General features: G+C 57.4%; 9 protein-coding genes and 1 long non-coding RNA gene across 14 annotated transcripts in view; 9 read left to right on the forward strand and 1 right to left on the reverse strand.

The window, feature by feature from the left end:
• The first annotated feature begins 2,227 nt into the window (after nt 1-2,227).
• IP6K2 (inositol hexakisphosphate kinase 2) lies at nt 2,228-28,420 on the forward strand. 2 transcript variants are annotated; one of them, XM_004581441.3, is made up of 6 exons: nt 2,228-2,386; nt 21,022-21,340; nt 23,195-23,417; nt 24,221-24,396; nt 27,135-27,310; nt 27,652-28,420. In XM_004581441.3, the coding sequence occupies exons 2-6, from the start codon at nt 21,139-21,141 to the stop codon at nt 28,150-28,152; spliced, it is 1,278 nt and encodes a 425-aa protein (XP_004581498.1). In that variant the 5' UTR covers nt 2,228-2,386; nt 21,022-21,138; the 3' UTR covers nt 28,153-28,420. The 2 variants fall into 2 exon arrangements, with proteins under 2 accessions (XP_004581498.1, XP_058534475.1); XM_058678492.1 differs by lacking the exon at nt 2,228-2,386 and adding an exon at nt 17,315-17,743.
• Nucleotides 28,421-30,322: 1,902 nt separating this feature from the next.
• On the forward strand, nt 30,323-38,199 carry NCKIPSD (NCK interacting protein with SH3 domain). The gene is made up of 13 exons (XM_058678894.1): nt 30,323-30,590; nt 32,339-32,448; nt 32,557-32,761; nt 32,892-32,982; nt 33,173-33,654; nt 34,413-34,583; nt 34,795-34,881; nt 34,997-35,135; nt 35,233-35,313; nt 35,449-35,577; nt 35,664-35,756; nt 35,876-36,048; nt 37,334-38,199. Exons 1-13 carry the CDS (start codon nt 30,420-30,422, stop codon nt 37,535-37,537), a joined length of 2,136 nt encoding a protein of 711 aa, XP_058534877.1. The 5' UTR covers nt 30,323-30,419; the 3' UTR covers nt 37,538-38,199.
• Nucleotides 38,200-42,317: 4,118 nt separating this feature from the next.
• CELSR3 (cadherin EGF LAG seven-pass G-type receptor 3) lies at nt 42,318-67,139 on the forward strand. 3 transcript variants are annotated; one of them, XR_009247317.1, is made up of 36 exons: nt 42,318-46,590; nt 47,477-48,127; nt 48,533-48,758; nt 48,864-48,979; nt 49,230-49,318; nt 49,411-49,568; nt 49,961-50,124; nt 50,356-50,481; nt 50,572-50,741; nt 51,088-51,273; nt 51,528-51,644; nt 52,026-52,197; nt 52,342-52,483; nt 52,593-52,713; nt 53,011-53,194; nt 53,406-53,507; nt 54,733-54,827; nt 55,493-55,702; nt 55,900-56,095; nt 56,336-56,491; nt 56,769-56,940; nt 58,186-58,353; nt 58,500-58,626; nt 58,717-58,923; nt 59,105-59,279; nt 59,447-59,559; nt 59,990-60,069; nt 60,479-60,590; nt 60,867-60,983; nt 61,110-61,258; nt 61,425-61,534; nt 61,854-62,012; nt 62,473-62,673; nt 63,194-64,079; nt 65,262-65,400; nt 66,508-67,139. XR_009247317.1 is itself a non-coding variant. In XM_058678414.1 (35 exons), the coding sequence occupies exons 1-35, from the start codon at nt 42,507-42,509 to the stop codon at nt 65,287-65,289; spliced, it is 10,269 nt and encodes a 3,422-aa protein (XP_058534397.1). In that variant the 5' UTR covers nt 42,318-42,506; the 3' UTR covers nt 65,290-67,139. The 3 variants fall into 3 exon arrangements, 2 of the variants coding, with proteins under 2 accessions (XP_058534397.1, XP_058534398.1); XM_058678414.1 differs by having other exon boundaries at nt 65,262-67,139; XM_058678415.1 differs by lacking the exons at nt 59,990-60,069; nt 61,425-61,534; nt 61,854-62,012; ... (2 more) ...; nt 65,262-65,400; nt 66,508-67,139 and having other exon boundaries at nt 61,110-61,237.
• A 670-nt stretch (nt 67,140-67,809) lies between these two features.
• SLC26A6 (solute carrier family 26 member 6) lies at nt 67,810-78,823 on the forward strand. The gene is made up of 21 exons (XM_004581747.4): nt 67,810-67,893; nt 69,747-69,905; nt 70,007-70,146; nt 70,275-70,385; nt 71,559-71,752; nt 71,928-72,092; nt 72,190-72,342; nt 72,589-72,671; nt 72,768-72,915; nt 73,083-73,196; nt 73,311-73,388; nt 73,605-73,700; nt 73,833-73,939; nt 74,081-74,150; nt 74,910-75,002; nt 75,087-75,194; nt 75,513-75,605; nt 76,186-76,362; nt 76,522-76,576; nt 76,772-76,908; nt 77,142-78,823. Exons 1-21 carry the CDS (start codon nt 67,835-67,837, stop codon nt 77,154-77,156), a joined length of 2,355 nt encoding a protein of 784 aa, XP_004581804.2. The 5' UTR covers nt 67,810-67,834; the 3' UTR covers nt 77,157-78,823.
• A 31-nt stretch (nt 78,824-78,854) lies between these two features.
• On the forward strand, nt 78,855-80,108 carry TMEM89 (transmembrane protein 89). Its single transcript, XM_004581746.3, has 2 exons — nt 78,855-79,593; nt 79,892-80,108. Exons 1-2 carry the CDS (start codon nt 79,300-79,302, stop codon nt 80,075-80,077), a joined length of 480 nt encoding a protein of 159 aa, XP_004581803.2. The 5' UTR covers nt 78,855-79,299; the 3' UTR covers nt 80,078-80,108.
• A 4,601-nt stretch (nt 80,109-84,709) lies between these two features.
• On the forward strand, nt 84,710-92,513 carry LOC101520891 (cytochrome b-c1 complex subunit 1, mitochondrial). Its single transcript, XM_004581440.3, has 13 exons — nt 84,710-84,863; nt 85,102-85,242; nt 86,725-86,811; nt 88,318-88,447; nt 88,600-88,798; nt 89,604-89,683; nt 90,400-90,515; nt 90,701-90,844; nt 90,950-91,110; nt 91,234-91,319; nt 91,451-91,539; nt 91,792-91,867; nt 92,321-92,513. The coding sequence occupies exons 1-13, from the start codon at nt 84,795-84,797 to the stop codon at nt 92,383-92,385; spliced, it is 1,443 nt and encodes a 480-aa protein (XP_004581497.2). The 5' UTR covers nt 84,710-84,794; the 3' UTR covers nt 92,386-92,513.
• Nucleotides 92,514-95,250: 2,737 nt separating this feature from the next.
• Nucleotides 95,251-125,656, forward strand: COL7A1 (collagen type VII alpha 1 chain). Its single transcript, XM_058678719.1, has 117 exons — nt 95,251-96,472; nt 96,912-97,092; nt 97,618-97,777; nt 97,865-97,958; nt 98,052-98,213; nt 98,393-98,556; nt 98,642-98,771; nt 98,873-98,989; nt 99,082-99,228; nt 99,324-99,440; nt 99,517-99,666; nt 99,742-99,870; nt 100,222-100,365; nt 100,465-100,590; nt 100,679-100,822; nt 101,267-101,386; nt 101,491-101,634; nt 101,913-102,038; nt 102,133-102,279; nt 102,525-102,647; nt 102,817-102,963; nt 103,128-103,262; nt 103,341-103,487; nt 103,578-103,714; nt 103,946-104,072; nt 104,159-104,305; nt 104,402-104,574; nt 104,683-104,718; nt 104,796-104,822; nt 104,909-104,953; nt 105,033-105,095; nt 105,434-105,514; nt 105,604-105,630; nt 105,747-105,782; nt 105,883-105,954; nt 106,052-106,129; nt 106,320-106,346; nt 106,430-106,483; nt 106,571-106,633; nt 106,710-106,769; nt 106,900-106,935; nt 107,109-107,153; nt 107,234-107,269; nt 107,494-107,538; nt 107,692-107,727; nt 107,821-107,853; nt 108,162-108,194; nt 108,353-108,406; nt 108,480-108,539; nt 108,632-108,667; nt 108,773-108,853; nt 108,964-108,999; nt 109,152-109,196; nt 109,440-109,511; nt 109,679-109,723; nt 109,954-109,980; nt 110,137-110,166; nt 110,292-110,372; nt 110,449-110,484; nt 110,560-110,595; nt 110,680-110,760; nt 111,009-111,044; nt 111,439-111,501; nt 111,595-111,639; nt 112,489-112,524; nt 112,599-112,634; nt 112,736-112,831; nt 112,940-112,975; nt 113,060-113,095; nt 113,179-113,226; nt 113,465-113,500; nt 113,584-113,706; nt 113,792-113,992; nt 114,082-114,117; nt 114,193-114,246; nt 114,382-114,450; nt 114,527-114,571; nt 114,675-114,737; nt 114,849-114,893; nt 115,136-115,171; nt 115,271-115,306; nt 115,452-115,496; nt 115,627-115,659; nt 115,739-115,801; nt 115,905-115,940; nt 116,023-116,103; nt 116,202-116,270; nt 116,399-116,434; nt 116,513-116,554; nt 116,723-116,767; nt 116,856-116,900; nt 117,454-117,489; nt 117,572-117,631; nt 117,769-117,876; nt 118,056-118,127; nt 118,259-118,294; nt 118,412-118,471; nt 118,588-118,632; nt 118,763-118,798; nt 118,912-118,947; nt 119,022-119,078; nt 119,207-119,278; nt 119,683-119,754; nt 119,932-119,967; nt 120,360-120,440; nt 120,631-120,684; nt 120,775-120,828; nt 120,899-120,961; nt 121,274-121,336; nt 121,421-121,537; nt 123,323-123,400; nt 123,496-123,549; nt 123,646-123,694; nt 124,303-124,335; nt 124,481-124,567; nt 125,010-125,102; nt 125,336-125,656. Exons 1-117 carry the CDS (start codon nt 96,388-96,390, stop codon nt 125,527-125,529), a joined length of 8,793 nt encoding a protein of 2,930 aa, XP_058534702.1. The 5' UTR covers nt 95,251-96,387; the 3' UTR covers nt 125,530-125,656.
• LOC131482864 (uncharacterized) lies at nt 99,878-102,254 on the reverse strand. Its single transcript, XR_009247348.1, has 3 exons — nt 102,125-102,254; nt 100,489-100,573; nt 99,878-100,382 (listed from the first exon to the last, which is right to left on the reverse strand). It is a non-coding gene; the product is annotated as an uncharacterized LOC131482864 (long non-coding RNA).
• Nucleotides 125,657-126,877: 1,221 nt separating the features above from the next.
• UCN2 (urocortin 2) lies at nt 126,878-128,424 on the forward strand. Its single transcript, XM_058678893.1, has one exon. The coding sequence runs from the start codon at nt 126,966-126,968 to the stop codon at nt 127,281-127,283; it is 318 nt and encodes a 105-aa protein (XP_058534876.1). The 5' UTR covers nt 126,878-126,965; the 3' UTR covers nt 127,284-128,424.
• A 509-nt stretch (nt 128,425-128,933) lies between these two features.
• Nucleotides 128,934-132,748, forward strand: part of PFKFB4 (6-phosphofructo-2-kinase/fructose-2,6-biphosphatase 4) — a 29,322-nt gene continuing 25,507 nt past the window's right edge. The window contains exon 1 of one of the 2 annotated variants that reach the window (XM_036497526.2): nt 128,934-129,005. In XM_036497526.2, coding sequence (XP_036353419.2) covers nt 128,948-129,005 — 58 coding nt within the window. In that variant the 5' untranslated portion in view covers nt 128,934-128,947. Of the gene's footprint in view, nt 129,006-132,081; nt 132,430-132,748 lie in introns of those variants that run through there. The other variant, XM_004581437.2, reaches the window with a different exon arrangement.

Raw genomic sequence — 132,748 nt, forward strand, 5'->3', positions numbered from 1 at the left:
GAATTCTGCTTTTTTCTCCCCATTTCATTAGTGGTTACTGTCCCTCTGCATTCATGATGCCTACGCCTGGGTTAAGCACAGGTGGGCAGATGGTTGGCCTGTGTCATGGGGGAGGTTAAGGTCAACCTTAAACCAGGAAACGTAACTTTTTTTCTCTATCTAAGAGATTGTTTCAAGGTCTCCTTCTCCCTGGGTTCATCTGTAGTTAGTGTTTCATTTTTTTAAAAGATTTATTTATGGGCCTGGCGGCGTGGCCTAGCAGCTTAAGTCCTTGCCTTGAACGCGCTGGGATCCCATATGGGCACCAGTTCTAATTCCCGACGGCTTCACTTCCCATCCAGCTCCCTGCTTGTGGCCTGGAAAAGCAGTCGAAGACAGCCCAAAGCCTTGGGACCCTGGACCCGCATGGGAGACCTGGAGGAAGTTGCTGGCTCCTGGTTTTGGATCGGCACAGCACCAGCCGTTGTGGTCACTTGGGCAGTGAATCATCGAACGGAAGATCTTCCTCTCTCTCCTCCTCTCTCTATATCCACCTTTCCAATAAAAATAAATCTTTAAAAAAAGAGAGATTTATTTCTTTATTGTGAAGTCAGATGTACAGAGAGGAGGAGAGACAGAGAGGAAGCTCTTCCGTCCAATGGTTCACTCCCCAAGCAGCCACAATGGCTGGAGCTGAGCCAATCTGAAGCCAGGAGCAGCCAGGAGTTCTTCCGGGTCTCTCATGCAGGTGCAGGGTCCCAGGGCTATTTTGGGCCATACTCGACTGCTTTCCCAGGCCACAAGCAGGGAGCTGGATGGGAAGCAGGACTGCCAGGATACAAACCGGCACCCATATGGGATTCCGGCGTGCTCAAGGCGAGGACTTTAACCACTACGCTATCACATCGGGCCCAAGAAATAAATCTTAAAAAAAGATACAGCGCCCATATCTTTTTTTAAGATTTATTTCTTGGGCCCGATGTGATAGCGTAGTGGTTAAAGTCCTCGCCTTGAAAGCCCCGGGATCCCATATGGGCGCCAGTTCTAATCCCGGCAGCTCCACTTCCCATCCAGCTCCCTGCTTGTGGCCTGGGAAAGCAGTCGAGGACGGCCCAATGCTTTGGGACCCTGCACCCGCGTGGGAGACCCGGAAGAGGTTCCTGGTTCCCGGCATCAGATTGGCGCAGTACCGGCCCGTTGTGGCTCACTTGGGGAGTGAACCATCGGATGGAAGATCTTCCTCTCTGTCTCTCCTCCTCTCTGTATATCTGGCTTTCCAATAATAATAAAATATTTAAAAAAAAAAAAGATATGAAAAGCAGAAGGTTTACTCCTCAAATGCTGACAACACACAAGGCCGTGCCAGGCTGAAGCCAGGGTCCTGTAACTCCATTCAGGTCTTCCACGTGGGGATCAGAAACCCAAGCTCTTATACCGCAATTTACTGCTGCCTTTCAGGCACATGAGCAGGAAGGTGGCCTGGAAGAATAGCAGTGTGGGACTCCCACCTACTGGACCCCAATACCTCCCCGCAACCCTGAAGCCGTTTCCATTCATTTAGCACTTAAGAATGTAAGAGCTAGATCATGTCTAGACAACAGCAGAATGAATGCAGAGAAAAAGGTAATTACAGAAACCCAACAAGATTAGAGGTGCATGAAGGCACTGAACCCTAGAAGCCAGCCAAGGGCTTCTGTGAAGAGACCAGCTGGTCACAGCAAGGCCTTCCTGTCCATCCCCGTAAAGGCATGGCCTTGTTTTCTTTTACTGACTTCGTTCAGTGCTGTAATTCTAGCCCAAAGTGTAGGTGCTTAAGGAATACACACTGAATTAAAGCATACACACCCTTGCCAATGCCCGGGGACATAGGGCTGCAGCGCTGGCCACTGGTACAGACAGAGCAGGGTTCAGGTCGGAAGCTCTGTGCTTCTGCGCATTCATGTCCAGTCTTCTGTCCATCCATCCGCTAGAGCCATCTATTTCCCAGTTCTGGTGTTATCACTGAAATCCCCGCAATCTTGACAACCCCTAAGTCATGGGAAAACCAGAAGGTCGGTTGAGCCACCCTTCTCCCAGCCACCCTACAAGCTACTGATGGGGTCCGAGCCAGGTTACTGTCCACCCTAACCCTAATCCACCTGTCCTCTAGACTTCCCAGCCTCTTGGGGAGTCGAGCCCCACCCCTTTGGTGGCCCCGCCCTTTCCGGAAGTCGCTGTGGCGAATCGCGGTGCCCTAGCAACAGCGCCTTTCAGACCCGCCAGTCCGCTTGTGCGGCCCCCGGCGCGAGCCAATAGCGAGGGGCGTCGGGAGCGAGGCGCAGGGGGCGGGGCGGGGCGCGGCAGCAGCCATTTTGATGGGAGAGAAACAATAGGACGGAAACGCCGCGGGACCGGGCTGAGGCCGCAGGTAACGCCTGCCTCGTCGCGCTTTCCTGGCCCTCTGCAGTTCCAGGAGCTCCGGGGGAGGGTTTTTCCGGGTTGCTGCGGGGCGGGGTCTGTAGTCCTCGCAGGTTGTCGCCGTCCCCTTTGGGGTGGGGGTCTCCCGGGGTCCTTGTGGGGGCGGGCTTCCTTGCCCGCTGCTTCTGTGTGGAGCTGGGAACTCTCCTTGAATCTGAAGGAGCTTCGTGTCTTCATGGAGGAGGACGACCTCCGTCGGGTTTGGGAGGTGGGCCGCGTCTCTACATGCAAGGGGTCTCCCGTCTTTTGGAGAGAGGAGCAAGGTCTCCCCCGTTGACAGTGTTTCCCAGGGTCGTGGTGAGGTCCTTGTGCCCGGTGTCACCGAGGGGTCTGCCCTGGTCGTTGACTGCCACCCTGTCCCCGGTTATTGGTGGAGGAGGGCTGTCTCTGCCTGACTGTTGGGGTTGAGGGGTCAGAGCCTCAGGGATTGTTACCTAGGGCCAGCCAGGGTGCAGCCATTTTGGGTGTTGATTCATGCCAGTCAGACCCGTCGGCAGGTGTTTAATGGGCAGGCTTCACATCTAACATTATTACCAAATCAGTTTCTTAAAGTAGCCCAGAGAAGGCCTGCTTCTTGGTGACATTTCCACCTTGAATGGAGTTTTCACATTTGTTTTTCTTTTTCATGCTAATGGCTTGTTTCATTTTAGGGTTTTGCTGGGTCTGGGGTATCAAGAAAGCTACACTAAAAATGGAGAACATGTAGATGAGGGTACCATCTACTGCTCTTAATAGCCGCGGAGTTGGAACTAGTGGCTGCTTGGTTTTCCACATTGTGGTACATTCTATGAATATACATAGAATAAAAAAAAAATCTGTGAGAATAGTTTAAGAAAAAGTATAGCAACTTTTGAGGCTTGGTGACAAAAATGCTGCAAATACCGTTTGTTATTTAGTGTGTGTGTGTATATATATATATATATATATATATATATATATATATATATACAAAAGATAGAACCACAGTAATTTTGTTGATTGGATTTAAAATGCTGTGTTTGCATTTTTAGCAGGATAACATTTTAAGTGAACCTAAGATGCTTATTTACCTGAGTTATTGCTGCAGGGTTTGTGTAATTGCATATTGTAAGTTGGTATTAAATATTTAAAGAGAAGTTTGAACGTGTTGTTTAAAGGTCACCACTGTCAGAATTAGAAATTACAACATGAATGTTACGGAATTTGACTGTACTAGGTGACTAAATAACATACTGGTTTTTATGGGGGGTTGGGGAAGAGAAAAAAATATCAGTTGAAGAAGTAACTGTCCTTCCTGTAGGTTTACCTGCTTTGTGACATTCAGGGACATTGTAAAAAAAAAACATAAGGATGAGAATTCACGCTAGAGCTGATGTCATTGTAGAGGCCAGTGTGGCGGATGTGAAAGGCTTGATGCTGGGTTGAGTGACAGAGTAGTACAGTGCTGTGTGTGTGGGCAGTGAGCCACACCAGGCAGCATCAGCCCTGACGACCAGTGCAGCAGCTTTCTGTGAGCTCCAGAGATGTCACACCCGTATCTAGGCAACAAGGATGAGCCAGAGCCTCCCTGAGGCCAGCTCACTGAGGTGAAAATTTTCCATTGTTTGGCTTATCTGGAGGATGCATTTTGTTGGGGGTGTGTGGAGGGATATTTTCCCAAGTGAAGTTATTTTGTGTTGTGGGATCATCTTCCTGAGAAATAAATTGAACACAGTTTTGTATGAAAGGGAGTAAGCTGATAATTGCTTTTGTGTGGTTGTATTTTAAATTATGCTTTTGCTTATTACCTGCCACATAATAAAAGGAGTAGGTATTCATCATGTTTTATGATGTCCAACTTCTGGCCAGGATAATTCTGTTTATCCCCTCTCACTGTCCTCACTTTTTTAAAAAAAGATTAATTTATTTTTATTGGCAAGGCAGTTATACAGAGAAGAGGAGAGACAGAGAGGAAGATACTCCATCCAATGGTTCACTCCCCAAGTGACCGCAGCGGCTGGAGCTGAGCTGATCTGAAGCAAGGAGCCAGGAGCTTCTTCTGGGTCTCCCACATGGGTGCAGGATCCCAAATCTTTGGGCCTTCTTCAACTGCTTTCCCAGGCCACAAGCAGGGAGCTGGATGGGAAGTGGAGCTGCCAGGATTAGAACTGGTGCCCATATGGGATCCCGGGGCTTTCAAGGCGAGGACTTTAGCCTCAAAGCCACCACCCCAGACTCCGAAATTACTCTTGTAAAACAAAACTCTGGAAAACAAAACATTATTTTGCAAAACAGCTGGGACTGGAATGGCACATACCCATATGGGATGCCTCATTACAGATGGTAGACTTGCTCACTAGGCCATGACACTGGCTCCATTCTGGCATGTTGTAAAGGACACTACTGGGCCTGGCAGCGTGGCCTAGTGGCTAAAGTCCTCACCTTGAACGCCCCTGCCACATAAATTAATACTTTTCATTTATTTGGAAGAGTACTAGAGAGACTGAAGATCTTTTATCCTGGTCTTCCAACCAGGCTAGGCCAGGCTGAAGTTGGAAGCCAAAAAAATCATCCTGATCTCCCAGCTGGTTAACGACCTTGCTGCAAGTTGGGCCAGAGTAAAGCAGCCTGACTACAAGCCAGTGCTCGTATGGGATGCTAGTATCCCAGGTGCCCACCACCCTCTGTGCGATGGCCCCGCTAAAACTGCTCTTTGAAGAGAGGCTGAAGGGCGGGGTAGTGAATGTACAGTTGATACCTAGGCTGGATCTTATAAGGCTGGTATGGGTGTTACAAGGCTGGCTGTCTCATTCTACTTTAACCCCATCATCAGAGGAGCCCACTGAGGCCAGTGTTGTACAGATCCAGTTGTCACCTGCAATACCACATCCTGTACGAGCACTGGTTCCAGTCTTGTTTGCTGCACTTCTGATCCGGCTCCTGCCGGAGTCCAGCTCCAGCTGAGTTCGGAACTGGAGAAGGGTGCATGGATGAGGCGTAAAGAGGAAAGAAATGGACCACTGCAATTTTGTGATCATAATGGACAATGCGGGAAAGCTGTCCGCTTTATTTATACAGAAGCAGTCAAACTCTGGCTCCGACTTTTTACGTCATGGTCAAGTGGGTGTTTCTAAGGATAATTCTGCCATTTGCTTTACCTAAAAACAATAGAAGTTCCTACTACAATTCTTACTCTACAACTTAATCTTGTCTCACAGAGAAAATGAGAACCTAAAGATCAAGGAAGGAATGAAACCCTAAATATAGGTCCCTTGATTAGCATAAAGTCAATGGGGACAGCCAAGACAGTACGAATAATAGAAGGCCCTTTTGCAAGACATTATTATTGGGCCCGGCAGCGTGGCCTAGCGGCTAAAGTCCTCACCTTGAATGCCCCGGGATCCCATATGGGCACCAGTTCTAATCCTGGCAGCTCCACTTCCCATCCAGCTCCCTGCTTGTGGCCTGGGAAAGCAGTTGAGAACAGCCCAAAACTTTGGAACCCTGCACCCGCATGGGAGACCTGGAAGAGGTTCCAGGTTCCTGGCTTCGGATCGGCGCAGCACCGGCCTTTGCGGCTCACTTGGGGAGTGAATCATCAGACAGAAGATCTTCCTCTCTGTCTCTCCTCCTCTCTGTATACCTGACTTTGTAATAAAAATAAATAAATCTTAAAAAAAAAAAAGACATTATTTTTTTTTTTTTGTTTTTTTTTGTTTGTTTTTTTTTTTTTTTTTAATTTTTTTTCTTTTTATTGTATTGTTGTTGACAATCTTTACATAGTTAATTACAGTTATAGGAAAAAGAAGGAAAAAAAAGGTTTAGGGGGATAGGAAAGTGGGTAATGCTATTATGTCCATATTGTTTCCATCACGTATCTGAGGTAAAGGGGAATATTGAGGGAGAAGCCCCACCCGGTTTCCCGCCCACCCTAAGTCCCGGATGTGGGGCATGCTCTGAGATATGTGCTCGAGTGTGTTAATAGTTCTGCAGTTATGAATCGCTGCCAGTTTCGCTCGATGAGGTCGTCCACCAATTGATATGGTCCATCATAAAGTCTCCGTTTGCCCCATAATTTGCTGCCAACATATAGCTGAGATGAATGATTGTCCTGTTCTGTCTTCTGTCTTGTCTTGGTTAGAGTTCTGAGTCCAGCAGTTCGATTGGGGAGATCTCCAAAGATACTTTGAGGTATTCCCAGACTAGTTTCTTGCATGTTCTAGCAAGCACAGGGCCCGGCACAGTCCATCACCCCGATCAGCTGGTGGTTGCAATTGCTGGGTTGGTTCTGTTTTCAGTCCCGAGTTGCACTGGAACCAATGGGTGTTGCAGTCCAGTCTGGTTCGGCCCTTACATCAACCAGTGGGAGCTGCAGCCTAGTAGGGGCGACCCACAATAACCCCCTCCAAGCCCGCCCCCTACCCTGGTTTGCCAGTATGTGTAGCAGAAGACCAGTCTGTCCCCCATCCCATTTGGCTCTGGTACTTGTCAATGGGTATTAAAGCTTAGTTCTATCTAACCAACTCAACCATCCAGCCCTCACAGATGTTGTTGAGTGCCTCTCTATCTAGCCATCCCAGCCCCCGTCCTAGTTTTCATGCCCTCCCACGGGAATAGTGACCCAAGAAGGGGGAACCCACTTTTCCCTCCCAGGTCTCTCTGTCCCGGTTTATGTACTCTTTAGGTGGTCCTGAGATTTGACTCGACAGAATTAGTCCCCAGTGCCAGCTTCTGCCAGCTGATGCTGCGGCCCTGATCTAGTCCACATGCAGCGCACAGGTGTTATAGCCTTGCTTGGTCGGGTCTGTCTCTATCCCAGCCAAAACTCTCCAGTGGGAGTAGCTGACTGGTGAGGGGACCAGCCCCTTAATCCCCCCGCCAGCTCTGCCCCTTCCTTCCTGGATCTCACGTGTGCTGGATGGGTGCTGCATTCACATCCAGTACAGGCAGCCACGCCCTGGCATTCCATAATGTGTACTGGTTGTGTCGCAACCAAACCCGGCCCATCCCACACTCTGTTCTGGCGATCGGATTTGCCAGTGGTTGACATGAACTGATTCAGCCTGGTCTGCTCCTGACCCATGCCGAATGTATGCCAGTGGGAAACTTTCCATGGCCTATTCTGGGCTGTTTCCTATCATGCTTCTTGCGCTTACCTGCAGGGACTGTGTCCTGCCAGAGGAGTTGCCCAGGCTCCTCCATCAGAACCCCTCCCAATGCCAGATTTTGCGCTACCAGGGGGTTCTTGAGCCAACCCTACTCAGTTCACCTCCTGTCCTAGCAGGAACAGTGGTTTTTCCTGGCTGGCTTTCACCCCATTCTGGTTCTTGATGTTGGATGTTTCAGCCCGGCCATGGCTCGTCCATACCCACGTACAGCTCACACATCGCTCAGAAGAGGAGTGAGACCCAGCCTAGTCAGTCCCACATCTACCCTGGTTCTCCATAACACCAGATGGTGTTGGGATCTGAACCGGCCTGGTGCATCCAATCCCAGCCCACACTAGTGCCTAGGGTGACTACAACTGTTTCCTAGATAGAACGCAGCCCCCATTCCAGCACATACACTCCTTGGTGGGAGCCTCATCCCAGTTGTGGTGTCCCCTTACCTCCCAGATTGGGCCTGTTCCTAGCCGTAAATCACACACCTGCCCGTGGTTGTTCTGAGGAGCATTAGCTGCAAGCCTCAAGTTCATTTGGGATTCCCTCATTGCCAGCATTCTGTTTCCTTCATTTTGATTGAAGGGATCCCCAAAGAGACTTTGAGGTGTTCAGAGATCAGGTTACTAGCAAGCACAGTGCTTCATGCCCCAAGCACTATGGGTTCAGGAGGGAGCCTCCCAGGCAGCAGGTCAATGAACCAAAAGTCAAAAACTCTGGCCGGGCGGCCAGCAGGCAGAGCCTGGCGCCAAATGGTGCGCTGGCCGCCCTAGAGCAGCTCCCCACGTGTACGTGGTAGCTACTGTGTGTTCCCAGGCTTGAGGCGAGGCCATCCCAAGGCCCCCGGCAGGCAGCAAGGTAGCTGCCTGCCGGAAGTTCAAGTCCTTGGGCCCCAGTCCCACCCTTCCTGGCTCCTCCCCCCAGCTCAAGCCACATGGCGAGCAGTAGGGGAGGCCCAGACCCGCTACACAGACCCCCGGGACTCACCCAGAAAAGGGGTAGCCATCGAGGTTCCGGCAAATCTGGGAGCAGCTCCCCACGTGTACGTGGTAGCTACTGTGTGTTCCCAGGCTTGAGGCGAGGCCATCCCAAGGCCCCCGGCAGGCAGCAAGGTAGCTGCCTGCCGGAAGTTCAAGTCCTTGGGCCCCAGTCCCACCCTTCCTGGCTCCTCCCCCCAGCTCAAGCCACATGGCGAGCAGTAGGGGAGGCCCAGACCCGCTACACAGACCCCCGGGACTCACCCAGAAAAGGGGTAGCCATCGAGGTTCCGGCAAATCTGGGAGCAGCTCCCCACGTGTACGTGGTAGCTACTGTGTGTTCCCAGGCTTGAGGCGAGGCCATCCCAAGGCCCCCGGCAGGCAGCAAGGTAGCTGCCTGCCGGAAGTTCAAGTCCTTGGGCCCCAGTCCCACCCTTCCTGGCTCCTCCCCCCAGCTCAAGCCACATGGCGAGCAGTAGGGGAGGCCCAGACCCGCTACACAGACCCCCGGGACTCACCCAGAAAAGGGGTAGCCATCGAGGTTCCGGCAAATCTGGGAGCAGCTCCCCACGTGTACGTGGTAGCTACTGTGTGTTCCCAGGCTTGAGGCGAGGCCATCCCAAGGCCCCCGGCAGGCAGCAAGGTAGCTGCCTGCCGGAAGTTCAAGTCCTTGGGCCCCAGTCCCACCCTTCCTGGCTCCTCCCCCCAGCTCAAGCCACATGGCGAGCAGTAGGGGAGGCCCAGACCCGCTACACAGACCCCCGGGACTCACCCAGAAAAGGGGTAGCCATCGAGGTTCCGGCAAATCTGGGAGCAGCTCCCCACGTGTACGTGGTAGCTACTGTGTGTTCCCAGGCTTGAGGCGAGGCCATCCCAAGGCCCCCGGCAGGCAGCAAGGTAGCTGCCTGCCGGAAGTTCAAGTCCTTGGGCCCCAGTCCCACCCTAAAAAAAGACATTATTATTGACATTAACCTCCAAGCTCACATTGAGTAAAAAGCCAACTCCACAGCAGCAAACAATGCCTGAATGGATTAGAATTCTTCTGCAGGGTGGTCCAGTGTCCATGCAAAGGAAGGTGGAGCTGCATTCATGTGGTTGTAGAGACATCTGCCTGGCCCTGCCATATAGTGGGAAGTTCCTTGCGGCCCTGCCTGCAATGGAACAATACTCTTCACACCTTCCTGTCCCCCACATCCACTGCACGGACCCCAACAGGCTCCCTGCTGGTGAGCCTGGGAGAACAGTGGGTATTTACCCAAGTGTCTGGCCACCTTTCTCTGACATGGGAGACCCCAATGGACTTCCATGCCCCTGGCTTCAGCCTGGCCAAGCCCTGACATTGCAGCCATTTGAGGAATAAACCACTGGATAGAAGTGGTCTGTCTCCCTCTTCTGTAACTTTGCCTTTTAAATAAACTAAATCTTGAAAACGAAGAAGCCACTGGTCACCTCTTGTGTTGAGCCATGCCTGCATTGGGCCAATAGGATAGTTTGTTCTACAGATATAAAGCTACATCAGGGATGTGTTTTCGGTACCACCTCCTCCCCTTCTAGTCTCTGATTGAGATCCCATTTCTGTGCACATTGGATATGCTTGCGGTTGATCTTGGGATGAAGCAGCTCCTGCGAGCTTGTCGGCTTTCACCTTGCTGCCTCTTTGTTGAGATGTGCTTTACCTGTGGTGTGTGCTGGCTGGACGTGCTGATTGCCTCCTTTCTCATGCTGACTCTGCACTGTGGAGGCTGGAGTCCCAGCATCTGACATGAGGGTTGAGCAGAGTCGCACTGTCTGCCTGAGGACTTTCCTGGGATTGCCCGATGGATGAAGAGGAGGGATGCGTGTAGTTAAAGAATGTGTAGTTCATGAACTTCAGCAACATGATGGGGAGAAAATTCACCAGTAACTAATTCAGACAAGAGAGATTTTTTTGTTTGCTGATTCATTCCCCAGATAGCCACAACGACCAGGGGTGCTAGGTTAGGCCAGTGCCAGGAGCCAGAGCTTCATCAGCCGCTCATGTGGGTAGCAGGGACCCACATCTTGAGGCATCTTAGTCCATTAGCAGAGGGTCTGGATCAGGTCTTTCTTTTTTAAGATTTATTTATTTTTATTGGAAAGGCAGATATACAGAGAGGAGGAGAGACAGAGAGGAAGATCTTCTATCTGATGGTCCACTCCCCAAGTGACCATAATGGCTGGAGCTGAGCCAATCTGAAGCCAGGAGCCAGGAGCTCTTCCGGGTCTTCCACACAGAGGTAGGGTCCCAAGGCTTTGGACCATCCCCGAATGATTTCCCAGGCCACAAGCAGGGAGCTGGATGGAAAGCAGGGCCACCAGGATTAGAACTAGTGCCCATATGGGATCCCGGCGTGTGCAAGGTGAGGACTTTAACTACTATGCTGTTGCACTGGGCCCTGGATCAAGTCTTATTTTGTGCCTGTGTTTAGGAGGCCATGAAAGAACTGGGATCCCAGGATGCGGGACCCTAGAGTCCTTTGGGGGTGTCAGTGGGTAGTTGACAGACTCGGGGTACTTGTTTCAACGGGCTTGGGACAGGTGGGCCTGGGAAGGAAGGAGGTTACCTTCCACCTAGGAATAATTTGCATCGTGCTCAAAGACAGTCTTTTACGTTGAGAAGTTCTTACCTTTGCTGTAATGAATTAAAAAAGGGACTAGATGTCAAAAGTGAAGTGCCTTGTCCTCCTTTCTTGGTTCTTGCATGTAATCTGAATTAATTCAAGATACTGACCACCCCCCTGGCAGATTCTCAAGAGGTCATTGTGATCCCTGCTTGGGAGCTGTGAGTAAGGTTGTGCTTCGTTGCCTCACACAATGTTTCAGATGCCTTGTATGTCTTTCTGGGAAGGCAGTCTCGCACTCATGAAGGATACTCTGCAAGTGGTACTGTCACCAATGCTACTGCATATATTATTATTTTTTTAAGATTTATTTACTTTTTTATGGGAAAGTCAGACATACAGAGGAGGAGAGGCGGAGAGGAAGACCCTCTGTTGACTCACTCCCCAAGTGGCCACAACAGCTGGAGTTGTGCTGATCTGAAACCAGGAGCTTCCTCTGGGTCTCCCACATGGGTGCAGGGTCCCAAGGCTTTGGACCATCCTTGACTGCTTTCCCAGGCCACAAGCAGAGAGCTGGATGGGAAGTGGAGCTGCCAAGATTAGAACCTGCATCCATATGTCATCCTGACGTGTTCAAGGCGAGGACTTTAGCCACTAGGTTACAGTGGCTATAATATAATAAAAATAAATAAAAATAAATAAATCTTAAATTTAAAAAAGATAGTTTAGAATCAATATTTTAGATTTACTTGAGGTATTAGTAATACGTTTTTAGCCAGAAGAGGCTTTGTAAATTGCTAAGATCTATATCAATGTAGCAGCTTACTTGGATAAACATATTTCTTGGCAGGCAGAACCCTCCTTCACCCTGTCCGGTTGATATTGGGGCTTTCCAGAAGCCTGCTCTGTTGGGGCCCTGAGCTGGGCCGAGGCCCCAGGGTGGCTGGTGTGCCCACGCAGGCCTGCTCCTTTTCTGACGGGGCGCCAGGATAGCTAGCCAGTGTGCCCACACAGGCGTGCTCAGGGTCTGGAAGGCAAGCACTGATGCAGGACTGCAGTGTGTGTCCCTTAGGGAAAAACTTGTGCATGTGTCTGGGACAGGATTTTCTGTTGCTAGTGTCCCTTGACTCTATCAGGGGAAGGATCTACATCATAGGACTTTTGTGAAAGCATTCTGTTATAACTGTGGCTTCTTTTTTTATTTGTTAGGATAACATACAGTCTAGGGTGGGACAGTGAGCATCTGGTATTGGAGATGGAGCTGGGTTGTTGCAGGCCTTGGAGCCTTTTCTCTAGTCCTGCTGCTTTGGTAGGTTAGTTGCCTGCTGGGGTGCAGAGGGCCCCTCCCCGCCAGCCGGCCTTCAGCTGCTTCAAGGTTAGGAGTAGGGTGCCAGCCTTCTTAGTACTGTTCTTCTTCCTCTTCCTCTTAAGATTTATTCATTTGAAAGTCAGAATTACAGAGAGAGGCCTAGTGCTCTTCACCTACATGGAGGCCTGAGTAGAGTTCTAGGCTTCTGGCTTCTGCCTGGCCAGGTTCTGGCCATTGTGGCCAGCTGGGGAGTGAACCAGCAGGTGGAAGGTCTCTCTGCCCCTCTTTCTCTCTCTAATTCTGACTTTAAAAGTAAAGGTATTCAGTTCTTTTTTTTTTTAACTTTTTTTTTTACATTATTATTATTATCATCTTATGATACAATTCTGTAGGCTCCTGGCATTTCCCTTATCCCCTCCACAATTCCCTCCCCCCCACCTAGTTCCTTTATATCATTACTAAGATAGGTATTCAGTTTTTGAAATGCGTTTTGTGTAGTGTGCAGTGGTGTCTCTTTATGCTAATTGTTCTGCTTGTATGATTGATTGGCTTGCATTTGAGTGATCATTACAAAGGGTGCCGTGCCTTTCGAGGTTTCTGAACATCCATTTATGACACAGTAGTGGTTTGAGAGCACTACTCTATTAGTGCTCTTTTAGATTCTTGGAGTTTAAGCAATAATTAAACAACAGCCCAAATCTGACTTCGTAAAATTGTTTTCTTTTTTTTTTTTTTAAGATTTATTTCATTTTTATTGGAAAGTCAGATAGATATACAGAGAGGAGGAGAGACAGAGAGAAAGATCTTCCGTCCGATAATTCACTCCCCAAGTGAGCGCAACGGCCGATGCTATGCCGATCCGAAACCAGGATCCAGGAATTTCTTCCAGGTCTCCCACACAGGTGCAGGGTCCCAAAGCTTTGGGCCTTCTTCAACTGCTTTCCCAGGCCACAAGCAGGGAGCTGGATGGGAAGTGGAGCTGCCGGGATTAGAACCAGCTGCCACATGGGATCCCGGCACATTCAAGACAAGGACTTTAGCTGCTAGGCCACGCTGCCGGGCTTCGTAAAATTGTTTTCAAGTAGATGTTGGGTGGGAGAAAACAGACAATAAACAAGACCTGTAAGAGCCGTAGACCAGGTTAGACAATGACAGCCACTGAGAGGAAATGAGAGGGTACTCAGGGAGAGTGGCTGGCCAAATGTGGCACTTAATTATTTGTTTATTATTATTCAAGAGATATCAAGACAAAGTTTTGATCTAATCATTTGTTCTATTTTTTTTTTTAAAGATTTATTGGAAAGTCATGTTTAGAGAGGAGGAGAGACAGAAAAATCTTCCATCAGTTGGTTCACTCCCCAAGTGGCTACAGCAGTTGGTACTGAGCCAACCTGAAGCCAGGAGCCAGGAGCCTCTTCTGCATCTCCCACATGGGTGCAGAGTCGCAAGGCCCTAGGCCGTCCTCGACTGCTTTCCCAGGTCACAAGCCAGGGAGCTGGAAGGGAAGTAGAATAGCCAGGATATGAACCGGCATCCATATGGGATCCCACTAGGCTACCAGGCTAGACTCTAATGGTTTGCTTTTTAAATGCCCACAACCAGCCAGGATTTCCTGGGCCAGCTGAGAGGAGAGAACCAGACACTCAATCTGGACCTGCCCCGTGGGAGGCAGGGAACCAGCTGCTTGAGCCAGCTGCATTGGCAGGAAGCTGGAATATGGAGCTAAAGTCAAGAATGAGTCAGACACCCTGATAGGGGCCTTGGGTGGCTTGCCTGGATTTCTAGGCCAGGTGCCCAGCTCATCTGAAGACCTTGTATGAAGCTGGTGAAGGCTGGGAGAGTGGGCCAGGGTGGGGTCTCTGAGGAGTATGTACCCAGCAAGAGGAACAGCAGCTGCACAGGCTTTGAGGCAGATGTTTGTGTCAGGTGTAGCAGAGAAACAACAGGGAAACCAGTGTCATTGAAATGGCTTATTTTTACTTTGAAAGAAAGACACAGAAAGTCAGATCTTCCTTCTACTGTTTGACTCCTGTATCAGCTGTGCCTGGATGAGGCTAAAGCTAGGAGCCAAGAACTCCTGGCTCTCTCATGGTGACCAGGACCCTTTAAACCCATGCTGTCTGCCTCCCAGGATGCATGTTAGCAGGAAGGAGGGTCAGAAGCAGAGGAACAGGGACTGAACTAGGTACCTTGATATGATATGAGGGATCCCAGGTAGCAGCTTACCTGCTTTGCCACCTCCTTGATTTTTATTTCCTCATGGATACTTTATGGAAAGGCTTTTTCGACATTTATGTTCTGCTCTAAGTATTAAGGTTACTTTTGCTTTAAAAATAATTGAAGAAACTCCAGTGCAGTGGCCTACTGGCTAAATCCTCACCTTGCAACCACTAGGGTCCTATGTAGGTGCTGGTTCATATCCCAGCTGCTCTGTTTCCCATCTATCTCCCTGCTTGTGGCCTGGGAAAGTAGTCGAGGACAGCCCAAAGCCTTGGGAACCCTACACCCATGTGGGAGACCTGGAAGAGGTCTGGCTCCTTGCTTTGGATTGGCTCAGCTCCAACCATTGCGTCCACTTGGGGAGTGAAGCAGTGGATGAGAGATCTTCCTCTGTTTCTCTCCTCTCTGTGTATCTGACTTTCCAATAAAAAAATAAATAAATCTTTTTAAAAAAATAAGTCTTTGGGCCCAGCGGTGTGGTCTAGCAGCTAAAGTCCTCGCCTTGAACCCCCCGGGATCCCATATGGGTGCTGGTTCTAATCCTGGCAGCTCTACTTCCCATCCAGCTCCCTGCTTGTGGCCTGGGAAAGCAGTCAACGGTGGCCCAAAGTTTTGGGACCCTGCACCTGTGTGGGCGATTCCCAGCTTCGGATCAGCGCAGCAGATCTTCCTCTCTGTCTCTCCTCTGTATATCTGACTTTGTAATAAAAATAAATAAATCTAAAAAAAATAAATGTTTAAAAATTTTTTGAAGGGACTGGCATTGCAGTGCGGTGGGTTAAGTGACCAGCTACAACATAGTATCCCATATGAGTGTTGGTTTAAGTTCCTGCTGCTTCACCTCCAATCCAGCTCCCTGCTAATGTGCCTGTTAAAGTAGTGGAAGATGACCCAAGCATTTGAGCCTCTATCAACCAGGTAAAGCGCCTGGCTTCAGCGTCACCCAGCCTTGGCTGTTACTTCCATGTGGGAAGTGAATCAGCAGATGGAAGATCTCTTAAAAACAGAATTCCAGAGACAGAAGGAGAGACATCTTTCATCCATTGGTTCACTCTTCAAATGGTTCCAACAGCTGGAGCCGGCAGCTTCCTCTGGGTCTCCCGTGTGGGTGCAGGGACGCGCATGTGAGTGCTGGAACTCACACGGCATTTGGGCCATCCTCTGCAGCCCTCCCAAGCCATTAGCTGAAAACAGAATTGGAAGTGGGTCACTGGGGTTTGAACTGCCACCCATAAAGGAAGCCAGTACCACAGATAGAGGCTTAAGCTTTATACCATGGCATGGCCCAATGAATAAATTTTTTAAAAAAGGATTAAAAAGGTAACTGCAACAGAGATTTGTTAGTGTGATAAAATTAGATTTTCAAAGTAAGGGAGTGGCTTTAGATATGTTAGTACCAGCAACTAATGTCGTGGATTGTTTACACGGGGAGCATGGCTGGCCACATCTCAGCTGTGAAAGGCTCACAGGTGTTTTCAGCATAGTTAGGGATAAACCTCTGTTTACAGTCGCAGTCTGGGTTGACTGGACATGGGTGATGGAAGTGCTTACGGTGAGGTAAGGATTCTAGTAATAATGGATGGGAAATGGAATTTCAGACAAAAATTTGCACGTAAAAGCTACAGAACAGTGTCGTGCTTTTAAAAGTACGGTCTTTTCTTGCTTTAAGGTAGTGGGCACTTAGAAGAATTTTGTAAACTCAAAACTGGATAGGCTGATTTTATATATGCAGTGAGGGGTACAATGATTTTCATCTATACTAAATGAAATTCAACTTACAGCTCTTTATGGATTTTTTTTAGTGATTGTTTTTTATTTTGTTGTGGAAAAAAATTTTTTCAAGATTTATTTATTAGAAAAAGAAGGAAAGGCATAGCTGTCCACGTCCCAGGTGGCTGTACCAGCGAGGGTTGGGCCAGGCCAGAGTCGCGAGCCAGGAGTTGCCAGGGAGGAAGCTTTCCCAGGCCAGTGGACAGGACGTGAACCAGCACCCATATGGGGTGCTGGTGTCATAGCGACTTTGCTTATTACACCACACTGGCCCGGTGCTGACTTCTGCCCCGCGGCCTAGTGCTTTTGTGGTTCACCTGCATTGTGGTATGCAGCAGTGTGCTCTTGCATGTTCTTGAGTGATATTCCATTTTTATTAAATATTTATTTATTTTTATTGGAAAGGCAGATATACAGAGAAGAGGAGAGACGGGGGAGAAAATCTTCTGTCCTCTGACTCACTCCTCAACCTGCCACAATGGCCAGATCTGAGCCGATCTGAAGCCAGGAGCCCAGAGCTTCTTCCAGGTCTCCCACGCAGGTGCAGGGTCCCAAGACTTTGGGCCATCCTCCACTGCTTTCCCAGGCCACAAGCAGGGATCTGGATGGGAAGTGGGACTGCCAGGTCACGAACTGGTGCCCATATGGGATCCTGGGCATGCAAGACGAGGACTTTAGTTACTAGGCTACTGCACTGGGCCCATGATACTCCATTTTATAGAATACCCCAGTTTCCCCTCTCACTGTGTGTGGCCTTGGGCATGGTGGTGCTTAGCGATAGTGAGGCAGCACACAATCCTTAGAGGTCTGTGATTTGCATTTCTGTCAGGTAAATACTTAGAAGCCAAATTATGTGCATACTTTTTGTGCATGTGTGCGTGTGAAATGTATGTTTAATTTGTAAGAAGCTGCCAAGCTGTTCTCCAGAGTGGCTGTTTCCTTTTATATTCCTGCCCCCAGTGTGTCAGACCTCAGTGATTGAGCCTGGCAGCACAACCGTGCATTGTGGGGGCAGTGGATCTGAGGGATGGTGGTGAAGCTGTTGTCCCCGTGGCAGTCCGTGTGGCCCCTGCCCTCCTGGGAGGGCCTCACCCTGGGCTTTCTCCTGAGGTTGAGGAAGCAGCCCCAGTGGATCTCATCTGCAGCCTTGTTAACTGAACTCGGAGCGAGCTAAGGACCCAGGCTCTCCTGTGAGTCATAGTCAGCATTATGGCATCATTTCCAGGAGAGTCTTAAGCCAATGGAATGGAACTGGGGGGAGGGGCCTGCCTGAGAAGACTGACTGTCAGAAGATGGATGATGTTCTGTGGGCCTTACCTGCTCGCCCCTTCATGGGTGAGTGTGAGGCACGTGGGCAGGTTGACTGTGATGTCATGACCCTCCTCTCCATGGTCCACGTGCTACAGGGGCCTTAGCAGCAACTGCTTATACTCCAGGGTTTCTGGGAGAAACTGGGCTTTGGACACCTTGGATGTTTAAAACCATTAAAACAGATTCCACTCTTCTGATTGCCTTTGGAAAGGGTGAGGGCAAGGATGAGGGGGAGAGTGTGTGCCAGGTGCAGCAGAGCAGGTGCTGTGGGTCATTTCTTTCTCCTGACCTGGCCAAGGTCCCAGGAAAGGGAGCTGATGTGCTCTGTAACCCTACTGTCCTTGGAAGTTGAGCCTCCATTTTCTTAGTGATAGGAGTTTCTGAAGGAGCTCAGACAGAAGCCCCACATCTGCATCTGCAGCGGTGAGGAATATGTGAAGCCATGCTCCTGTTCATGTTGAGAGCTCAGTATAATCGTTGAAGCGGAGGCAGGGTAGAACAGGGCTGGGTGCACAGAATGCACTGAGGCATCCTACTTCATCCTGTTTGATTAAAAGGAATCCTACTGAGCACATTAATGAGTGGTCACGACCCACTGAGCCACTTCTATTTCTGCCAGTAACCTGGAACCCAAAGGGAGCGAGTCAGGGACTTGGAGTCCCACAGAAGAGTTCAGTGGCAGAATTAGAACCAGAACCTGGCCCCACCTCAGTCCAGGCCAGTTAGCCTGTGTAATTCCACCTCCCATGTGGAAGTTTGCTCTGTCATCAGACTTGGCTCAGGCAGGTCTCAGCCTTGGTATTCCCACCTCTCTAAACAAAATAGTGATTCTCCAAGGAAAGTATCCTCTGGACTGCTGGAGTGGGGCACACAGGGAAGGTGGCAAGATGCACATCACTTGCTTCTGGAGACATGGAAGAAATGGAGGAGGTAGAAACCCTTGCAGAACACGGAGCCATTATTCTAGAGAGATACAATGAAGGACCTGTTTGTATTTTTTAAGTGTTATTTTCGGCATTTTTAAAATGTTATTATTTTTTAATATTTTTATTGGAAAGGCAGATACACACAGAGGAAGATCTTCGTCCATTGATTCATTCCCTAAGTGGCCACAACAGCCTTAGCTGAGCCAATCTGAAGCAAGGAGCCACGAGCTTCTTCCAGGTCTCCCACACGGGTGTAGGGTCCCAAGGCTTTGGGCCATCCTCAACTGCTTTCCCAGGCCACAGGCAGGGAGCTGGATGGGAAGTGGAGCAGCTAGGATAAGAACTGGCACCTATGTAAGATCCCAGGCATGTGTGAGGACTTTAGCCACTAGGCTGTTGTATTGAGCCCCAAGGACCTGGTTTTTCAGTCCCCAGTGACTGCAGCAGCCGTAGCTGAGCCAGTCCAAAGCTAGGAGCTTAGCTTCTTCCAGGTCTGCCCCTTGGGTGCCAAGGGCCCAAGGACTTAGACCATTCTGCTGCTCTCCCAGGACACAAGCAAGGAGCCCAATTGGAGGTGGAATTGCCAGGACACAAACTGGTACCCATATGGGATGCTGGCTCTGACAGAGGATTAGCTTGTTGAAAATTTTTTTTATGGAATGTAGGGTTGGATATGAGAAATAGCCCAGAGAAAGGTATTTTTGTATTTAATTGAATACATTGATTAAAAAAAAAAAAGAAAAAGAAATACATTGAATGGATTCTGAAGAGTGGAAAAGGTTTGCAGCATTAGCATTGCTGTGATGGTGCAAGCAATTTTATACCCTTCTGAAAACTTTGGATTGTGTTCTCAACTCTGGCCCATGAGGAGCATCTTGTACTTTGTTTACCAGGCCTTGGTGCTGGTGGGTTGACTATGAATCACTAGTTTTCCTTCGTTGTTACTCAGTACATGGTAAATTAGTGTGGGTGAACTAGTCGGTATGGAAGAGGAGAAAAGGCATCTGAGAGCGCCATCTCCTGGAGAGACTCTGGAATGGCTAGGACCTACTCATCCTTAAGGTTCCATTGTCTTACATTTTTGGACCCTTCCTATCCTGGGGACTTATGTGGTGATTTGAAGGAACCATGAAATCAAATCAGGACCTTTGTGTCACTGCTCTTTACATGAAGAAAAAATTATTCTTAAACCTGGAGTCCATTTGGGCACCCACAGGTTTTTCTCTAAAAGAAAGAAATGAATACTTAAGTCATTAGAGGCACTGACAGAAAATAGAGTTCTGTAAAGAGAGCACTTTCGTGGGCCACATGCCATGGCAGGCTGAAGCGTCAGGCCACAGGGCTGCTGCGTTGAGGCACTCGGCAGGCTGGGGAGTCCTGGCTTACCTTCCCTGGCCTCCCTAGGTCAGTTTCATTGCAACAGGGTACGACATGTCTACCTCATGACGACTCAGAAGTCCATGTGATCAGCCTGCCACACATTAGGTACTTTACCTGCATTTGTTGGAGAGCAAACCTTCCCGACCTATCCTCATTTCTACCACCAGATTGGGAGTCCTGGGGACTGGTCAGGTGTCCAGGGAGGTCCTCTGGAGACCAGAGGTGTTGCTCAGACACTGTGAGTGCTCCTAGAGCCTGCAGTGTGTGAGACCCAGTACACCACTGGCATTGCCTGCCCTGATGCAGCTCAGAGGGGGCGTGGAGGTGTGCTTACTAGCAGGTGGAAAGCCCAGGGCTTCAGTTGGGGGAATGACATGATTGCCCAGCAGCTCGTTTTTGGGTAAAAGGAGTACCCCAGCTTTTGATGGTCAGGATAGAACCGATAAAAATCATCGTCGTGACCTGGAACACTGCCTTTCAGATGAAGTTTGCTAGCTTTGATCAGTTGTTAGATACAAATGTTAATCGTTAAAGCTGGTCACAGGCTCCATGGCTAACAAGGTCAGTGAGAATTGTGTATAACCTTGGGCAGATGTGTGAGGATACCTTGGGCCAGCAGATGTTACCAGGTGATGAATTAGTAGGTTTTCCTTGTATTAGTGCATTTTATAAACATAGATTTGTTCACCTTCATCTTAGACTTGGCTGTCTTACTCAAAGATAGGGTTAACTAGAATATTTGGTTTCAAATGGTGGTTTCACCTTACTGGGGCTTATTGACTGCTTGGTAGGCAGTGGTTGTTGGTGGGGCACTGGGATCAGAATCCCAGCCCTGGGACATCCCCCACCCCCACCCAGGCTCGCAGTGTTTGTTTGGCCTCCCTTGAGTTCCCCCTGTTTGTCTTTCTACTAGAGCAGCTGGGCGGGCTGGAGGCTCTAAGGCGGGTCCCAGTCACTTTCCAAATCGCTTGTCATAATTGTGTTTGTTTCTGGCAGAGCGTCCTGGCTTGCACAAGCCAAGCAGCTGAGACCAAACAGGAGAACAGACGGAGGACGAGCTGGCCGCAGGACTCCCGCCACCTCTGCCTTCTCCCCGCCCCCCGGGCCCAGAGGATGAGCCCAGCCTTCAGGGCCATGGACACAGAGCCCCACCCTAAGGGCATCCTGCTGGAGCCCTTTGTCCACCAGGTTGGGGGACACTCCTGCGTGCTCCGCTTCAATGAGACCACTCTGTGCAAGCCCCTGATCCCAAGGGAGCATCAGTTCTACGAGACCCTTCCTGCCGAGATGCGGAAATTCACTCCCCAGTACAAAGGTGAGCCCCAGCTTCCCAAGGGGGTGGCCAGGCTGGGGGGCAGGAGGCGTCCTAGAAGCCATCCCGGCTTGTCCTCCCCCCTCCCTCCCTCCCACTTGCCAAGTTCTCCCTCCTCCTCTTGGCCCTCGGCCTGGCACCTCGCACCCTCAGGTTGCAAGCCCTGTTAAGATTGCTCAATTATGTTTTGTTTTGTGGATTTGTGTTGTGTTTCTTTTTGGTGGAAGTTTAGTTGTGTTTTATGTTCAGGTATCTCTAGATCACAGTAACCCATAGTCCCCCCCTCCTGAGGGGGGACGCTGGGGGAAGACTTGGGGAGGATTTTACACAGAATACTTGCTGCCTGCTTTCTGTGCTCCAGGAAACCAGAAGGCCGAGTGATTAGGTAGGCTGGGGGCAGGGCTGAGTCAGATGGAATGCAGCCATGGGAGGCGGCGCTGGGGAGATGAAGCCCATCGGATGGCCCCAGGATTTCTGTGTGAAGGCACCTCTTGGATTCATTATGGTTAAGACTCCTTTTTCAGAATGCACCTTTGGGGGAGACAGCCGCAGCCACTGGTTTGGTGGGGTGTGGGAGTGGGGTGTAAATCAACACTGATTCTATTAAAAAATGAATTGTGAAATGTGCATTGCCTGGTTATATGAAATACTGAAATGATTTATGTTCTTTAAAGACAAAATGTACTGGGCTGTTCTGTACTCTGAAATGCATGTGTGGTGTGGCGGAGGTGGGGAGTTGGGGGCCCTCACTTGGTCCTTCTCTGTTGTTTTTTCCAGGACAAAGCCAAACACTCTTTGTTAGCTGGCGGCCCCTGTCCCTTTTTACCCTTGGTCATGTCTCCCATAGCCACAGGGAAGCGTGGCTCCCTGAATTCCCCATCCTGGCTCCTCTGGTGCAGAGCTGGGGCCACTTCAGAAGTGTCATTTCTCTCTGAGCACACAGTCCCCTGCAGCAAGTGAGCGAGCGGGCGGGCAGCAAGGACTGAGCAGATTGAGTGAGCCTGGGGCAGGAAGGCCGGGGAGGCCAGGTGGTCAGCCAGGCGGCTGTAAGGCGCTCGTCGGCACCTGCTGAATCGCTCCCACCCGACAGCCCCTCCTCAGAGACTGTCTCATTACACGTAGCAGGTTCTAGAGACTCAAGGAGCAGAGCTGCTTCCAAGGCCATCACACGTGTGTGCTCCGTGCACAAGCCTGTCCGTCTTGTGTTCATTTTGTTCTCTTGTGACATGAGACTGCGAAGACCAATAAAAACATTTGCAAGGGGCAGAAGGCTTGAGGTGTCCCTCGTGTGGGGGTGCTGCGGGGAGTCCCTGCTAGGGTGTCTGTTGTGCTGTGTGGTTTGTTTACCCCTGTATTTTGCTTTGCTTCCCCGGTCTCCCCCCCACCCCTTGGATCCTTCTCACCACAAGGCAAAACTGCGTTCCTCCTGCATTCGGGCTGTGCTTTAAAGCAAGCCTCCATGCCACCGGAGCTCCACTTCAGGACATTACAAAGTCCCACGAGATAAAAAGAGCAATGTTTTGGCATCTTTCTTAGGATTAGAAGAGTTACATGAAAATTAATAATAAAACATTTTCAATGACGGAAAAATGTGTCTTGTAATTCTTTGGCTCTTGCCTTGTTGAGTGCCTCAGAGAGGCAGCCTCTCGGCCATGTCTGCTCCCTAATTGCTTGTCTTGTATGGTGTCATCTCTTCTAGCTGTTCTGATATTTGTTAGGTTTGCAGATGAGTTTGGGCCTCTGGCAACATAGAGACTAAGGAACAGGGTAAGAACAAACCAAATGTTAAAATCCTGTTTTCAGAATGCATCTTCCTGTAGGATTCAGACTCTTTGCCACTCCTCGTCCCCTCCGCAGGTGTAGTATCTGTGTGCTTTGAAGAGGATGAAGACAGGAATTTGTGTCTGATAGCATATCCAGTAAAAGGGGACCATGGAACTGTGGACCTTGTAGACAATTCAGATTGTGAGCCAAAAACTAAGCTGCTCAGGTGGACAAACAAAAAGCATCATGTCCTAGAATCCGAGAAGACTCCCAAGGACTGGGTACGCCAGCACCGGAAGGAGGAGAAGTCGAAGAGGTGAGTCAGAATGGGCAGGGAGCTGGGTGGGCTCTACGGGGGAAAAGGGTTGACGGTCCTGGGCACAGCCTGGTTCCTGGGAGATAAAGACTCGCCACACACTTGGCAAGTGCCTTGTCACTCAGTGGTGAGTTGGTTCCCACGTGGCACGCCCAGCTTCTTTGACTTAGGGTTTAGGTCATACTATGTTGTGTAAACAGAGTTGGCAGATTTAAACAGCTCTGTGGCTACTCCACCTGGCTTCTGTCCCTTCACCTCAGGTTACTTACTGAGGAGTGTCATGTTAAGTGTTCTGGAAACTCAAGGAGGCAGGGCCTCCAGGTCCCTCTGTTGGCAGGGCATATGTACCTAGAGTAATTATAATGTACATAGAGTATTTATAATGTAGCTAAATTGATCGACTGACCTCTATGAAATTACAGTTCAGATTTTGCTGGTCTCCAGTATTTTCAAGTTAAGGACACCTTGGGTGTCTCAGGAGCGAGAGCCCTGGAATGGGACAGGGAAGCTGCCTGTAGGGTCAGGGAACAGTGGCAGGTCATGTATCCTAGGTTCTCCTTGTAGAAAGCAGTGTCAGCCTGGCTCCTGTTATGTTTTAATCAACCTGTTGAGGTTTGATGCATGTAATAAAGTATACCTGTTTGAAGAGTTCAGTGAATTTAGGCAGGTACATAAACTATAACCACCACTATATCAAGATACCTAACTTCATTTTGTCACTCTAGAAAACTGCCTTTGTGCCTGTTTGGCCCTATTTTTTGGTAAAATGTTGTGATTCAGCGGATCCTTATCTCTCTTTGTAGTCATAAGTTGGAAGAAGAATTTGAGTGGCTGAAGAAATCTGAAGTCTTATACTACAGTGTAGAGAAAAAGGGGAATGTAAGTTCCCAGCTTAAACACTACAACCCTTGGAGCATGAAGTGTCACCAGCAGCAGTTACAGAGGATGAAGGAGAATGCGAAGCATCGGAACCAGTACAGTATCCTCTGCTCACAGGAGGGGGCAGGCAGGAAGGCCCCCGGAGTTCGGTGGGAGATGTTGGGTTTTTTAAGTTGTGGTTGAATTTAAATTTCTCTTCCAGAGGTGCCACCAACCCCTATGTGCTGGCTAAGAGTAAGTGACACATTCCTCAGGGCTGAGAGCCAGCCTAGTACAGCTGATTTGGCGTGCCAGCTAAGGGGTCTCTGGGGGTGAGGAGGGCCTCATTTACGGGATCAGCTAGAGAAGATGGCGGGGACCAACCTTTTGGTCTCTGTTGGTCAGATTGGCATGTGAGGCATACATTGGGTCCTGGCCTGCAACCCCACCCCTGTCACTTATCCACCAAGTTCTTCAGTGTGTTGTGTTTTCTTTCATCTTATGGGATAAAATTATATTCCTTTTTCATTTTAATTTGGGAAAACATGTTAAAAATAGAATAATACAATGAATTTCTAAGAAGGCGTCAGCCAGGTTCACCAGGAAACCCACTTGTATCCTGTGTATACGCGCAGCACGCCACACTGAACTCTTTTCTGTTTTAAAAAATTGGCTAGAGGAAGCCAATCAAGTTCCCATCTGCTGTTTGACTTGCTTGCAATGGCTGGGGCTGGGCGAGGACCAAACCCAAGAGCCAGAAGCTCAATCCATATCTCCGTGGGTCCCAGGGACTCCCCTGAGCCTTCCCTGCTGCTTCCCAGGGTAAACACTGGCCGGAGCTGGTCAGGAGCCAGAGCCAGGTGTCCTGTTCCAGCATGCCGGTGTGGAACACTGGCGTCTTCCCTGCCGGGCCACGTGTCCATCCAGCCTCCTCTTGCAGCAGATATGAGAGCCATCATTCCAGACACATGTACCTCAGCAGCTGTCACGAAATGATATATTCTAAAAACTTGAATCATTTGATCTGCTCAAAAAGTGGGCTGTGTGTGCACAGAGATTAAAGAACTTACTGGTATGCTTACATACATTTTTTGGTATGTATACTGTGCATCAATAAGTTTTTTTAAAAGTGGGCAATTATTTGTTACTCTCAAAAAGGTAGTTCTTGTCCATACTCTCCTATCTCATTACTGTGTTCTTGTTGTTGATTGGTTTGAATAGAGATCCGTGTGAGGTTCATATGTTGCATTTGATTGAAATATGTAAAAATTTTTGTCCAAAGAAGGTAGGTCTAGAGTGTGCCATGATCTAGATGTTGCTAGTTCATTCCCAGAGTGTCACCTACATGTCATTCTGTCCCTTCTGTTTTCATTAAATTGAAAATTGAATCTAGAGGCCTGATGGGATTCAGGCTCAGTTCTGAAAGGGATGGGCAAGAATCTTGCCAAGCTGCTGCTGTGCATGTCCGTCAGGGAGCGTGGTGTTTACTGGTCTTTCTCCTTTGGATCATAGTTACTGCCATTCTTTTTTTTATTATTTTCATTGCCAAGTCAGATATACAGAGAGGAGGAGAGACAGGAAGATCTTCCGTCCGATGATTCACTCCCCAAGTGGCCACAAAGGCCGGTGCTGCGCCAATCCAGAACCAGGAGCCAGTAACCTCCTTCAGGTCTCACACACGGGTGCAGGGTCCCAAGGCATTGGGCTGTCCTCGACTGCTTTCTCAGGCCACAAGCAGGGAGCTGGATGGGAAGTGGAGCTGCCGGAACACGAACTGGCACCCATGTGGGATCCTGGCACTTTCAAGATGAGGATTTTAGCTGCTAGGCCACCGCTTTGGGCCCATGCCATTCATTTTTCAATTAGATGTTTTTCTTTCTCTCTTTTTTTCTTTTAAGACTTATTTATTTTGGGCCCAGCACAGTAGCCTAGTAGCTAAAGTCCTCTTCTTGCAACTGCCAGGATCCCATATGGTAGCCAATTCTAATCCTGGCAGCCCCACTTCCCATCCAGCTCCCAGCTTGTGGTTGGGAAAGCAGTCGAGGACGGCCCAAGGCCTTGGGACCCTGCACCCCTGTGTGCTGACTAGGGGTAGGTGACACATTCCTCAGGGCTGGGAGCTGGCCTAGAAGTACAGCTGATTTGGTGTGCCAGCTAAGGGGTCTCTGGGGGTGAGGAGGGCCTCACTGAAGGGACCAGCTAAACATGGGTGAGACCTGGAAGATGCTCTTGGCTCCTGGCTTTGGTTTGGCTCAGTTCCGGCTGTCACGGCCACTTGGGGAATGAATCAGCAGAGGAACACCTTCCTCTCTGTCTCTCCTCCTCTCGATGTATCCAATAAAAACAAATCTTTGATTTTTTTTTCTTAAAGACGTAAAACCTAGGGGTCAGCAATGTTGGAACAGCAGGTTAAACCACAATTTGCAGTGCTGGAATCCCATTTTAGAGTGCAGGTTTGAGCCCCGCACATTACTCTCTATCCAGCTTCCTCCTAATGTGCCTAGAAAAGCAGCAGATGATGGCCCAAGCACTTGGGCCCCTGTCACCCATAGAGGAGACCACGATGGAATTCCAGGATCCTGGCTCCAGCCTGACTCAGATTTGGCTACTGTAACTATTTGGGGAATGAGCCAGCAGTTGGAATATCTCTCCGGCATGTCCTCATCTTGCCCTCTCCCTTCTCTTGTTGCTTTGCTTTTCAAATAAACAAACAGAAATTCTTTTAAGAATATAGCATGGCAGGTGGAAGGACCACCTGTGGGCTCCCCTGTTCCCCAAGGAGAGTGTTGGGGGGCAGAGAGGGAACACCAGTGTCCCAAGCAGTGGCTTCCTATTGGGAAACTATCCTTAACTACTCAGAATTTATCTTACTGGAGAACCTGACTTCGCGCTATGAGGTGCCTTGTGTCCTGGACCTCAAGATGGGAACGCGACAGCATGGCGATGATGCATCTGAGGAAAAGGCAGCCAACCAGATCCGCAAGTGCCAGCAGAGCACGTCCGCCATCATCGGCGTGCGCGTGTGTGGCATGCAGGTGAGGGGCCCTGGCAGCTGCCACATCCCCACCATGGTGTTGGCCTCTTGATTCACAAGACTCCAGATTTGGGCCAGGCTTACATGCCTGGGTGATCTCTGAGATCAGCATGGAAAGGAGTGGGGAGAATGCAGGAGGGCTAGGTCTTTTCCCCTGACTGTTGAGTTAGGGGGCTGGGACACAATGACCACACCTGGGGCTGGTGGGTATTGACCAAAGAGTGTAGCAGCTCACGAGCAGCTGTTCTACTTGACAAGAGATGTAATCCATCCTCTCATACCATCGCAGACCAGGCCTTAACATGGGCTTCATCCGCTGAACACTTGCTCTGTCTCCTGTAGGTATACCAGGCGGGCAGTGGGCAGCTCATGTTCATGAATAAGTACCACGGGCGGAAGCTGTCGGTGCAGGGCTTCAAGGAGGCGCTATTCCAGTTCTTCCATAATGGACGGCACCTGCGCCGTGAGCTCCTGGGCCCCGTGCTCAAGAAGCTGGCAGAGCTCAAGACAGTGCTAGAGCGGCAGGAGTCCTACCGCTTCTACTCGAGCTCCCTGCTCGTCATCTACGATGGCAAGGAGTGGCCTGAGGTGGCCCTGGACTCCGATGCTGAGGACTTGGAGGACCTGTCAGAGGAATCAGCTGACGAGTCTGCTGGTGCCTACGCCTACAAGCCCATTGGTGCCAGCTCTGTGGACGTGCGCATGATCGACTTTGCACACACCACCTGCAGGCTCTACGGCGAGGACAGCGTGGTGCACGAGGGCCAGGATGCTGGCTACATATTCGGGCTCCAGAGCCTGATAGACATTGTCACAGAGATAAGTGATGAGAGTGGGGAGTGAGCTTGCCCACTGCCCCGGTACCTGAGAGACTCATGGTCCCAGGCACAGCTGTGCTGCGTCAGGGAGGAGGCCAGGGTAGCCCGGCAGTGGCCCTGCAGCCTGGAGCTGACAGGCAGTGGCCCCCCAGCCCCAGCCCGAGCCAGCCCCTGGTGCGCTCCAAGTCTTTATTTATTTTAACTGTTTCTTCAACATTCCGTATTTGATGATGCAGATACCTCTTTCATCCTTGCGTGTACGTGTTCTAATACACATCTTCCTGTTTATGGTACACAGTGCTGCTTTCATTCTTTCCAGGGGCCAGCAGCCTCCCTCCGCCCCTCTGAAGCCTCACCACATGCTGGGACCTCCTCCCTGACCCAGCAGTATTCTGGCCACTCCTCCAGCCCCAGCCTACTCTAGACCCTGCACATTGTCAGAGTCTCTTAGCTTGGTCCTCACTCGGCACCTAGAAATGAAAAAACCCCGCCACACAACTCAGCCATCTGGTCCCTTCGTGGTCTGATGACGAACTGTCCAGCATTCCTATCCCTAAAACCAGTCCTGACCCAGGTCTTCCCATGGCCCTGTGTGGCTTGCACTGAAGTTGGGCCACAAATACTGCGAACCTTGGGTTCACTCTTGTGCTCTCCTGTGGTACCACGACAGCTAACTGGCTGCACACTGGTGGTAGCTGTCCTGGGGCCAATGCTGGGCCAAGGAGGCTCGAGGCTGTGACCCTTTGGCAGCCAGGGGTTTGGTCATAAAGGGGCCCAGGTTATAGAGGGGTCAGTACGAAAAGCTAGGTTGTCCTGGCCCCACACACACACCCCTGTTCCCAAGGCTAGCCAGCTCTGGGTCCCACTGCAGTTCTTACATCAGTCTCCTCATGCAGCCAGGGAGCTGCAGTGCTGTGCCAGGAGGGTCTTTTTTTTTTTTTTTTTTTAATAAAGATTGGTTTATTTTACTTGAAAAGCAGAGTGATTAAGATTTTCCAATTTCTGAATCACTCCTCCCAAATGGTTGCAACAGCCTCTTCCAGGCTAAAGCAAGGAGCTAGGAACTGCTGTCCCCCATGTGGGCGGCAGGTCCCAAGTGCTCAAGCCACCAACTATAGATTCCCCCAGCACATCAGTAGAGACTCAAGCAAGAACTCCGACGTGGGATGTGGGCATTGCAGGTTGCAGTGGGACTGCTGCACTGCGGAGGGAGAGGGCTCCAGCGCAGAGCACAGGAAGATGGGGTCTGAATGTCAGGTTCCAGCACCTGCACCCCACACCTGAACCTCCCAGGCACACCTCCCCAGGGCCCCTGGGCCTGTGTCCCACTGAAGAACACAGGCCAACTGCAGCAAAATGGTGTGGCTGGACCAGTCCCAAGCAGTCCTCTAGTCAGAGACTCTTACCTCCACGGTTTCCAAAGACCTGGAGGTCTAGTGGACTAGGTAGTGGACTAGGCAGGTCAAGCAAGCATCCTCTCCCCTGCCCTCCCATAGTGTCACTATGGGAGCAAGAGGATTCAATGTTGTCTTACGGGCAATAAAACAGCAAAAGGAAAGCAAGTCACAGAGTGGCCTTGTTACGGGACGGAGTCCCAGAGAGAACAGAACATGTACAAGGTAATGGCTGAGAGAGCAGGCTAGTGGAAGGGGTAGAGCAGTAGGGAAAGCCACGCTGGGAGGATTTCGGACAACAGTCCTATCAGCTCCCAGGTTTTAGAGCCCCGCCTCCCCACACCTGCTCCCCTACTGTCCACAAAGGCCACAGTACCAGAGCAAGAGAATTGGTGAGGAACGACCTCAAAATTGAGGTATGCAGAGCCGGCCCTGCCCCAGGTAAAGGTCTCCAACACTGAAAACGCCCTCTCCGGGTTGCCGTCCTTCCTATTAGCAGGAAGGTGACTGCACTTGCTAGCTAGGAGCCGAGGCGCTCCTTCACCAGTCAGACGGACTGCCACGCTCGGACTTGTCGACGGGGAAAAGGGAGCGGAGAGCTGTGCGGAGGGCCGGGACCAGGTTCGGTAGTGGTCCGGGGATGCAGAGCTGAAGGGGCGCATAGCGGAGGAATCCCTCAACTGCCGCGCCCCGCCCCGTGGAGCCGCCAGGGGGCGCCGCGCCCCACGGAGAGGGCTCACACCCGCGAGGCGGGGCTGCGGCGGGCGGGAGCGCGCGCGCAAGCGCCGTGGGTCACGGGGCGGGCCGAGCGCGGCGCGGCGCGGCGCTCCCGGCCCGGCGTCCTGGCTCTGCAGCTCCCTGCCGCTTCCGCGGCACCGGCGCGGCCCGGCCCGGCCCCATGTACCGAGCACTGTATGCGTTCCGCTCGGCGGAGCCCAATGCGCTGGCGTTCGCTGCGGGCGAGACCTTTCTGGTGCTGGAACGCAGCAGTACGCACTGGTGGCTGGCGGCGCGGGCGCGCAGCGGCGAGACAGGCTACGTGCCACCCGCCTACCTGCATCGCCTGCAGGTGAGTGTGCCCCTCCTCGGCCCTGCCTCCATGGCCCCTGCGACTGGACCCTTTCTCAGGTCCTGCAGAATGGGACGCAGGAAGCCCAGGAGCACTGGTGGGACCGAGGCCGGGACTTGGAGCAGACAGGAAGTTTGCCATCCTGACCCTTCTTGAGATGCATGGCGGAATGACGACGGCAGATCCCAAACAGCAACATCAGTGCGAAAGGCCAGGAACCTCAGAGCAGAATTTGAGAGCTAGACCCTGTCTGCAACTCCCATCCCACCAAATGGAGACCCCAGACCCTTAAAAGGCCCTTTCCCGGGGTCCTACCTCATGGTTTCCCCCGTCAAACCTCTAACCTGGAGCTAAACCTCCACTTGAAACCTGGGTCACCTTGCCACCACCTGTTTCCCTAACCAGCCTCCCAGTCCCCAACCTCACTTGGACCCTGGAGCCACAAACACCCTCATTCCACCAGGTGACCGCTCACCCCTCCCCGGTGACACTGTCACCCCACCCGGCTGCCAACCTCAGGCCCCGACTTCCTCCCTCCAGAAGCAGCAAGCTCCATCCCTGCTGGTCCCCAGCATGGATCCCGGCAGCTTCCCCTGGCGGCCCATGGCCCCATTTCCTGCCAGTCGATGCTGCAGTCCCAGTTCCCCCTCTGGGGTGATGGGGCACGGTCCTGACACCTCCAACCCCATCACATCCCCAGCCTTGAGGGAACATGCATACACACACAGATGCTGTCCCTGTCCCAGTCCCAGCCGAGGACAGAAATAACTGGATAAATTGGGAAGTGTCATCTGGTCTGGCCTGAGGGGCTGGGCCCTGCCAGGGCCTTGGGGATTCCTCTCAGACCCTCAGCCTGAGCCCATTGAGCATGCCAGGGGCTGGGTTGGGGGCATCTTTGGGGACAGCCCTGCCCCTTCCCCTGCATGTTATCGTCCGTCAGCTCTGTCGTCTGCTTTGCCCTCCCTGGGCTGTCTTGTGTCTCGCTGGTGTCTCCCAGTGGCTCTGCTCCTACTGTTTGCTTTTCCAGACTCCCCCACTCTGTCCTTCTCTGCCTGCGTCTCCTCTGTCTCTGCCCCACACTCTCTCCCCACTATGTTGCTGTGCACTGGCACAGCCCGTACCTCCAGGAGCACATTTGGCCCGGTTCCCCTGGGTCCTGTGTAGCCTGGAGGGGCCCATAGCTGCAACCCCCACACTGTTGCCCCGTACTGAGGTGGGAACCAGGTCCCTTTCCATGCCACCACAGAACCGCTTCCTACGGCAGCTTGGGAAGAGGGTGCGGGCTAGCAGCAGGCAATGGGAGGGAGGGGAAATCTCTCCAGCCTGTTTTCATCCACCACGGCCTACAGTGGACCCCTTGAGGCCAGATCGTTTTGGGGGTGGGGGAAGTGCCCTTGGCTTTGTGAAGGATCAGCAAGCCCCCAGGGGATTCCACACACAGCAAGCCTGCTGCCTGGCTATAGCCCCAATGCCAGCCAAGCCCAGAGATAGACCCAAGCTGGGGCTCCCCAGATGTATCCGCTTTGAACCTCTGAGTTAGCTTAGGTTCTGGGTACCCACATGAGGGCTACCCTGTGTACCACCCCCTTCATGGTGCCATTTGTAAGCCCTGGTGTACAGTCTCATACCACTTCCTGTCTTCATGCCTGGCCTTCAGTCACTTTGTCCCTGGGCCCTGGCTTCCTGCTTGGGCGCAACACTCCTCACTGAGACCCTCAGTCTGACTGCCCCCCATCTGCACTCCCCAGGGTGTGGACCAGGATGTCCTCCAAGCCATCGATCGGGCCATCGAGGCTGTGCACAACACGGCCATGCGGGATGGCGGCAAGTACAGTCTGGAGCAGCGCGGCGTCCTCCAGTGAGTGCGCACGCGTGTGGAGGCCAGGGCAGGCCGCGTAGGGGGCTGTGCTGGGGGTGGAGGAAATAAGTGAGGGCCTCCCCCAGAGTCTTCCTGACTCTCTGGCAGGAAACTGATCCACCACCGGAAAGAGACCTTGTCTCGCAGAGGCCCCTCAGCTGCCAGCACCACAGGCATGACCCCGTCCACCAGTGACCACCATTTGGATGCTGCGGCTGCCCGGCAGCCCAATGGGATGTGTCGAGCCGGCTTTGAGCGGCAGCACAGCCTGCCCAGCTCTGAACATCTCGGGCCAGACGGAGGCCTCTACCAGGTGAGGGCCTCCTGGGGAGGGAAGGGGTGCAGCTTCCAGCTCCAAACATCCATTGGGGTCAGCCCATGCCTAGAGCTGGGGTGCCCTGGCTGCCTGTCCCCACCCTCAACTCCAGCTTCTGTCTTTCCAGATCCCACCCCAGCCACGCCGGGCAGCACCCACCACACCGCCCCCACCTGTGAAGCGCCGGGACCGAGACGCCCTGGTGGTCTCCGGGAGTGGTGAGAAGGCGGGGCTGGAGGGCTTGGGCTGGGATGCCCAGTGCTTGGACTGGCTTTGCTGTCTGCATCAGGTAGACAAGGCTTGAATGAAGACAGGGCCGCCACAGGCATGGTGGGATGGACAGGATCCAGCAGTGTTGAGGGATGAGCTGGGGGCTACCCTAGCGCAGCCTCACTTTCTTCCCTCTAGGTGGTCGCAACGCCACACCGTGTGGGAGTAGTTGTGCATCTAGTGGCTCCTCAGCCAGCAGTGCCTCCGTGGACACACTTTGCACTGGCTCCAGCCCATCTGAGCTGGGCCCCAGCTGCTCCCCGACGCCCCCACCCGTGCCCCGCCGAGCAGCCCATACCACCATCTCCCAGCCCCAGCCTACACCCTCCAAGGCACCATCCCCCGAGCCCACTGCTGCTGAGGAGGTGGCTGCTGGCCCCAGATCAAGTCCTGAACCCCTGGAGGTGCCAGGTCCCGCAGAGGAGAAGGCAACAATGGCTGAAGTGACAGTGCCAGGGAGCATCGGGGCGGAGCTGATGGAGCTGGTGCGGAGAAACACAGGCCTGAGCCATGAGCTTTGCCGCGTAGCCATCGGCGTGGTGGTGGGTCACATCCAGGCTGCCGTGCCGGCCAGCTCGCCCATCATGGAACAGGTCCTCCTCTCGCTGGTGGAGGGAAAGGTGAGGTGGGCAGCCTGGCCAAGGGCAACCCCCACCCCATGTCCATGGTGGTCTAGCCCTGGGGGAGACATGCATTGGCCCATCTCTAGGTCTGGGCTTTCCTCGTGCTGGGCACTGTTGGCATTTGAGGAGCAAAAGAAAAGGAGGGACGAAACGTGTTCAGCTGGATGCAGGCTGCAAAGTGGGAGAGAGGTTGGCTCCTTGCAGGAAGTAGGAGAAAGCCAGAGCTGGTAGGCCACAGGGAGGAGGAGGAATGACCTGGGCAGGGCCAGGAGGAGGCCACATTGGGCAAGAGTGATAGTCAGGGCTTGGCAACCTTGGCAGTGGAGGACACAGGAGCTGTGGTGGAGGCCAGGGTACCCATGTGGGTGAGAGTGTACAGAATGTAGGTATCAGGGGGTGGGCAAGGTTTTTTGCCCAGGTTGGGCTGTTGTCCAGGAGCAGGGCAGGGGACAGGGACTCACACAGCACAAAGGTCCCACAGAGAGTTCTCAGGCTGGGCGCAGTGGGCCGGCCAGTTTGCCTGTGCTGCTGGGTACAGCTGCAGTGCCTGGTGGGCAGGGCTGGTGGTCCAGGAGGGGAGGGAAATGTTGGGTTCCCAACCCTCACATCCACAACCCTGCCCTGGGGAAGTGATCAAAACATGCGTGTGGGCACTATAGGACTTGAGCTAAAAGAAGGCCGGGGTTAAGAGTGGGGGCTTCCTGGAGGGAGTGTCGGGGCCCCTCCTCCTCACCCTGCCTCCTTCCCTCCCCCAGGACCTGAGCTCAGCGCTGCCCTCAGGGCAAGTATGTCATGACCAGCAGAGGCTGGAGGTGATCTTCGCTGACCTGGCCCGGCACAAGGATGACGCGCAACAGCGAAGCTGGGCGCTCTATGAGGACGAGAGTGTCATCCGTTGCTACCTGGAGGAACTGCTGCACATCCTGGTACTATGGGGTGGGAGGAGCCACTGCACATCCTGGTACTATGGGGTGGGAGGAGCCACTGCACATCCTGATGTGTGGAGGAGCCACTGCACATCCTGAGCCTGTCCTGGCCATGCCTTGGCCATGCCTTGGAGGAGTCTTAGGGACACACAGCTACCCCTCCTCCCCGGGACCGCCTGCTCAGCTCCCTTGCTCCACCCTTCCTCTGCAGACAGATGCTGACCCCGAAGTCTGTAAGAAGATGTGCAAGAAAAATGAGTTTGAGTCTGTTCTGGCCTTGGTAGCCTATTACCAAATGGTGCGTGTGTGCAAGACCAAGGGGAGGGCGGTGTGCAGGGGTGTCCCATGCCAGGGTTGTTGGGGGGCGGGAAGGAGGGTGTTCCGGGCACTGAGCCTCTCGGTATCCTGGCCAGGAACACCGGGCATCTCTGCGGCTGCTGCTGCTCAAGTGCTTCGGAGCTATGTGCAGCCTGGACGCAGCCATCATCTCCACACTCGTGTCCTCTGTGCTGCCCGTGGAGCTGGCCCGGGACATGCAGACGGACACCCAGGGTGAGGTTGGAGGGTGGGCATGGTGGGGGCTAGGTGGGGCATCCTGCCAGGCTCTGGAGCTCTGACCACATCCCCTGTCCACTCTGCTCCCGCCTAGACCACCAGAAACTCTGCTACTCGGCACTCATCCTGGCCATGGTCTTCTCCATGGGGGAAGCCGTGCCTTATGCACACTATGGTGAGCATGCAGATGGCTGACCTTGGCCTAGGTGGGGCAGGGTGGAGGGCAGGGGTAGGGTGTTCCTGAGACCCATAAGCGGAGGGCTGTTGCTGGGAGGAGAGGACACTGCTGACATCCGCGTGCCCCTCCCAGAGCACCTAGGCACCCCCTTTGCCCAGTTTTTGCTGAGTATCATTGAGGATGGCCTGCCCATGGACACAACGGAGCAGCTGCCAGATCTCTGTGTGAATCTGCTGCTGGCACTCAACCTGCACCTGCCAGGTGCGCGCAGGGCCTGGCTGGGTGGGGGTAGCTGACCACACCAGGGTCAGCCCATGTCCTCATGTCTACACCACATCCTTCCTCAGCCCCTGAGCAGAATGTCATCATGGCTGCCCTGAGCAAGCATGCCAACGTCAAGATCTTCTCTGAGAAGCTGCTGTTGCTGCTGAACCGAGGGGGTGAGGAGGGCCTGGGCACCGCACAGGGACTGTGCCTCACCGCCCTCTGAGGGTGACTCCAGGAGGCCACCAAGGGCTGTCCTGACCACCCCCTCCCCCTGTGACTGCCACCTCCTCAGATGACCCCGTGCGCATCTTCACCCATGAGCCGCAGCCGCCACACTCCATCCTCAAGTTCCTACAGGACGTGTTCAGCAGCTCCGCCACGGCAGCCATCTTCTACCACACGGACATGATGGCGCTTATTGACATCACAGTGCGGCACATTGCCGACCTGTCACCCGGGGACAAGGTGCCTGGAGATGGCTGCGCTCGGGAGGGGGACTTCATGGGAACTGGAGCCTGGGGAGTGAGAGAGGCCACCTGGAAACCAAGCAGGGAGGGGGCCCAGCCAGTAAGGAAGGGGCAAGTGGTAGGAAAAGCAGCTGGCAGCAGAAGGCCCAGGGGGCAGCCAGGTCTGGAGGTGGATGTGGCGGAGGGGAAGATGGACAGGCTAGGGAAAGGGGTGTGTTTCCAGTGTGTTGGGATGGAGGAGCTACCCCTGGTGGTGTACAGCTCTTGTGAGTGGGAGCAGACAGGATGGGGTTCATTAGGGGAGATGGGCTAGGTTGCAAAGAGTGAAAGACGGGAGCTGCAGGTGCATGTGCTGAGCCGGGGACGAGTGAGACATGATTGCTGAGAGGAGGAAGAGGGCTAGAGTTGGTGGCATAGCCAGGGCTGGGAGACAGAAGCAGGGGCCATGGTACTGCCAGGGAGCCTGGGCCCAGCAGGCAGCTCTGGGCCTCCCCAGAGCCCTCCTGTCTATTTGAGGTTGGTGGAAATGAATGCAGTTGTGGCTCACTTGCAGTTCTGTGCATTCTGTGGCTTCGACCCTGGTGTGAAAGGCAGACACGTCACTCGGGTCCAGCTTCTAGGGTTGGCAGTTAGCATGGTGAAGCTGCTGAGCGGAGGCTTGGATATCAATCCCTCTAATCAGAGGGACATGGAGGAGAGCAGAGGCATGGCTGGGGTCAGGTCAAGGTGGGGGAAGTGTCATGTCCCGGAAGTATTGCTGGGACTGACACAGGACCTAGGGGGCATAAAGATGGCCCAGGCTTGGGGGAGGCGCGGGCATGCACAGGTGGGGAGCAAGAAGCCTCCTGGGGTCACGCTCTGCTCTCGCCGTGAGTGCTATTTGTCAGGATTGAGAGTGGAGGAAGCTTTCCTCTGGGGAGGATGAAGGGCCACGACCCATGAGGTGAATGTTCCAATTGGAGGTCCCCAGGAAGTGACTCATTGATGGGACGTTCTGTTTGGGAGAGCTCAGGGCAAGAAGGCTGAGGGTGCTCAGCTGAGTGCCTGAGTGCCCCCACTTGGAAGAGTGAGCAGGGCTTCCCCAAGTGTAGCCACACTCTGGGACTGTCTGCAGCCAAAGGATGTACCAGCTGCTGCCCCGGCCACTGGGGTGGGCTGGTTCTAAGCCATGTCCATTCCAGGCACCAGGGATGTAGCTTGGCTGTCTGGGTGGCATAGGCTGCCCCACAGCCAGCCAACCTGGTGCATGCGTGGGATGTCTGAGCTGGCTGTTCTTCCCACAGCTGCGCATGGAGTACCTCTCCCTGATGCATGCCGTGGTCCGCTCCACGCCCTACCTGCAGCACCGCCACCGGCTATCAGACCTGCAGGCTACATTACGGCGCATCCTGACCGAGGAGGAGGCCTCACCCCAGTGCCAGATGGATCGGATGATCGTCCGGGAGATGTGCAAGGAGTTCCCGGTGCTGGGCGAGGGCCCCGGCTAGCAGCTCCCTCCTCTCCTGCCATCCCTGCAGCCCCGGTCAGGGTACAGGGCATCCAGGGGCTTGGCCCTCTGAACGTTTTGCACTGACAGAGGATGGGGTGAAGTGGGGACAGGGAGGCAGAGCAGGGACCTGAGACCTGAGAAGGGTGTCCCCACCTAAAGAAGAGCTCATGGTGCGAGGGGCCAAGTGTAGGATTGAGGACCGTGGTCTGGGAGCAACACCGGGGCAAGCTGAAGCCCTTCTAATCCCCTGGTAGGCTGCCTCTTCAGCATGCCCCCCATCCCTGCGCATACTCAGTCCCGCTGCTGCCCCTCCCTACCCTACCTGGTGAGGGGAAGCACCTCCCACCAGCTCTGTTTTTTGCCTTAGCTTTGCAGTGAGTGATGCTCACGGGTCCCTACCTTCAGGGGACGTGGGGAAAGAAGGGGGTGTCACTGTCCCCCCCCACCCCGCTCCCACCCCTAGAGGCCTTGGCCAAACTGCTTCTTTGAAAGTGGGATTTTAGAGACAGGCCATCTGTCCTGTCATGCAATGGGATGGTACTGGTGCCAAAGCCAACGACAGTATCTGTTTTTGCTGTGAAAAACACAGACCGAAAGCCATGTGTATTTTCTGATGTGCTGCAGCTCACCTTAGGAAATAAATCACAGGCGTCTACAGGCTCCCCTGTGTGATGCTCATGGGGGGTAGGAGCCCCTGACCCCTCCCTCAACCTCCATTCACCAGCCCCAGGAGACCACTGCCTCTACTCCGAGCTGCCATGTCCCCAGGGGTGCAGTACTTCCCTGCGTCTGCACCTGCAACCTTTGCCCCATCTTCTCTGCTCTGACCACCACCCCTTCTCTCCTGGTGAACCTCCCAAGGGAGGGTGACTCAGTCGGAAGCCTGGTCCACCTGGGAAGCAGTGGGAATTCACTTCCTTCCTCTAGGATGCACACAGGGCAGTGCTGTGCCAGCAGCAGGAAGCCTGGCCCATGGCAGCACCCATGTCAGGGATGCAGATTACCAACACAACCCCAGGCTGGGTCCTTGCAACCAGCACCAGGTGCAGGGTCTCACCACACAAGATTACAGCTACCAGGGACCCCTCTGGCTGCCTGGCAGGATAGTAGATGTGGGTTAGGGCTGGGCAGGAGAAAGGGCAATGAGAGAGCATAAACACCCTCAGGAAAGGGGATTGGATGGGATCAAGGAAGAGCACCTGAAATTCAGAGTCAGCAATGACAGCTAGAAATAGATGCCTGAAGGTATTGGTGTACCTCCAGGGTGTGTGCCAGCCCATGGCTGTGTGTGCGGTGGCCCAGGCTGAGGAGCAGAGTCAAGGACATCCACCTACTCTAATGACTGTGGTGCTAAACCTGTAGAAACAACCTGTCTTCTATGGATGATCAACATTATGGAAAATACAAAGTATGACTTCATGAATTGGGACATTGAAGATGCCAAGGTCACCACCAGCAGGGGAAGAGATACAGTGCAAACAGATACAGCTGGGGGAGGGGTGGACGAGACCAGCCCCCTCCCTGCCGCAGATGCCAGTTTGAGTCCAGGGTGTGCCACTTCCTATTTTTTTTTTTAAAGATTTACTTTTATTGGAAAGTCATATTTACAGAGAGGAGAGAGAGAAGATCTTTTATCCATAGGTTCATTCCCCAAATGGCCACAATGGTCAGGAACAACTTCTGGATCTCTCACGCAGGTGCAGGGGCTAAGGCTTTGGATCATCACTCTACTGCTTTCCCAGGCCACAGGCAGGGAGCTAAATGGAAAGTGGAGCAGCCAAGACATGAACCAGAACCCATATGGAATCCTAGCGATTGCAAGGTGAGGATTTAGCCACCAGGCTATCTCACCAGGTCCACTGCTCCACTTCTAATTTGGCTACCTGCTGTTATACCGAGGACGAGGGCCAAGAATGGCCCACTTCTTGCTGCCCATGTGGGAGACCTGGATGAAGTAGGGAGCAAACCAGCAAGGGAAGATTGCTCTTTCAAATTGATAAATAAATCATTAAAGTTTTTTTTTTTTTTAAATGGTGCCTGGGGCTAGAAACCAGTTCCTCTGATGTGACATGTGGCATCTGTGCCTATTCCAGACCTGGACTCCACAGACATCAGTTCTGCCTCTTTTTGGACTGTCCACTGGCAGAATCGTACACTGTAACCCCCTGTGTCTGGCTTTTCTCATTTACTCTTCGGAGACTGACCTCATTGTGTGTACTTGCACTCTGTTCACAGGGTGGCAAGGGACACACTTTCACCTGTCCATCCACTGATGATGACCCAGTGCCTTCCATTCTTGGAGTGCTACCCAGGGCATTGTTGCAGGAGTCTCGCTGCTGGTCCTATGCTTGTTTGGGTGGGTGGCGGTTATTCCCAGTTGTGGAATTTGCATTCACAGGGAGATACTGTCAGAGTTTTCCAAAGCAACTGATCCCATGCAGACTGCTCTCGTCTTTTCCAAAATATGGCTTGTGGGTCATTCTTACATTCTGTTATGGTAGAAAGTAGCGACATGTATTTTCCAGTTTATTCTTTGCCAATGATTTTTTTTTCTTTCTTCTTTTTTTTTTGCTAGTAAACTTTTTGCTAGTTTACCAGCCATTTGGGGTGTTCTTTTGTGAAGTTTCTGCTCACAGCTTTTCCCCATAAATCCACTGATTTATCAACCATTTGTTGATTGTGGTATTTTGAATACATGGGCCTTTTGGGTGTTTTTTTTTTTAATCCTACAATATCTTTTTTAAAAACGATTTATTTATTTATTTATTGTTGGAAAGTCAGATTTACAGAAAGAAGGAGAGACAGAGATCTTCCATCCGCTGGCTCACTCCCCAAGTGGTCGCAACTGCCAGGACTGAGCCAATCCAAAGCCAGAAGCCAGGAGCTTCTTCCAGGTCTCCCACATGACTGCAGGATCCCTAGGCCTTGGGCTGTCTTTTATTACTTTCCCAGGCCCCAAGCAGAGAGCTGGAAGGAAATGGAGCAACCGGGATATGAACCAGCACCTATATAGTATCTCAGCATATGCAAGGTGAGCTGCTAGGATACAGCACCAGGTCCCCTACAATATCTTTTTTTTTTTTAGATTCTTTTTTATTGAAAGGTAGATTTACAGAGAAGGAAATAAAGGTCTTCTGTCTGCTGGCAACTCTATCCAGACCTGATGAAGCAGTGGGTAGGGATCTCATCTGTTTTAATTCTGAATGTGTAGCCATTGGGAAACCAGCACTAGGTGTTACAAAGTCCATCCTGGGACAGGCAGTGTCGGTTAGAAGGCTCCTGGGGATGCCCACACGGTGGTCTTCCTGAGGGTAAAGACAGGGCCGGGGCCTGAAGTGGAGGCTTCCTGTCTTTCCAAGGAGGGTACTGAGGGTGGGACAGCGAGGTGGATCAGCTGTGGAGGGGCGGGGTACCACGGAGACCCACTTGCAGTCCACTGGGTGGCGGCTGGAGGCAGCGGGGACACCGGCGCTCTGCAAGCAGCACCCTGTCGGGCCAGCACCAACCCAAGTGAAGGCAGGGCTCGGAGTAGCGTGGTCCTGGGTCCTACCCAGGATGGCTCCCCCGAACCTCGCGGATTCTGGCCTCCTACTGGCCATCTTCTGCGGGAAGCCTTCCCAGACTGCTAGGAAGGCTCAGGCGTCTGTAATTACGTGTCTCCCCCAGGCCGTCAGCATCTAGTCTGGCGTCCTTCATTCCTTAATTAAAGCAAAGGCGCTGTCAGAATGACCCCCTTCCTCTCCCAGCCCCAAGCGGACGGCCTCTAGCCAACCGCCATTCCCTCTTGAGGTACCCCGATGGAGGCCGAAGAGCGCCGGAGGCCGCCCTCTGCCCCGCCACCCGCTAACCCCCGCGGACACGCGGACCCGCAGCGCCCACCGGCCACGTGGGGCGCTCGGCAGACCCGACCCCGCCTGAGTCCCGCCTCCCGGAAGCGGCCAAGTCGAGGGCCCAGAAAGCGGCCCCTGATTGGTTGGTGGTGATGTCATAGGCGCCTTTCGGGGCGGCCCGGCGGCCACGGCCCGGAGTTGTTCGCCTGTTGGAGGCGGAGTCCACGGCGTCTGAGGAGCCGCGCCCAGCGGCGCTCGGGGGTCCGAGCCCCGACCCCCTTCTCCTGGGTACCGAAGCTCGCGTTCTCCGTTTCAGGCCCCGCAGCCTGTTAGCCTCCACGGCCCCTCTCCCGGGCGAACCGGGACCCCGACCTCGTCCCCCACACAATGTGGCCTCCCTGAGGGGGTGCGAGGCGGAGCCTGCCATTGTGCCAATAGAAACAATGACTTTACGATTGGAAAGTCGGGCTGGACCCCCCACCCGCCCGTCCTCGCTGACGTGGTCGTGGCGCCGCGCCCACCTATTGACGAGCTGCGGCCACGCGTGTCTTCGGAGTCGCGTGGCGTGGGGAAAGCTGGACCGAATCCCGGGGTCGGGCGGCAGCTAAGCTGGCCTGACCCTTGCAGGGACTGAGGGATCCGAGGAAGGCAGGCCCTATTTCCCCCGTACCCCACAACCTCCGGCTGAGGGGAAAAGCGCTGGGAACTCGCTGGACCTGAAGAGAGCGGGGGTGGCCAGCCGTGCGGGAACCTCGGTCACCACTGTCCAGGGGACGCCCCAGACAGCTGTCCACAAAGTGCCCCATGAGTCAACAAGCGCTGATCCAGCAGCCAAAGCCACTGTGCGAGATGCTGCCTCCCTCAGCCCCGTCTGGCTGTCGCCCATGTGGCCCAGTCCTGCACGTGGGACTCCCACCCAGAGCTGCGAGGGCGCTTCTTCTCACGTCAGGGTTACCAACGCCCCAAACCAGAATCCAGGACAGGGCCAGGACCAGTGCTTGGGAAGGGAAATAAAATATCTGCAAGTAGAAGGTTGGGAGACGGTGCTAGGACAACACCCTAGAAAGTGAAGGATCCAACAGCTTAAAGCCCCGGGCTCAGCCCCGAACCACCGGCGCTCTGACATCCTCAACAAAGATGGCGGCCACGGCTTCGGGCGTCAGAGCTGCCATGCGCGGTGGGTCATACCACCGGGTCCAGGGCGTCGGGGCGAGGGTGGAGCGAACCATCGAGGCGGCCGGGAGCCATGTTGGAGCGGCGGGAGGCGGCAGCAGCGTCGGGGATGCTGTGGTGGGGGCGGCAAAAGCCGGGACCTCTCACCAAAGGGGTCTTGGCCGCGGAATAGATGGTGCTCAGGGGGCGGCGGCGCGGAGCGACAGGCCGAGGGGCGGGGGGCCGGGGTGGGGGCAGGGGCCCTGGAGGGGGTCCGAGCGGTGGGGCGGGCCTAAGGACCGGACTGGGGTGGGGGGCTGTGGAGGCTGTGCGGGGAGGTGGAGGGTGATGGCGAGGCGGCCGCCGTGGCAGGGTCTCGGGAAACCATCGACGACGGTACTCTTGCTCCTTCTCTCTTTGTTCCCCCTCAGCCGGGAGGAGCTGAGGGGCGGCGGGGACCAGGGCTGGGACCAGGGGGTAAATCTGCCCAGGGCGCAGATCGGCGGTGGAGCCTTAGCTCTTTGTCCCGAGCCGCCCGGGGTCCGGGAGGATGAGGGGCCTGGCCCGGGAGTCGGGGAACCTGTTTCCATGCCACTCCGAGGGGAAAGGCAAAGCGCCCAGAGCACTCCAGGGTCCCGTGGACAGCCGAACGCAGAACTGGCCACCGAGCACGGGGTCCAAGCATTAAGCAGCCGTGCACGAGAGACGGGACAGGAGCCAGGGTCTCTGTTATGCTGGCGCCCAGAAGTCTCCTCCTGCCGGAGGACAGGACCCTTGCGAAGAGGTGGTGTGTCGCCAGAGGCTCTGTCCTTAGGGGTCCCAGGCCCAGGGAACAGCTTGCCCCTCCCTTCGGACTTTCTGGTTCAACCAGGTGGACCCAAGCCAGCGTTCTCCCAACAGAACTCTGCAAGAAGCGCCCGGAAAAGAGTAGGAACCACGCGCTGCTGCGGGGAACTGTGGGTGCCAGTGCGCAGGGGTCAGAGGGAGAGAGCTGCGCCATCCCCAGCCGAGAGGACAGATCTTTGGCCGGAATTTCTGCCCTGGGCCGCGGGGTCTGGCCCGGCGCTAGATTCAGCACCACGCACGGCTAGGACAGCTCCTTTGGTGGGTTCAGCACCCCCAAAACCTCGGACAGCTCCCGAGGCCCTGCCCCGGCGCATGCGCTCCCGCGGGCTTCTCCGCCGCCACTTCCTCCCGCAGCGCCCCGGGCCGCGGACCCCGGGAGTCCCAGTGGAGGCCTGGAGGACACCCCTAGGGAGTCGGGCACGTCCCCGTCGCGCCACCAACCGTCACCCGCAGTTTCCCCAGTACAACTACCAGGCGCAGGTGCCCGAGAACGAGGCAGCAGGCACAGCGGTGCTACGAGTGGTGGCTCAGGACCCGGACGCGGGTGAGGCCGGGCGTCTGGTGTACTCATTGGCCGCGCTCATGAACAGCCGCTCCCTGGAGCTGTTCAGCATCGACCCGCAGAGTGGCCTGATCCGCACAGCCGCCGCTCTGGACCGCGAGAGCATGGAGCGCCACTACCTGCGGGTGACGGCCCAGGACCATGGTTCGCCGCGCCTCTCGGCCACCACCATGGTGGCTGTGACCGTAGTCGACCGCAACGACCATACTCCAGTGTTTGAGCAAACGCAGTACCGGGAGACGCTGCGCGAGAATGTGGAGGAGGGCTACCCCATCCTGCAGCTGCGTGCCACAGACGGTGACGCACCACCCAATGCCAACCTGCGCTACCGCTTCGTGGGGCCACCCGCCACACGCACCACTGCTGCCTTCGAGATTGATCCACGCTCCGGCCTCATCAGTACCAGTGGCCGGGTGGACCGCGAGCACATGGAAAGCTACGAACTGGTGGTGGAGGCCAGCGACCAGGGCCAGGAACCTGGGCCTCGCTCAGCCACCGTGCGCGTGCACATCACGGTGCTGGACGAGAATGACAACGCGCCCCAGTTTAGCGAGAAGCGCTATGTGGCCCAGGTGCGCGAGGACGTGCGCCCCCACACAGTGGTGCTCCGCGTCACGGCCACAGACCGGGACAAGGATGCCAACGGACTGGTTCATTACAATATCATCAGCGGCAACAGCCGAGGCCACTTTGCTATCGACAGCCTCACCGGTGAGATTCAGGTGGTGGCGCCTCTGGACTTCGAGGCAGAGAGAGAGCATGCCTTGCGCATCCGGGCACAGGATGCGGGTAGGCCACCACTGTCCAATAACACGGGCTTGGTCAACATCCAAGTGGTGGATATCAATGACCACGCTCCCATCTTCGTCAGCACGCCCTTCCAGGTGTCCGTTCTGGAGAATGCGCCCCTGGGCCACTCGGTCATCCACATTCAGGCTGTGGATGCAGATCATGGGGAAAATGCTAGGCTGGAGTACTCGCTCACTGGTGTGGCAGCTGATACACCTTTTGTGATAAACAGTGCCACAGGCTGGGTGTCTGTGAGTGGCCCCCTGGACCGCGAGTCTGTGGAACATTACTTCTTTGGGGTAGAGGCTCGTGACCATGGCTCTCCTCCACTCTCTGCATCGGCCAGCGTCACGGTGACTGTGCTGGATGTTAACGACAACCGGCCTGAGTTCACTGTGAAGGAACACCACCTCCGACTGAATGAGGATGCAGCTGTGGGTACCAGCGTGCTCAGTGTGACTGCTGTGGACCGGGACGCCAACAGCGCCATCAGCTACCAGATCACAGGTGGCAACACCCGGAACCGTTTTGCCATCAGCACCCAGGGGGGTGTGGGTCTAGTGACCCTGGCTCTCCCGCTGGACTACAAGCAGGAACGCTACTTCAAGCTGGTGCTGACGGCATCTGACCGAGCCCTCCACGACCACTGCTCTGTGCACATCAACATCACAGATGCCAACACTCACCGGCCTGTCTTTCAAAGCGCCCACTACTCAGTGAGCATGAATGAGGATCGGCCAGTGGGTAGCACGGTCGTGGTTATCAGCGCCTCTGACGATGACGTGGGTGAGAATGCTCGGATCACTTACTTCTTGGAGGATAACCTACCCCAGTTCCGCATCGATGCCACCTCGGGGGCCATCACACTACAAGCTCCACTGGACTATGAGGACCAAGTGACCTACACCCTGGCTATCACAGCTCGAGACAATGGCATCCCTCAGAAGGCAGACACCACTTATGTTGAGGTGATGGTCAACGATGTGAATGACAACGCTCCACAGTTTGTGACCTCCCATTACACCGGCTTGGTCTCTGAGGATGCTCCGCCCTTTACCAGCGTCCTGCAGATCTCAGCCACGGACCGGGATGCTCACGCCAACGGTCGAGTCCAATACACGTTCCAGAATGGGGAAGATGGGGATGGAGATTTTACCATAGAGCCCACCTCTGGCATCATCCGAACAGTGAGGCGGCTGGACCGGGAGGCAGTGCCAGTGTATGAGCTGACGGCATATGCGGTGGACCGCGGTGTGCCCCCGCTGAGGACACCAGTCAGCATCCACGTGACCGTGCAGGATGTGAATGACAACGCACCTGTCTTCCCAGCAGAGGAGTTTGAGGTGCAGGTGAAGGAAAACAGCATTGTGGGCTCAGTGGTGGCCCAGATCACTGCGGTGGACCCTGACGAGGGTCCCAACGCCCACATCATGTACCAAATAGTGGAGGGGAACATTCCTGAGCTCTTCCAAATGGACATCTTCTCCGGGGAGCTGACAGCACTCATTGACCTGGACTACGAAGCTCGCCAGGAATACGTGATTGTGGTGCAGGCCACGTCGGCTCCCCTGGTCAGCCGGGCCACTGTGCATGTCCGCCTGGTTGACCAGAACGACAACAGCCCTGTGCTCAACAACTTCCAGATCCTCTTCAACAACTATGTGTCCAACCGCTCCGACACATTCCCCTCGGGTGTCATTGGCCGTATCCCAGCCTATGACCCCGATGTCTCAGATCACCTCTTCTACTCTTTCGAGCGTGGCAACGAGCTGCAGCTGCTGGTGGTCAACCAGACCAGTGGGGAGCTGCGACTCAGTCGGAAGCTGGACAACAACCGTCCGCTGGTGGCCTCCATGTTGGTGACGGTCACAGGTGAGGGGCAGGGCGGGACGGGGCTGGCAGAGCAGGCAGGGGACCCAGTGACTCCAACCTGTCAGGGTTTCTGGGCTTCCACAGGGCACCTAGAGTCAAAGAGGAATTTTTCAAGCTTCCAAGAAGCTCTTGCATGTTCTTGTAACTGCTCAGAATCCCTCATGTGGGGACTCTGCTTAAGTTCTTGGGCATCACAATTCCAAAGCATCTAAGCAGACCTCATGATGTACCCCTAGGACTAGTTCCACTCCCAAAGAAAGAAAGAAAACATGTGCTGGGGTCATGCCCTGGAGATTTTAGACAAAGCCAATTTGGGTCAGTCTGAACCATGTCCAAATTGAGGCGAAGACTAACTTTAGATCCAATCTGTTCAGGGAAAGGAACAGTTGTGTGGTCAGAAATGGCAGCTAATGGCAGCAGTTCTGGGCCTGGTGGATACACTGGTCTGGTTTCCATGTATCTTGTCCAAGAATCTGCCCCACCCCTGGACTGCCCCAGGCTTTCCCAGTCCTTTCCCTCCTAGGAGGATGCTGGCAGGCACAGAGGGTGGAGGGCAGGTTGACAGGTGCCCATCTGCTCTGGAACAGGGACTTCTGGTCTTCTAGAGAAGGTTACTCCGTCTGTGCCAGAGTCAGGGAACAGGGCTCCCCAGGGTAGTCACTGAAGCCCCAGGAGCCAGTGCTAGGGTATCCAGCAGCTGGGTAGCTTAGGAGTATGTGTGGCCAAGGCCTTCTGCAGCCCGCTGACCAGGGTGTGCGGGGAGGACGTTGATTGCTTGCAGGGCTCAGGCTCTTCCTAGCTCCACGTTAGAACAGCTCCATCAGCTGGCTCAGAAGTGTGGGGGCCTGGGCCCCAGGCTGACCACTGCCCCTGCCCCCGCCTGCAGACGGCCTGCACAGTGTGACAGCCCAGTGTGTGCTGCGCGTCGTCATCATCACCGAGGAGCTGCTGGCCAACAGCCTGACCGTGCGCCTGGAGAACATGTGGCAGGAGCGCTTCCTGTCGCCACTCCTGGGCCACTTCCTCGAAGGTGTGGCCGCGGTGCTCGCCACGCCCGCGGAGGACGTCTTCATCTTCAACATCCAGAACGACACGGACGTGGGGGGCACAGTGCTCAACGTGAGCTTCTCGGCGCTGGCGCCGCGCGGGGCGGGCGCGGGCGCGGCGGGGCCGTGGTTCAGCTCCGAGGAGCTGCAGGAGCAGCTGTACGTGCGCCGCGCGGCGCTGGCGGCGCGCTCGCTGCTCGACGTGCTGCCCTTCGACGACAACGTGTGCCTGCGGGAGCCCTGCGAGAACTACATGAAGTGCGTGTCGGTGCTCCGCTTCGACTCGTCCGCGCCCTTCCTGGCCTCGGCCTCCACGCTCTTCCGGCCTATCCAGCCCATCGCCGGCCTGCGCTGCCGCTGCCCGCCCGGCTTCACGGGCGACTTCTGCGAGACCGAGCTCGACCTCTGCTACTCCAACCCGTGTCGCAACGGCGGTGCCTGCGCGCGGCGTGAAGGCGGCTACACCTGCGTCTGCCGCCCGCGCTTCACGGGTGAGCCGGGCCTGGGGCTGGGTGAGCCAATGCGGGTCGTAGGCCACGGGGTGCGGGCGCGGTCAGATCCTCCGCCGCAGAGCCGACCCTGGGGGCGCTGGAAGCCGCAGAGGGAGAGAGGGACTTGGGCTGGGAGAACCAGGCTGGGCTGGGGGCGTGGCGGCAGACAGGGGGCGGGGGCTTCCTGGAGGCGTGGCCGCAAGGGATGCTGCACGAGGGGCGGGGCCGCAAGGGACGCTGCACGCAGGGCGGGGCCTTCTGGGGGCGTGGCCGCAAGGGGCGCTGCACGAGGGGCGTGGCCGCAAGGCACGCGGCCAGGCGCCAAGTCCGGGACGCTGCACGCAGGGGCGGGGCCTCGGGGGGGCGGGGCCTTGACTGCCTGCAAACCGCGACTCTTTCCTCCAGGAGAAGACTGCGAGCTGGACACGGAGGCCGGGCGCTGCGTGCCAGGCGTCTGTCGCAACGGGGGCACCTGCACCGACGCGCCCCACGGCGGCTTCCGTTGCCAGTGCCCCGTGGGCGGCGCCTTCGAAGGCCCTCGCTGCGAGGTGGCAGCCCGCTCCTTCCCTCCGAGCTCCTTCGTCATGTTTCGCGGCCTGCGGCAACGCTTCCACCTCACGCTGTCCCTCTCGTAGGTGCCCGCCCCCGCCTCCTGGGCTGCTGAGTGACTGGGTTACTGGGTCACGGGTGTGAGAGGTGGGCTGGCTCCTGAAGCCCCCTTGCCCACCCCGCACAGGTTCGCGACTGTGCAGCCGAGTGGGCTCCTCTTCTACAACGGCCGCCTGAACGAGAAGCACGACTTCTTGGCCCTGGAGCTGGTGGCTGGCCAAGTGCGGCTCACGTACTCCACGGGTGGGTGGCCCGAGGCCCCTCAGGCTCTCTTCCCTGTGCACTTGCACACACGCCTCAGTGTCAGACAGACGGCAGGGTGGACCCGGCTGCTGGCTGTGCCCTGTGGGGAGGCCAGTTTGAATAGGGAGTGTGTGTCCCCTCTGCTCGCAGGCCACTAGCCCAGCCAGTGATGGTGACCTTATCTGATACATCTGGGGGTGGGGCCGGGTGGAGCAGCTGCAAACACTCCTCCTGGTGCACCTCCCCACAGGTGAGTCCAACACGGTGGTCAGCCCCACGGTTCCAGGGGGCCTGAGTGATGGGCAGTGGCACACCGTGCACCTGAGATACTACAACAAGGTGGGCGCCGTGGGGCCTGGAGTGTGGAGGGAGTTGGGGGCGCTGGGGCTCAGCCCAAGAGCTGCGTTGACTGGGTGTACGTGGGTCTTTAGCCCCGGACGGACGCCCTTGGGAGTGCTCAGGGTCCGTCTAAGGACAAAGTGGCGGTGCTGAGCGTGGACGACTGTGATGTGGCGGTGGCACTGCAGTTCGGGGCTGAGATTGGGAACTACTCATGCGCGGCTGCTGGTGTGCAAACAAGCTCCAAGAAGTGAGCCCCTTCCCCGTGCCCTCTGCCCACACACCTGTGCTTGGCAGCCCAGGGCTTTGTCCAGTTTTTTTCCAGTCCTCAGCCCCTACTTTTAGGCAGCCCAGGCTCCCTGCCCTCCAGTGCCCCACACTCCCTTCAAGGTTTGTACTTAGTTCTTCACTTCTGCATCCCACCCCCCCCCAAGCTGCTGACTCACACACCTCAGCTGCTTAGTCGAAGCCCTCAGGCCAGCTCCTCCACCATTCCCAGCCCACCTGCCCTTGTCTGCTCTCCTATATACCGCTAGAACTCTAAGTCTGGCCTTTCCTTCTCCCCTGGCCTGGTCCTGTGGCCTGCCTCCCTCAGTCCCCCTCAGATGCAGTCCCACCAGTGACCCAGATCCCTCCCGGCAGGTCCCTGGACCTGACAGGCCCGCTGCTCCTGGGAGGGGTCCCCAACCTCCCCGAGAACTTCCCCGTGTCCCACAAGGACTTCATCGGCTGCATGCGGGACCTGCACATAGACGGCCGCCAGGTGGACATGGCAGCCTTTGTGGCCAACAACGGTACCACAGCAGGTAAGCTCAAAACTCCTACTGCTGCCCATGGCCTGTCTCCATCATAGAGGTGGGATTTGAAGCAGCTCCCCACATCTCATCTCAACCCAGTGACAGCCCGGCCCCAAGCCTGTGAGAACATGGGGCTGGTGTCATGGCCTCTTCTGTCCCCTTTTGGCCTAAATCAGGCCCAGCACTCATGCCCTCCCCGACTCCACCATGTTATATTCTGCATGTGCCTGCCTTTCCCAGGCTGTCAGGCCAAGCTGCACTTCTGCGACTCAAGCCCCTGCAAGAACAGTGGCTTCTGCTCGGAGCGCTGGGGCGGCTTCAGCTGTGACTGCCCTGTGGGTTTTGGTGGCAAAGACTGTCGGCTCAGTGAGTGGCGGCATGGGGCAGGGAAGAGCCCATGGGGTAAGCTCTGTCCCCAGAATGGGGCATGTGAACCTGCTCCTCTTATCCCCACAGCCATGGCCCATCCCCACCATTTCCGGGGCAACGGCACACTAAGCTGGGACTTTGGAGGTGACGTGGTTGTGTCTGTACCCTGGTACCTGGGACTGGCGTTTCGGACACGCGCCACGCAAGGGGTCCTGTTGTCAGTGCAGGCTGGGCAGCACAGTACACTTCTCTGCCAGGTGGGTCTGCCCTTCTGGTCCCAGTCTGTGACATTCCCAGCCATATTCCTGTGGGTTTAATCCTCGTTCCACAGCATGGAGGACTTGCCCACACTTGACCCTGCTGTGTACCCGACCCTCCGCTCTCTTCTCCGCCACAATGTCCTCTGCATGTGGGGGCCACTAGCACAGCCCTCCCTGGTGCTAGCTGCATCCATCCATGGTTCCCCAGTCTTGACCCTGTGTTCGCAGCCCAAGGTCCTCTGCACAAGTAAGCCTGCTGTTCTGGTCGCTGAGTCCTCTGACCACTGTCCAGTCCCAGCCAACATGTGGCTCTAACCCCAGGGCTGGGCATTTCTACCCACAGCTAGATCGGGGGCTGCTGTCCGTGACTGTGAGCCAGGGCTCGGGCCTTGCCGCCCATCTCCTCCTGGACCAGGTGACCGTCAGTGATGGCCGGTGGCATGATCTGCGGCTGGAGTTGCAGGAAGAGCCAGGTGGTCGGCGGGGCCATCATGTCCTCATGATCTCACTGGACTTTAGCCTCTTCCAGGTGTGACCCCTGACTTGGGGGTGATCTGCTCTCCTCCTTCCAACCAGACCCACCTTCTCTGACCTCCACCTCCTGTGCTTCACCCAGACCCTAGCCATTCCCTGGGTCTCAGAGAGCTCCATGGCAGTCCACTCCTCTGGCATGGAGGGACAAAGCCCAGTCATGCAGGGCTGGCAGGCCCAGACCAACCCCAGGATATGGCATGGGTGCCTTAGCCTCCCTCATATTCAGTGCTGCTGGTTTCCCTCCTCCAGGACACCCTGGCAGTGGGGAGTGAGCTGCAAGGCCTGAAGGTAAAGCAACTCCACGTGGGAGGCCTGCCCCCCAGCAGTAAGGAGGCGCTTCCTCAGGGTCTGGTCGGCTGTATCCAGGTGGGGGTCGGCATGGGGATGTGGCATGAGGGCATCAGGGTTAGCAGTCAGAGTTCAGGAGGTCCTGGGGGCTCCCAAAAGCAGTGTCCGAGTGGTGTTGGGCATGAATTACCAGGGGTCGGGGAGGGAAAGTGGATGACCCAGAGCTGTTGGAGACAGAGCAGATCTTCCTGTGGGTTTAGAGGCCAGAGTCTAGCTTAGATCCTCTCCCCCTGGGGGGGGGGGCATTAGGGAGGCAGAACAATTCGTGGTCCCCTGAGGGGATGACATTGGGATTGTCTTGGGGACCTGGTTTTATTGGAGCCTGGGGGGCTTCATGTTAGGGTGGCCTGGCCCATTGCCCTGGCATGGGCCTTAGCTCCTGGTTGGTTGTTTCTATAGGGGGTCTGGCTCGGCACCACTCCATCTGGGTCGCCGGCCCTGCTAGCCCCGAGCCACCGGGTGAATGTGGAGCCTGGCTGCGTGGTGACCAACTCCTGTGCATCTGGGCCCTGTCCAGCCCATGCTGACTGCCAAGATCTCTGGCAGACTTTCTCCTGCACCTGCCAGCCAGGTGGGCTTTGAAGTAGAGGAAGGCTGATCTGGGCAGGAAGCAGGGGGAGCTGGGGACATTGAGGAGATGGAGAATGGGAAGGAGGGTGCCCACTTCCTCTCTGCTCTGTGACCCATGTCCCGGACTTCCTGGACCCACCTGCAGGTTACTATGGCCCAGGTTGTGTGGATGCCTGTCTCTTGAACCCCTGTCAGAACCAGGGGTCCTGCCGCCACCTCCCAGGAGCCCCCCACGGCTACACTTGTGACTGTCCCAGCGGTTATTTTGGGCACCGCTGTGAGCACAGGTGAGAGGCTGAGGGCCTCAAGTTGAGGGAGAACCTGGCTGGAACAGGGCAGGGTCACTAAGATAGCCTAGAGGCTCTCCTCTGACTGGTTGCTTCCTTCTTCCTCCAGGATGGACCAGCAGTGCCCACGAGGCTGGTGGGGGAGCCCAACCTGTGGCCCCTGCAATTGTGACGTCCACAAAGGCTTTGACCCCAACTGCAATAAGACAAATGGGCAGTGTCACTGCAAGGTGTGCCTCGCCTGTGCCCCCAACAGTGGACCTTCCAAGCCATCTTGGGACATACTCTGTAATGCTTGTCCAGCTGGCTGCCTTCCACCACCTCTTACCTGTGTGTCCTGTCAGCTCCTTGTCCGCCAGCTCTCATAGTTGACCCCAGCGTCTCCCTCAGCCCTTCTTCCCCTGGCCTGGGAGTGCTGTTGTCTTTACCCCTTGCCCTTGATTCCATTCATCGCCCAAGCCTTGACCCAAGACCCTTACTCTAAGCCCTGACCTCTGACTTCAGGCTCCTGCCCCATCCTTAAACAGGACTTCTACTACCGGCCACGGGGCAGTGACTCATGCCTTCCATGTGACTGCTACCCAGTGGGCTCCACCTCGCGTTCCTGTGCACCCCACAGTGGGCAGTGTCCCTGTCGTCCAGGAGCCCTTGGCCGCCAGTGCAACAGCTGTGACAGCCCCTTCGCAGAGGTGACAGCCAGTGGCTGCCGGGGTAAGCAGAGGGCCGGTCTCCATGTGCTCCTTGGGTAGGGACTCTGGGGAACCTCTCCTGAGGGAGCCCACCTCCCTGCAGGGAACCCACATTTTCTCCAAGTCACAGAATCTAAGTGGAGAAGCCAACCAGGTCTTGTTAGGCAGTAGGCAGGGGGTGGGCTTTGAGGGGGCAACCTGGCCACCTGACTCAGCATCTCCTTCCTCCCTAGTGCTCTACGATGCCTGCCCCAAGTCCCTGAGGTCTGGCGTGTGGTGGCCGCAGACCAAGTTTGGCGCCTTGGCCACAGTGCCCTGTCCCCGGGGAGCCCTGGGTGAGTGTCTGGGGAGCAGGGACGTGGTGAGGGTGGGGGTGGGCTTATTCTCTGTGACTGCTGGAGCCAGCTCTCCAGTGGTCTTACAGCTCTTGGGTCTTACACCTTCCCAGTGGTGGGAGGGAGGCAGGCATCTGTGTGGGCCCTTACTATCTCCTTAAGCCTCTGGGTCCCTCCTCACACCCTCACGGAGCCTCCCTCTGTTTTCCTTGGCTTCTGGGCAGGATTGCGGGGTGCAGGTAAGGGGTACGTGTTTGCTCAGCTGCGCTGCCCCCTCCCACTGCCAGAGCTTTTACAGATCCCGCCTGCTGCCTGAGGTCCCCAAGGCCCCTCCCTGCTGCTTGGTCTCTGAGAACTACTCGCAACTGCTTGAAGCACCCTTCTTCCCCACAGAGACCCCTTCCTAATGGCTGAGGACCTTGGGGGCCCTTCTTTGGTCTCCTCAGAGACCCCTCCCATGGCCTGAGGACTCTGTAGACCTCTCCTGAGATCTTTACAAACCCCCCAAGTCCTGGAGGTACCTACAGGCCTCATGGTGTGGCCTGAGGTGAAAGGCCCCTCCCCTGTGTCTAAGGGACCGCCCCACCTTGTTACATGAGTCCCGTGTGATGGCTGGACAGGTTGTGTGTGCATGCCCACACGTGCGTCTCCCCATGCCTGTGCACGTGTTTCTGCGTCCATCTTGGGGCAGAGGGTTGTGTTTGTAAGTGAGGATCTCTTTAAAACACTCGCTTAAGGAGCAGGTCAGTTTCTAAGCCATTTCCCAGCTCTGCAGAGAAAGTAACACCAAGTCCCCCACAGGGCAGTTAGAACCATAGGAGCCCCATCCCCTACCTCACTGCTCCCAGAATCCTCCTGAGAGACTTTGTGCTGGCATGTCTGCGTGTACACAAGAATGTTGTATGTGTACCTGTGCTTATCCTGGTTGTTATATCCTCATATGTGCATTTGTGAACATTACGTGTGTGTATGTGGGACATGCCTGTGAGCCTGTCCTGGGCCACAGGCCTGTGTGAGCGGAGTGTGTGTATGTGTGTATGTGTGTATGTGAGGGTGGGTGGGTGCATGCATCCCTGGGGCTTGGCTGCTGCATCCTGCCATCAGGCTCTAGGGCTTGTCTGCTGGGCTCTGCCCCAAGGATTCTCCCAGGGTTGGGGGTGCTGTGGGCACCCTCTCAGTGGAGCTTCCCAGTCTTCGGGCCTGACCAGGGCTTGCTCGCCCCCAGGTGCTGCTGTACGGCTCTGTGACGAGGACCGGGGTTGGCTGGAGCCTGACCTCTTCAACTGCACCTCTCCTGCCTTCCGAGAGCTCAGCCTGCTGGTGAGCCTGCCTGTGCCCTGCCCCCACGCCGAGCCCTCCAGAGCTCACGGAGGGCCCCATCACCTCCGCCCAAGTTTGCCCCGTGTGTCTTTTTTTTTTTAAAGATTTATTTTTATTACAAAGTCAGATAGATATACAGAGAGGAGGAGAGACAGAGAGGAAGATCTTCTGTCCGATGGTTCACTCCCCAAGTGAGCCGCAACAGGCCGGTGCGCGCCGATCCAATGCCGGGAACCAGAACCTCTTCCAGGTCTCCCACGCGGGTGCAGTGTCCCAAAGCTTTGGGCCGTCTTCAACTGCTTTCCCAGGCCACAAGCAGGGAGCTGGATGGGAGCCCGGGATTAGAACCGGCGCCCATATGGGATCGCGCCGATCCAATGCCGGGAACCAGGAACCTCTTCCAGGTCTCCCATGCGGGTGCAGTGTCCCAAAGCTTTGGGCCGTCTTCAACTGCTTTCCCAGGCCACAGGCAGGGAGCTGGATGGGAAGTGGAGCTGCCAGGATTAGAACCGGCGCCCATATGGGATCCCGGTGCGTTCAAGGCGAGGATTTTAGCTGCTAGGCCACGCCGCCAGGCCCATGTGTCCTTTCATTTGGCTGCTCTCTGAAAGACCGTGGCCTCAGGGACCACAAGCATAACCATTCCCCCATCCCTATGCTGGCAGCTGGATGGCCTGGAGCTGAATAAGACAGTCCTGGATACCACGGAGGCCAAGAGGCTGGCTCAGCGACTCCGGGAGGTCACTGGCCATGCTGATCACTACTTTAGCCAAGATGTCCAAGTCACTGCCCGCCTGCTGGCCTATCTGCTGGCCTTCGAGAGCCATCAGCAAGGTTTCGGACTGACAGCCACACAGGACGCTCACTTCAATGAGGTCAGATTGCATTTTGTGTTTCCAACCCCCTGGCCCAAGACCTCTGCTCCCTGGATCTCTTTCCTTTGTCATCTCCAGCCCCTGCCCCTTTTGCCTGTTGGGACCCTTCTGAGCACCTGGCCGGACCCCTCCTCCCCACCCCGGCCCCTGCTGCCTCCCGCCACCTGGCTGAGCCAACTCTGTTTCCATTCTCCCAGAATCTGCTATGGGCTGGCTCTGCTCTGCTTGCTCCAGAGACTGAGGACCTGTGGGCAGCATTGGGACAGCGGGCTCCCGGGGGCTCCCCAGGCAGCGCGGGGCTGGTGCAGCACCTGGAGGAGTATGCGGCCACGCTCGCCAGGAACATGGAACTCACATACTTGAATCCCGTGGGGCTGGTGACACCCAATATCAGTGCGTGGTGGGGCAGGGCAGGGACCTGGAGGCCTGAGGGGGAAGGGCCGCTGATGGTATCAGTGGTGACAGGAGGCTGTGCTACCACCTCCAGCTTGGCAGGGGCATGCTCTGCACTGATAGCAAGGATGATATGGGCTGTAGGACTTGGGCATAGGCTGGGAGCCTGAGGGAGGAAGACCCTCAGCACATCCCGGACAGGGGTCCATGGTAGGGCTCACCCTTCTTTCTCATGGGCAGTGCTCAGCATCGACCGCATGGAGCACCCCAGTTCAAACCGAGGGGCCCGTCGCTACCCCCGCTACCACAGTAACCTTTTCCGGGGCCAGGACGCCTGGGATCCTCACACCCATGTGCTGCTGCCTTCCCAGGCTCCACGGCCAGCCCCATCGGAAGGTGAGCCCTCAGTGTTCCCTCAGCCAGGTCCTGTTCCCTCGATATCCCAGCCAGACCCCATACCCTCTCCTGCCTGTGTTCCACCTGCCAGAACCTCCTTCCTGTCCTACAACTCACTGTGCCCTCTCCTGACCATGCCCTGTCCCTTCCCAGACCTTGAACATTGTTTTCCCCGACTTCTGCTCCCCCTGCCCCAGTTCTGGAGCTGCGGGGAAGAGCCCCTGTGTTTGGGGCTCACTGACGGTGGCTCCCCATCCCCTACCCTGCCTGCTGGCAGTTCTGCCCACAGGCAGCAGCTCAGAAAACACCACCGCCCCGAGTGTGGGCTCCCCACCGGTGCCCCAGGAGCCCGAGACTGAGCCTGGGATGTCCATCGTCATCCTCCTCGTGTACCGCACCTTGGGGGGACTGCTTCCTGCTCAGTTCCAGGCCGAGCGTCGGGGTGCCAGGTACCAAGGGTATAGTTGCTTCCAGCCCTTCATATAAACCTCCTATGAGCTTCTGCCCAGCCTAGTATCCCCTTTTTGGTGGGCAGATGAGCAGATTCAGAGAGATACTTTTTTTTAAGATTTATTTATTTTTATATAAACTTTAATAGAAGTATTTCTGGGGCCTGGCACAGTAGTCTAGTGGCTAAAGTCCTTGCCTTGCACTTGCCAGAATCCCATGTGGGTGCTGATTTTAATCCCGGTAGCCCTACTTCCCATCCACCCCTCTACTTGTGGCCTGGGAAAGCAGTTGAAGACTGCCCAAACCCTTGGGACCCTGCACCCACGTCAGAGACTCGGAAGAGGCTCCAGGCTCCTGTCTTTGGATCGGCTCAGCTCCAGCCGTTGCAGCCACTTGGGGAGTGAATCAGCGGAGGAAGATCTTTCTGTCTCTCCTCCTGTCTGTATATCTGACTTTCCAAAAGAAAGAAGTCATTGTTACAGACAAGGAGAGACAGAGAGATCTTTAATCCACTGGTTCACTTCCCAAATGGCCAAATGGCTGCAATGGCAGGTCCTGGGCCAGGTTGGAGCCAGGTTGGAGCCAGGTTGGAGCCAGGTTGGAGCCAGGTTGGAGCCAGGTTGGAGTAGGAGCCTGGAACTGCCTCTGGGTCTCCCATGTGAGTGGCAGGGGCCCAGTTCTTGGGCCATTTTCTTCTGCTTTTCTAGACACATTTGCAGGGAGATAGATGGGAAGTGAAACAACTGGGACTCTGACCAACAGTGCTTATCTGAGATGCTGGTGTCACTGGTCACAGGTTAGCCTGCTGCACCACAGCGCTGGCCCCAGATAGACTTGGGTTCACAGCTCGGGAAACTGTCCATGCTGTGTGGCGCATGCAGCATGCTCTCTGGGTTCATGTGTAGTAGCTGAGTTTAGGATGACAGCAACAGGTTGGGGTAGGCGCCTCCAAGGCCAGCACATGAGCCAGGTGCAGACAGAGCATCTCCAGCGACAGAGGAAGACCTGTAGACTGCCTAGTGAGGAGCTGGTGTGGGGGGAGGGAAGACCCACAAGGCCAGTGCATCTCAGACTCAAGCAGTGAGTGGGACACCTGTCCGTGGCCAAGCAGAGGCCAGAGGGGTTCCCAGAAGGAGTATCTAGCCTGGGAACCAGATCTGCAGTGGAAGCAAGAGGCATGAAAGCAGGGTAAGGCCAAGTCAGAAGCTTGGCCGGCATCAGGCCCACATGGAGTATCTCCTCAGGCTCCCTGAAAACCCTGTGATGAACTCACCGGTTGTCAGCGTGGCAGTGTTCCATGGACGCAACTTCCTTAGTGGTGTCTTGGAGTCCCCCATCAGCCTCGAGTTCCGCCTGCTACAGACAGCCAATCGGAGCAAAGCCATCTGCGTGCAGTGGGACCCCCCTGGCCCGTGAGGACTCCTCCCAATCCCCCCACCCTCTGGAAACCCTCAGTCCTCCAGTCTACATGGCCTCAACCCCACCCACAATCTCACCAACCCCTTCAGCCTGCAGTGGGGTACCCCCTGTGGCAGCTCTGGCTATCCCGTGGCTGCAGGGCAGAGCAGCATGGTCTGTGGACAGCACGGGACTGTGAGCTGGTGCACAGGAACGGGTCCCACGCGCGGTGTCGCTGCAGCCGGACGGGTACCTTCGGGGTTCTCATGGATGCCTCCCCTCGTGAGGTGGGGCTGCACCCATTATCCTAGGGGAGTGGGGTACCAAAGGGCCAGGGGTTGTGCCTGGCACCCCGCTGACCATCTCTGTCTCCATAGCGCCTGGAGGGGGACCTGGAGCTACTGGCAGTGTTCACACACGTGGTCGTGGCAGTGTCTGTGGCTGCGCTGGTGCTGACTGCGGCTGTCCTGCTGAGCCTGCGTAGCCTCAAGTCCAATGTGCGTGGGATCCATGCCAATGTGGCGGCTGCCCTGGGCGTGGCAGAGCTCCTCTTCCTGCTGGGAGTCCACAGGACCCACAACCAGGTGCAGGGTCAGGGCCAGGGGACCTCTGTCCTGATGACAACCCCACTGTGGCCCCAGGAAGGCCCCCCAGGGACTGGGGTCAGGGCTGTGCAGGCGGGGACCAGGGTTTGGAGCAGAGGCTGGGGGAAGAGGACGGGTCCGAGGCAGGAGAGGTGCTGACGTCCCGCCTACCTGCCCTCAGCTGGTGTGCACTGCAGTCGCCATCCTCCTGCACTACTTCTTCCTCAGCGCCTTTGCATGGCTCCTCGTGCAGGGCCTGCACCTCTACCGCATGCAGGTGGAGCCGCGCAACGTGGACCACGGGGCCATGCGCTTCTATCATGCCCTGGGCTGGGGTGTTCCTGCCGTGCTGCTGGGTGAGCTCCTGAGACCCCGAGAACCTGTCCCCAGTCTTGATGGTGACCCACCCACCACAGTCTCATCCTCCCATGTCATCTGCCCAGGGGAGGGGGAGCCAGCCGTGCTCTCAGCCCTTTTGTCTCTAAGAACCACCCCGTCCCAGCCTGTGTCTTCTCTCTGCAAGGCCTTGCTGTCGGCCTAGACCCCGAGGGCTATGGGAACCCTGACTTCTGCTGGATCTCCATGCATGACCCGCTCATCTGGAGCTTTGCAGGCCCTGTGGTCCTGGTCATCGTGGTGAGCATGCTGGATGTGTTGCTACCTGTGGGGCGGTGCTGCAGAGGACAAGGGGGCTGGCTGAAGGGTGCCAGGGGAGGTGGGTGCTGCAGCTTGCTGGGCTCCCTGCCTGTCTGCTCTCTGGGTGCTGAGTGACCACTCCCCACTTATCTGCCGTGGATATGAGGGCCTGGGATGAGAGCCCCGTGGCCTTTCCCTGCCCGCCTCTGGATCTCAGTCACCCTCTCCCTCTCAGATTCTGACTCTCTGACCCTCATGCCCTTCTGTCTCCCTTCTGTTGCGGGTGTCTCAGTGTGGGAGCGTGTGTGCAGATGAGAATGGCTCACTGGCTCTGCCTCTCCCTGGGCATCTTGGTCCCTCTGTCCCTATCTCCCTCTGGCTCTCATAGCCTGTTTCTGTCTCTCTCTGCCCTGCTGCACTCACCGCACAGATGAATGGGACCCTGCTTCTCCTCACTGCTCACACCTCCTGCTCCACGGGGCAGCGGGATGCCAAGAAGAGTTCTGTGCTGTGAGTTGGCGCGGGCGGAAGCAGGGGTTCTTAGGACAGCAGGCTCTTCCTGGAAGGGAGGGAGGCAGGGGTGCAGGGACCCCACCCTGAGACCCCTTGCTGACATCCTTGCTGTCCGTGTTCCTTGGCCTTGAGCTGCCAGAGCCACCTCTCGGCCTGGGGGGCTCACTTTGTGCCTGCCCCCTGTGTCCCTGCCTGTCCCCCTCGCCCAACTCCTTATATTTTTACCTTGTACCCTTGTGGCCCCGAGTGCTCTCCTGCTCCTTTGTGTGACCTCCTGTGTCCCCTGGCATCCCCCAAGACTCCCATGTTCCCGTGAGTTGCTTGTATCCCGCATTCCTAGTGTGTCCCCCACATGCCTTCCTGTGTCCTCTCTGTGAGACCCGTGTGACCCTTCATGTCCTTGCAGCTCCTTCCTGCTGCTGCTGCTGGTCAGTGCCTCCTGGCTCTTTGGTCTCCTAGCAGTCAACCACAGCATCCTGGCCTTCCACTACCTCCACGCTGCGCTCTCCGGGCTCCAGGTAGCTTCGGGTCCCAGCCCAGACACTGGTCCTGGTGCTGACCTGGTAACATTGACCTCAAGCCCAGGCCAGGTGCCAGGTGCTGATCCCCTCCTGAGCACCCTAGGCCCCTCCCTGCTTCCCTGCAGTCACAGCCCTCCTGCCAGCCTACAGGAACTCCTCCTGGTACCCACTCGGTCTCAGTGACTCTCTTCTGACCCCATGTGACCCCTCTGATCTTTCACTGTCCTTCGCTCACCCCTTACTGGCTCCTTACTGACCCTGGCTGACCCACAGGGCCTGGCAGTGCTGCTGCTCTTCTGCATTCTGAATTCCGATGCCCGGGCTGCCTGGACTCCAGCTTGTCTAGGCAGGAAGGCAGTGCCTGAGGAGGCGAGGCCAGCGCCAGGGACGGTGAGGGGCTGCCAGGACTGAGGGCTCAGGGTGGGAGTGCGGGAAGCTGGGAGCTGTGGCCTCTGCAGGGCTGGCTCACATGCCTGCCCCATACCCTCTCCCTACTCACCTCCCTCTGTCCTGCAGGGCCCTGGGGCCTACAACAACACAGCCCTATTTGAGGAGAGCGGCCTCATCCGCATCACGCTCGGAGCCTCCACTGTCTCCTCAGTGAGCAGTGCCCGCTCTGGCCGGACCCAGGATCAAGACAGCCAGCGGGGACGCGGCTACCTCAGGTGAATGGAGGGACTACCTTGTGAAGGATGCACCAGCTGACTAGTGCTGGCAGTACCAGGCCTTGGAGTGGTGGGTGGTTCCACCTGCACTTGCTAGCCCCATCTGCATGCTGCTGGGTACCCACAGGCAGTGCCAGCCACAAGCTGGGGGCTCTTGCATTTCCAGGGACAACGTCCTGGTTCGACACGGCTCGGCTGCTGACCACACTGAGCATGGCGTCCAGGCTCATGCCGGCCCCACAGACCTGGATGTGGCCATGTTCCACCGAGATGCTGGTGAAGTTGGGGGCCTGGGAAAGGGAGGAGGGAGGCAGAGGCTCTCATACAACCCACCCTTTCTGCCGCAAATTGGAGCTGTGGCTAACTGGGTGGGCTGAGCACTCTCCACAACATTGCCACAGGAGGCACCTCCCAGTCCAGTCCTGGGTCTCTTAAGACACCCAGACAAGTCTCTGCCCCACCTTCTGCCCCCTGAGCCCTGCCCAGGCCCCACCCCCAGATCCTGGCCACGCCTATCGTGCAGCCTCTGAGCCCCAGGGCCCTGGCTTCCCACACTGCTGCTGTAGCCTCCTGCCTCTGACCTTTCCAACGCCAGGTGCGGACTCTGACTCAGACAGCGACCTGTCCTTGGAAGAGGAGAGGAGTCTGTCCATCCCATCTTCGGAAAGTGAGGACAATGGCCGTACTCGAGGGCGTTTCCAGCGGCCCCTCCGCCGGGCAGCCCAGAGTGAGAGGCTCCTCACCCACCCGAAAGGTGATGATGGATACCCTGACACCCCACACGTGACCAGGGACACCCTGTTTCCCACTTACATGCAGGGATCCTGCTGAGGCCCAAGAGTGCCTGGGGCTGGCCTACTGGGGGTCCTGTGTGGACATAACTAGTATCCCATGAACCTCTCCTATCCCATGTCCTGGAAGCGCTCAGGAGGCCATGGACACCCTGGGTGACAGGACACCGGGCAGGAATGTGATGGAGTGGCATGTTGTCCCTCTAGCCCCTCATCTTTCCAGCAGGCTGAGGCTCAGCCTGATCTCCCTGGTTGCTTCATCTCTAGATGGTGGGGTGCTGGCTGGCTACCCATTTCCTAGGTGCTCCCGCACCCTCCTGTTGCCACCTACATGGTGGGAGTGAGCACAGCCTGGGCTTTGAGGGTCACAGGGGCATGAGTCATTGGAACCAACAGTTCCTGTCACCTGCCCTGGCCCCACAGATATGGATGGCAATGATCTCTTGTCCTACTGGCCAGCCCTGGGGGAATGTGAGGCAGCTCCCTGTGCCCTGCAGACCTGGGGCTCCGAGAGGCGCCTGGGCCTGGATACCAGCAAGGATGCCGCCAACAACAACCAACCAGACCTGGCCCTCACCAGCGGGGATGAGACCTCCCTGGGCCGGGCACAGCGACAGAGGAAGGGTAGGCTCCCCACCCCAGGGCTGTACTGCAGGGATCCCAGAGAGGGAAGTGCAAGGAGCTGCCAGGCCCTGACTCAGGGACTGCCAGCATCCTCAGCCCAAGCTGAGTGCTTCAAGTATCTGTCCCACTGCCCTGCTCCCTAGAGCCCAGGGCTGCCTGTGTTCTAACTTGAGGAATTTCTGGCCTGTCCTATAGGAACTCTGGGGCTAGTTTCCCAACCCCAGTCAAGACCCTTAGACCCAGAGCCCATACTCTGATCTGGAAGGTTCCTGTCCCTGCTGTCCTGGAGGTTCCCGGAGTTTGTCCTTGTCCCCCTCCCTGGCCTCATGGGGGATTCCTGCCTGCCTCTCTCTGCCCTGAGGGAGGTTGGTCCGACAACCCTCTCTCCTTCCTGCCTCTGTACTCCCACCCCATGCTGCCTCCTCCTGCTCTCCTCCAAGGCGCTTCTCTGCCCAGCCCTGTGTCCCGGGCACCCCAAGGGATCTCTCCATCCAGGGAGTCTCCTCTGTTCCTTCTCCAGGCATCCTGAAGAACCGCCTGCAGTACCCACTGGTGTCACAGGCCCGAGGTGCCCCTGAGCTGTCCTGGTGCCGCGCAGCCACATTGGGCCACAGGGCCGTGCCAGCTGCCTCGTATGGCCGCATCTGTGCGGGCGGGGGTACTGGCAGCCTCTCGCAGCCGGCCAGTCGCTATTCTTCCCGAGAACAGCTGGATTTGCTCCTGCGGCGGCAGCTGAGCCGTGAGCAGCTTGAGGAAGCCCCTGTCCCAACTCTGTGCCCCCTGAGCCGGCCAGGCTCCCAGGAACACTTGGATGCCATGCCAGGCCGCCTGGAGCCCAGGGACCGGGGCAGCACTCTGCCGCGGAGACAGCCACCGCGGGACTACCCTGCCACCATGGCTGGCTGCTTTGGCTCCCGGGATGCACTGAACTTGGGGGCACCCCGCGAGTGGCTGAGCACGTTGCCTGCACCCCGCCGCACCCGGGACCTGGATCCACAGCACCCGCCCATGTCTCAGCCTCCGCAGAGGCAACTCTCAAGGGACCCCCTCTTGCCGTCGAGGCCCTTGGATTCTGTGTCTAGGAGCTCGAACTCTCGTGAGAGGCTGGACGAGGTGCCCAACCGGCACCCCTCCCAAGAAGCCCTCGGGCCACCCCTGCAGCTGCTCAGGGCTAGGGAGGACCCCACCAGCGGCCCCAGCCATGGCCCCTCCACAGAGCAGCTGGACATCCTCTCCTCCATCCTTGCCTCCTTCAACTCTTCTGCCCTCTCCTCCATGCAGTCGTCCAGCACGCCCTCCGGCCCTCACACCACAGCCACACCTTCAGCCACAGCCTCGGCACTTGGGCCCTCCACTCCGCGCTCAGCCACCTCCCACAGCATCTCAGAGCTGTCGCCAGATGCTGAGTAAGCACTGTCCAGCCACCTTGCTCATCCTCATCAGCCTAGAGCACCCTACTGTGTACCCTGCCCTGTGTCCCACCACAGCATGGGGTGGGGGTGGCAGGTGGGGTCTATCCCAGGCTCCACTCATAGTCAAGGGGTCACAGACTGGGCCAGCAGATCAGTGAGGAACAGGGTGTGACTAGTTGGGATCAGTCACCTTCCCTGCAGCTCAGGGGTCAGGGAGCTGGGTGCCTTCCAAGGAGCTTGAACCAGATGAGGCAGTGGGAAGAGCCAGGGCCTGAAGTGCCAGGTAACTTGGGCTTTGAAAGGGACAGGGAAGGTTTACCCTGGGGTGCAGGAGGTGCCAGCAGAGGAAAACATTCAGTTGTCTGTGGGTAAGTCATTCATTTGTTTAGATTTTTCAGTCAATATTACACTCCTGCTGCTGGTGGTCCCTGTGGAGTGGGGCTCCCAGGAGTTGAGATGGCTCCAGGTGCAACTCAGGGGCCTGCAGGGCAGCTGTTGGGGAAGGGATAATAGGCACACCTGGCAGTCAGCAGTGGATGGTTGTAGAGGCCAGAGGCGGGCTCAGTGCTAGGGGCGACCCAGCTGCTTCACACTGGGTGGAGGTTGTAGGATGAGGAAGGGGCCCCCAGGGGGTAGGGCCAGGGGCCCAGAGAACCAAGCAGCACCCAGTGATGAGAGAGGAGGGGCAGGTTGGGAGCCTTGTGCCTGGGATTCTAGAGGGATGCTGAGGAGTGGGGGTGACAGGAGCTGACCCACCACCCGAGTTCCACTCAGCCCAGCCTTAGGTCTGGCTGTGTGGGAGGTCGGCCGATGGCCTGAGGTGGGTTAAAGCTCTGGCAACACACTGGCCTGGGTCTAAGCTCTGGTTCTGCTTCGGCAGCTGTGTGGCTTTGGTCTCTTGTCCATGAAAGGGATCTGCAGCAGCAAGCTCTTTCGGATGCAGGGATTCAGGAGACAACATCTGGCATGGGTGTAACAGAACGAGTGTCTGGGAAGTGCACAAAGACCTGGGCGACCAAGGAGCCTAGCTGATGAGTCTGGGCGTCCAGGACAATGAGTAGAGGAATCTGAGAACCCTGGAGGGGGCATGTACAGGCTGGGGGCCAAGGGATGAAGGATGACAGGGGAGGTGAGCAGAACAGGACCTGACTTTGACTTCCACTTTGAATACTACAGAGTTTCCAGAAGTGAGGGTCACTTGTGAGGGGCCCATGGAGCGGAGGGCGACGGAGGACCTGGGCTGAAGAAGAGACTGCAGGAGTTGGGGCCAGTTCCAAGACAACCTGCTAGCCCCACCTCCCAGCTCCTTGCATCTGTGAGCATGGGTGTGGCAGGTGCAGGGGGGCACTGAAGGGAGGACTTATCTACATTTTGTATGTTTGTAACCAGAGAGATATGCTTATGTTATTTTTCAGTCTGACTCCAGGGGTCTGAAGCTGGGCTATGAGCAGGAGGGGATGGGGGATGTGCAGAGTTGGACCCTGCATGGGTCCCTGGGCGACCCTGTGCTGTTTTTTCACATCTCCCTGGGGTGGGCACAGAGAGGTGGGGCAGAGGCCCTCCTCCCACCCCAGGCCCTGGCTTGCTGTGGGGAGGGGTCCAAAGCGTCCAAAGCTCAGAACTGATCTTTGCTTCTTCTCCATTGCCCCCAAGGCCAAACCTCTGGGCAAAGGGCGGGGGAGGAGGGACTTGGTCTTGAAAACAGGGGTCCTCTGGCCTCCTTGTGGGCACCTGCTCCTGCCACCCCTGTCAGTGGACGTGCGTGCTCATGACATGGAGGCCTTGCCACTTACTGCCTTATGATCTAGGACTGATGCTGGGGGGCGCCATGTGGAGCAGCAGAGGTCCTGTTTACAAAGCCAGGCATCCCTTGGTCCCCGGGGCTGGGAAAGGGGTGCAGTGGGGGAGGACTCAGGCCTCTGCTCAGATGTCCTCACCCTGTATGGGTTGGGGGTACTGGGGGAACTGGCCGGCCACTACCCCGTCCTGCAAATGTCTGTGGTGCCATTTGATTTCTGCTCCCGGTCACTGCCCCCCGACCAGGTTGGGGTCGGGGGAACGGGAGGAGGGTGACCAAGGGAGCAGAAGCCAGGGCATGCCAGACCCAGAATGTAGGTGCCACTGCCTCCCGTGTTTACAGGATCCTCTCTGGCCCCGGGCACCAGGGCTGTCTGCCACAAGTGACTCACTTCCCACCACTCCCTGCCTCCCTCCCTCCCTCCCTCCCTTCAAAAGGGAACTATGACTGTTAGCAAAACTCTCCTTACTTTGTCTGATGTCCTCCACTGAGGACTTTAAAAATTTTGTTACTTTGTTTACAGGCTATTTAAATTTTATTTAATTTTTTACTACGTTTACAACTTGAAACTTGGAAACTTTTATACTTTGTTTACAGTTGAGAATGTTTTTTTCCTTGGTTTAGGGGAAGGTAGGGACAGAGGAAGAGGGACACCAAGGCCCCCCAGCGCTGGGAGACCTTGGGCCTGGTCACCCCCCAATGGCCTTCCAGGACAGAGCCCCACCCCGAGTCAGAAGGCCCAAGAGTCAGTATCCTCTCAGCGCTGGTGACAGTGGCTGTTGAGCCGGGTGTGTGGTGGTGCAGACACCTGCCTACTCCCAACGCAGGCTCTCCAGGCAGTTTCCAAGGAGAGATTAGAATTTCCTTCACTGACTGGTGCCAAATCCCACCAGCCAGGACCCCAGCCTCCCTCCCCACACTGCCCACAGCCCTCGGCAGGCAGCGCGGCCTGCTGAGGGAAAGAAGGCGTCCTTGCTTGTCCTAGGTTCTGTAGATGCCCTCTTGGAGGGGTATGCCTCCCTCCAGCCCAGCGGCGGCCTCCTTCCCCCCATCTGTGTAAATTGTTCCATGAAGCCGCGCTCTGTTTTGGGAATAAACTTATATAGAAAACAGCTGCCGCCTCTTCTATCAGGAAGGGAGGGAGGGCGGGACTCGCCATGAGTGACTTAGGCCTCATTGACCTTTGCAGGGAAGCCCAGTCCTTTCCCCACCCGAGAATATCCAGCTATTCTTAGCTCATGGCCTGGGCGGAGGACCAGCCTCACCTTAGGGTGGGAGCATGGGGGAAACCTCTCCAGGGAGGGCAGCCCTGGCCTGGCCTTTCTCTCCACCTTCCCTGGGGGCAGGAACTGCGTGGGCACTTGCAGGTCCTGCCCCGCCCAGAGACAGCGCCCACAACGCCAGGCTCCCAAAGGAAGTCTTGCTCCTCCTTAGGTCAAGGCTGGGACTCCTTTTTGGCTTGGGCGGCCCTGCTTGCGGGAGAGGCCTGGGGAGCCGACTACTCAGGGTCTCAGAGAAAGCCTGAAGGGGACACGCTGAGCGGGAGGCTTAAGAAGAAGCCCCAAGAGCCTGGATCCAGCGCCAGAGTTAAACCAGGGGCCACTGAACGCACCCCCAGACCTGCCGGCGACCAGTTGGGGATTTCTGCTGCTCCTTCCTCTTCGACCCTTTGCAAAGCCAGGAACCGGGAGGCGCACCTGCGGCCCGTCAGCCTGCATCCTTCGATCCGGTTCTGCAGGACCACCTGCTGGGAACAGCAGCTCTGAGGGACCCAGATCAGGCGGCGGGCGAGGAAGGGGTTAAGCCCTCCGTCCTGAGGCTCGCCCCGCCCACGGCACGTCATTTAAGCCCCGCCCCGCACGCTGATTGGCCCGCGCGTCCGCGGATCTGCAGGGGGTCGTTGGCCGCGAACAGGGTCCCGGTCCCGGTCCCGGAACGGTTCTGCCTGGAGATGGAGCAGTTGCCGCCAGGCCCCGCGCGGCGGGCCGTGCGGCTCTCGGATGCAGCGGGGTAAGTGCAGGGCGGTGCGCGTGACCCCGAGGCGCGGGCTGCCGGCCTGGTGCCTCCACCCGGGGCTGCCACGGCCAGGCGTGCTCCAGCTGCCACACGGTGCCGGTGTGAGGGAGAACCGAAGCCGGAGCAAGGGGCGCGCGGAGGCGTGGGCCCCCAGGGCTGCGCCCGCTGCAGGCAGTGAGGACGGGGGGCGTCCCTGCCAGAAGGGCCCTGGCCGAGGCCTGCCGACCCGCTGGGCCCCCAGCCCACTCCTGCTGACGACGGTCACAGCGCGGAGATCCCCGGCCCTTTAATGCTTGAGCGGGTCTGGGTTCTCTGTTAAGCCTTCTTACAGGAGGAGTGAGGGAGAGAATGCACCGCTCTCAGAGGATGGACCAAAGACTGAGACCCCGCCCCGGGGGAGGAGCCGGGAGTGAGCCCCCGCCCTCCGGGGAGGGATCCAGCTCAGAGGCCCCGCCCTCAGGGGGGAGGGATCCAGCTCAGAGGTCCCGCCTTCCGGGGGAGGGATCCAGCTCAGAGGTCCCGCCCTCCGGGGGGAGGGATCCAGCTCAGAGGCCCCGCCTTCCGGGGAGGGATCCAGGTCAGAGGCTCCGCCTTCTTATGGGGAGGGCCCATTGAGCGTGGCCCCGCCCTCCACGGGCGGGATCCAGATCAAGGCTCCGCCCCAAAGGGGAGGACCCAGCGAACGAGACCCCGCCCTCCAGGGGAGGGATCCAGACCGAGGCTCCGCCTTCCTAAGGGGTGGACCCGGTGGACGAGACCCCACCCTTGGGGAGGGACCGGGGAGCGAGGCCCGGCCCTCCTGGAGCTGGTCCTAGGGTCGTGGGGGAACGAACCTTTTAAGAATCCTGGAGTGACTCAGGGAGCTGCCTGGGAGCCCTAGTTGCTCTGAGAGGCAGTGGTGCCTCGAATCATTGAGGCTCTTCTTCAGCCCCCTACTCCCTGCTCCACCCAGGCATTCAGGTTAAAGGCGCTTTGCAGGTGAGTTCCTGCCTGGCAGGTGGGAATCCTCTGTTTAGTTCAGTGCTTTTCTTTCAGTGTTTTCCTGACAGGTGAGGAAGCTTCCTCCACGGGTTAGAGCTCCCCTCCAGGTCGCAGCTGCTTCCCGTCCCATACAGGCCTCCCCCAGTTGGAGTGAGAGCACCCCTGAGACACCCCCATTCCCAGGGGAGTTGTCCACTCCTGGAGAGATCCTCTTCCCCTCAGAGCTCCCTCCCTGACCTCCTCCCCAGAGGGTGAACACTAGCCCTTGGCCTTCCCAGTCCTGCCTGAACTTACCTTGGGACGCCAGGGGCCACCATAGACACGCCACTGACCTTTCCTGGAGGGGAGAGTGTCATCCGGAGGCCTGAGGGTCGACAAGAGAGCGGCTTAGAGAACTGGACTTCCAGTTTGCTGGGAGCCTTCCTTGTGTGTGTGCCAAGCCAGTCAGTACTGGCCGCGTGGGGCAGCTAGAGAATGCCTCAGGGATTGGCCAGGAATCGACCGGGGGAGGGGGCTAGCAGGTGCACTGACCTGGACCTGGACCTGGACCTGGACCGGGAGCTCAGTCAGGGCTGGGCAGCCACACCTTAGGTTAGAGATGTGGATCGTGTCCATCCTGTTACCCCTCCATGAGGGACTTTGGTCTAGAAAGGGGCCTCCCTCCACTAGCCAAAGTTCAGGGACTGCCCCGTCTGTATGCAGGCATGGGGCCCGAAGAGAGCAGCTGGAGGCCGGGCCTGCCTTGATCTTTGGGCCTGGAGAGCTCAGGTGGGAGGTTGTTAATTCCCAGGAGGGACAAGGAGGGGGTCCCTCACTGTAAAACTCCCCTCTGCTCCCCCTCACCCCCCGTGTTCTTGCCACTGCAGAGAGAGGGACACAGAGGCGCTCCTGCCAGCAGCCCAGGCCATGGAGCTGCGGAAGCGAGACTACTGCGTGGAGCGACCGCTGCTGAACCAGGAGCAGCTGGAGGAGCTAGGTCGCTGGGGCCCCGCACCCAGGACCCACCGCTGGCGCACCTGGCTGCAGTAAGGGCTGGCATTGTGGGGTGGGTGGGGGGCCTGGGGGTGCTGGCTGATCCCCGACACACTCCCGCCCCATACCCGATGCCTGCTCTCCATGTCCTCAGATGCTCCCGTGCTCGGGCCCATGCCCTTCTGCTCCAGCATCTCCCCATTCTCGCCTGGCTGCCGCGCTATCCTGTACGGGACTGGCTGCTGGGGGATCTCTTGTCTGGCCTGAGTGTGGCCATAATGCAGCTTCCACAGGGTGAGCCTAGGGTACTCTCTGCCAGGAGCCATGGCCTCTAGCCCCAGCCTCAAGCCCCTCCGAGCCAGAGCTGGGACTCTGTTGAGACTTGCGGCCTCCAACCTGCGTTTTCACCATCCCATCCTCAGGCTTGGCTTATGCCCTCCTGGCTGGATTGCCCCCTGTGTTCGGTCTCTACAGTTCCTTCTACCCTGTCTTCATCTATTTCCTGTTTGGTACTTCCCGGCACATCTCCGTGGGTAAGTGGAGTCAGGCCTTGCTTCCCAGGAGGGCACCTCCCCCTGCCTTGGAGGCCAGGGAGCGAGTGGGGTGACAGCAGGGCAGGAGCCCCGGGAACCAGGGCAGTGTTGGTGGTGGTCCACCATCAGGCTAGCCTAGGGCCTTCTCCAGCATCACCACTGCTGACTGGCATCATCACAGTGGCAGGGTGCTTCACAGCCCAGCTCCAGGAGGAGTCAGTGAGGCAGCTGGTGTGACCTGGAATTTGGCAGCAGCCAGGCTGAGGCTGATGCTGTCTCCTTCTGACTGTAAAGGCAGCCTGGGTATCCCCGGGCTGGTGGACGCTGGCACGGCTGGGGAGCTGACACGCAGTCAGTACTCTGTGTTGTCCGGCCCCTAGCCAAGCCTGGCTGTCAGTTCGGCTCCGGCTTCTATAGCCACTCTGTGAGGATGTTTGTCCAGAATCAGATAGTTCCTGATCTGTCACTCTCTCTTTTTCCTTCTCTCTTCCAAAACAATCATTTTGCTTCCTTTTATTTGAAAGGCATAGAGAAAAGACAGAGAGTTCTTTCATTCACTGGTTCACACTCCACCCTGCAAAATCCCCAAAACAGCCAGGGCCAGGCCCAGCACAATGGCTCAGTAATTAAATCCTCGCCTTGCATGCGCCAGGATCCCATATGGGCATCTGTTCGTGTCTTGGCTGTTCCACTTCCCTTCCAGATCCCAGGTTGTGGCCTGGGAAGGCACTTGAGGACATACCAAAGCTTTGAGACCCTGCACCCACATGGGAGACCAGAAAGAAGCTCCTGGCTCCTGGCTTTGGATCAGCTCAACTCTGGCTGTTGTGAACCAGGGGATGGAAGTTCTTTTTATCTGTCTCTCCTTCTCTATATAAATCTTTCAAATCAAACAAACAAAAACAAAACAAAAAAACAGCCAAGGCCAGACTAAACCTGGAAGCCTGGTGTCCCACGTGGGAGGTGGGGCCTCATGCACTTGAGTTATCACCTGCTGCCTCCTTGGGTAAGCATCAGCAGGATCTGGGTCTCAGACTGGATGTTTGGTATGGGATGTAGGCATCCCACTCAGTGATGTAGCCACTGAGCCACACAGGTGCTTCACCTGCCTCAGTTTCAGGGTCGGGCAGTGTCCTGCCTTCAGACCTACCCTGCCCTGTCCTGTCCCTGCAGGAACCTTTGCTGTCATGTCTGTGATGGTGGGCAGTGTGATAGAATCCCTGGCCCCGGATGAGGACTTGCTAGCTGTCTCAAACGTCACAGTCAACCTGCCGGATGCCTCAAACTTCACAGATAATGAGACTGCCAGGGATGCAGTCCGGGTGCAGCTAGCCTCCACGCTAGGCGTCCTGGTTGGCCTCTTCCAGGTACCCCCAGGCCCCCATAGCACTTCTGGGTGCCCACCTGTTGTGTCCCCTCCCCCTCTTCACTATCCACACATACCTTCCATTCCCTTTACCCCCACTTTCTGATCCCACCTGCCCTGGGGCTTCCCCTGTTTAGCCGCCCCCCTGCCCCAGGAACCCTGTCTCTTCTCCACAGGTAGGGCTGGGCCTAGTCCGCTTCGGCTTTGTGGTCACCTACCTGTCTGAGCCCCTGGTGCGCAGCTACACCACAGCTGCGTCTGTGCAGGTCTTCATCTCGCAGCTCAAGTATGTGTTTGGCCTCCAGCTGAGAAGCCGCTCCGGACCACTCTCCCTCATCTATGTGAGTGAAGAGGGGCAGCAGGCAGAGGATCAGAGTGGAGGAGAGGGTGCCAGGCTGGGGCTCTCTGAGTGCTGGCTGTGACGCCCCCTCTCCTCAGACAGTGCTGGAGTTCTTCTGGAAGCTGCCCCAGACTGTAGTGGGCACCTTGGTCACCGCCCTGGTGGCTGGACTAGCGCTGGTGGCCATAAAGTTGCTGAGTGAGAAGTTGCGGCGCTACCTGCCCCTGCCCATCCCAGGGGAGCTGCTCACGGTGCGAGTTGCAGCAGGGAGGGCTGGGTGAGCGAGGCTGGATCTCTATCCCAGACTGCCTCCCATGGGGGTGTGTGAGGGCCAGTTAGGGCAGTCCCCGTGTCCTCCTAACATCCTGCTAGCATTTCCATCTCCCCAAAGTCCTGTGTCTCCCACCCTCCTGGCCACTAGTCCCCACCCCTCTTTTGAAGGCCTTCTGAAGTCTTCCTCTTCCTCAGACTCTTCCTTTCTTTGTCTCTTCCCACAGCTCATTGGGGCCACAGCCATCTCCTACGGTGTGGGCCTGGAGCAGCAATTTGGGGTGGACATTGTGGGCAACATCCCCGCAGGGTAAGTGTAGGCCACCGGAACTGAGCAGGGTTGGGGTGGGGCTTTGGCAGCCAGGGCCTGGCCCCTTCCTGTAGTCCTTACAGGGGTCTCCCACAGGCTGGTGCCCCCTGTGGCCCCCAACCCACAGCTGTTTGCACAGCTCGTGGGAAACGCCTTTGCCATCGCCGTGGTGGGCTTCGCCATTGCCATCTCGCTGGGGAAGATCTTCGCTTTGAGGCATGGCTATCGTGTGGACAGCAACCAGGTCTGGAGGTGGGGAGGTGGGTATGGGATATGGAGGGGGCCGTGCGGGGTGCTGTGGGTGAAAGACAGCACAGGTGGATAGCGACCAAGGTTTCGGAGGCCCTTGAGTGTGGATGCAGGTTGGAGTGATGAAATACTGACTGCCCCTTCCTTCCCCTCCCCTGCCAGGAACTGGTGGCCCTTGGCCTGAGTAACCTCGTTGGGGGCTTGTTCCAGTGCTTCCCCGTGAGCTGCTCCATGTCCCGGAGCCTGGTGCAAGAAAGCACGGGGGGCAACACACAGGTGATATCTTGCATGGGCGTGGGGGGATGTATCCCCAGGGGCAGCACTGCTCTGCCATAGTGGATGCCCTTACACACACGCTTCACTCACTTACATCTCTACACATCCCTGCAGGTTGCTGGAGCCATCTCTTCCCTTTTCCTCCTCCTCATCATTCTCAAACTTGGGGAACTCTTCCGAGACCTACCCAAGGTGAACCCCTGCCTCATCAGCCAGGTCCCAGGTTGGGGAGAGGGACTGCAAGGTCATCCCAGGATCGCAAGACCCACTCTTCGTGGAGGAGGAAATTGGGTGTCCAGGATCTGACCTACAACATGAGGATCCTTGCCATAGGCTGGGAGTGTGCTTGGGCAGTGGGTCATGGGCCAGGGGTCAGGGCGATGAGCCCCTGTGATGTCCCCACCCCAGGCAGTCCTGGCCGCTGTCATCATTGTGAATCTGAAGGGCATGTTGCTGCAGTTCAAGGACATCCCCACCCTCTGGAAAACAAACCGGATAGATCTGGTAACAGCTTGGGAGGCCAGGAGTGGGGGAAAGAGACTGGGACAGAGGGTATGGGGGTCAGCGGAGTTGGTGAGGGGGCTTTGGCCTTGGTGGCCTCACTAAAACCCCTTGACCACTGCTGTTTCGTTGCAGCTCATCTGGCTGGTGACCTTTGTGGCCACCATCCTGCTGAATCTGGACCTGGGTCTGGCGGTGGCAATAGTCTTCTCACTGCTGCTCATGGTGGTGCGAACGCAGCTGTGAGTCCCCCAGCTCCATACCCTGCCCCTAGCCTGGCCTGGCCCGGCCCAACCTGGTAGAGCAGGGATCAGCTGCCCAATCCGTCTGTGGTTCCCTGGCTGGGCTGTGCCACCCTCTCATACTCACTCTCTCTTGCACAGGCCCCACTACTCAATTCTGGGGCGGGTGCCAGACACAGATATTTACCGAGACGTGGCCGAGTACTCAGAGGTGAGTGGCAGGGACCAATGGGGAACAAGGAATGGGAGGAGGAACAGAAAGAGGAGACCCTTGTCCATCCCTTCCACCCTGATGGGGGACAGTGGGCACTTGGCAATTTGAAGCCAGGAGTTTGGGTCTCCTGAGCCCTACTTGTGGTCCAAGAGGGTTGGGAAGGGACACAGGTGGCTCTGGAAGCCAGCAGCATAGACACCTGCACGGCAACCTGGGTCAGGGTGCCCGAGCAGCAGGGTCCTGGAGTACCAGGATCTAGGGGTGCTGCTCCCTGATGGGCCCAGTTGGGCTGAGTGCAGAGGACGTCTCATGCCAGGTGCTGGAAAGGGGTGGTAGGGTTGGGCCTTGAAATAAGATAACTGCATTTCTCGTGACCTGGAACATGCACATCTATAGCTTGGAGGGGAGGAGCCAAGGAATCTGAGCCAGAGGGGGAGGAGCCTGGCAGGACAGGGTGCACACAGGTTAATCAATCCCAGAGAACTGAAGACTCAGGAGGCCTGAGTTGCTGAGCCTAGGTCCTGGCAAAGGGCAGGAGGGGTCCAGAGTGTGCCCCGCAGGGCCTGGCTGTCAAAGGATCAGGCAGGGGCCAGGGAGCAGGTGAGGACTCTGAAGGTGTGGGTCATAGGCTGGGTCATGAGTTTGCAGATGTACTGAGCATAGGAAACTCTTGGCCGGGCAGGGGGCAGCAGGAGGACAACATGCAGGATTGGAGGGGTGGGCTCCGGTAACCCCTAATGTTCCACCCCACCCCAGGCCAGGGAGGTCCCAGGCGTGAAGGTCTTCCGCTCCTCGGCCACCCTGTTCTTTGCCAATGCTGAGTTCTATGGTGATGCACTGAAGCAGCGGGTGAGGCAGGGGTCCAAGGGGTAAGGGTTGCTGCGGCCCCACGCCTCACCAGAGAATCCAGTCTCCTGACATGTGCCCACACAGTGCGGCGTGGATGTTGACTACCTCCTCTCCCAGAAGAAGAAGCTGCTGAAGAAGCGAGAGATGCAGCTGAAGCGACTCAAGAAAAGCAAAACCCAGCCTCAGACACAGGCAGGGCTCCCTGAGCCGTGACCCCAGCCCCTGTCCAGCCCACCTTCGATCCACCCCCTCCCTGCCTACCTCCACCCTCAGCTGTTTCTCTTCCCCTCTTGGCCTCCTGCTCTTCTCCTTCCCCACCTGGAGACCCTGCCCTGTCCCCAGCAGGTCAGGGTCTCTGCAGCTGTTCCCCACTACTGGTCCAAGCCCCTCAACCCGGCTGCCCCAGAGCCCACAGCCTCCAACCTTCCCAGAGCCTGGAGAACACCAGGAACTTCCTGGGGCAGGTGTTGGAAGCAGCTGAGAGAATTCTACTGTCTCCCCCTGGCCTAGGCTGATCCTTCCAAGGTCACCTCTGTTTCCGTCTATGTCAACCCCAGCCAGGGGGACATCAAGAGCGATGACATGGAAGACTCAAGGGAAAAGGTGAGGCTGGAGATGGGGGAGGCAGGGCTGGCTGTGACTCCCAGAGATGTGGGTGCCCACACTTGTTCCCCAAGGACCACCACGGCCCCCACAGCTGCGGGTTCAGAAGTTCTAATGGCAGGGGAAACAGGTGATGGCCCAGATGCAGTGTGGGACCTGCTCTAGTGAAGTACTGTGGATTTCTGCATGGGGGCTCTTTGGGGCCTCACAGTCTGTGTTCACGGTGGAAGGGAGGACTTGAGTACATGAAAAATGGTCTAGGAGTCCAAGGGGACATTGCCAGGCCAGTTCAGAGCCCCAGGGCTTATGCCAAGGTGCCTGTGTGGGCTGGGAATGCATGTGCCTGGCCAAGGCCGGGGCCTGTGTCCCAGCATCCCTATCTTCTGTGTGTCCCCATATGTCCTTCTCTCCTGTCCAGGCATAAGAACTATGTTCTCATGGATGCCCCACGTGCCCCGTAGATGTAAGATTAGACATGTGTGCACTCACATCTGACTTGTGTCCTTGCATATCTGTGTGCCTGCCCTACCCTCACCCCTGTGAGGCATGGCCCCTGGCAGTATGGGTGTGTCCCTAGCAGGTGAAGCCCGGAGATTACCTGGATGGTGTGGCGGCCAGCAGTCAGGAAGATGCCAAGGCACCGAGTGGGTCCATGCTGAGGATGCTGGGCCTGCCCCAGCCCGACTTCCATAGCCTTGTCCTGGATCTAGGCACGCTATCCTTCGTGGACACTGTGTGCCTCAAAAGCCTGAAGAACGTAAGGGTGATGGGAGGGAGGGTGAGAGCAGGCCTGGGCCGCCCAGGCGTCATGCTGACCCTATCACTTGCCCTGAGAGTGCCCACTCACAGCCCCTCCCCCAGAGTTGGCTGAGCCCCTGCCCTGCGGTCACTGAGCCAGGGCCCATTTTGACTGCAGATTTTTCGTGAGTTCCGGGAGATCGAGGTGGAGGTGTACATCGCAGCCTGTCACAGTGAGTGTCGAGGGGACTCGCTGCCGAAGGGCTTGCCCAGCAGCAGCACCTCTGCTGGCCCTGGAGGTCATGGGAGTCCTGGGAGCCAAGGGCCAAGGGTCAGGAGTGACTAGGTGCTTAGCCATGGGGCATGACGACCAGGGGGATGTGCCTGACAGCTCAGAGAGCTAGATAAGATGCTTTTCTCACCCGCAGGCCCTGTTGTTGCCCAGCTCGAGGCTGGAAACTTCTTTGACACATCTATCACCAAACGCCATGTCTTTGCCTCTGTCCATGACGCTGTCACCTTCGCCCTTCAGCACCCAAGGCAAGAGCCCGGCAGCTCTGCTTTGGTAAGCTGACCTCTGGCTGCTAGGGGTTGTCTGTGTTCATCTGTTGCTTGTCCCAACCCTGATCTTGACTGCAGGAAGTCCATCCTAGTGACCATGGCCCTGCCCCCCAGTGGGCAGTTCCCCCTCCTGCCTTTAAATGGAACTGCCACCGTGGCTGGGGGGTTGATCTGGGGGAGAGGCTGGTGTGCATCCTCAGGTCTGACTGGAACTTCTCGCCTCCTCCATATCTCCAGGCCACAAAACTGTGACTGTGCCACCAAGCCTGCCTGAAACCGCCAGCACCTCTGCAAGTCGACATGGGGTGCTCCAGGAACCCCTCTCTGCCCCCGATCCACTCCTGGAGCTGCCCTGGAGTCCCCTCCAAGCACATACACACAACTCAGGGATGGAGGTCTGGGACTCCCAGTTCAGTGCTCTGGGCTGGGCTGGGGCGCCGTAGTCAGGCTGGCCTTGGCTAGGCGCAGGGACGGAGCCGCTGCCTGTTTTTAGCCTCAGGAATAAAGATTGATTAGCTCCACTCCTCGCTCTGCTATGCCACGGTGGGGACTGGGATGAGGCTGGGGAAGGAGCGGTAGTCCACAACTTTGGCTCCTAACCCCTCTTACTTTCCAGAGGGGAGCTTTGGGGTCACAAACCAGAGTGCAATTCAGGGAGGACAGGGCCAAGCAGGGAGAGTACAGAACAGGGGAGCAGTGGGAAGGGTCGGGACCCAGTGTGGGGGCACCCCACCCTAGTCAGAGCTGCTTCTCTGATGTAATTCTCTTCTCAGGGACCCTAGATCAGGTGCAGAGATGGTTCAGGGAGCCCCTGAGGAGAGGAAGAGGGCTGCTGATCTATATTTGAAATAGGCAAGCATGGCTGCCTCCCCTGGCATTCTTATACGCGCCCTGTGATTAGATCAGCCTGGCTTGGCAGAGCCCTGTCAGTGTGTGGCTCTGCGGGCACATGCATTGGGGATGATGGGGTGGGTGCCCAAGCCTTCCTGGGCCTCAGTGCCTCAACGTTCATGGCAGCAGTGGCAACGGTACACTACCTGGGCTGCCTGATGAGTGAGAGATGTGGAGATGCCAGAGAGCACTGGGCGTGGACCAGCCACTCTGAACACACAGACTGTGCCACTTACCAGGTACAGACCAGGTTCCAGGCCTGGATGTGGTTCCCACAAGAATAGGCCAGCCCAGTGCTGTGTCAGCACCCAGAACTGGAGTTTGCTGGGTGCTCAGACTTGGTTGAGGGAGGCAGGTGTGGGAGAGCAGGCCGTAGGTGATGCACCCAAGGCTGTAGAGTAGGGACTGCATTTTCTCCAGGTGACACATGGTGACTTTCCAGGAAAGGAAAACAGAACAGCGATGGGGGAGGGGTGAGAATAATGAGGCCAGCAGAGACAGGAAGGCTGGGCAGGAAGACCCTACAAGCCAGCACCAGTTCATTTTCATCTACTCAAAAGGCAGAGTAGGGCCTGGCATGATAGCTTAGTGGCTAAAGTCCTTGTCTTGCCCATGCAGGGATCCCATATGGGTGCTGGGTTCCCAGCTGCTTCACTTCCCATCCAGCTCCCTGCTTGTGGCCTGGGAATGGAGTAGAGGACAGTCCAAAGCCTTGGGACCCTGCACCTGTGTAAGAGACCTGGAAGAGACTCCTGATTCCTGGCTTCAAATCAGCTCAGCTCTGGCTATTGCAGCCACTTGGGGAGTGAACCAGCAGATGGAAAACCTTTCTCTGTCTCTCCTTTTCTCTGTGGATCTGATTTTCCAATGAAGATAAAGTAAATCTTTCAAAAAAAAAAAAAAGGATGACAGAAATCTTCCATCTGCTGGTTGACTCCCTAGATGTCTTTAACAGCCAGGGCTGGGCCAGGCCAAAGCCAAGAGCCAGGACCTTCATCCTGGTCTCCATAATAGGAGACAAGGATCCAAAGGCTGTCCCGGCTACTGGGCCTTCCTTCCCAGGTACATATGCTGAGACTTGAACTTGTGACAAGAAGAGGGGCTTCCAGCTCCACCATTTGGGGAGGCAGTAGAGGCTGGGTGCAGGAGTCCAGTGGGCAGCTTGGTGGCACTTCCTTGATAGGTCTGGGGTGCTTCTGCTGGTGGGGAGAAGCAGGCTTTAGGGACCATGGGGTGTTGGATGTTGGGGGATGGGACAGCAGGCGAGAATAGGTGAGAGAGTGCCCCTTCGGCCTTGGGCTGACCAGGGGAGTGGGCCTCAGGCCAGACGTTGTCCTCCAGCCTGGGACCTGGACTCCTGCCTCCTGGACCAGGGCCAGCTGCCCTGTGCGAGGCCGAGGGCCCAGGCGGAACTGCGGCCTCAGCGAGCAGACCTGCTCCGGGGGAGGGGCGTTTGCCTGTTGCCAGGTGCCCGGGTTCCGGCCACTGGGCATTGGTCGCAGTCATGCCACTCGTGCTGTCCTTTCTGCCGTCGCTGCTCCTACTGATGCTACCCGCCTCCTCCCATGCCTGGACCCGGCCCCTCTGGTACCAGGTGGGGCTGGACTTACAGCCTTGGGGGTGCCAGCAGAACAACCTGGATGCCTGTGAGCGTAGCATCAGCTGTCCCGGCTACTGGATGAGCCTGGGTGGGAAGAACATGTACCCCGTGGCAGGGGTCACCCTCACCACCACCATGATGCTGATGTTCAGCCGTGCCATGCTGCAGCGCTGGCGTTCTCAGGGTGCCAAGGGCGAGGTGAGTGCAGCCGCCCCTGTCCCCTGACCTCAGAACCCGCTCCTCTCATCCTCACACCCACTGTCTGTCCACACACTTCCACTGGAACCACACCAATTCCAAGTCCAGTGCCCACCCCAGCCATCTTCATTCAGTACCCCTATTCCTCCTCCAGCTGCCCCGGTATCCACTCCTGACCCACAGCTCACCTTCCTCAGCCCTAAACCCTTAGGCACTGCCCCATCCCCACCTCCACCCTATAGCTGCCCCCTGTCCCCATCTCTTCCCCTCATTCCTGCCTTCCGGTCTTCCCCCTCAGGATCCGCAGGTGACTGTTGGCCCCTGCAAGGCCTGGAAACAGAAGCCTGTGGTCTCAGAGCGTGCCTTACTCCACGGGGTCCTGCACATGCTCGATGCCCTCCTGCTCCACATTGAGGGCCACCTGCAGCGCCTGGCCACCCAGAAGCAAATCCAAATAAAGGAGCCTCCCACCCAGCTTGGGTGATTTGGCACATACTCCCCCTTGCCTCAACTCAGCCAGCATCCGGCCTGTGTGTGCTCGCCGTTGGGTCCAGTGGGTGCCCTGGGTTGGTGGGTGGGTGGGTGGATGGAGCCCCTGCTAGTTCATGTTGCACCGGGGCACTGCCTCTTCCTCTCCAGCCACTGACAACCATAGGCTTGATCAGTGCCCGGGGAATCCTGTATGGTAGACACTTAGCCATCAAGGCTAGCTTGGGGGGCGGGTACAGGGAGGACTTCCCAGGGGAGGTGACAATCTGACTGAGCCCTGAAGGGCAGTGGAGGCAGGGACAGATCAAGCAGGTGGAGCCTCAGGTCTAGCCAAGGCCATGCACATCAGCAGGTATGGGCAGTGAACCAATAGAAACACAATCACTCTCTCCCTTTCAGCTAAAAAGAAAAAAAAAAATTGAAACCAGCAAATCAGATACGTGCGTAATAATGTCCCTTACAGTTTTTGCAAAACGTGTCTAGCAGCAGATGCAATGAATACAGAAAAGGCACTCGTGATTTTCTGATGTCGGCTGTGTGCTGCAGTGTGGATAAGCTTCCAATACAAGACTGAAATGTAGCTAGTCGACCCGGAAGGGCAGGTACTGTAGGACTCCCTGCTGGGGGATCTGGAAGGAGCAAGTCCAAAGAATGAAGCCTGGAGGCTGCCAGGGCGTGCTGAGGGGAGAATGGGGAGTCACCGCTTCCCATGAGGGCTGAGGAGGTTTTGGAAACTGACAGTGGTGATGATGGCTGTTCTGGGAAGCAGCAGGGAATGGCTCCGGCAGGTGAGTAATTCCCCTCTGTGGGATCCACCAGATGGAGATCCTGAGCCTGACAAAGGCTCCTGGCCCAACCCTGACTGCTGCAGGCATTGGGGGAGTGAAAAAGTGGGTGAAAAAGCTCTCCCCATCTCTTGTTCTCTCTGTTTTCCCTCTGTGTGTGAGAGTGTCTGCATCTCAAATTTTAAAAAGGTAAACTCTAATCAACACATCCAATCAAAAGTGAGCGAAAGGATTTGAAGAGACAGTTCTTGAAAGAAGTGGACTATTGGTGATGTTAAAAAAAACATATTGAAAAACATAAGAAAGAGAATGAAATTCTGATTTATGTTATAAGATGCGTGAACCTTGAGGCTACCACGTTAAAGTCAAATACAGACAGATATTGGATGAATTCACATGCAGAAAGGCAGATTCACAGGAGTGGAACATGTCACTGGGGGAAGGAGGAAGTGGTGAATGATTGCTTAAGGATTACATAGTTCCTGTATAAGATGAAAAAATTCTGAAAACAAGTAGTCATGATGACTCCACAACTAGTGGGGGTACCAGATGCCACTGGATAGTAAGTTAATAACTAGTTAAAACACTAGAATATAAAAAAGCAAGTAGGGAGTTCTGTTACAACACAGTCATATAAACAGCTACTTGAGATGCTGGCATCCTGTGTAGGAGCATCGGTTCGGGTCCTGACTAATCCGCTTTGATCCAGCTCCCCTGCTAGTGTGCCTGGAAGGCAGTGGAGGACGGCCCAAGCACCTGGCCACTGCCACCTCCGTGCGAGTCCCAGACAGACTTCCAGGATCCTAGCTTCAGCCATGATTCCTGGGCTTCAGGGCATGATCCAGGGATTGGAAGACCCCCATCCCATTCTCTCTCCTTTCTGTTGCTTTGCCGTTCAAACAAATAAATCTGATAAAATAAAATAGGGACTAGGCGGTTTAGTCTAGCTGTTAAGATGCCCATGTCCCACATCAGGGTACCTGGGTTTGATTTCCTGGCTCCAGCTCCTAACTCTAGACTTCTTTTAAAGGTTTATTTATTTTTATTGGAATGGCAGAAGTACAGGGAGGAGAGACAAGAGAGAGGGGCCTGGCACAGTGGCCTAGTGGCTAAAGTCCTCGCCTTGATCCCATATGGACTAAAATCTGTGCCAGGTTCCAATATGGGCACCAGTTCTAATCCCTGTGGCCCTGCTTCTCAACCACCTCCCTGCTTGTAGCTTGGGAAAGCAGTCGAGGACGGCCCAAAGCCTTGGGACCCTGCACCCATGTTGGAGACCTGAAAGAGGCTCCAGGCTACTGGCTTCAGATCGACTCAGCTCTGGCTGTTGCAGTCACTTGGGGAATGCATATCGGACGGAAGATCTTCCTCTCTGTTTCTGCTCCTCTCTGTATATCTGACTGCAGTAAAATATAAAATAAATCTTAAAAAGAGAGAGAGCGAGCTACCTGCGCATTCATTCAATACCCAAATGGCTGCAACAGCTGAAGCTGAGCTGATCTGAAGCCAGGAGCCAGGGACTTCTTCTGGGTGCAGGGTCCCAAGGCTTTGGGCTGTCCTCCACTGCTTTCCCAGGCTACAAGCAGGGAGCTGGATGGGAAGTGGGGCAGCCAGGACATGAACCAGTACCCATATGAGATACTGACACTTGCAGGGGGAGGATTGGCCCCCAACTCTAGCTTCTTGCTAATGCAAACCCTGAAAGTAGTGATGATGTTGATAGGTGAAATAATGGATGCCTGCCACTCTCGGGGGACGTAGATTGCTTCTACTCCCTACGTCACCTCTGGCACAGTCCTGGTCACTGCAAACATTGGCGAATGAACCCATGGCTGGGAGCACTCTGTTTCTCAAATATAACCAATATTAGTCTGAAAGGAAAAGAATCTAGAACAAACATAATTGAGTCAGAGGTAAGTGAGAGGCAGGGACCTCAAGCACAGCCTGGTACGACCTGATCACAGGCATGAGAAGAGCTGGGGTGACGGGGGCCTCAGTGAGTGTGGTGAAAGCAGGCCCGGGTAGGAAACTGCTCTAGATGCAGCGTGCAGGTCTAGCTTTGGGCTTCGCTGCTGTCTCCAGACTACATGAACACTGGTTCCAGTCCCCACCACTCCACCTGCCATCCAGCTCCCAGCTTCCCCTCCCTGGAATGCCTAAGAACTTACGCCCCTGCCACCCACATGGGAGACCCAGATGGATTTATAAGCTCCTGGCTGTGGCCTGGCCCAACTTTGGCCACTGTGGTCATTTGAGGAGCAAACCAGAAGATGGAAGATCTCACTTTCAAATAAGTAAAGCTTTTATATATATATTGAAATTCAGCCTGTCATTTAGAAGAAATGACAGGCTCATCTCACTCCACGTACCAAAGTGTAGCAGATCACCTGAGACTAGTTGCCAGGTCCTTACCAGGGCTGTGGTTTGAACCTGACCTTTCAGTAACATTTCCTTCTTGGCTCAGCCCTCCCTGCTTGTCTAAGTGTCATACTGCCTGGCTGTCTCCCTGACTTGCTGGCTTTCTCTTCTTACCCCAGCGTGGCATGCAGAGGGAGGACAGCTTGCAGGACTTAGAAGTAGCTTGCAATAGCATTTCTTGGAGGACCAGTGTGGGTCATTTCCCTTGTCCTCAGTGGATGTCTGGTGCCTAAAGCAGGCCCCAGAGCATAACAGGAGTTCGGTAACCATTTGTGGCAAGAATGAAGGAAAAGAAAAGTGTCAGAAAATTAAACCTATGTATAAAAAAGAAAATAGAGGTCTAACATTGTGGCAGATGAACCTGCCACCTGTGGGTCCTGATTCTGCTGCTCCATTTCCAATCCAGTTCCCTGCTAATGCACCTGGGAAAGCAGCAGAGGGTGGCTCAAGGCCCCTGCACCCATGTGGGAGACCAGAAAGAAATGCCTGGCCCTTGGCTTTGGCCTGGCCCAGCCCAGAATTTTTGGGGAGAACAAATTAGTGTATAGAAGATCTAACTTTTCCAAACAAATAAGTGAATGAATCTTTTTTTTTGAAGTTATTTTTGGAAAGAGCACAGAGAAGCAAGATAAAAATCATGCATACTCGTGAAAGAATTTGGATGTATGTTTTATAATTTCTAAAGTGACTTATTTTCTAGTGAAAACATTAAGTATTCAACTTTTTAAAATAATGTACTGAGAGTATAAAGATAAGGTATTCAAATGCACATTAGTGTAAAAATGGTCTCCTCAATCCATTCTTCAGAAATGCACATCATTTTTGGTTTTACAAACAAGAAGTCTCCTGTTTCAAAGCTGTTGGTTTTTTCTAAGCAGTATTATTAAAGAGAAAAAAAAATTAATGCTTGGAAAACACCTGTTCATTCTGCTGGGGAAAAAAGTCTCCAGGTACTCACCAGTAATATAAAATTTAAAACATTGACTAAGTCAGGCCTGGAGTTACTTCGCTTTAAGCCAATGAACACAGTGTCCTAACAGAAGGCAGGAGGAGGTGCTGCAAGACAGACCCCGGTCCCCTTGGCCTGGCAGGTCGGAAGTTAGCAGGTGCATCCCCTTTGGGGCAAAGCAAAGTCTGTTCTCCCCTGCCCTCTCTACGGCTCCTGAGGAGACTTGGAGTCAGGACACACATCCCCACATTCCACGTGCACAGGACCCACTCTCTGCTCACTTCCGAGCTCCACGTCGGGGAGCAGGTGCCTGGAGGACCACTTCCTCCAGGCCGAGGCCCGATGCTCGGACTCCCACGTGTGAACGCGGGACCCGCGAGGGAACCTGCGCACAGGCTGACCGAACCCGCGTCCACGCGCGGTGCAGCCTGCTGCTCACTCCTGACACCGCCAGGGGGAAGCCGAACGCCGCGCCTGAGGATCTGCGCCTGCGCCTCAGACGCCCGGGGCGTCTCCTCTGCGCGTGCGCACCGTGGCGGCTCGCTGACGGGAACTAGAAGATGGCGGCGTCCGTGGTTTGCAGGGTGACAGGAATTAGGGCCCAAGCGCTGTTGGGCACCCGCCGTTCGGTGAGGCAGAGGCTAGAGCGTGGGGTTGCGGAGTCTCGAGACGCGAATGGGGCGTGGGCTGCAGCCTGTGCCAGATGGAAGTGGGGCGTTGGCAGGGTCAGGGCCGTAGGAAGGTCACGGCCGAGGGCGGGGATGAATGTCTCCCTGAGGCGGTGTGGATGCGGTGGTCCTGCCGGCTTCCGAGCGGGGGAGCCAGCTCTGGACCCAGCCCTCAGCTGCGGCCTCTCCATTCTTGCAGCCGGCCCTGCTGAGGGCGCCTGCCCTGCGAGGGACCGCCACCTTCGCCCAGGCCCTCCAGAACGTGCCCGAGACGCAGGTCAGCCTGCTGGACAACGGGCTGCGAGTGGCCTCGGAGCAGTCTCCGCAGCAGACCTGCACGGTGAGTTGGTGGTCAGGGCGCCTCAGATTGCACCTGGGTCGGGGAGTGACCTTGGGCCTGAGTCCTCCGGTTTGTGGCTTGGCTGGCTCAGGGTAGATTATCCCCGAGCCCTCCACAGATGACACTGTGTAGCTGACAAGATCTGCCCAAGTGGGGGGCCGAGTTCTTCTCCAGCCTTTTGCTAAGCAGCTGGAATGACAGAAGTCATTGTTGCGTGCCTCTTACCATGAGGAAGGAGGAATTCGGTGGCTACAGGTGATGATGGGTGTCACTCTCACAGCCCCACGACGGGCTCTCCAGGCTAGGTCAGGAAGGCACTTGTATTTAAAAAAAAATGCATTTGAATATTACAGTGAAACCGACGCATGATTTCCCAAAACGAAAAAGCAAAAGTACCAAGAATCGTTAAGACTGACTCTGTTAGAAATATATATATATAAAGTTGAAACACAGAGTGATAGATCTACCACATGCAGGGTCACTCCTTAATGGCTACCAGAGCCAGGTCTGCACCAGGCGGAAGCCAGGAGCTAGGAGCAACCCCAACAGGGTCTCCCCCATTTGTGATTGGGTCCCGGCAGAGGTCCTCCTCTGCCCTCCCAGCCTCAGGAGGTGGTTCTGAAGGTTACACATCTTGACTAGATGTGAGAATAAGTCGAATGCTCGTACTGGCAGCTTCAGTTTTCCTGGAACATTATTGTCCTGGGATATTACATGCACAGGGAAAGGAGAGGGTGGGGTGACAGCTTCCTTGTCGTAGGGCACCTATACAGAAAGTGCAGTAGGCAGTGCTGCACACACATGTCCACCTCCACCCCTGAGAAAGGAGGCACCACGTGCTCTGCTGAACGTAACGAGAGTCCTCAGGATTGGGAATGCATCTTGTGAATGAAGTGCATGTTCATGTGTCATCCTATGATATGTGACGTGTCCATCAACATCTGTTAGAAGTTCAGAGGCCATGGTGACCACGTGGGGTCGGCAGTGTGTTTCCCAGCACACCAGGAGACTGTTAGGAAAGTGACGCTTGTCCACTGGGTGCCAAGGAGACACTGGGAATGTGAGGTGTCTAGGTCTGATCAGAGACTTTTTTTTTAAATGCTATTGGAAGGCTACCATGCTTAATAAAATAAACAATGTCTAAAGTTTCCTTAATGATGAAAGGATAAAGTCATTGCCTGGGCAAAGATGCAATGTAACTTAGAAAAGAGAACCTAGTTACTACTCTTTGCAGATGGACTGTGCTCAGAAGAAGCATAAGAATCAACCAGAACAGCCAGGACCACTTAGAAATGCCAGGAAGCGGGGAGGGCAGCCAGGAGAGGTGACGTGGGATGACTTGTCATCAGCTGGCCCCTGTGCTGCGGGCGTTGCTGTGCCTCCAAGCTCGGGGCCCCCTGCCTGGGACTTGTTCCCACTTACCATGGTGTGCAAATGGGGCTTTGGATGGTTTTGTTACCTGTGCTGGGCGCTTCCTGTCAGGTGGGCGTGTGGATTGATGTCGGCAGCCGGTACGAGACCGAGAAGAACAATGGGGCCGGTTACTTCGTGGAGCACCTGGCGTTCAAGGTGAGGCTCTCATGGTTCCTGTCTTCCTTGAGCTGTCCCTCCTGAGGCTGCTGACTCTGGACCTGCAATGAGGGGGAGGGGTGTCATTCTGTGGTTTACCACGTGAGCCCACCCAGCCTCTTCCATGCGAGTCCCCACATGGGGTCCCTGCTTCTTTGCCAGGAGGCCAGGCCCATGCTGTGGGAATGCCTCCGGTGGACTGAGGGAAACACACCTGCGTTGGAACAAACCCTGTGTGGGCGTGCATGATCGCTGTGACGGCTGTCTGTATGTCCGCTGGCCATGGAGCCTTGTTTTTCACGTGGCTGAGAACATGGAGGAGGGGGTGTGGCACCAGATTGGGTGGTCCAACCAACTGCAGCATCACACATGTAGGAAGAGGCAGAGACAGACAGGGATGTCACTCGCTGGCTTCCCCTGCAGATATACACAATGGTTGGGGCTGAGCCAGGCGGAGCCGGGAGTGAGATGCAGCTGTCCCAGCTAGTGTCTTGTCTTCTAGGTCAAAAGCCTACTCTAGGTGTGCAGTTTTTTTTTTACAAATAGATGTTATTTATTTATTTATTTATTTAAGATTTATTTTTATTGGAAAGTCAGATATACAGAGAGGAGGAAAGACAGAGAGGAAGATCCTCCATTCGATGATTCACCCCCTAAGCAGCCGCAACAGCTGGAGTCGCGCCAGTCTGAAGCCAGGGGACCAGATCCTCTTCCAGGTCTCCCATGTGGGTCCCAAGGCCTTGGGCCATCCTCAGCTGCTTTCCCAGGCCACTAAGCAGGGAGCTGGATGCGAAGCAGGGCCACCCGGGATTAGAACTGGTGCCCATATGGGATCCCAGTGCCTGCAAAGCGAGGACCTCAGCCACCAGGCCACCATGCCGGGCCTGAAGTGTTATTTATTTTGAAGATAGTGAGGCAGGGCTTCTGTGTGCTGATTCATTCTCCAGCGACTGCAGCAGCCACATCTGGGTTAGGCAGGAGCCTGACCACTGCCTAACCCAGCATATTAGCAGGGAGCTGGATCAGAAGCGGAGCAGCCTGAGCTCGAACTAGCACTGCAGTCTAGGATGCAGCGACTTCGTCTGCATCATAGCATAATCCCTGTGGGCAGATTCTAATGTGTGTGTACCCCATGCAGCAGCACGGCTGGTCCTCACACACGTGCAAGTGCCAGAGGCGGCCATCAGCACATGGGGAGTGAAAATAATAGCAGGGATTGGGGATATCACCTGACCATAGGTGGATCTCGCCCAACTGCCTCTCAGGAAGGACGGAAGAGTATTGGGGAGGTCAGGCCACCCTGGGAGCTCTGGGTTTGAGGCGGCCTTTGCTCTGACTGTGTCTTCTGTCCTAGCTGGCTCCACTCTCTCAGTTCTGTGTTTTCAGAGTTCTGACAGCAGGAGGTATGCCCCACACCCGAGACCCTCCTGGGGCTCAAACCTGTAAGAACCTGGTTCCTGGGCTCCTGCATGGCTGTTGACCATCCCTTCTGACATGTGGTTCCAGGGAACAAAGAATCGGCCTGGCAATGCCCTGGAGAAGGAGATAGAGAGCATGGGTGCCCATCTTAATGCCTACAGCACCCGGGAACACACAGCCTACTACATCAAGGCGCTGTCCAAGGACCTTCCCAAAGGTGATACCTTTAGGAAGGAGGGGGCAAGGGCGAGGCTCCCAGGGGTCCCTGGTCCCAGTGGCCTCTGCAGCCAGCGGGGCAGCCAGGGTGTACAGCGGGAGGGCTGGGGTCAGCAGCCCAGCCAGCACCTGAGCGTGTGCTCGCGTGTCCAGCTGTGGAGCTGCTGGCTGACATGGTGCAGAACTGTAGCCTAGAGGACTCCCAGGTTGAGAAGGAGCGAGACGTGATTCTGCGCGAGATGCAGGAGAATGACGCGTCCATGCGCGATGTGGTCTTCAACTATCTGCACGCCACGGCCTTCCAGGGCACCCCGCTGGCCCAGGCCGTGGAGGGGCCCAGTGAGAATGTCAGGTGAGCATTGGCTCAGTTTGGGGAGCACATGCCTCCATTTGGCCTGGCCAGTCCCCATCCAAACACCAGTTTGAGCTCATGGGCTGCCTGCAGCATTTACCTTCCTGATTGCACAGTCAGGGCTAGTTTCTCTTCCTGGGAGCCCTGGCAGTCTGAAGGAGGAGGCGCCTGGGTGTCCCTTCCCTGTGGCTTCTTGCTGCCTCAGAGAATCCCCCAGTGTTAGCTTGCAGCCTCCCGAGAGGACTGTGGGCCTGTCCCTGGGGGATCTGGGGGGGTAGGTGGCTGAGATGAAGGGTGGGCCTAGGGGAAGTGCTGGGGCCATGTGCTCCACCCCTGAGGACACACACGGCCGCGGTGTGAGGCGTGGGGCAGGGGCACCTTGTGGTTGATTTTTAATTGACATGTAATCATCTTTCATCCTTATGTCCTTACGTCGTGATCAGGGCAATTGACACACTGCTGCCCTTGGCGAAGAAGCATCATTTCTTCATGTTTAGGACGTTAAAATCCTCGCTAGTGACTCTAAAATGCACAAGCATTAACTGTAGAACAAGAGGCGTCACTCCTGTGTGTGGTGACGTGCTCTCTGTCCTGCTCCTTCCCGCTCACCTTTCTCGGGCTGTCATGACCGTTGTTCTGTCTTCCACTTCTGTGACAATGTCCCGTGCTTTCCGTGCCTCACTCAATTCATGTAACAAAGCTTCCTCTGGTTCTATCTGTGTTGCCGCAAGTGGCAAGTGACAATAATTATTTTATTTACTTATTTGTGGCTGAGTAATGTTCTCTTGGCCACATGTCTTTGCAGGAAGCTGTCTCGAGCAGACTTGACCGAGTATCTCGGTCAGCATTACAAGGCCCCTCGCATGGTGCTAGCGGCAGCTGGAGGTAGGTGAGGGGCTGTAGGTGAGGTTGTCAAGGCTCCAGGCTAGTGGACACTGGCCTTGGTTTTCAGAGCCCAGAACGCCTGGATCTTGCCATGGGGGACCTCCACCCTGGGGGACCCTGCCCTGCAGCAGCCATGGTGGCCACACGGGGGCATTGCCTGTCTTAAACATGCCATGCCTTAGGAAGCTGGGCTTTGAGCATGGCACTGTGATGTATGGTACAGGGTTCCTACCTGCTAGGCTAAACTGCCCCTGACATGTTTGGAAGCTTGCTGTGCGGCTGTGTGTGGACAAAGCAGAGTGGGTGGACTAGGGAGAGTCGGAGAGGAGAGGAACAAGGGAGAAATGCAGATGAATTCTCTGTGTTTTAATTACTTAATTTGAAAGGCAGAGAGCTATCTTGCATCTGCTGGTTCCCCCTTTAGATGGCTGGAGCTGGGCCAGGTGAAAGCCAGGAGCTTGTATCCTGGTCTCCCTTAGGGGCAGCAGGAGCCCACACATAGGGGCCGCCTTCTATTGCCTTCCCGGGTGTGTTAGCAGGGAACTGGGTTGGAAGTGCAGCAGCCTCACATTGCTTGCCCATGAAGCAGGGTCTGAGGGTCTGTCTGTGGTGGTTCCTCACCCTGTCCCACCAACATGGCATCCTTGTGCTGTTTCCCGTGGAGGCCACGAGGTGCCCCTGCCCCAGCCTCACACCGTGACCATGTGTGTCCTCAGGGGTGGAGCACCGGCAGCTGCTGGACCTGGCACAGAAGCACTTCAGCAGCGTCTCTGGGGAGTACGCTGAGGACGCCGTGCCCGCTGTGACACCATGCCGCTTCACGGGCAGTGAGGTGCGCTGCCCCGCCTGGTGCCTTGTGCATGAGAGGACCTCCCCCATGTGTGGTGGTCCTGTGACTCCACAGCTGGACAGGGGTCCTGTGGCGGATGTTGGACATGTACACGCCTCCTCACCTCCCATCCTTCTGTTCGCCCAGGCCACCTGGCTGTCCCTCAGCCTTACCGTGTACCTTTTCAGATCCGGCACCGTGATGATGCCCTACCTTTTGCCCATGTGGCCATTGCCGTGGAGGGCCCTGGCTGGGCCAACCCTGATAATGTGGCCCTCCAAGTGGGCAATGCCATCCTTGGTCACTATGACTGCACTTACGGTGGTGGCAAGGTGAGTATCTAGGGCAGGCCTGGGACCTGGTCCTCCAAACACATGGGATGCTAGAATTGTGGGCTTGCATGTGGGGGCATGCTGACCACCGCTTGTCCCTGAAAGAACCTGTCCAGCCCGCTGGCTGCAGTCTCCGTGGCCAACAAACTGTGCCAGAGTTTCCAGACCTTCAACATCTGCTACGCAGAGACCGGGTTGCTCGGCGCGCACTTTGTGTGTGACCGCATGAACATCGATGACATGATATTCTTCCTGCAAGGCCAATGGTGAGTGCCGGCCCACTGCCACCGGGTGGGGTGGGGGAGCCTCAGCCCACAATGGCAGGCGGGTGAGACAGCACGCCACCTTGGAGAATGAGAGCCCCATTCCCTCCCCCCACCACACTTTAGGATGCGCCTGTGCACCAGTGCCACAGAGAGTGAGGTGACCCGGGGCAAAAACATCCTCCGAAATGCCTTGGTGGCTCATCTGGATGGTGAGTTCTGGGGGCAGGGGCTGGGGGGGAATGCCACACCACAGGTCAGCCCAATCCAGGAAGGGGCGCGTATGTCTGCTGTCCAAAGTTGCACTTGGCAGACATCAGAGCCCTCCCCGACACCCCTGCAGGCACCACCCCCGTGTGTGAGGACATCGGACGCAACCTCCTGACCTACGGCCGCCGCATCCCCCTGGCCGAGTGGGAGAGCCGGATAGCGGTAACCCAGGCCCCTGGACCTGGAGTAGGGAACTGGTGCCTGCTGGAGCAGATGGCACTCCTGGTGGCATCCCTGTTGGGCCAGCAGCTATCTCCCATGGGGTGCCGGGGCAGCGGGTGGGACGGAAGCACTGAAGGTTTCAGTGATAGCAGAGAGAGCCTGCTGTGCCCTGGTGTGTGTGGGAGATGGAGATGAGGTTGGCAGGATGGGGCCCGGTATCCATGGTCAGATGCCGCGTGCTTTGCCCTGCAGGAGGTGGATGCCCACACAGTGCGTGAGGTCTGCTCTAAGTACTTCTATGATCAGTGTCCAGCGGTGGCTGGATTAGGTGAGTGGCCTGGAAGCTCTACTCCTTGTGCTTTCCCCAGGTTATTGTCTTGGTCTCCGCTTCCGCCCTGGGCATCCTTCCTCCCTGCCCTGCCCCATCTTCCCCTAGAGAAGCAGGTAGGGGCCCCCCCAGGAGGCTCGCGCCAGTAGCCTGGCTGCCAGGGATTTCTTGCTCAGACAACCTGTCCCAGCAGCTCCCTGTCTGCTTGCCAAGGTGCCTCCATCAATACCCCACACCCCGCCAGGTAACGGGCACCTCTGTGTAGGGTGGGGCCGCAAGGGCCAGAGCATGAAGGGACAGGCTCAGCACCCCGGGGAATGTTCTCTTTCCTCGCTGCACTCAAAGCCTGTCTTGTGCTCCCTGGGCAGCAGTTTGGGGCTGGGTGCGGCATGGGGCCAGGTGTCCCTGTGCAGCCCAGGCACCCCGCCCTGACGCCCCGCCCTATCCCCACAGGCCCCATTGAGCAGCTTTCAGACTACAACCGGATCCGTAGCGGCATGTTCTGGCTGCGCTTCTAGGCAGGAAGGCTGTGCAGATGTGGGGGTGGGGCTGGTGCTCACGGTCCCCCTACCACAAACCTGCGATCCCATAACACCAGCTCCTCGCCCCCGGACCGCAGAGCCCCCAATAAAGTCTGGCGTCGTGAGTTGTGTTTTGGCCTGCAGCAGTGGCGCGAGCTCCACGGGCAGTGGCCAGTGGAGCAAGGACATCCCCCAGCTCTGGATCTCCCGGGTCCTCCTGACTCTCCACAGGCTGATGTGTCCTCAGCCAGGGGCAGGCATGGGGGCTGCCACACAGACACCGGAAGCCTTTGATGCTGGCAGGGAACCAAGCCCAGATGTTTCCACTCAGCCCTGGGGGGAACATTTTTCGGCCAACCAACCCAGGAGCAGGCTGGAGGAGCCTGTGGGAACTGCAGACCCAGCCTGGAAACTGGGAGTGGGATGGGGAAGGTCAGATGGGGAGCCTCTCCCCAGGCTCCCCTGTGTCTCCCTACGGGTAGTCTCTAGCCTGCTAGATGGACCAGGAGTGGCGGAAGGCTGGCCCCGCAGCAGCGGCTGCCCGTGTTTATGCTGGGGCCTTGGGTGGAGGCTCGCCTGCAGTGCAGTGTTCCCATGTGCTCTCTAACTGCTGCCTGGACAGGCAGCACGAGAATCCTCTGCCTTGATTTGCCACTGACTCAGGCTCCAAGAATAGCCCTGAGCTCAGTGGGGCCCAAGCCCCCTCCCTCAGCCAGATTTGTCCCAGGCAAGTCCTGAGCTGCTGGCCCGCCGAGCCCCTCCCCATCTTCCTGAGGCAGCCAAGACTGGGTGCAGCTCCCAGCTGCCTGGTGCTTCAGCCCCTCTAGGCCCTGGTCCAAAAGCGGATGGTCTTGGGTAGCTCTGCTCCCTGACCCTCCTACCTCCAGTCTTGGAGGTGAGCCCAGGGGGAAGATGAAAGGGAGGGGCCTGACTTTTCAAAGGAATTTGCTAATGGACATTCCAAAGCAGAGATCCCCCTGTTCAGGAGCCCCCCAGCATCTTAGCCTAGAGGTATTACCCTCACCCCTCCCAGAGCCTTTGCTTCACAATCCTGCTTGGTGTTTGTGGCTGTCAGTAATAGACACAGCAAAGGAGGCCAGTGCAGTGGACTAATCCTCCACTCTTTCACCCTGGCATCCCACATGGGATATCCCAACTGCTCCACTTCCCATCCAACTCCCTGCTTATGCCCTGGGAAAGCAGCAGAGGACAGCCCAAGACTTTGGGACCCTGCACCCATGTAGGGGTCTGGAAAGAAGTTCCTGGCTCTGGATCAGCTCAGCTCTGGGTATTGTAGCCATTTGGGGAGCAAACCAGCAGATGGATCACCCGTTTCTCCCTGTTATTCTTCTCTCTATAAAATCTGCCTTTCTAATAGAAATAAACAAAACAAAGGAGACAGCAAATGGCTTCTACCTGGCTGACCATGAAGAGGCAGCTGGACATTACATAACACATAACCACTGGGTTGGTCTGATCTTAGCAAGCTAGAGGATTTGAAGTTTTTATTATTGGCAAGAGCAATGAGAGAAAAACATTCCCCATTCAGTGGTTTGTTCCCCAATCCTCTTTGTAGCTGGAGCTGGACCAGAGACCTGGGAGACTCATCCAGGTCTGCCATGTGAGTGCCAGGAAATCAAGTGCCTGAGCCATGATCTGCCTTCCAGGATAGTGGGTGAGGCCTCGAACCCAGGCACTCCCAGTGTGGGACCTGGACTCTCAGATACTGTGCCAAGCACTTACTCCTGAGCCCAGGGTGTTGGAGCTTCACCCAGAAGATGTGTCAAGGAATAGGCTGGAGACTGCACTAGAAGAACCAGCTTGGTCAAGTGGGGATTGAGCAGAACTCCCTGGTTGAATTTCTCCAGCCCTCCTGGTGATCCATGCTGTGGCAAGGCAGAGGTCACAGACCAAGGAGGGGGTAGAATGAGCTACAGGACTCAGGATGGGAAGGACCTGAAACCCAGGCCAGAGTAGGGTTAGGGTGGGAGGAGGAGAACCTGCCTGGCGATACCAGGATGCCCTTAAGGAGATAGAAGTGGGCTATGGGCTGGTCCTCTGTCACAGAAGGCCTGGCCGAGGTGCCCTCTGGCTGGTGACTAAAACCACGGTGATTATCTGGGAAAGCAGGGGTGGGGTGTGGAGAGAACTCAGGCTCTGAGGGAGGAAGTTGCAAGTAGGCACTGGCTCCTAGGGTTGTGTGCCCACTGGGAAGCTGGACTGGGGGGGCACACGTCTGCTTAGGGTCCTTGGGGGAGTTTTGGTAGACTCCCCTACTATGGTGCCCAGTGTGGGGGGACCCACCCCAGCACCGCCTCTTGGGCACCTTGCTGATGGTGAGATTTGCCCAGTGTACCCCCAGCCTGGCTTGCTGTCCCCTAGCAGCTGAACCCCATGTTTACACCTGCTCTACCCTGGTCTCCCTGCCACCATGTAAGAGGTGTGGGTCTTGGGGGCGTCAGATGAGCTCATTTCTCTGCTACCCTCTCCTGGAGCACACCTTCCAGGGAGAGGGGTCTCCTGAGGCAAGGCTGGAGAGACCCTGACTTTCAGAAGAGGGCCTGAGGCCTGTGGGGCTAGGGTCCTGGGAGAGGTGATGGGGTGGTCAGTGACAAGGGGCAGTTTCTGCTTTCTTGGGCAAAAAGACAACAGGTGCTCGCTGCTCCCAGCTCTGGCCAGAAGGGTGAACCTTCAGGCCCTGGAGGAGGCTGGGGACACAGAAGCCACAGCAAGGCAGCTATCCCTGACGCCCCCCCCCCCCTCAGTGGGACCCCAGGGGGCTGTGGCTGCACAGTCGGGCACCTAGTGGCAGAATGTGCTTCCTGGGCTTAGGGGGGACACAGGGCACAGCTGAAACGAGGCATTTCTCTTAGTGTCTCTTGGCGACTAAATGAAGACAAAGGTGGACTTGACTTCCCAGGACCATGAACCCATCTTAGGGACAGTGCCAGGGAGACAGTCTGGAAAGGAGTGAGGCGAGGTGGGGGTCAGTGTAAGGGAGAAGTTGCAGGTAGGGAAGGATGAGGCCCATGGCAGGGAGGGACCTGCAAGGCAGTGCTTTGGTCTGGAGTGGGTTCCTGTGGCCTAGGATGAGGACCTGTAGGTAGAGGGGACCTGATGGGAGATAGGCCCACTGGTGGGCGTGTGGACAAGAGGGCTGGATTCCCAAGAGATGAGCTGTCTGTGTGGGAGGTCCCACCCTGTACATACGGACAGGCCCCCTGACTGCAGGCACAGCTGGGCCCCATCTGCCTGCCCCTGTGGGGAGGGACACACAGTTCACAATGGCCTGACACAGGTTATTTCCTCTCCCAGCTTCCCAGCACGGAAAGGACACTGACTGCTTGGGTCCAGCCCAGTGGTATCTCAGTTTCTCTAGGACGAACACAGAATCTCCTTGGCTGAGGCTATTTCCCCCTGTCCAAGGGGCTGAGATGTAGCCCAGGAGGCCCCTGAGACAGACAGGGGTGGCTGAATCACAGGATACCGGCAGGCACCAAGGCCCCAGGGCTTGTCTGGGCACCCAGGAGGTGGGATTGAATCATCTCCAGCTGTAGTCTGCTCCTGTCACAGGGTTGTGGTCCCCTTGGGTCCCCCCAAATCAGTCCCTGTTTCCTCCAGCAGTGACCATCACCGCCCACTCAGTGACATTGGCAGCCTGGACCTGCAACTCTCATGGAATTGGGGATATGCCCTCAGCATCCCTCCCAGAAGTTGTAGGGGGTGCCGTGGGCGGGGGGGGGGGGCTTACGCTTCGGTGAGTCATGGCATCGGTGGGGAGGTGGGTGAGGGCGGGCCGCCTGGGTCCCCGCCCGCGCTCCGCCCCTCGGGATTAGGGACTTTCTCGGCTAGGACGACGGCGAGACAACGGCGGCGGGAACCGGGAACGTGAGGACGCGCAGGCAAGACCGGGACAGGAGGCGCCAGCCTTGCACCCGCCAAGGCTGCAGGGTGGAGGACAGAGGCTGGGGTCCCGGCTGACCGACTCAACCACCCAGGATGAGGCTGTGGCCTCTAGTGGCCACGCTCTGTGCTGGGATCCTGGCAGGGGCGCCGCGAGTGCAAGCCCAGGCTAGGGAGAGAGGTGGGCACGACTGGAAGGACCCCGATTCGGTCACTGCACCCTATCACCCTAACCTCCATGGCTTCCAGCAATGCCAACTAATTCAGCTCGGACTCCCTGGAGCCTCCGCCATCCCACGCTGAGCTCCCCAAAGCGCCTCTTACCCTATCCTGACCCCAATTCTGGCCGTCCGCCACACGCACCAGGTCCCTGCACTACGCTACCCTGCACTGGCGCCCGAGGCTGAACTCAGTCCCGGGTCCTTACACGGCAGGGACTTCCCTCCGGTATACCTCAACCCGGCGGGGCGCACGACTGGAGCGGGCCCAGAGTGGGGGCTCCCCACTGGACCTTCCTCACCACCACCCTGCCCTCAGGCCCGGGGGAGGGAGTGGATCTCTGGTGCGGGCAACCGCCCGGCAGGCTCTCAGCGGAGGTCGTGATCTTGTGCCCCCTCTAGTGACCTGCACGCGCCTTTACGCCGCGGACATCGTGTTCCTGCTGGACGGCTCCTCATCCATTGGCCGCAACAACTTCCGCGAAGTGCGGGCCTTCCTCGAAGGATTAGTGCTGCCTTTCTCGGGGGCAGCCCGGGCGCAGGGCGTGCGCTTCGCCATAGTGCAGTACAGCGATGACCCGCGGTGAGTAGTGCCGCTGACAGCTGATGGCTTGGGAACCCACAGTGCCTGCCCTTGCCCCTTCCCTGAAAAGGGGGTGGAAAGCTTAGGAACCTCAAGTCCAGAGGCAGACTTTGGGGAAACCAGAGAACCACTGGCCGGAGACAAATTCACCAGGGACAGCCTTCCTGTCCCCCGGGGAAAGTGGTCTGCTAAAGGAAGGGAGGCTGGGCTGTGACTTAGAGATCTGGGAGCCCCCCAGCCCTGGGGGCACCCAGATTCCATACCTGTGTCACTCCCCCCATTCAAGTCTGCTAACCCTTCTGGACAGCAGTCACTTCCTCCAGGTGTGCTCTGGCTTCTCTGATTAACTGCCTCCTCTGCCGTGGGCCCCCAAGGCCCCGCTCCACCAGAGCCCAGCCACAGGCAGTGCACAGAGAAGAATCTGGGGACTTCATTAGCTGCAGGGTCTGCAAAGGAAGGGGCAGGAGACTATGGCCAGGGCCAGAAGTGCTGGCCCCATTCCCTGACTACTTCTGCCCCCAACAGGACAGAGTTTGGCCTGGATGCCCTGGGGTCTGGAGGCGACGTTATCCGTGCCATCCGTGAGCTCAGCTACAAGGGCGGCAACACTCGTACAGGGGCTGCGATCCTGCATGTGGCTGATCACATCTTCTTGCCCCAGCTGGCCCGGCCTGGCATCCCCAAGGTGACCCCTAAGCCTATGACACCTCCCCAAGTACCCTCCAGTGCAATATCCCAGGTCAGCCTGACCCCAGCCATCCACCTGCCATAGGTGTGCATCCTCATCACAGATGGCAAGTCCCAAGACCAGGTGGATGCGGCTGCCCAGAGGCTGAAGGGGCAGGGGGTCAGACTGTTTGCTGTAGGTGAGTCCTAAGCTGGGCTGCAAGCCAGCCAGGGTGGGAAGCATTCCTGTGAGGGCCCACACGCAACGGGAACCTGACTGGGCATCGCCCCAGGGATCAAGAACGCCGACCCTGAGGAGCTGCAACGAGTAGCCTCACAGCCCGCCACCGACTTCTTCTTCTTCGTCAATGACTTCAGCATCTTACGGACCCTGCTGCCGCTCGTCTCACGGAGGGTGTGCACAACAGCTGGTGGCATCCCAGTGACACTCCCCAGTGAGTACCTGCTACCCCGGGGAAGTGTGTCCTTGCCTGGGGCCTCTGAACCCTGCTTCACACTGGGAGCCTGCTGGTTCCATCCCATGGGTTCCTGATCCCTGAGCCCAGCTCTGCATTTACTGTGCCAACTCCTAGTCCTTCTGTCTGATGGCCAGTGCTCTCCCCACCATCCACAGCGGATGACTCAACATCGGGTCCACGGGACCTGGTGCTGTCCGAGCCAGGCAGCCAGTCCTTGAAAGTGCAGTGGATGGCAGCCAGTGGCCCTGTGACTGGCTACAAGATCCAGTACACCCCTCTGACAGGGCTGGGACAGCCGCGGGCCAGCGAGCGGCGGGAGGTAAGGGTGTCATGAGCCATGGTGGGGACAGGGGGTGGCTGGGGACTCAGCTGGGCCAAGTGAGGTGACTTCTGATCCTGGGCAGGTGAATGTTCCAGCCGGTGAGACTAGCACATGGCTTCAAGGCCTCCGACCACTGACCGAGTACCAAGTGACCGTGGTTGCCCTGTATGCCAACAGCATCGGGGAGTCTGTGAGTGGGACGGCTCGGACCAGTGAGTGATTCCGCTACCCCCTAACTCCACACATCTAACTGCACCCTCCCTCATACCCCTTTCATGCCTGACTCCACTAATCTTCGTGGGCCCTTCCCCAGCTGCCCTGGAAGGCCCAGAGCTGACCATCCAGAACACCACAGCCCATAGCATCCTGGTGGCCTGGCGGAGCGTGCCAGGTGCCACTGGCTACCGTGTGACCTGGCGGGACCTCCATGGTGAGTGAGTGAGGCCAGGGCCTGTGCCCCAGTAAAACTGGAGAACTCTGGGTGTATGAGGTCCAGCTGCCCCTTGGTGCCCCCTCCTGCAGGTGGAGCCCCCCAGCAACAGGAGCTGGGCCCCGGGCAGGGGTCAGTGTTACTGCGGGACCTGGAGCCTGGCACCAACTACGAGGTGACCGTGAGCACCCTGCTTGGCCGTAGTGTGGGGCCTGCCACTTCCCTGACAGCCCGAACTGGTGAGGGGCCTGGGCGCTTCATTCAGATGGAGTAGGTGGGCAGGGCAGGGCAGGGTGGGGTGAAGAGGTCTGTGATGCATCATGCACCCTGGCAGGCCCCTCCGTTGAGCAGATCCTGCGCCCTGTCATCCTGAGCCCCACATCCATTCTCCTATCCTGGAACTTGGTACCCGAGGCCCGAGGCTACCGTCTGGAGTGGCAGCGTGAGAGGGGTCAGTGCGAGGCCAGGAATGGATGAGTAAGGGGTTAGGGTGCAGTCACAGCTGGCCTAACCTGAGCCCCTTGCAGGCTCAGAGCCACCACAGAGGGTGCTTCTGCCCTCTGATGTGACTCGCCACCAGCTGGATGGGCTGCAGCCAGGCACCGAATACCGCCTCACCCTCTACACTCTGCTGGAAGGCCGCGAAGTGGCCACCCCCGCCACCGTGGTTCCCACTGGTGAGGGCCTGGTTGAGTGAATCGGGGGAGGTCCCAGGGAGCTGACTGCCTCTCTCACGCTGCATTCTCCTCCAGGGCAGGAGCAGCCTGTGGGTCCTGTGACAAACCTGAAGGCCACTGAGCTGCCTGGGCAGCGAATGCAAGTGTCCTGGAGCCCTGTCCCTGGGGCCACCGAGTACCGAGTCACTGTGCGCAGCACTCACGGTGAGCTGGAGGCAACATGCTAACCCTCACCAAGGAGAATGCCTGCCCACAGGGTTTGAGTCCTCCCCACCACGAGCTCCATCTTCTACCCTGCTCTTCGCCTGGCCGTGACCACTGTCCACACAGACCTCTCCTTCCTGCTCCCACCAAGCACTGACTGCTGTCATCCCATGTCAGTGTCCACTAGTGGCCTCTGCCGTCCCGTGTCCCTCTTCATTGTGGGCTTCCTATCCCGTGTGGCTGCTTGTACCCAGCCTTCTCACCCTGTGTACTCCTCTCTTCCACTGCCCACCATCACGCCATGTCCTCACGCCTTCCTGACCATGACCACCTGCCTCTCTCCTGCCTCAGGGGTTGAGCGGTCCCTGTTGCTCCCTGGAAGTCAGACAGAGTTTGACCTAGATGACATCCGGCCTGGACTCAGCTACACGGTGCGGGTGTCTGCTCGTGTGGGTGCCCGTGATGGCAGTGCCAGTGTGCTCACGGTCCGCCGTGGTCAGTGCCCCAAGGGCCTGGGGAAGGAGGGGACGGGACAGTTTCATGACACACCACGGTCCCGGTTCTGACCCCTGCCCTTCCATCTGTAACCCTCAGAACCAGAAACCCCACTTGCCGTACCAGGGCTGCGTGTGGTAGCATCAGACATGATGCGAGTGCGGGTGACCTGGGGACCGGTTCCCGGAGCCAGCGGTTTCCGGATCAGCTGGAGGACAGGCAGTGGTCAGTGTGTGGTGTGTAAGGGTTGCTGAGGAGGGCTGCTCTGGCCTAGGGGACTCAGGGACAGGTGACCATCTCCCTCTGACCTCAGGTCCGGAGTCCAGCCGGACGCTGCCTGCAGACTCCACTGTGGCTGACCTTGCGGGGCTGCAGCCTGGCACCACATACCAGGTGGCTGTGTTGGCACTGCGCGGGAGAGATGAGGGCCCACCGGCAGTCATTGTGGCTCGAACTGGTCAGGGCCCGACCTGGTCTCTTGGCTTTCTCCCTCCAGAATCCCAGGCCTCCTCGCTCAGAGCTCCCACCGTCCCATTCACCCCTATTCTGATCCTCACTGGCCCCTCCTGGGTCCTTCCCTTTGTTACATTCCCCAACCCATCCCTGCCAGACTTCCCCCTCAGTGCCCATGAGTTTCTGCCATCCTTCTGACTGGGTCTGCCTCTCCTCTTGGACTTGTACCCCACCCCCAGCCTGTCAGACCCTCTGGCTGCCTCCTGAGGCCTCTGTCAGGCCCTATTGTCCTAACCCCTCCGCCCCAACCCTGACAGTCCCCTGCCTCCTCCCCTTGAGTCTCTATCGCTTTCTCTAGTCCAATGGCCCCTGCTGCATCTGCCCTCAGACACCCCCTCCCACCTCCCCTATCAGATTCCTCATGGGCCCTTACTCCTCCTTCTGTCAGACCCACTGGGTGCTGTGAGGACGGTCCATGTGACTCAGGCTGGCAGCTCTTCCATCACCATTGCTTGGAGCAGGGTTCCTGGTGCCACAGGATACAGGGTGTCCTGGCACTCAGACCATGGTGAGCACTGGGGCTTTGGGGAGTGATAGGGGCAGGTCTGGGGGGACTCAGGGGGACCAAGGTGGTATAGCTGGTTCTGGAGCCACCTCCATCCCCACTCCCAGGCCCTGAGCGTTCTCAGCTGGTGTCTGGGGAGGCCACGGTGGCTGAGCTGGATGGGCTAGAGCCAGACACGGAGTATACAGTGCATGTGAGGGCCCATGCAGTGGGCGTGGATGGGGCCCCTGCCTCTGTGGTCGTGAGAACAGGTAAGTGCCATGCTGCTTGGCTCCTGCAACCCTACTGTAGCCTTGTGTGCTCTAGTCACCCCACTGCATCCATGCCCTGCCCATCCACACTCCATGGCAGCCATAGTGGCCTCCTGGCTGCCCCCCATGCCCGCTATGAGATACTGACCTCCTCCTATGCACCCATGCTCACCTGTTCACGTGGACATGTAGCCTGGGATTAAGAATGCCTGTCCTAACACCCTGTTCCCTGCCGGACACCCAGCAGTAGCTAACAGCCGCTTGACCTCTGCTCCTAGTCCCTGAACCGGTGGGCAGTGTGTCCAAGCTGCAGATCCTCAATGCTTCCAGTGACGTTCTGCGGATCACCTGGGTGGGAGTCAGTGGAGCCACAGCCTACAGACTGGCCTGGGGCCGGAGTGAAGGTAGGTTCCCAGACCCCGCCTGTGTCCTCCTTCCCACCTCTGTCAGCCACTGCTCCTACACGCCCCTAACACTACGACATGTTCACCTGGCCAGGTGGCCCCATGACACACGAGATGCTCCCAGGAAACACAGAGTCTGCAGAGATCCGAGGTCTCCAAGGAGGAGTCAGCTACTCCGTGAGAGTGACCGCGCTGGTTGGGGACCGAGAAGGCGCACCTGTCTCCATTGTAGTCACCACGCGTAGGTGGAGCTGGGACTGGAGCGAGCCTTGGATTGGTGGCGCGGACAGTTTTGGGGCGGGTCTTGGGAACAGACCCACGGGATTGGTAGTGAGCCTGTGGAGGGGGAGTATGAGAAGCGAGAAAAACTAAGCCTGGGATAGGCAGAGGGGCCGACTGGAGGCGGGACGTGCGCCAGGGTTGAGCTGGATTGGCGCCGGGCCCAAAAGGGCGGAGCCTTCCTGATTGCTCGTGCTTGCTCCGTAGCACCGGAGGCTCCCACACCCCTGGAGACTCTTCGTGTTGTGCAGCGTGGGGAGCACTCGCTGAGATTGCTCTGGGAGCCGGTGCATGGCGCGCACGGCTTCCGTCTGCGCTGGCGACCCGAAGGTGAGAGGTCCCTCCTGTGAGGGAGGTCAGGGGGCCAGTGGGATCAGTGAAGGGAGCAAGGTTCCTGAGAATGAGATTAATCAGGTGTGTGTGTGGGGGGGTAGTTGTTAGTAGCGTCCTCCCACCTGCTCGTGGAAACCCCCCTCCCCACTTTTTGTGCCTACCCCAGGTGGTCAGGAGCAGTTCCGGCTTCTGGGACCCGACCTGAACAGCTACCTGCTGGATGGGTTGGAGCCAGCGACGCAGTACCGCATCTGGCTGAGTGTGCTGGGGCCAGCTGGGGAAGGCCCTGCCAGGGAGGTTACGACGCGCACAGGTGAGCCCAGCTTGGCGTTTCTGTCCCTCAGGCTCCTACCCGCTGGTGACCCAGCACCTGCCTCCCCCCTGAGCCTGGCGATCCCACCTCACCATCCCACACCACTTCACCAAGATGTGCTCAGCCCTGGTTCTCTAATGCCTGGGCTCTGATCTCTCCTTCAGAGTTACCCCGGGTCCCCAGCACCGAACTACGAGTGGTGGACACGTCGATTGACTCGGTGACACTGGCCTGGATACCAGTGTCCGGAGCCTCCAGCTATATCCTCTCCTGGAGGCTGCTCCGAGGCTCAGGCCAAGGTGAGGGCAAGGCTGGGGTTGGCAGAGGGGCTGGCAGTGTGCAGAGCCTCCTGGGTAACTTGGTCTTGTCCTCTGCAGAAGTGGCCGCAGCGCCCCAGACACTTCCTGGGACCTCGGGCTCCCAGCGTGTGACAGAACTGGAGCCGGGGCACACCTACGTCTTCTCCCTCACGCCTGTTCGGGAGGGCGTGCGGGGTCCTGAGAGCTCCATCACACAGAGCCCAGGTCTGATGGGTATGGCCAGATGGCGTCTGGGCAGGAGTGGGATGCATCCAAGTGGGCATACCATGTCAGGAACATGGCCGTTCCCTACAGGGTGTCCTCGTGGCCTGGCAGATGTGGTCTTCTTGGTGCATGCCACGCGGGACAATGCTCATCGCGCAGGGGCCGTGAGGCGGGTCCTAGAGCGTCTGGTGTCTGCATTGGGACCTCTGGGGCCACAGGCAGTCCAGGTCAGGCCCCAGAGGCACCCAGACACCTGCCTCTCCGTTGCCCACCCGATTCCACGCCAGTCACCGGCCCCTAGCCTCTGTCACATCAGGCTTCCTTCTAGCTCACCCCTAGACCCTGCAGTGTCCCATGAGATGGTTGCCTGCCCTTCAGTGGTCATTGCTATTGCTGACCCCTTGATAGACCATTCAGGTGCAGTCAGACCTCCCATTTTCTGTCTCTCTCTGCCCCAGGTTGGCCTGCTGTCCTATAGTCATCGGCCCTCCCCGCTCTTTCCACTGAACAGCTCCCATGAGCCCAGTGTCCTCTTGCAAAAGATCCAGGACATCCCCTACATGGACCCAAGTGGGAACAACCTGGGTCAGTACTGCTGCAGCTGAGGGTTCCTGGGCATCCCCTTGGGGAGCATGGGGCCCTAGAGTTATCAAAGTGCTCTGCACCCCCAGGCACGGCTGTGGTCACCACGCACAGGTACCTGCTGGCGCCAGATGCTCCTGGGCGCCGTCCACAGGTGCCAGGAGTGATGGTTCTGCTCGTGGATGAGGCCCTGAGAGGCGACGTCTTCAGCTCCATCCGAGAAGCCCAGGCAGCTGGTGAGCAGCAGGGCTGAGCAGGATGGGATCTGGAAGGATAGGGCCAGCTCCCCAGTGACAACATTAACATGCTCGCCTCTGCCCACCCCCCTCTAGGTCTCCAGGTGGTGATGCTGGGCCTGGCAGGAGCTGACCCAGAGCAGCTGCGTCGCTTGGTACCAGGCATGGACCCCATCCAGACCTTCCTGGCTGTGGATGATGGTGCGAGCCTGGACCGGGCAGTCAGTGATCTGGCAGTAGCCCTGTGCCAGGTGTCTATGCTCACTCAGGTTTGGACAAGGCCTCGGGGGGGTTGCAGATGAGGTAGAGGAAGGGAAGAAGGAGCCCAAGGGGTCTTGGTAGAACTCCTTGGTCTTACCAAGACCCTGTATCTACAGCCACAACCAGAGGATTGCTCGGTGCATTGCCCGAAGGTCAGTAGCTGGGGTGGGGGGAAAGGGTGGGGTTAAGGTCACCCCTGGGATCAGCCCCTCAGACTGTCTTTTCCTAGGGCCAGAAGGGGGAGCCTGGACAGACGGTGAGTTCCTGGGGCTGGGTAGAGTGTAGAGGTAGCATGGGGCCAGGGCAGTGGGCAGCATAAGGTTCATGGATCCCCTCTCCTAGGGCCTGCCAGGACACGCTGGGCCTCCCGGCCCCCCTGGCCTCCCGGTGAGTGCCTCCCTACCCTGCCCGGGCTGCTGGCCCCACCCCACTGGCCTTCCACCTCCCGACCACCGTCTTCTCTTAGGGCAGGACCGGTGCTCCTGGCCCCCAGGGGCCCCCGGGAAGGACCAACGCCAAGGGCGAGAGGGTGAGCGTTGCTCCTGAGTTTTCAGGGTGTTTAGGGGAAGAGCAGGAGCCACAGGGTGCCCCAGGTGTCTGAGCAGAGGTCAGATCCACACCAGGACCGTGCTAGGAATCTGGGAAGGGGAGCAGCTGGCACAGAAAGCCCAGCAGGATGTTCCCTCTTCCAGCTTCTGCCTCCTCCCTGTCCTGGGCTCCATTTGGCTCTGCCCCTGCCTGACCATGACCATGCTTAGTAGGGGTGTGTGGGGTGAGGAGCCCAAGGCCAAAAAGGGGCAGCTTCTTCAGCAGAGCAGGATGGTTATGGGAGGGTCCCTGGCTGCCCTGACCTCTTGGCCTCCTTAGGGCTTCCCTGGAGTGGATGGGCTTCCAGGCAGCCCTGGCCACCCTGGGACTCCTGGAGCCCCCGGCTTGCCTGGGCCAAAGGTGAGCAGGCATTGCCCTGGAGGGTGGGGAGTGTACCCTCAGGAGACTGGGGGGGATCTGGTTGCTCTGACACTGGCCTTCACTTTTAGGGGTCATCCGGTCCCCGAGGGGAACCGGTAGGTGCCTTCCCATGGTTCTTTGAGGGGAGGTTGCTGGTGGGGGTTTCACCCATGGGAGCCCACCCTGAGATGCCTTAGCCCAAGTGCCCCTCTTCACTCTGTGTTGTCCTCAGGGAGAGCCAGGGCCTCGAGGCTCGAAAGGAGAGCCGGTAGGTGACTGGGGAAGGGAAAGGGAGGAGGCCCAGGCCAGTGGCAGGGCTGTGGCCTCCTCCCTACCCTGAATCCTGCCTGCTGGGCTCTGCCCTGCAGGGAGAGCCAGGACGAGTAATTGGAGCCGGAAGACTGGGGCTGCCTGGCCAAAAAGGCGACGCTGGACCTTCTGTAAGTTGCAGGGTTTGGCAGGGATGGAGAAGGGAGGATGCTAGGAGTAGGGTGGTGGCTCATGGGGTGGCACCTTTAACTTTGTCTCCTCTCTCAGGGCCCCCCTGGACCCCGTGGCCCATCAGGCGACCCAGGACCCCGTGGTCCCCCAGGACTTCCTGGAGCAGTGGTGAAGGTGACAGCCTGAGCCCACTGTGGTCTCACGGCCTCTATTGCCCCTCCCTCTACTTTGAACACACCCAGCCCCTGCTGCTGGTTGGGGGTGACCAACCCCACCCCAGACTCCTCAGCAGATTTGACCCCATGACCTTTTCCCTTCTGGTAGCTTAGGGAGGGAGTCATTGGGGTCCTGATCTGTTTTCCAGGGTGACAAAGGTGATCGTGGGGAACGGGTAAGTGGGGGATGGGATATGCAGGGCGTGGCTTGGAGCCCATGTCTCCCAGCCATCCATGATCACCTGCTCTTCCCTCACAGGGTCCCCCTGGACCAGGTCTGGGCGACACTCTTTCTGGGGAGCCTGGGCTGCCGGTGAGGGGCCCCCTCAAGACTCTGCTGGGTGGGAAATGTGGCTGGGGTACAGAGTTCGTCTTCCAGGCTTACTCAACTTCCTCCTAGGGACTTCCTGGAAGCCCAGGACCCCAAGGCCCAGTGGGGCCCGTGGGAGAGAAAGGAGAAAAGGTAGGAAACCTGGCCTCTGGGAGTGGGGGTTATGCTGAGTGCTGGGATCAATCTCACCCATGTCCTTTACTTTCAGGGTGACTGTGAAGATGGCATGCCAGGCCTCCCAGGACAAGCTGGGGCCCCAGGAGAGCGGGTGAATATGGGGGCCAGGGATTCCGATGGTCCTGCGCATGGCATGGCTCCAACCCTCAGCCATCAAGCCTGACTAAACCCTCATGCCCAAACCACCCACATCTCAGAACCTCTTCATGTCCTCCTTTCAGGGCCCAAGGGGACCTCCTGGAGTCACTGGCCCCAAAGTGAGTATGGGTCCGGAGGGCAGAGTCCTGGGGCAGGGGAGTGCCCTGGGATTGAGGGGAAGCTGGAAGGGCAGGTGGGAGGATTTGCACCTGCCCTCAGTCGGAAGGTTTGGAGTTGGCACCCTCTCTGGGGTTCAGTATCAAAATCCTCTCCTTTCCCCATGTCTCGTTAGGGCGATCGAGGGCTGCCAGGGGCCCTGGGTGAGACTGGAGAGAAAGTAAGTGCAGCGAGGGAGGATTTGGGGACTTGGGAGATTCTGGAGCCAGACTCAGCTGTGACCTCTACTGTCCCAATCAGGGCGAGCGTGGACCCCCCGGCCTAGCAGGACCTCAGGTAAGGCCGCTGGCCCTGATGTCACTGCCAGCTGACCCAGTCTCCATGCCCCATCATGGTTCTCACTCCTTGCCCTCAAACCTCCTTCACCCTGAATTTGACCCCTGCCGACCTGCATCCCAGCCATGCATGAGCCCCCTTCCAGCCTCATCTCTGGCCTCCACCCCTGCTGGGCTCCTAATTTCATCTCCCATTTACCTAGTATTCCTGTTCCTTTTCTGCAGGGACTGCCGGGGCTGGTAGGCCGGCCTGGAGCTGAGGGTCCTGAAGTGAGTCTGTGATTGCCCTGGGTTGAGGTGGAGCCAGGGTCAGGAGGGGAGCGGATGTGAGGATGGGAGTGGGGATGGGCAAGTGGGGTTTCTTCTGCTCTTCTTGCTTCCCTCCCTCCCTCCCCTCCTGGGCTCATGGAATCTCTACTACAGGGACCACCAGGACCCCCGGGCCGCCGAGGAGAGAAGGTTGGTTACCTGCTGGGAGCAGGGATATGGCAGAGCACCCTGGGTTTCTGCGTGGGTCTCTGACCCATCCTTGCCCCTGTCCTCTTGGTGCAGGGAGAACCTGGTCAGCCGGGAGACCCTGCAGTGGTGGTGAGTGAGGGAAGGAGGACTGAGTGCAGCACTGCTCAGCAACACAGGGCTGCAGCCCTCAGCTCTGGCCCCAGGGCAGGCCCAGAGTGGCAGGAGCTTCCTCGTGTACCATCCTGCCTCGCCTCTCATCTGTGTTCCTGTGACCGCTTGGCTGCTAGGGGAAACATGCATGAGCTTTGGGACCAGCCCTGCCCTGTGACCCCTAGAAGGCCCCTGTATGCTACAGAGCACTCCCCTTCCAGTCCAACCCTTGGTCCTGAGATCTCCAGTCTGGGCCAAGCTCAGTATGTCCCATTTGTTTTCAGGGACCTGGCAGTGATGGAGTCAAAGGAGATAAGGTAAATCATACTGGTGGGGGTTGAGGTCAATGCCATAGGGCCTGTCCCTGGCTCTGCCAGGAGGGTTCCAAGGCCATAACATCCCTCTAGGCCACTGGGTTGCTTGGGGAAGGGGATGGGAACCTGAAAGGAGCACTGATGGTTTTTGTCACCCCCAGGGAGATGTGGGGCCCACTGGGCCCAGAGGAGCTGCTGGAGTGAAAGGGGAACGGGTGAGTGTGGGGCAGTGCAGGTGGGGCAGATGGAGGTCACACCCACCTGACTTCTCACCCTTCCACCCTGCAGGGCCCACCTGGATTGGCGCTCCCTGGAGACCCTGGCCCCAAAGGAGACTCTGGAGACCGGGTGACTGACTGGTGGTGTGGGGTATGATAGATAGGGGTGAGGCGATGCTGGGATCCCCAACTAAGTCCTGCTGCCTCTCCTACCCCCTCCAGGGCCCCATTGGCCTCACTGGCAGAGCAGGACCCCCCGTGAGTACCTGTGACCTAGGGTGGCCTCGGCATTTCTGGGGTTCCCTCCCCGTGAGCGTGGCCCATGCTCTGTCATGCTCACTCTGTCTCCCCACCCTTCCCCAGGGTGACATGGGGCCTTCTGGGGAAAAAGGAGACCCTGGGCGACCTGGCCCTGCAGGACCTGTCGGGCCACGAGGACGAGATGTAAGAGGTTGAGTTGAGGGTTGGGGAGAGCTAAAGAGGCTGGGAGAGAAAGAGGGACTACAGGCATCAATGGGGGTCTGGGGAGCAGAGCTGACCATCTTTCTTCACAGGGTGAAGCTGGGGAGAAAGGTGACGAGGGCCCCCCGGTGAGGCTATGCCCCATGCAGTCCTGGCTGCTTTACCCTTGAACTGTGACTGATGGGCTGGGGGCTTCACCAGGCTCTACACCCCTGCTCAACCCACTGGGTTAGCTAGGGCCTGGGTCACCTGCCTGGGTGACTTTCCTCTCTACCACCAGGGAGACCCAGGTTTGCCCGGCAAAGCAGGAGAGCGAGGCCTTCGGGTGAGTGTTGGTGGCAGGGGAGGAGGGGGGTGGTAGAGATAAAGGGACTGCAGGTGAGGCTGAGGAATTGGCCATAAAGGTGAGGGATGCCTTGAGGGGGAAACAGGGTGAAGGGAGGGGAGGCCTTGGGGAGACGAGATGAGAGAAATGTCAGAGGGATGGGAAGCGTGATGCAGTACAGAGACTTGTGGGCAACCTGTACTGTGCTGGGAGGGCCCTGCTCAGGCCAGCTGCTCTCCCCAGGGGCTGCCTGGAGTTCGGGGGCCTGCGGGTGAGAAGGGAGATCAGGGAGATCCTGGAGAAGATGGCCGCAATGTGAGTCCCAACCCCTGGCTCATCGTACCCTCCCCTAACCATCCAGTTCCAGCCCACCATAGAACCCCACTTCCTGAGAACCCATCACAACCACCAAAGGTCCCCCAACCCTGCTTCCAGAACCACTGCCTGTGTGGCCCTGACCATGACTCCTTGACCTTCCACAGGGCAGCCCTGGACCATCCGGGCCCAAGGGTGACCGAGGGGAGCCGGTGAGTGGTGCTGGGGTTTGGCTTTTGGAGGTGTGGAGGGTTCCCGGAGCTGCTGCTGATGGTTGGGTTATTGTGCATCGAGGGACCCAGAGTCAAGTTGGGGTGGGCCAAGGTCAGTCACCCTGGTCTGCCTGCTGGGTGCTACATGGAACTTGTTAGGGGGCAAAGCTGAGCTGAGCTGTGCCCTGAGAATTCAAGACTCCTGTTGACCGTGACCATTTCTTTACCAGGGCCCCCCAGGACCTCCTGGACGGCTGGTAAGGGTTAAGCTGGGTCCTCCATTATTCGCTTCCTGCAGCGTCCCCACACTGTGTCCCCTCAGCTCCTCCCTTGGCTCCCACTCCCCTGATAGCTCTGAGGGTCCCTGGAGCCCCTTATTCATCCACTCTCTCTCCCTGGTTATTCCTTGGCAGGTGGACGCAGGACTTGGAGCCAGAGAGAAGGTACTGGGGTCTGTGGAACGGGCAATGCTGTGAAGTTGCCAAGGCATATGCATGGCTGTCAGGCCAGGTCTTGGCGTGGGTGTGCCTCAAGGGCCATCCACCAAGCAAGTTCACCTCTGCCTCAGGGAGAGCCTGGTGACCGTGGACAGGAAGGTCCTCGAGGACCTAAGGGTGATCCCGGCCCTCCTGGAGTCCCTGGGGAGAGGGTAAGTGTGAGTGGTCCTGATAGGGGCAGGGCAGACTGAGAGGGGGGCTCACTCTGATCTCTGCTCCCTCCCTCAGGGTGCCGATGGGCTCCGGGGGCCCCCAGGACCACAGGTGAGTACCACCCTCCACCTGTCAGCCCAAGTCCCCCTCTAACCTTCACCCCTCACCTGATCTTGTTTCTTCCAGGGAGACACAGGTGTCAGAGGCCCAGTAGGAGAGAAGGTAAGAGGGTGAGTTTCCCAGCAGGCAGACCAGGCCTTAGGTCTAATCTGGCTTCCATGACCTCTGACTGCTCTTTTTCCTTAGGGAGACCGAGGCCCCCCAGGACTAGATGGCCGGAGTGGACTGGATGGCAAACCAGGATCCCCTGGGCCCCCGGGGCTGAATGTGAGCTGTGGTCATCACTGCTGTTCCTCCCCCTCCCTGACTGTTCATACCAGGGCATTAGGCCTCAGCCTTACCTTGGACGTGGCCTTGAGCGCCCTGGGGCCAGAGGTGTTGCCTGTGTCTTCCCTCAGAATCCTGCCTGGGAGGGTAGAGGGTGGGGGATGCTTTCCTTGCATGCAGACCCTGGGTTCCCGGGGACCCATGGCCCTGTTCGCAGGTGAACTCCCTGACTTTGTGTCTCTCCTCAGGGTGCTGTGGGCAAAACTGGGGACCCAGGGAGAGACGTGAGTGAGGGGAAATATGGGGATGGAGAAGGGCTTGGGGCCACGCTCAGTGGAGCCAGACTGCCATAGGCAGTGTTTGCAGGAGGCGGGGCTGTGACCTGGCCCTGCTTCTGGGAGGGTGTCCCTGGCAGGCAGGCTTTACGGGAGAACCCCCTTGCTGACTTTCTTTGCCTTGGGAGGGTTTTGATAAGCTGCCCGATTTCTGGGGTCTTCCCTTGGAAATATTAGCAAGAAGTACCAACCCCAGCTCATGAGGTCTGTGACTTGGGGTTCTCAATAAGAACCCCAATCTTGGAGGTCTCAATAGCAGATGAGTCTCAGTGGGGTCCCCCGGCCATGGGGTGGGCCCTGGGGACCTTAGAGGCCTCTCGGTTCTAGCAAAAACTTTTTCCAGGGGCTTCCAGGCCTCCGAGGAGAGCATGGACCTCCTGGCCCTCCTGGGTCCCCCGGAGCCCTGGTGAGTACAGGCCTTCATGCTGCCCTTTTGCCCCTTTTTGGGCTACCCTCCGCCCCCAGACCTTGACCTGCCACAATGCTCTTGTTCCCACAGGGAAAGCCAGGCGAGGATGGCAAGCCTGGCCTAAACGGGAAAAATGTGAGTGTGCCCAGGGCAGCTGTGGCTAAACCTGCCAGGACCACAGCCCGCATGCTCAGGTGACACCCAAGACACACATATGGTCACACGTAGCTTACCTGCCAACACCTGCCTACCTGGCCCAAACATGCAGGGCTTTGTGCACGCTCACAGACGTGTGGTGATAAGGGAGGCAGAAGGGCCCACTGGTGACCCAAGGGGCCAGCATGTGCCTTGATAAGCCACAGCTACAGGCACACCCATGTGACGCATGGTCACGCCCTCCCGGACTCTGGTATGTGCTCAGACATGGGCCCAGGATTATGTGTGATCATATATAAGACAGGGTGGGGTGCATGTCCATGGCTGTGCCACTGGACACTTGCGGGAACACGCACTGACACAGGCGTCATGCTCACAGCCCCCTATGTCCTCGGATACATACAACCTTTGCTGATGCAGTGTCTCAAGGCCCTGGGGACGAATCCAGGTCCCCATGGCCACAGAAGACACAAACTGAGACACCCAGCCTCGTGCATACACACACTGAGACCCTTGGGGTTCCACACCCTTCCCAGGGACACAGGGGCACTCCTCAACCCAGAGGTGCACGGATGCAAAGCTCTATGTCCCACCCAGGTCCTGGAGTTCATGTACAGGGTCCTGCTAAATGAGCAGGCGGCTCCACAGGCCACCCTTAGACACACAGCCACCCAGGCTCGTGGTCCCAAGGCCTCACCCTGAGTCACACCAAGGCACGGAGATGCAGACATACAGCCCTGGGGCCCTGTCATCTGAAATCTGCCAAGATGGTCTCTGGCAGGCAGATGTCAGGGACTGTTTGAGCTGATGGGAGTCCTCTGCCTGCAGGGAGAACCTGGGGACCCTGGAGAAGACGGGAGAAAGGTAAAGCTCCTCACCTCAACCCTGCATTGGCTTCATGCTAGGGTCCTGTCTGATTCATCCTGGTCTTTCCTTAGGGAGAAAAGGGAGATCAAGGCACCCCTGGGAGAGAAGTGAGTGCCTGAGTTCCCTGCAACTTGTGACTCCTGACCTGACCCTGTGAGACGTGGCTGCACACTTGTCTGGGGTCTGATGCTGACTGTGTCCTCTACAGGGTCGCGATGGCCTCAAGGGTGAACGTGGAGCTGCAGGTAGCCCCGGTCCTCAGGGTCCTCCAGGCCTCCCCGGACAAGTCGGCCCTCCTGGCCAGGTGAGCGTCCAGGGTTCTTCCTGGGTTTGGGGACAATGTTGCAGAAGTGAGAGCCCACCTGCGGACACCATGGTCTGGCTGACCCCTTTGTGTTCTGTTGAATCTCAGGGTTTTCCTGGCGTCCCAGGCAGTGTGGGCCTCAAGGTGAGAGTGCTTCTGTTGGGAAGTGGGAGAGGGACTGACCAGGGAAGAGAGACGTTCCCCCACCTGATGGTTCTTTGTCTTCAGGGTGACCGTGGAGAGACTGGATCCAAAGGGGAGCAGGTGAGGCCCCCGCCTTTTGTACCTGCCAAGGTCACTCTAACACTCACACAGGCACACCTGGAAGTTTGTCTCTGTCTCTCCAGGGCCTTCCTGGAGAGCGCGGCCCCCGAGGAGAACCTGGGAGTATGGTGGTGAGAAAGCCTTGAGACCCTGCCCTTGACTCCCATTGCCATGTGCTTGAAGGGCTTCCTCTCCAGCCCTGTCACTTTATCATGGGTTCTGGCCTGTGGGCTTGAAACTCTGTCCCACTGGTGTTCTTGGAGCCTAAACCCAAGCCAGGCGTCCAACTTTGGAAGAGAGGCTCTGTGTGGGTGGGGCAAGGGGGTCATCTTCTTTGGGGCTGCCCTTCACCCTGCTGTGTGTCCCCAGAATGTGGAACGGCTGCTGGAAACAGCTGGCATCAAGGTGGGTAGCTGGGAAGCTGGGGGTGAGTAGGGATGGGGCCTGCAGACAGGGGCCTGTCTGCTTTGAGCCTTGCTGTCCATCAGCCGTCTGCCCTGCGGGAGATCGTGGAGAGCTGGGATGAGAGTTCTGGTGGCTTCCTGCCCATACCGGAGCGGCGCCGTGGCCCCAAGGGGGACCCGGGTGAACGAGGTCCCTCGGGCAAGGAGGTAAATGTGGCTGCCAAAGGTGGGGTGCACCCTGAGTGCAGATGTGGGGCTATACACCCCAGTTTCTGTTCTTCTGTTCCCCCAGGGCCCCATTGGCTTCCCAGGAGAACGTGGGCTGAAGGGAGAGCGCGGAGACCCTGGGCCTCAGGGGCCACCAGGCCTGGCCCTTGGTGAGAGAGGCCCCCCGGGGCCACCTGGCCTTGCCGGAGAGCCTGGAAAGCCTGGGATTCCTGGGCTCCCAGGCCAGACTGGGACTGCAGGAGAGGCAGGAAGGCCAGGAGAGAGGGTGAGTCTGAGGCCTGGCTGGGAAGGCTGGGGTCCCCAGGATCCGGGCTCTCTGTGGAAGTGGCCCTGGCTCTACTACTTGCATTTCAGGGAGAACGGGGTGAGAAGGGGGCCCCTGGAGAGCAGGTAAGCTGGGCCCCGAGTGTCAAGGGCTCCCTGGAGGCCATGCTTGGGCAGCACCCACCTCTTTGTATTCCACAGGGCAGAGACGGCCCTCCTGGACCTCCTGGACCACCTGGCCCTCCTGGGCCCAAGGTAATCACCCCAGACCTTCCCTGGGCCTGTGATTGACTGGGAGACCACCATCTGGAACGTTTTGTGGCCTGTGACTTATGTGACTGCCTATGCCTCTGTTATAAATTCAACTATCTCCTATGACTGTGCTTGCAGGTACCTATGGACGAGTCAGGTCCCAGAGCCTCTGGAGAGCAAGGACCCCCGGGACTCAAGGGCGCCAAGGTCAGTGTGTGGAGTCCTGCTGGGGCCCACCCCTTACCAGGATACCAGGGCCTGACTTGACACCCCGGATTCACAGGGGGAGCCTGGCAGCGATGGTGACCGAGGCCCAAAAGGAGACAGGGTGAGACCTCCCCCTATGCTCTGTGGGGTACTCCAGGGTGTGTGCATGTGCCTGTGGGATGGTGGCAGAGTCTAGGGGCTCAGGCATAGCCCTGTGCTTGCAGGGTATGCCAGGCACCAAGGGAGAGCAGGGAGATCCTGGACAGAGGGGGCACAATGGCATCCCGGTGAGTCCTGGGCCTTTGGGCCACTGTCTGGGTCCCTCCTTCTGGCAGTCTGGGGTGCTAGTGGGTGGAGAGCAAGGCAAGGGCACGTGGCCTTAAACCTGTTCTCTCCAGGGTCTGCCGGGAGAGCGAGGAGTGGCTGGGCCTGAGGGGAAGCCGGTGAGTTGGAGCAGCACTGCCTGGCCCAGGCTCTGGAAGCTTCACTGCGTGTGTGACTTGTGGGGAGGGGCACAGGTGCAGGACACTCATGAGAGGTGACTGTGTCGGCCAGGAGTGGGAGGCCCTGTGTGTGCCTCTCAAGAAGGGTGCAGGGTAACCTGTGCCTGGGAGAGGTGGGGACGTAGAAGTGGGTCCCCAGGTGGCAGGTCCGGGTTGTGACTCATAGCCCCCTCTCTCTTCAGGGTTCGCAGGGTCTGAGGGGGCCTCCTGGAACAGCTGTGAGTACCCGAGAGCCCTCACCTCTCCTGCCCCACCCAGTGCCCAGCCCCTCTCCTCTTCTGGCTCGCTCCTCTTCTGACTCTTTCTGTTCCCAACAGGGTAATCATGGAGACCCTGGACCCCCTGGTGCCCCGGTGAGTGATTGACAGGGAGCACCGTCCAATGGGGAGCTGGGAAAGATGGGCACAGCCTCCTTCACGTTCATCCCTGAGCTCACCAGGGTGACGAGGCTGAAACGGTCCCCTGCCCTGTGCTCTTGCCCTGGATGCTTTTCCCTAGGGTCTCGCTGGTCCTCCGGGACCTCAGGGACCTTCTGGCCTGAAGGTGAGTGTGGTACAAGGTGGTCTGTGCACGTGGGAGGAGGAGGAGCCATGTGGGTGCCCAGGGAGGTGCCTGCAGCCCGGGAGATGTCACTCCTGCAGTGGAGCACACATGGCCTCTGGGTACTTTGCAGGGGGAGCCTGGAGAGACGGGGCCCCCAGGACGGGTGAGTGGCCCAGCACATGGGGCAGGTTGTGGGAAGGTGGGAGGGGCAGGCACACCCTGAGCTTTTGCCCCCATCCCAGGGCTTGCCTGGACCCACTGGAGCTGTGGGACTTCCTGGCCCCCCAGGCCCTTCAGGCCTTGTGGTGAGTGACTCTCTATGGTCCTTTGCTTGGTTCCCATGTTCTCCTAGGTCCTCCTTTGCCCCCTACCCTGTACCGCCCTTACCCCTGATTTGTTCTCCCTCAGGGTCCACAAGGTTCCCCAGGTTTGCCTGGACAAGTGGTAAGTCTGCGGGGATCAGGGGCTGGGTCCCAGGGGTCGGGGTTCACACGCAGCCTCCTGACCGAGCACCTCCCCACCCCAGGGGGAGACAGGGAAGCCTGGAGCTCCAGGTCGAGATGGCACCAATGGAAAAGATGGGGACCGAGGAAACCCTGGGGTGCCAGTAAGTGCCACGGGCCGAGCCAGGCCTGGGCCATGAGGGTGGGGTGATGGCAGCAGTGGAGCCTTGCCGAGGCTGACTCCTCATGCTGTCTCCCGTAGGGGTCACCAGGTCTGCCTGGCCCCGTGGGACCTAAAGGAGAACCTGGGCCTGTGGGAGCCCCTGGACAGGTGATCTCTGACCCCACACCTGCTTTTCCTGCTTACCCCCAAGCTTCGGTCTCGGGTCCTGTGGGGCACAGCAGGGCCGGGGTGGGATGAAGGATGAGGCTGGGCATCTCATGGAGCCATCTCTGCAGGTTGTGGTCGGGCCCCCAGGAGCCAAGGGAGAGAAGGTGAGTGAGGAGAGGCCTGGGGGTAGGGTGCCCCTGCCTAGAAGCCACAGAGGCCCACTGATTCCTCTCCCTTGGCAGGGAGCCCCTGGAGGCCTTGCCGGAGACCTGGTGGGGGAACCGGTGAGTTTGGCCCCTGCTGACCACAGAGACCTTTGACCCCCAGATCCCCCTCCCTCATGACCGTAAATTTCCATCACATATCCCGTGTTTGAGCCCTGAGCACCTTGCATGTCATCTCTCTGGGCCTGACACCTGTCTTGCTCCATGGTGTGGTCCTACCTATCACAGGGAGCCAAAGGTGATCGAGGACTGCCAGGGCCACGGGGCGAGAAGGTAAGCGGGCCTGGCCCCAGGGTCCAAGCTCTGGACAGAGGGGACCATGGCTGGGCAGCCAGGCCTGCTCACCACCCCTCTCACGCAGGGGGAAGCTGGCCGTGCAGGGGAACCCGGAGACCCTGGAGAAGATGTGAGTCCAAGGATCTGGCCAGTCCACATCTAGCTTAGCAGGGAGGAGGGTTATGACTGTAGTCTGCGTCTGGCTGCGTGTTGTGGCTTTCAGGAGCACATGGAGATCCTTTTCTCCTGGTTTCCACACGCCACCAAAAGCCCCCGTGCCTGCCCTGGGCCCCCTGTTCCATAGCGTGTCTGAGTGCACACCCATGCACTACTGCCTGAGTCCAGGACGCAGCTGCAGGCTTTTCTTAGTCATATGTTTATAAACCTCCTTGCTCGCCCCCGTCTGTCCCAAGTTCGTGGCTGTGGTCATGGTTGAGCTCCCTGGAATTAGACCAGTCAAAGTTCCCACCTGAAGCCTCAAGAAACTGCATCCCCCCCAGGGGTGCCCACGCACATGTGCACATGTTTGGGCTGTGTGCCTGTGGTCACTGGCAGACACCCTCTGCCTGTGTGTGCTCACGCCATGGTCATGCCTGGGATCCTGTGAAGCTCTCCTCACCTGGGAGTGCCCGGCTTGACTTCCATCCCGACTGTCTCACTTGGGGTCTGCTTTGTCTTCCCAGGGTCAGAAAGGAGCTCCAGGGCTGAAAGGTCACAAGGTACCTGTTCTTGGTGGGGTTCCTGCTGGTGTCATGGTCCTGGCAGTCCCTGAATCCAGCCTGACTCCTTGTTCCCTCCCAGGGTGACCCAGGAGTTGGGCTCCAAGGCTCCCCTGGGCCAGCTGGTCCTCCCGGCATCAAGGTGAGTTGGCGGCCTATGGCCAAAGTGTGTGTGTGGAAGGGCGACAGACAGTGTGGTTCCCTGTAGCAGGAGGAAGAAGGAGGGAATTGTGATGGGGAGGCACCTGCTGTGACCACTCCTCTCTCTGCTGCCTCCAGGGAGATCTCGGGCCCCAGGGCCCCCCCGGTGCTCCTGGTGTTGTGGGGTTCCCTGGGCAGCCAGGCCCTCGTGGGGAGATGGGTCAGCCTGGTCCAGTCGGAGAGCGGGTGAGGCATTGGGAACAGCCTGTGTGGACTTGGTGACTCTGGGACCTTGGAATGTGCTGGTGGGGGTGGAGGGGACAGGACTTCAGGGCCTGCCCTGAGGGCTTCCAGGTCCCAGGGGACAGAGGTAGAGGAGGGTTTCCCAAGTCATTGTCTTCCTCTCTTGCCCCCTTTTGCCATAGGGTCTAGCAGGCCCTCCAGGCAGAGAAGGTGCCCCGGGCCTCTTGGGTCCACCTGGACCACCAGGGTCTGCGGTGAGTGGAAGTAGCATAGGGCCTTGCTTGTAGGCATCTGTCCACGGGAGGACTGCTGATGGGAACTGTCCACACTGTGAGGCGGGGACTGGGGTGGGGGCCTGGAGGGTCACACTTCCCTCTGACCACAGGGTGTGCCTGGGGCTGCCGGTGTCAAAGGAGACAAGGTAGGAGGGACAGGCTGGCTCTCTCCCATACCCCCACCCCAATCTCCTGGGACCCTCGTTCCCCGCTGACTGTCCCCAGTAACTCCCTCATCTTCCCCATGTCCTTTTGGTCTCCAGGGAGACCCTGGAGCAGGGCCACCCGGGCCCCGAGGCGAGCGAGGCGAACCAGGCATCCGGGTATGTATGTCCTATGCCCTTGTCCCAGGCCACAGCGGGAGCCACTGCAGGTGCCACAACCCAGCTCCTCTTGTCACAGCCCTTGCTGTGTAACTGAGCCTTGTGTCACTACCCAGGGTGAAGATGGCCGCCCTGGCCAGGAGGGACCCCGTGGACTCATGGTAGGCTCACTCTTGGACACCCTCCCACCTCACCCCTGTCCTACACCCACCCTGGTCCTGTGGTGTTCCCATACCTCCCCCAGAACCCCTTCCATCCTCTCTTAGTTCATAGCCTCCTTCTCTGTCCCAGGGGCTCCCCGGCAACCGGGGCGAGCGTGGGGAGAAGGTAAGAAGATGTGGGAAAGGCCTCCTAGGGTGGGTGAGGGGCGGGGGCTGGACCCTGGAGCTCAGGGCGCAGGTTCCTGCCTTTGATGAGACTCACACTCCTCTGCTTGATAGGGGGATGCGGGCACTGCTGGGCTAAAGGGTGACAAGGTGAGTGGGACCTGGGGAGGCCGGGGCAGGGCTCTAGGGTGCTGCTGGCTCCTCTGACCACCTCTGCCCCTCAGGGTGACTCAGCTGTGGCCATTGGGCCTCCGGGTCCACCAGGAGCCAAGGGGGACATGGTGAGTGGGCATGGATCCTACCCCGAACTATGGGGGGGGGTTCCGTGTGCCCAGGGATCTGAGCACACAATCCCCCCAGAGAGTGAGGGGCCTGCAGCACCTGACCTTGACTTCTGACCCGGATTCAGGGTGAACGAGGGCCTCGGGGCATGGATGGTGACAAAGGACCTCGGGGCGACAGTGGGGACCCTGGTGACAAGGTACTGGGCAGTGAGTGTGGAAAAGGACCTATGAGGGCAGGGGGCTGGGTGGAGAGGCAGAGGGGAGGGTTGTGGGTTCTGGTGACTATGAGGTAGCTGGGGGCCCAGGGGCTCCAAGCAGGTCCCTGGTCGGTAGTGTGGGGTTGGGGTTCTTAGGTGTGTGGCTCTGTAGTGACATGGGAGGTCAGAGGGGGTGCCCCAGATGGGGTTTGGGACCTTGGGTAAGAGGGAGTGGCAGGAGCCACTGCTTGCACCACAGCCTGGGCTGGGGGCGCTGAGGCTGCTGTGTGTGGGAAGTGGTGGTGACGCTAAGGAGCTCTGCCCTAGGCAGCAGCTTCCTGTCGTGCTGCAAGCTACTGGCCTGGTCTGGTCCTGATTAGTTCCTGTCCTGGTCTCTCTCACAGGGCAGCAAGGGAGAGCCTGGAGCCAAGGGTTCAGCTGGGTTGCTGGGAGCTCGTGGACTGACAGGACCCAAGGCAAGCCCTGCCCCCATGGCTTCTGGAGCACACGCTGCATGCCCCTGTGCTCATGTCCAGCTCCCTTCCACTGGCCGCGTGGGTGTTTGCACACAATCTGTGTGCGGCCCAAGCCTGGCCCAGGCCAGCATGGGACAGTCATGTCCAAAGGCTTCTCCCAATCTGTGTTTCCCACAGGGTGAACCTGGTGCTGCAGGGCTCCCTGGCGAGCCGGTAAGAGGCCCCACTTGCACAAAACCCCCACCTCCAGGTGGTCACACCCACAGGTAGCCTTTGACCTTACAGTGGCCCATGTTCTCTGGACATCTTTCCATTGCCTAGGGAACTCTGGGATGGTAGCCGCTGTCTGTGGCGCCCCATGTCCCCATGACTCTGGCTTCCTGCCGTACACCCTCTGCCTGTCACCAAGGGTGGTTCTCTGCAGGGATTCACCTATTTGAGTCGTGCCTTGCCTTAGCAGGAGCCTTGGACTTACATCTAAGCACTCAGATATGGGCTGCAGACCTCAGCCCCTACTGTCCCTGCAGCCAGACACCTGCCCACACGCTGTCCTCTGCTCTCTCTCTGACCTCCCGTGACCTCACATAAACCCCTCTTCCCTCCAGGGATCTCCGGGAAAGGATGGAGTCCCTGGTGTCAGAGGTGACAAGGGCGATGTTGGCTTCATGGGTCCCCGGGGCCTCAAGGTGGGACAGTACTTGGTTTTCCTCAGGCCAGGGAGGCCTGATGTTGGAGAGGGGGAAGTTCTGGGCTTGAGGTTGAAGGTGTCCAGTGTTGAATAGGGGGCATTAGGTTACAGGTTGGAGGGGGGCTTAGGTCGGAAATCATCAGGTGTGGGGTCTATAGGTGGCTTTTGTTTGTACTTTGCTCTCTCAGGGTGAACGGGGAGTAAAGGGAGCCTGTGGCCTGGATGGCGAGAAGGGGGACAAGGTACAGAGACACTGGGTTCTTGGGGGCTGGGGTACAGAGATGCCAGGGGTGTAAGGGGCCAAAGCTGACCCTTCCACTTGATGCCTATAGGGAGAAGCCGGTCACCCTGGCCGGCCTGGGCTGGCAGGACACAAGGGAGAGATGGTGAGTCGGGGGCATCCCAGGAGGAGGGGCCTGGTGGACCTGGGCGCAACTCATGTCTTCTCTCCTGCAGGGGGAGCCTGGCATGCCTGGCCAGACTGGAGCCCCCGGCAAGGAGGGCCTGATCGGTCCCAAGGTACAGGGTCTCCCAACAGGACTGACCCAGGATGGGGAAGGTTGCTGAAGGGGAATGGGGATCCAGGATGGTTGGGAGTCAAGATGGGGAGTTAGAATGGGAGGCAGAAGAGGGGGTTATGTGAAGCAGGTGGGGGTGCTGTGGGGCTGAAGGGGGTCATGGCTGCAGGGTTGCAGGTGCTTAGAGAAGGCTTGGGTTCATGAGGTTCTGGGGTGGGGGGCAGTTCAGAAGCTTGGGCTCCTGGGGTTCTAAGGTGGGGAGCAGTTTGGAAGGGACAAGAGGGCAGAAGGTCTCACACTGCTTGCCTTCCAGGGTGACCGGGGCTTTGATGGGCAGCCTGGCCCTAAGGGTGACCAAGGAGAGAAAGGGGAGCGGGTGAGTACAAGCCAAGGGCACCCCAAGAGGAGTGGGTCCATTTTTGGAGGCTCCAGCTGCTGACACTGTCCTGTCTCTCCCCAGGGGCCCCCAGGAGTTGGGGGCTTCCCAGGCCCAAGGGGCAATGAAGGCTCTCCAGGTCTCCCTGGGCCACCTGGGAGTGTTGGTCCCAAAGGCCCCGAAGGACTCCAGGGCCAGAAGGTAAGGGGTCCAACTGACTGAGGCCTGACCCACCCCTGACCCCTGTCCTTCTGGGGCAGCTCCTAACCCCTGGCCACAGCCTCAGGGGGCTATGGTCCCCAACTTGCTTGACATTTTTTTTTTTAAGATTTTTTCTCTTTTTATCTTAAGATTTATTTATGTATTTTTTTCTTTATTTTTGACAATCTTTACATAGTGAATTAGGGCACAAAGGTTCAAGGGCTATAGGAAAGCGGGTAAGACTATTATTTCCACATTGTTTTTCCTGTATCTGGGGTAAAGGGAGAGATAAAGGGAGAAGCCCCACCTAGTCTCCTACCCATCTCAGGTCCCTTATGTGGGGCGTGCTCCGAGGGTCTTGCTCAAGTGGTTTTGTTAGTTCAATGGTTATGAATTGCTACCAATCTTGCCATTCTAAGCACAATGAGGTCACTGCAGAATTCACTGGTTGGCATAGTCCATCTTAGAGTCTCCGTTTGCCCTGTTTTTTCACTGCCAACATATGGCCGGGACAGTTGATTGATTTGCTCTGTCTTCTGTTATGGTACCAGGTGTCCTCTGCAGGTTCCAATAGACTGCCATATCTTCTATGTGCACCTGGTTATGCTAACCACTGCTCCATCTGAGCTTCTTAGGAGCCTCAGCTCTGTCACTTGCACTCCATGGCAGACCATGGAACCTGCACTTCTCTTCATGGTTGGGGTTCTGAGTCCAGCAGTTCGACTGGGGAGCTCCCCAAAGAAGCTGAAGTGATCCCAGACCAGATTTTTGTGTGCACTTGCAAGTACAGGGCCCAGTACAGTCCATTGCCCTGAGCTGGTGGTTGCAATTGCTGGGTCGGTTGTTTCCAGTGCTGCCTTCCACTGGAACCAATGGGTGTTGCAGTCCCGCCTGATTCTGCCCAGCACACACTCGGCCCTCACATAAACCAGTGGGAGCTTCAGCCTAGTTGGGGTGACCCACAATAACCCCCACCAGACCCGCCCCCTACCCTGGTTCCCATGCTTGCCCATATGTGCAGCAGACAAGTTCAGTCTGTCCCACATTCCATTCTGTTTTCATACATGTCAATGGGCCTTGAAGCCTAGTTCAACCTAACCAGCTCCACTATCCAGCCCACACAATAAAAATAATTTTATTGGAAAGTCAGATTTACAGAGAGGAGAGACAAAGAAGGATCTTCTATTCGATTATTCACTCCTCAGGTGGGCACAATGGCCAGAACTGAGCCTTTCTGAAGCCAGGAACACACAGCCTTCCCTGGGTCTGCCACATGGGTGCAGGGTCCCAAGGCCTTGGGCTGTCCTTTATTACTTTCCCAGGTCCCAAGCCGGGAGCTGGAAGGGAAGTGGAGCAGCTGGGATACAAACTGGCACCCATGTGGGATGCTGGCACATGCAAGGCGCGAATTTAACCACTAGGCCATCACACCGGGCCTTTTTTTTTTCTTAAGGTTTATTTATTTATTTGAAATCCAGAGTGATAATGAGAAAAAGAGAGAGAGAAAGAATCTTCTACCCACTGGTTCACTCCCCTCAAAGAGTTTTAACAGCCAGAAGAGTTGGGTCAGGCCAAGAGCTAGAATCTTTAGGTCTCCCACATGAGTGCAGGAGCCCAAGCACTTGGGATCCACCCTGCACTACCTTCCCAGGCGCACTAGCAGGGAGCTGGATTGGAAGTGAAGCGGCAGCTAGAGGTCAAACTGGTGCCCCTATGGGATGCTGGTGCTTAACTCTCTGCACCCTCCTCTTCTGACCCCATGCATTTGGTCCTTGTGTCTCCCAGGGTGAACGAGGTCCTCCTGGAGAGAGTGTGGTGGGGGCTCCTGGGGCACCTGGGACCCCAGGGGAGAGAGGTGAGCAGGTAAGTGGGGGTTTCTGAGCTTGAGATCAAAGATTGGGGTGACCTCTGGTGTCTCCAAGGCCAGAGTCCCCAGTCCGGTATCATCTGTTACCCAGGGGCGGCCAGGGCCTACCGGCCCTCGTGGCCAGAAGGGAGAAGCTGCTCTGACAGTAAGTGTGGGCCTGGGCGGGTTGGAGCCCCCGACCTTCTGCTGCCCCTGCGTGACCCATGGGGTCCTCATGGTCCTTGTGGTCTTGTGTTCCCAGGAGGGTGACATCCGGGCCTTTGTGCGTCAGGAGATGAGTCAGCATTGTGGTAAGTGCAGCCAAGCCTGGCGTCTCCTGGCTCCTGTGCCTGCCCCACCCTGGGCCCCCTGGACAGGACAGACAGATCATCTGGAGTAGGGGAGGGGAGAGGAAGAGGGTGACTAGAAGGGATCAGTGACTCAGGGGGTGGGGAAGAAGGATGGACACACAGACCCAGGTCCTGTAGAACTTGCCCCGGGAGAGGGAGATACCAGGCAGACAGGGCTGGCCACTGAGTATCCCTGCACATCCAGTGTGGAAGGGCTGGAGGCAGGAGCAGAGCTTGTCCCAGCAGGTGCAGCTGTGGGGAACCCAGGGGCATCAGAGTGATGCTCTGTGTCTCCCATCTCTGCTGCTTTTGCTCTGTCCATGCCTACCTGCTCCTCCACCATTGCCTCCTGTCTTTTCGTCTGCTCCCAACACCCTTCTTGTCCCCGGCTTCCGTCTTCTTGGCCTTTCTTCTTTCTCGCTCCTTTTGTCTCTCCACCACTCGCTTTTCCCTCTGTCATTCTCTCCTGCTATCCCTTCCCCACCACGTGTCTCTGTCTTCTGGTCTGTCTCTCTCCACCATCCCATCCTTTTTTCTGCCTCTCCGCTGCTTGCCCTGTCCCCTCCCAGCCTGCCAGGGCCAGTTTAGTGCGTCTGGATCACGTGAGTAAACTTTCAGTTCTTGGAACTTTGTTGGCCCTGCAGCCCTGCCTGGCTCATCACTCAGGTCCTCCCAGCAGGGGTGTGGCTGGGGTGGCTGCCATCATGGGCCCAAGGAGGGCCTGATTCCCCCTGCTTTTCACTCCAGGACCCCTCCCTAGTTATGCTGCAGACACTGCCAACCACCAGCTACACCCTGTGCCTGTACTACGGGTCTCTCATGTGGAGGAGGAAGGTGAGGGCTGCTGAGTGGGGCAAAGATGCCTATGCCTGCAGGGCGTGCATCACGTATGTAGTCTCTGTGTGCAGGCACATACAGGAATTCTGCATTTTTCAACTTTATTTATTTAAAAAGACAGAGAGACAGAAATCTCATTTGCAGGTTCATTCCCCAAATGTCCAATGTCCCCAACAGCCGTGGCAGGACCGTCTGGAAACTGGGAGCAGGGACTCAACTAGAACTGTGTGGGTGGCAGACCCAACCCCCTGAGCCTGCTGCATCTTGGGGTGCACATGAATGGGGAGCTGGTAGGGCCTGGGATCCAGGCCTCCAATATGGGATGGAGGCATCCCAAGCCATGCCTGAACTACTGGGCCAGCGCCTGTCCTTAGGAGTCCCCCTGGGCAGCCTGAGGAGGGTGGCAGGCTGCCCCTCACCCCATGCTCTGCACCTGCAGCCCAGAGGCCCCCTGAGGATGATGAGTACTCTGAGTACTCAGAGTATTCTGTGGAGGAGTACCAGGACCCTGAGGTGCCCTGGGATGCCAGTGGTGAGAAGGGGATTGGGCTCAGAGGGATTTGGTACGTGGCGGGCAGGGGTGGTCCTTGCTGAGCTTACATGAGCTTCAGGCCCTCTGCTGGTCCTCCATGGCCCTGCTCCATGGCCCCCCTCCAACCCTGTTGGCTCCAGACCCCTGCTTGCTGACCCTGGATGAGCCCCAGGCCTTCCACTGGTTCTCCCAACCCTGCTCACCTGTGTTCCCCCCAACTCTATTGGGCCCAGACCCCTGTTCGCTGCCCCTGGATGAAGGCTCCTGTACTGCTTACACCCTGCGCTGGTACCACCGCGCTGGGCCCGATGGCACTGAGGCCTGTCGGCCCTTTGTTTACGGAGGCTGTGGAGGAAATGCCAACCGCTTTGGGACTCTTGAGGCCTGTAAGCGGCGCTGCCAACCCCATGTGACCCGGGGCCCCTGAACAGCTGCAACAGGTATGCTCTCCTAGTGCCTTTCAACTCTGGGGACAAGGTCCTGGGGCAGTGCCCTCAGACTAGGGGAGGTGGGGGACCACAGCCAAGCCCCCAGACAAAAGCAGTTCAACAAGCAGCCCCTGGCAGTCTCTCTGCCTGCTTCTGAGGATGGGCCTCCCCTCCTTCATCTACTGTGGCTTCAGCTCCCCTAATGGCTTCCCTGCCTGGTCATGGGTGGTGCTGAGGGCCCACACGCTGAGGGAAGGAGTCATGGGGCAGAAGATCATTTCCCACTCGCCCTGCCCAGGTGCTGTCCCGAGCCGAAGGCCACCGATATGCTGACCTGTGTCCCCTGGAGGAGCCAGGGTCTCCACAGCGCCCTGTGCCCCTCCTCTTGGTGCTAGAGGCACGTGCGCATGTGTGTCCCGTGTCCCATACTTAAGTGACTGGGTCTCATGGATCCAGCCTTCCCGCTGTGGACAAGCCCCCATTGTGGCTCCTGCCTTACCAGCAGATGACTCATGGTGGGGGGGTAACTGGGGGCAGTGAATGGAGGTGGCTGGCGTCCCCTCTGCCCCTGGACTCACGCGGCGATGACATGGTGCTGATTTTAGGGGGGTTGGATTAAAGCTGCTGTTTTCAAAGGCCCCTGTTGTGACTGTCTGAGGCCATGGAGGTGTTGGGGGGGGCAGATCTTCCCTCCCAGGGAGGGTGTCAGAACTGTCCTGCCTGGGCAGGGTCCCTCTGCACAGCCCTGGTCATTGTCCTATGACCCACAGACCCCAACTTGTTCCCGGAAAACCGTATGTGGGGTGGGGGAGGAGGGTGTGTCCTCCCCACTCCCCAGGAGGGGCTGAGTCATAGGGATGGGGGCTGCCTCAGGCCTGAAACACGTCCCTGTCCCCACCCTGGGGGTCATAAATGGGTGCTGAGGGTTTGCCAGCAGGCAGCAGCACCCACCCTGGCCTCCCCGCTGATTCCCAGAGGAGGCTGCCTGAGGTAGGATGGGAGTCAGCCTGGGGACTGGGAAGCCCTGGGGTTTGGGTTGAGGGAAGTCGCTGGACATGGGGGTCCCTGGGGTTTGGGTGCCTGCCCTCTCCTGCCTGCATCAGCTGCAAGCCCCTGTTGGGAAGCTTGGTGTCTCATGTCTCTCTCGGGCTCCGACCCTCTTCCGCCCAGCCTCCCTGTACTTGGGTACATGAGAGATTTACTTCTTGTTCATCTCCTGTCCGCCTCCCACTATCTGTGCATCTCTCAGCTATCATCTCTGTTTCTGGTCTGTTTCCTTCTCTGCTTTTGACTTGCCCTTGTCTCTTCATCGCCACCCATGGCCTTTCTCTCTCTGTCTCTTTCTTCCCCCACCCCTCTTACTGTGTGTCCATGAGCCTTGGTTGACCGGAGCCCTCATCCTGAGCCTGTTCCCTTCCTGCAGCCAAATCACGCGATGACCAGGGGAGCTCTGTTCCTGACCTTGACCCTGACCCTGGTCAGGGTCCTGGCTGTCCCAACGATCCCCACCCCAGTCTTCCAGCCCTTCCTTCATAATTGCCCACAGACCACTCCTAGTCCTGGAGCCTTGAAGACCCCCACCACCACCTGGGTCTACCCCAGCCCGCGCCTTCGCCTCAGCCCCCGCATAGCCCTCTCCCTGGATGTCCCCGTGGGCCTCCTGCAGATTTTACTGGAACAGGCCCGGACCAGAGCTGCCAGGGAGCGGGCTGCCGCCAATGCCCGGGTCCTGGCCCAGGTAGGTCGCCGCTGAGCCTGAGGGAGAGGGGTCACGATATGGGGGGCTGTGGACAGGCAGCCTTGGAGGACGGTGACAGAGTTGGATGGGGCCACATCTAGGCGGAGTGCTCCTGGATGTGGCTGTGGGACCACTGCCATGTGGTGTCACCTCATTCTGAGTGCCCAGAGTCACGGGGTGCATGGACCTGTGGCCTAGACATCTCTGGATTAGGGCAGCCTGGACACTGCCATGGACAGCCACCACCGGGAGAGTCCTGCCATGTCTCAGGGTCCTGTGTCACACTGTGTCTGGACACTGCCACAAGTGGTGACTGTCATGTGACTTCCAGGAGGCATCTATGGGCTGCAGGGCTGGGTCTGTCTCCCCCAGGATGGTGCTGGTGGACAAGTGCCACCTGCTTTGTGCCTCTGGGCAGCACCTACCCCAGATGGATGGGGCAGCCAGGGCAAATCCAGAGGAAGCAGCTACATAGACAGACACATCTGTGCCACAGCATGTGCACCTGTTTGGGGATGGAGTGTGTGCCGGTTGTTCCAAGTCTGGCAACTACCAGGACGTGTGAGACCTGGGAGGAGACAGTCCTCCACCCTGAGCCCTGCGGGAAGTATGCACAGCACAGAACTGGGCGCTGTCCCACCCTCAGCCCTTGACACCCAGCAGCAGGACCTGAGACTCAGACCACACCCAGCTCTCCGCCAGCCTTGCAGAACGGTCCTGAGCACATCTGTAAACCAGCATCAACTCCCTGCTTCCTGATTTCTTGTGAACTTTGAGGGTCTGGCTGCAGGAAGCACTTAGTGAATGTGATGAGACTGGAGATCGGGACAGACAAGAAGAACCACACGCTCATGTGTACCAGGCAGTGGCACATAGGGCTGAGTGGCACCTACCTTCTCTGCCCTCTGCCCGCTCTCCCTCCTGCTCCCCGCTTCTTTTGCCCATTTATTTGAAAGACAAAGGGGGGACAGATACAGACACAGATCTGCCATCTGCTGGTTGACTGCCTAGCTGCCTGCTCTGAAGCCAGGAACTTGGAGCTCCATCCAGGTCTCTCATGGGAGTGGTAGAGACCCAGGTACTTGAACCACCATCTGCTGCCCCCCAGAGTGTGTGTTAGCAGGACGTCACAATAAAAACAGAGCTGGGATTTGAACCTGGTAGTCTGAGATGGGACAAGAGCATCCCACAGGATGACTTGACCACCACACCCATCGCCCACCTGCCTCCTCCCTGGCCTTTTAACTGACCTGGCTTATGAGTTTGGAAGCAGAAGGTTTTGTCATTTTTCAATATATCCCTCCAAATGTAATTCCAGCCTTGAGGTGGCGCTGACGTTTAAGGCAGTGTGGCCGAGCTTGCCTGAGGCTGGGGGAGGACCTCCAGACTGGATAACCCACTCTAGCTGGAAGCAAAGGCAGACCCTGGCAGCACAGGCAGCCCCAACTGGACAGAGGCTGTGGTGGCAGGAGGGTGGCTACCTGTTTGGGGTGGGGGCCTAGACATTAACCTCAAAGTTGTGAGCAGCCTGGGGTGTGTGTGTGTGTATGTGTGTTTTGGGCAGTGGGGGGCGTGCCCAGGGTGGCCCAGGAGGCGGGACTGCCCTGGTGGAGCAAATGGGCGGGGCTCCCTCCCTGGGAGCCAAAGGGGGCGGTGGCCCTGGCCAGTGCGGTGGCAGGATGGACAGAGGCATGTTAGGAGGCAGCTCTCTCACGGATCCAGGGAACAGCAAGCCGGGTAGGTGCAGGGCAGCGCGGGGACTGTGGGAGGCACTGAGCAAAAGCTAGGGTGTGGTGAGCATAGTACTAGAGGGGACATGAGAAGTGGGGGTCTCTGTGGATTTAGGGGTGCTGGGAAGGGGGCATCGGTCTGTCAGTGGCCTGGAGGAGGGGGAACTTTGTTGCCTAGCAGAGGAGAGGGGGCTGGGCCACAGGGAAGCTATAAATAGTGTCTTCCTGCAGCCCAGGGGCAGGGATAGCCAGCTGGAGCTGCCCACTGCCCTGGAACTCTGCCCCACACTGGACTTCTAGGGACTATGGTGGGACCAGGTCCTCCTCCTCAGTGGTCATGCCACTTTGGGTGGTCCAGAGGTTCGTTTGGGAAGTTTTGTCTATGACATGGTTTTGGCTCTTCAGCCAGCCTTGTTTAGGTACTTACTGTGTGTCCTGGGCCAGCCCTGAGTTTGGCTGAGTACCTGCTGCGGTCTTGTTCCTGGTCACCTTCCTCTCTGAGCTCTTTCTGTGTGTCTCTCTGGCGGGTCCTGGATCCCTCTAAGTCCCTACTGTGTGCCTGTGCCAGGCCAGAATCAGGTCAGAGGTCACAGAGGTTGCTTGGCCACATAGCTCTCTAAGCCCAGTCCGCAGGCCAGGGCCTCACACTCCAGGAGCCCTGAGCCCTGGAGGACACTTGGATGATCCTTCCTGGAGATGGCCAGGGGAAACTGGAATTCCTGGCAAACCGCCCTCCCCCACAAAGGGAGAGTGGGCCAAGAGGGCAGCAGAGAGCAGTAGGCTGCCTTCTGCCCTCCTGTATGCAGGAGTCTGCAGGGCTTGTTGATGTCTGTGTGCCCATGCGTCCTTCTCCGGGTGTCTGTGTGACATGCACTGAGCCCCATGGGTCTTACCCAGCACAGAGTAGTTTTGGTGGCTCAGCCAGCCCTCCTGAAGAGCAGATACGGGGACTGAGTCACCTGTGACCAGGGAGAATGCAGACTGAGGACGTTGGCCACCCCGAGACTTCTGGCCTGGGGCACCAGCAAGGGGTGTTTGGCATTCAGTGCAGGGGTACCACCACAGGAGGCAGCCTGGATCAGCCATCCAAGTTCATGGTGAGCAGAGGCTAAAGGATGCACATGGACATCCCCCGACACTTCCTGTGATGGAGACTGGGTAGGGACTCCCTTCAGTATGCCCTGAAGAAGCTCCAGTGTGTGTGTGTGTGGGGCGGGAGTCAGTTGTTGGGCTGAGACGCTACTGAGCCAGGAGGACATTTCGGTAGATTGAAGAAGGGAAGGTCTCCAAGTGTGGAGGTGATGGTGCGAGGTCTGGGAGGTGAGCTTCCTGGCAGGTAGGGAGTCAGGCTACATCCATGCTGTGCTGCAGGCTGACTCCCTGGTCCTGAGCCTTCACTCATCCCTGTCTCTGATTGAGACATGAGGCCATGGGAGGAGAGGCAGGGAATATTCCCAGGGCAGATGGAGGCCCTGACCTCAGGGAAAGCCCAAGGGGCTCCCCATGTTGCCTGGTGGCCTCCCAGCTGCATACAGGGACTTGCAAGGGTGTGGTCAGACTGGGGAATAGTGGGCAGTCCAGAGCTTCTGCACTTCCAGGGTACCAGGTTCAGACGGTCTGGCTGCAGAGACAGCCTGCCCAGGTCTGGCCGCTCCTGACTCCTAGCCTTGGACTAACACTTGGGAGACCTGGTTGAGAGACCACACAGGACCGAGGAGCAGCTGGGTGCCAGGCTGCTTTAAAAGAGGCATGTTGGTGGTTGCACAGGGTGTGAGTGTGTGGCCAGGTTGGCCCTGGCATGACCTTGGTAGTGACCAGGAACAGACAGGAAGCCTGGTGGTGTTGGGGACGGAACGTGTGGCTTTGGAGAATTAGGCAATAGGTGGATGGTCACAAAGGGCACCCAACTCCTCAGCAGCCACCTATGGGTGTGTTCCTGGGTGGGGCCTGGAGGGAGTGTGTGATGCCACAGCATGAGGATGAGGAAGGAGGAAGTGGCCACCTCTGCGTAGGGTAGGCCATTGTCCAGAGCTGGCTTGTCGGCAGGGGGTGTCAGGTGGGTGTCCAGCCTGTGGATGCGTCAAAGCCCTCATTGCCTTTGAAGTGGGTGGGACAGCTGCGTCAGTCACTCCAGGGACCCCCGCCAGGCTGTGACTGTGACCAGGTGGGGTGTGGCAGTGAGGTCCTGGGAGGGGAACTGCTCCTGGGGTGCACAAGGCCACCCTTGTCTCACATGCCCCTGGCCTCTGGCTCTGGACTGGACATACACTGGGCAGACAGAACTGCAGGTGCAGAGGACCCGGGCAGGGCTGTGGTGGACCTTGCTAGAGGGCAGTGCGATGGGTGTGGATTGTGGGAGCTGGGGGTAGAAAGCTTGCAGAGGGGCTGGGTAGGAGCCAAACATCATAGTGAGTTAACTGAGGTCCCTGAATCTCTGGTCCATTCCTTTGCTCCTGCTCCTGTGCATTTGCAAAGACGTGCCAGACACCTAAGAGGACAAAGGACACCGAAGTGTTTTATAATGACGCATCTAATCTGTAGCACAATGGCGTCAGGTGAATGATGTATGCATTCCATTCCTGATGAAGAGGCAACAGCTCATTAAAAAGATGTGCAACTCATGGTTAGACATTTAATTGGTAAACACGAAATCCTGGAAGGAGAATGAAGCTGCTGTGAGGGCTTAATGAGTTCCCAGGGCACATGATCACGGGGGCCCGCATTGACTCAAGGGAGCGGTGCGGGCTAGGGGAGCCGAGGCCCACAGAAAAACACGACTGGTTCCAAGACTTGTCCAGTGTCCCCGTCCTGAGATAAAGCCCCGAATGCGGAGGGGGCTCAGTGCAGAGCCAGACAGGCGCCAGGGTGCTGTCAGCCAGGATCGCAGTCCAGGGACTCCAGCCAAGCAGGGGTCGCTGCAAACCCTTCTCTCCCAGGGTCCCTGGGGTCACGAACAGCCCGGAACCGAAGCCTCGGGGGCGGGGCCTATGCAAATCATCCCGGTCGGGTTGAGCGGCTAGCTCCGCCCATCCAGGGCGGGGCCTGCACCATCCGGGCCTTGAGCCGGTTGGGAGTCGGACATGCGCATTCTCCGCCCCGGCCGCGCTGGGTCCCTGAAGGGAAAGACGGGGGAGTTGGGCATGCGTCCTGGGAGACCGGGACTCCGCCGCGGTGGGTGGAGCCCACTCGTTCTGGGGCGGGGCTTCCGGGAAGATGGACAGGCGTAGTCGTGGCTGGAGGAGGGGCGGGGCGCGAGGGGCGGGGCCTCGGGTGGCCCGAGGTGGCCCTGCTGCTGGGTCTGGAGCGGCGCACTCCGCCTCCTCTCGGCCCCGGCATGGCGTCCCCCCGGGAACTGACCCAGAACCCCTTGAAGAAGATCTGGATGCCGTACAGCAATGGGCGGCCGGCTCTGCACGCCTGTCAGCGTGGTGGTGAGGCGGGGTCCCCGGGCCGGTGGTGGTGGGGGGCGGGAGGGAGGTGAACCGGGATGGGTGGGCCGGCACGGGCTGGGCGGAGCCTCGCGGGGAACGTGGGCCAGGGAGACAGGTGGGGCAGCTGTGACATTGGTGAGGGGTAGCTGGGGACAAGAGGAGGTGGCTGTGGCCGCACAGGGTGGACAGCTGCGTAGGGGCGCGTGTGGCCCTGAGGTCTGTTACCATCGGTTTAGGATGCTACCCCTGCCTTGGCCCCCCTACTCCATCCCCGGTACTCCCAGGGGGCCTGATGACCCCTCCTGTGCTGGCCAGATTG

Source organism: Ochotona princeps, chromosome 21, assembly GCF_030435755.1.
Source record: "Ochotona princeps isolate mOchPri1 chromosome 21, mOchPri1.hap1, whole genome shotgun sequence".
NCBI lineage: Eukaryota > Metazoa > Chordata > Mammalia > Lagomorpha > Ochotonidae > Ochotona > Ochotona princeps.

Bases quoted from the DNA above. Each gene is read 5' to 3' on its own strand.
- UCN2 (XM_058678893.1), top strand. From the start codon at position 126,966: ATGACCAGGGGAGCTCTGTTCCTGACCTTGACCCTGACCCTGGTCAGG.
- TMEM89 (XM_004581746.3), top strand. From the start codon at position 79,300: ATGCCACTCGTGCTGTCCTTTCTGCCGTCGCTGCTCCTACTGATGCTA. The intron at 79,594-79,891 runs GTGAGTGCAGCC...CTTCCCCCTCAG, and splicing joins CTCAGGGTGCCAAGGGCGAG to GATCCGCAGGTGACTGTTGG.
- LOC101520891 (XM_004581440.3), top strand. From the start codon at position 84,795: ATGGCGGCGTCCGTGGTTTGCAGGGTGACAGGAATTAGGGCCCAAGCG. The intron at 88,448-88,599 runs GTGATACCTTTA...TCGCGTGTCCAG, and splicing joins GTCCAAGGACCTTCCCAAAG to CTGTGGAGCTGCTGGCTGAC. The intron at 91,540-91,791 runs GTAACCCAGGCC...TTTGCCCTGCAG, and splicing joins AGTGGGAGAGCCGGATAGCG to GAGGTGGATGCCCACACAGT.
- SLC26A6 (XM_004581747.4), top strand. From the start codon at position 67,835: ATGGAGCAGTTGCCGCCAGGCCCCGCGCGGCGGGCCGTGCGGCTCTCG. The intron at 73,701-73,832 runs GTAACAGCTTGG...GTTTCGTTGCAG, and splicing joins AAACAAACCGGATAGATCTG to CTCATCTGGCTGGTGACCTT. The intron at 76,577-76,771 runs GTGAGTGTCGAG...TCTCACCCGCAG, and splicing joins GTACATCGCAGCCTGTCACA to GCCCTGTTGTTGCCCAGCTC.
- IP6K2 (XM_058678492.1), top strand. From the start codon at position 17,654: ATGGAACTGGGGGGAGGGGCCTGCCTGAGAAGACTGACTGTCAGAAGA. The intron at 23,418-24,220 runs GTGAGTCAGAAT...CTCTCTTTGTAG, and splicing joins AAGGAGGAGAAGTCGAAGAG to TCATAAGTTGGAAGAAGAAT. The intron at 24,397-27,134 runs GTATCCTCTGCT...TTAACTACTCAG, and splicing joins GAAGCATCGGAACCAGTACA to AATTTATCTTACTGGAGAAC.
- COL7A1 (XM_058678719.1), top strand. From the start codon at position 96,388: ATGAGGCTGTGGCCTCTAGTGGCCACGCTCTGTGCTGGGATCCTGGCA. The intron at 102,280-102,524 runs GTAGGTGGAGCT...CTTGCTCCGTAG, and splicing joins CTCCATTGTAGTCACCACGC to CACCGGAGGCTCCCACACCC. The intron at 103,263-103,340 runs GTGAGGGCAAGG...TGTCCTCTGCAG, and splicing joins GCTCCGAGGCTCAGGCCAAG to AAGTGGCCGCAGCGCCCCAG.
- CELSR3 (XM_058678414.1), top strand. From the start codon at position 42,507: ATGGCGGCCACGGCTTCGGGCGTCAGAGCTGCCATGCGCGGTGGGTCA. The intron at 50,125-50,355 runs GTAAGCTCAAAA...TGCCTTTCCCAG, and splicing joins CAACAACGGTACCACAGCAG to GCTGTCAGGCCAAGCTGCAC. The intron at 61,535-61,853 runs GTGAAGTTGGGG...TTCCAACGCCAG, and splicing joins CATGTTCCACCGAGATGCTG to GTGCGGACTCTGACTCAGAC.
- NCKIPSD (XM_058678894.1), top strand. From the start codon at position 30,420: ATGTACCGAGCACTGTATGCGTTCCGCTCGGCGGAGCCCAATGCGCTG. The intron at 32,449-32,556 runs GTGAGTGCGCAC...ACTCTCTGGCAG, and splicing joins GAGCAGCGCGGCGTCCTCCA to GAAACTGATCCACCACCGGA. The intron at 33,655-34,412 runs GTGAGGTGGGCA...TCCCTCCCCCAG, and splicing joins TCTCGCTGGTGGAGGGAAAG to GACCTGAGCTCAGCGCTGCC.